Source organism: Rousettus aegyptiacus, unplaced genomic scaffold, assembly GCF_014176215.1.
Source record: "Rousettus aegyptiacus isolate mRouAeg1 unplaced genomic scaffold, mRouAeg1.p scaffold_m13_p_10, whole genome shotgun sequence".
Lineage (NCBI taxonomy): Eukaryota > Metazoa > Chordata > Mammalia > Chiroptera > Pteropodidae > Rousettus > Rousettus aegyptiacus.
The window spans coordinates 14,559,797-14,703,975 of record NW_023416285.1 but is presented as its reverse complement, the minus strand read 5'-3'; the positions used below and the strand labels follow the sequence as shown (position 1 = coordinate 14,703,975).

At 37.6% G+C, this 144,179-nt stretch overlaps 1 protein-coding gene and 3 pseudogenes across 7 annotated transcripts; 2 read left to right on the top strand and 2 right to left on the bottom strand.

Moving 5' to 3' along the window:
• Positions 1-23,737: 23,737 nt before the first annotated feature.
• On the bottom strand, positions 23,738-120,657 carry RBPJ (recombination signal binding protein for immunoglobulin kappa J region). 7 transcript variants are annotated; one of them, XM_036227572.1, is made up of 12 exons: positions 120,542-120,657; positions 87,399-87,581; positions 64,320-64,358; positions 49,363-49,458; positions 42,997-43,162; positions 38,792-38,966; positions 35,053-35,190; positions 34,786-34,898; positions 29,715-29,855; positions 28,530-28,685; positions 28,097-28,200; positions 23,738-27,939 (listed from the first exon to the last, which is right to left on the bottom strand). In XM_036227572.1, the coding sequence occupies exons 2-12, from the start codon at positions 87,413-87,415 to the stop codon at positions 27,627-27,629; spliced, it is 1,458 nt and encodes a 485-aa protein (XP_036083465.1). In that variant the 5' UTR covers positions 87,416-87,581; positions 120,542-120,657; the 3' UTR covers positions 23,738-27,626. The 7 variants fall into 7 exon arrangements, with proteins under 7 accessions (XP_036083465.1, XP_036083462.1, XP_015991104.2 ...); XM_036227569.1 differs by lacking the exon at positions 120,542-120,657 and adding an exon at positions 120,310-120,514; XM_016135618.2 differs by lacking the exon at positions 87,399-87,581 and having other exon boundaries at positions 120,542-120,633.
• On the top strand, positions 107,425-108,467 carry LOC118608429 (annotated as a pseudogene).
• Positions 120,658-125,419: 4,762 nt separating the features above from the next.
• On the top strand, positions 125,420-125,538 carry LOC118609108 (annotated as a pseudogene).
• Positions 125,539-131,166: 5,628 nt separating this feature from the next.
• On the bottom strand, positions 131,167-136,479 carry LOC107505446 (annotated as a pseudogene).
• Between the last annotated feature and the right edge of the window lie 7,700 nt (positions 136,480-144,179).

Genomic DNA, 144,179 nt, shown 5'->3' with positions numbered 1-144,179 from the left:
CATTGATGGTACTATATTTAGGGGGGAAAAGTCCAGTTTCAAGGAGTAAATCACGGTGAATCTGCGCTACACATAACAATCTCATTTCCTTTTGTTAGTTTTAGGTTTAGGGGTAAGTTTATGTCCTACTCCCAGCCGTGATGTTTAAAGATGTACACTCTAATTTTTTTTTTTTTTAAAAAAAGGCCTTAATTCATAGCAAGTTTGCTGATTTCCATGGTGTAATTACTCCCACCGTGGACAATTTCAAGTCACAAGTGGGACATCATTAAATGTGGAGTTTGGAAGATATGTGCTGAATCCCAGTAATTTTTGGTATTTCCACCATGCTGACACAATTAACGTCAAGAGCACAGATAACAGTTAAATGTAATAATAGAGATAAAAGTGAGGCATTCTGAGTATTTTTTACCAAGTTTCCTGAAAATGTTAACAATTGGCTCTTGAAAGCCCATAAAAGCCAACTCGCACACACTGCTGGTTCTAGCCCATTGCTATAGACAGAACGTTTGTGTCCCCTCGAAATTCACACATGGAACTCTAATCCCCAGGGTGATGGTGTTGGCGGTGGGGTCTTTGGAGGGTAAGCAGGTTAATAAGGCAGAGCCCTCATAAATGGGGTTCGTGCCCTTATCAAACAGATCCAGATGGCTCCCTGGCCCAGCCTGCCACGCAAGGACACAGAGAAAAGATGGCCGTTCACGAGCCGGGAAGCAGGTGCTCACCGGACACATGGGCTGGGGCTGTGACCTCGTACTTCCCAGCCTCTCGAACTGTGAGAAATAGCTGTGTGGTGCTTAATCCCCCCAGCCTGTGGTATTTTTGTTATGGCAGCCCGAAATGACTAAGCCACCAAGGAAATGTAAGGAGAAGTCTGGTGGGGTTTATTGGTCATCTTTTGTTGCATTGTGCGTCGATAACAAACAACTCCGAAAGCTAGCACAGAGGATCACAGATGAAGGCTTTCAAAACATGTTGGATGAATGAATCCCTCACCCCTAAAATATTTGGACTAGAGCAATGGTTTTCAAATTTTAACACAGAGAAACCTCTTTTGTCTCCCTAAGCAATTCTGCGTGGAAGCCCACAATGGGAAAGAGATAATAGCATAGGTGTTCTAGTCGAAGGAATGGGGGCTTTGAGACACTTCCTTGATGTCTTTGTGGAACCCCTTGGATTCCACAGAACACAGTTTAGGAACCACTTACTTAGCTCCATTCCAGGACCGACACTCCTGTGATTCTAGATCCTGCAGTATCAGCCTGTTTCCCATCACAACTAACCAGTGACTTCAATTAAGTTTGGCCTCACAAATTCAAGCCCTTCATTTCCAGACTTGCTGCGTGCTTGGTTTTGATGCGTGAGCAGACCACTCTCCATTAGGCTCTCAATTACAAGCGCCCTCATGCATCATCTAGGCACATCCTACCAGACTCTCCCTGTGTGGTTTCCTGCCAGCGATGCACTGGCCCGGTGTGTGCCAGCTGGAGCCTGGGGGGTCGCTGTCTCTCCCGCAACCAGAAGAACCCTCTACTCGTCCTAAGAGTCTGCCTTTCCCAGACTGGCCTCCCCAGCAGTCATGACAGGGGTCCTAAAATGATCTGGCATGACTGGAGTTTTCCAATCTTCCCAGCTGAAAAATAAAAGTCTCAGTTGGCTCTATCGTCACTTTTAAAGGTCTGTGATTTCCTAGTTTCCAAATGTCCCCAGGGAGGATAAAACTACCTCTACCCTAAGGTCTATTCCTACCTGCTGCCCACAGGTTGGATGCTTCAGCCCTGAGGGAAGCTTTCAAAAGGCCCCTCCCACTGGGCTTTCATGACATCAGCTCAGCCTATCAGCAACCACCAGGGTGCGATTCGTGGGCTCTGTGCAGCCAGGACCTCCGTTTATACAACTAGTTTATACAATTGTCATTTATTGTATGGAGGGGCAGGAGCCCTGTGGTCTGGGGTGGAGGGCTCTATGGGGAGGAATTCATGAACTCTACCCATGGACCACAGCATTTAGCTGTGAAGAAACCTAGTACAGTAGGTCCAACATGCCTCCTGTTATGAACTGTGTCCCCCTAAAATTCATAAGTTAAAGCCCTAACCCCCGCTACCTCAGCATGTGGCTGTCTCTGGAGCTAGGGCCTTTAAAGAGGGGATTAAGTTCAAATGAGGGCATATGAGTGGACTCTAATCCAATATGAAGGTATCCTTATAAGAAGAGGAAATTGGACACACAGAGACACCTGGAATACACCTGGGACACACAGAGATACCTAAGACACACGGAGAAATGACCATGTGAAGAGGGCAGCCTCAGAGGCTAGAGATACCTCGGAGGAAACCAACTCTGCCAGCACCTTGATCCTGGGCTTCCAGCTTACAGAACTGTGGAAAAATAAACGTGTTGTTTAAGATGCCCAATCAGTGGTATTTTGTTATGCGGCCCTAGCTGACTAATACACCTCCCCTCTCTGAAGGGTGCAGTGTTCAGAGAGCCACTCTCACTCTCCAGGCCCAGAACCAGCCCACACTGGTCAGAGAAGACGGGAGCCTAAGAAATGCCCCTTTCAGGGCACCAGCTGGATCCCCTGCGAGCAGGAGCTGAGTCCTCCCACCTGGTCCTAGATCTCTTCTCCCTCAGCTGCTTTTGCATCTAATTTTATCCCTCAAGCCCAGAAGCCGCCGCCACAATAAGAAAACAGCCAGTAGTGAGGCAAAAATCCCCTGATGGGCAAGTAAGAACTCAAACGGTGGTTAAGGGAATCTTGGCTTAGCTGAAAAATTTTCCCACAGATCCAAGACCTAATTTGGCAGGTGTTTTCCCGGACATCTTCCAGGCATAGGGTCGCCAGATAAAATACAAGATGCCACTTAAACCTGAATTTCAGATAAGCTATGACTAATGTTTTCGTATAAGCATGTCCCATGCAATGTTGCATTTTGATTTGTTAAATGTGACACCTGCGTCCAGAGGCTGTGAGTGGGGCAGGCGCTGGGGGTGGGGAAGGAGGGGAGGAAACAGGCTGAAGGATGAGAAATCAAGTATGGTCAAGCATTGCACACACAGAGGACATGGCAAGGGCTGGCACGGAACAGACGCTGGACCAGTGCAGAGAGAAGCGAAGCAGTGCTTCTGGGTGATGTCTGGAGACTGTCACTGTCCCAGCCCTACATCCCCTCGCTTGGAGTCGAGTCAAAGAATCCCAGTTGCCCTGATTTCCTGTTGCTGCTGGAACAAATTACCACAAATTTAGTAGCTTAAAACAACACAAATGTATTATTTTACAATTCCGGGGGTCGGAAGTCCAAAATGGGTCTCCTGGGGCTAAAATCAAGGTGCGAGTAGGACTGCATTCCTTCTAGAAATCCTAGGGGAGAACCCGTTTCTTACCTTTTCTGGTTTCTTGAGGCCGCATGGTCTTTTCGTCTTCGAGGCCAGCAGTGTAGCTTCTTCAAATCTCTCCTCCATCTCCCACTCTCCTTCTGCCCTCCCCACCTCCCCCTTCTTTCTCTCTGCTTGCCTCATCTCCTTCTCTGACCTTGACTCTCCTATCTCCCTCTTATAGAGACCCTTGTGATGACATTGGTCCATCTCGATTCTGGGGATTAGGACGTGGATATCTTTGTGCAGCTATTCTTCTATCTACTGTAGTGTTTTTTTTTTTTTCCCCCTGTGACATCTGCCAACTTGTCAAGGCCACTGTGAGGAAAAAAACAGAGTTTGACCAGGATCCAAGCCTCCTAGATATATATAAGGACAGTGCTGGCAAATCAAGGTCTGAGTTCTGGGGGTTGAGACGTAAGGCATGGACGTGAAAGGCTGAAGGAAAGGAGGTGGTACCCGCAGAGAAATGCAGCTCCGAAGCTGAAATAAAGACGCAGTCAGGCCTGTTTCTTCTAAATACACTCCTCAGCCTCCCTGTGATGACGTTTCTGATACTCTGAGACCGCTTGAAATGTTGCCTTCAACCAGGTCTCCTTTGGTTTGGGTGGAGAGAGCCCAGCGTCCTTTTGCTCAAGATCAGGGACTTGAGCCCAGAACCATCTCAGCAACAGCGCCACCTGCAGACCACTGGGAAGACAGACTCTGGCCGTTTAGGATAATGACTTTATTAGTGACAGATGCTGTAACAAAACACCGCAAACTTGGAGGCTTAACCAATAGATGTTTGTTTTCTTACAGTTCTGGAGGCTGGAAGTCCAAGTTAAGGTGTCAGCAAGGCTGGTCCCTGCCGAGGGCAGCGAGGGAGAATCTGCTCCATGCCTCTCTCCTGGCTCCTGAGGTTGCCGGCAACCTCCGCTGCTTCTAGATGCATCCATCAGCCCATCTCTGCCTTCACCATCATGAGGCGTTCTCCCCACGTTCGTGTCTCTGTGTCCAAATCTCCCCTTCTTATAGACACTAGTCCTCTTGGATTACGGCCCACCCTAATGACCTTGTTCTAATTGATTGCATCAGCAATGAACCCTTTCAAAATAAGGTCACATTGCAAGGTACTAAGGCATTAGGATTTCAACGCATGAATTTGAGTGTGGGGGAGGGGGACACAATTCAACCCATAACAGCAACGTAGAAATTTCAAGTCTCCTAATTTTACAGCTCTCTGTGAAATGTGCCCAAATAACCGCACCCACGAAGTATTCACCCATCTCAGCGTTTTCATAAAATGCATTATCCCTCGTGCCTCAGCTCGCGTCAGAATGCAGGTTCAGATGCTCACGGCCCTTCCCTATTCTCGCGGCTCCTCGAGGCAGGTTTTATTAATCTCATTTTCTAGTCGAGACTCAAAGAGATTGAGAGACCTGCCCAGAGTCACACGACTCATGAGGGCAGAGGAAGAGGTATCCACTGGCTCCTTCAGGAGAGGAACATGTGAGCAAGGCTCAGGAATAGGACCCGCCAAGGGATGTCCCTATAGGAAACCGAGCAGGTGCCTGAGTCTGGCAATTTCTCTTAGGTGCAAGAAGTCCTACCAGCCAGGGAACTATTCACCGTGGACTGGGACGTGGGAAGCAGGAGCACATGGGGAGGCCAGCTTCCAGTGACAGAAGGGCCTACATCTGTGCCTAGAGAAGGAAAACATGCTCTCAGGTCACAGTCACACAGACACAAGGGCTTGGCATTCGCCATTCGAAGCTCCCAGATATCACTCCATCCTGCCCTTTGAAAGTGTAGGTCCTTATGACTAAATAAATAGGGCAACTTCTCCAACCCAAAGCAAAGATTTTTCCTAGTAAAAAAAATAATAATAAAAGGAACAGAAATAGTATTCTCAAGTGTGAGTTTGCAGGAACGCAAGGGAAGGGTTTAACACAAATTCATGTTCCTGGGCCTCATCCCTAGGGTCTGGCATGGGGCTCAGCAATGTGCATGATTAACAAACTCCCCAGGTGGCATGTATGAAAGTGTTTTATGGGGTGCACTTTTGGAATCTCTGTTCTGGAACTTTCCGTTCTTTAAAAGGTTTAACTCCCTGTTTCCCAAGACAAGGATTTATGGGGTAAGAGATCTCACCACAGCCCCCTGCCTGTGAGCCACTGGTGGGGATGGGGTGACTGAGTCACAGGCTGGGAGCGAAGTGGTCCAGGACAGGGGAAAGAATGTTCCATAGATGTTACGGAACAGAGGAAGGAGTCGTGGCATTGCCGGCAAGAGCTGCACCAGCTAACTCAGCACGGCCTAGTTAACAGAGAGCATTCCTGTGGGGACAGGCGGAACGGTGGCATGGTGAAGGGCGGCAACCACAGGCAAGGCTACCGGGGTTCTGGATCCTTCCCCTTGCTAGCTGCCGGCCCCTGAGCGAGTTAACAATCTCTCTGTGTATAGAATGGGGAGAAGCGTCCACCTGAAGAAATTGCAGAGAACTACGGAAGGCATCTTTTTAAAAAACACCATATCGAAGATTCTCAAAGGCGTTAGCTAAAATTATTCACCAACGAGTCTCGAGTCTCGGTAGGAATTGTTACTTTTGCAGCTGGCAAGCCCATAAAGAAAAAAGCAGCGGCACACACTAGATGCTCAATTAACAGTTGTTGAATGCAATTACGCATGCGCACCACCACTCGACCCCCGTGGGAGAGAGTGGGGGACTGTATCGGTTGCTTTGTGTTTGTAAACCTTGCAGGAATGCTGCTTCTGTCTCCGCCCTTGGATCTGAAGCAGGGGGAGGGCAGGCCTAGTGCCCTTTGATCTTCTCCAGGGTCCTAGACTCGGGGTTTGCCCAAATAGCCATGACACTGACTAGCCCCAGGTCACTTGGATAAAAGCCCAGAGGGAAACGGATCCCATGGGATAGTTGTATCATTTCCCTAACTCTTCTTCCCCTCATATTTTAAAAGAAAACTCAACAGGGGTTTTATTGTTCATAAAACTAGAAGAAAGTCAGCCTTGCTAATTCTTCGTCCTCAGTCTCCTTCAGTACCCTAATGACGTACAAATAAACGTAAGTGACACTCTCCCTTCTTTGTCACTAACCCCCAAGTGCGACAAGAGTGGATCCAGACAGCGCGGGCACTGCTGACCTTGGAGAGGGGAGGTGGTCAGGGAGGTGCCGCACCCCTACAGGCACCGGGCAGGACAGGTTTCCCTGGCTGGTTTTTTTCCTCAGTGTGAACCTGGTCCTGCTGACTCAGTAGGGTCCGGGCAAGGCACGCTGTTCCTGCCTTGCAAGTGGAAACCAGCACCACCAGAGGAAGAAATACGCTGCTGTCCCGTGGCCCTGGACGGTCCCATTCCATTTGTTTACCTAAGTGCTTGCTGAGCTGCGAGCTGCGGCAGATAGTGAGATCAAAGCCAAAGGTGAGAGGCTCTGCGCATGTGCACTGCAGAGCAACCGGGAAAATGCGTTTAGGTCTGGCGTTGTCAGTTCTGATCTGTCAATTTCTTATTTTTAGCTCGGCAATAACAAAATGCACTTAACTATGGCAATAACCGTCGATATTGAATTTCCTTTGGGAAAGATAATCTCATTAAGGTGAGTCTGAAACTCTAGCTCCTGGCCCCCTTACTCCTTGTTTTTACAAGGAGAATTTTGAGAAATTTGAGTATACCGGACAATGGCTGTTTTTGTTTTTTATTGGGAAGGGTGGTGTTGCCCCTCCCCCCCCCCCCCCGCCCAGTATCTGAATCAAGAATATAAAGGTCCAAAGAAGGAAGTACGATATGATCAATTTTGGACCAAAGTAGACTAATGGACCTTGAGCCCTGAAATTTTGGGTGAGGGATGGAAAGTCCTCTGCAGAAATAAATTAGGATGTATGAGAGGGCAACATGGCCTAAAGCCCCTCATCCCCATACGAGATTCAATGACCAAATTCTGTGAGGACGTCATATAACTGAAAGGGATTTGTGCAATTTGAGCCACCTTGTGAGGTTGGTAAATGTGGCCTTCAATCTTCAGGCTGCCTGTGGAAGAGTAAATTATTGCTTAGCAAATATCCTTTCTCTTGACATCTCCACCTCCTCTATGGAAGGCATATACTTCCCTTTCTTATAGATATTGGGATTAAGGATGTGACTTGCTTTAGCCAAAAGAATTTAGGGGGTGAGTATAGGGGAGGAAGTGAAAGAGAATAAGTGCGAGCCTATATTAAAGCCGTGTTGAGTGCGTCCACAGTTTACAGCTGGTCCAAGAAGGATGAGAGGCACGTGGAGCAGAGTGGGACCCTACCTGCTGCTTAGAACCAAGACCAGCAGAGCCTAGCATAGACCAGCTGAACCCAAGTTGACCAATAGACACTTGAGCAGGAAATAAATGCTTAATATATGTCACTGAGTTTTGGATGACTCGTTACGCAGCATTACTGTAGCATAGCTGACTGATGCACTGCCCTTTTCCTTGTTTCCTGTTACCCCTCTCTATGTATCTCCCATCCTTTACTCTCTGCCTTCTCCCTATCAAAACCTTTCATCCTATAAGGGCCGAGGTCAACCTCTTACCTTTTAGACTGAATTTTAATTAGAGACTTTCCCCTCCCAAATACACATGCTATTTTTAAGTCATTTGTCTTTTTGCAGAAAGATAGATTTTGCTATTAGGATTTCTAGAATCAGCCAGTGAGTGAAAAAGGCATTTACATACTGGGGACAGCTTTCTTGGGTCTCCTGATTTCATATTCCTAGCAGCCTAGGGTGAGGCAGATCCCAATATACAGCTGATTTTTCAGGAAAAAGGGCTCACCAAAAGCCATGCATCTGTTTTATTCTATCATTTGCTCTAAGAACGTTGAAGAACGGGTTGGCAATCCTAGCTGGGTGTGTAAGGACCTCCCCTCCTCCCCACCCTCTCTTAAAGTTTGTCCAGATCCACAGCCCATATCACAGCATGTGTTCAGGAAGATGATTAATGTTAGCAGAAGGTTCCAGAAAATCTCTCAGGGCCCTTTTGTTTGTTAAATGTAAAAACTCATGTTTAAATATAATGTCAAACGTATGACACAGACCAACACGATCCAAGACAGACTGTTGGCTCTAACCTTCAATAACTAGATGTTCTTCAAGTTTTGACTTCTGGGCTTAAAGCCGCTACAGATTTTACGGGAAGACTCAACCTACTCAAGGATGAGGTCAGCGGAGTTCATCAGAACCCATGTATTTCTTTCCGTCATTTGTTCTTAATGGCAGAGGCTCAGGCTTTCATGTTGGGGTATAGTCTTTAGTCAGGTCAAAATCAGACTCTACAGAAGGCAGCCATTCCTGACCACCTGGCCTGGGCTAGAGAACACAACTACATTCTCCTGTAGAACCGTAGAACCCAGACTTCTGGTTTACTCATTCATTCCTTTAATAAAGGGTTATTGAGAACCTGCTGTGTGCCAGGTCCAGCTCCAGGAACTGGGCACGCATGAGCACAAACAATGTCCAGGTCTCCTGGTTAGATTCCGGAGGAGGAGAGACAGACAATGTAAAAAGCATATGAGTGGTTTGGTAACAAGAACTATAAAGAAAATAAACTGGAGTGATGCGATAATGTGAATAGATAGGAGTGCGTCACTAATAGGGTGATCAGCGAATAACAAAAGCCAAAGCTTCCAAGCTGCTTGTCCTGTGACACGCCATTCTAAGTACTTCACGCATGTTAGTTCATTAATCCTTACAGCAACACCATGGGGCTGGTATCATGGCTGCCTTTTTACACCTGAGAAATCCGAGGCACAGAGAAGGAAAGTAACTTGTCCTGTATCACACAGCTATAGGTAGAGGACTAGGTATTGGCGCCGTAGTCCACACCCTTATCCTCACGGCGCAGGTCACATTGGAGCTGACTCCTGAGTAATAGGAAGGGGCCAGGCACGTAAAGGTCTGAGTAAGAGTGTCCCAGACAAGGGGGCAGGAAGATCATTGCAGTCCTCTAGGCGAGAGATAAAGAAGGTGTGGACCAGAGTGTCAGCGATGGACGCAATGAGAAGTGGCGGCTTTGGGAATCTTTCACTCTGTGGTGTTATTTCTTTTTTAAATGTCACCCTTCCTACTAAACTCTAAGTTCCATGAGGGCCGACATCTCATCTGCTTATCTCACTGTATGTCCCAGTGCCTCATACAGTGCTTGATTCGTAGACATATTTAATAATTCTATTTGGATTAATGAATTAGTGAACTGATTAATTAATATACATTGAACCAGTCCGATGTTGGTTTGAATCCCAAATCCTTCACTTGTTAATTGTTTAACCTCGGGCAAGTTACTTAACTTCTCTGATCCTCACTCGTTTTCTGTACAATGGGAATTATAAACCAAACAGAGACTTGGGGGTTGAATGAGTTAAATTCTTTTTGTAAAGAGTAAGGGCGTGATAGGTCCTGGAGAAATGCTGGTGTCCAACTTCCTTTCTCTACTACATACAAACCAGAGTTGTTCCAGTGGCAGGAACCTCTGCAGAATCTAAAGGGATTCTGAGCACCTGTTACGGGAAGTGTGGTCCCAGGACAAGCCCATCAGTGTCCCATGGGAGCTTGTTAGAAATAAAGAAACTCAGACCCCACCGCACTGAATCGAAATTTCTGTAGGAGGGCCCTGGTCATTTCATCAGCATGCCCTCCCATCCTGGCGGATTCTTACCATCAAGGAGAAAATGAGGAAAGGTCGCTCCTGCTCTCGTCCAGGGTCCCCTCTCCTTTATACTGTTCCAGACGCATGAACCCCAGACCGCAACCTCTGGTGCTTGCTATCTTGGCCTCCAAACATCACTGCTAACCTGTTTCCTGGGGGCCATGCCTCGGACACCTGCGACTCCTAGCTGAGCCCCCAGGGAATTGACAGCCACCCCACTAGATGTCCACGCTGGACCAATGATCTGAGCTCGGGAGGGTCCAGTGGCATCACACACAATGGAAGCCTGAGCCTGGCTTGGCTGGCCGACCCGTGCCACAGCTCCCTGTGAGGTCCTAGGCAATCCTCCTGCCTCACGTCCTGACCTGAGGAAACCTAAAGGAACAGGACTCCGACTGTGGGAGGCAGCCTCATTTCTAAATCACCTACCACAGAAACCAACGAGTTAGAGGTCCAGGAGAGGACACATTCTTACCAGCCTATCAAACGTTTTCCAAGTCTGTCTACGCTCACGGCTCATTATTCAACATCGAGCCCAGGGTGTCATAACAATTTGTTTTTCATTACTAAGATATGATCGAACCTTCTGGAAACTGGATTTTCTCCTCTTGGTTGGTGCAAACTCACTTTACTAAGATGTGGAACCTGCTTTTCACTCACTGGAGGTTGTTAGGCAAGCTGAAATAGAAATGACTCGCATAGCTCCCTGGAACACCTTTGCTTTGCACCTCAATACACTTGCTTTGAAATAGGACTTAGACACCATCAGTACTGGGATGATAACTGAAGTAACCACTAAAACGTGACTTCCTAAGGGTAGAGACCATGCCACCACGACCGGCCGCCTGGCACAAAGTGGGCATTCTAGTTATATTTCTTTAAAAATGCCATAAAGCATAGAGAGATGAATGGATTTTACAAAGATGCTCATCAAGGTGAGGACTTCACACTTTTGTCCAGAGCTGTTTGCCTTTAAGCTTTTGCTGTGTTAGGGCTGACTTTCATGATCTGTCACATTGAACTATTTCCCTGACCAAGTTCAAACTTGCTGCCATCTACTGGCCAAAAATTAACATTGTTTTTACCTCCAAATATTTCAATTTTAACCAAGCCAGCGTGAAACAAAACTATTCGCAGAAAATTACAGAAACATGATCTATGATAAAGACTAGGCAGTAATATTCCACTTTCAAAAAATAAACATAAACTGTTCAAATTAAGTGTTTTAAAAGCTTAGATTATAAATGAGAACTCAATAAACTTTCCAGTTAATAAATTATGTTATACTCTCATTTGATGAATGTACTATTTCTGCTAAATTTTATGGCTGCTCCTTCATAGTCTATGGGTTTGGGAAAAAGATAATTGGGTCTGAAAGATGGAAAATGTCTCCCGAATACACTCAGGCCCGAAGCATAAAGATTCAGGAAAGTCGGGGAGGTGCAGCTGCCCACTCAGATGTGGATGTACCAGGATGTCCATCTTCCCCGCTCCCCACCCAAACAACGCGTGTGTGTGTGTGTGTGTGTGTGTGTGTGTTTGCTACACTTTTTTTTTTCTTATATATCTCAACCCTAATCGAGTGGGGCTAGCAGAGAAGACTAGACCTTTCACACTAATCCTAGTGTGACACACTCTAAGCCTGGCTGCTGACTCTTCACTAATCAGAGCTGCCGCGGCCTCACTGAAACATGGAAGCCCGCTCTGGCCAGGGACAGGCAGGCAGAACACGCTGCAGTCCAGGAAACGTGCCCCTGCCTCACAACAGAGTTAGCATCTCTGAGAATTAGTGTTTGTCCTGGAGAACAGGTGTGTGTGTGTGTGCACGTGTGTGTGTGCATACGTGTGTTCACGTGCATGTGTGCGCGTGTGTGTATGCACACGTGCACATGTCTGATTTCAGAATTGCCTCTGAAGAGGCAATTTCTCACTGGCAGGATTACCAAAGTCCCCACCTGCCCAGTGACCTGCCAGACACCCCTCACAGAGCTCATTCATTCTACTTCATCTGATAAATATTCATGGAGCCTCTACAGACACTGTCCTAGGCTCTGGGGATACAGCCCTGAACAAGACAGACACTACTTACCTTCTGGTGGGAGAAAAAGGCAATACACACGTACACAAATGCAAGAGCAGTAAGCGCTACACAGAAAATAAAACGGGGAAGGAGACAGGCGGCCCTTGGGGATTCCGGTCACCTTGAGAGATGCTAGTTGAGCAGACACCTGAATGAAGAGAGGGAGATGGCCAGGCAAATACCTGGGAAGAGCAACTGGAGCAGAAGGAACAGAAGATGCAAAGGCCCAGAGGGGGGAACCTCTTGGCATGTTCAGGAGCCAAAGAAATAAATGCACGTCACATACATAACCTTGAGAAGTAAGTACTATTATTTCCACTCATTTTACAGATGAAGAAACTGAGGCTCAGAGAGGTTAAGTAACTTGCTCAGGGTCATCCAGCTGGCAAATGGTGGAGCCAGACAAAGAATCCAAGCAGTCTGGCTGTGGAGTCCAGGCTCTTAAAGAATTCAAACGAATATGAGAAGAAACAAGTGCCCTGTATTACCTGGAAGAGTTGGGGTTGGGGAGGGTGAGTAAAGATGGAAAGCGGATCCCAGGAACAAACCAGTCTTCATGGATAAAGGGCAGCTCTTCCTTTCTTCCTAGTGTAGAGACTTGTCGAAGAGAATCTTCCAGAAGAGGGCAGGCCAGCTGACATGCTGGCCTGGACCAAGGACCCAGAGTGTGTCTACGTGGGACCCCAGTAAAGTGTGTGTATGTTCTCTTGTATGATCATGGGGACACTTAGCCTAGCATTTTAAATTCCTGTCATCTTAGACCTATGTGTCCTGTGTAGAGCCTGAGGGCGCTGTGCAGCCCCATGGGGGATTGTCACAGGGAAGTGGCGCACCCCCGCCATCCTTGTCTCCCCTGAGCAGGTGAGAATGTGGCAGCATAAAGCCAGAGGTTCTGCGGTTCCAGAGCGTGAACAGACAGAGCCCCATGGCTTTCTTTCCCGAATGCCCTGAGAGCGTAGCCCCTCCGGGGAGGGCGTGGCAGACAGACGGTGCCCGGTTTCTTACTGTCTATCTCACCCTAGAGCTCAAGTTTCCTGAGAACACGGTCTGTCTCAGACACTAACCTCCCCAGCACACAGCACCGGTCCTGGTGGGTAGCAGACACTCAATAAATAGGTGCTACATCGATATGTGATGTGTCTATGAGGATCTTCTGCTGCAAGAAGAAAATTTCTGGTTTAAACTAGAAGAAAATTTCTTGACCTGGTAACGAAAGAGCTGGGAACTAGATCTGGCTTTTCACCCAATGGCCTCGAGACGCCCACGGTGAACCCCAAACTCCTGTCTTCTTTATGTCTGAGCTTAGGCTTTCACGGTATTTGTTTCAGTCTCAGGTAAGAGGGTTGCGGCAATCCACGCCCCACCCAACCTCTCAAGTTCACACAGATTTGGGAGGAAAAAGGCAACTGGGCTGTTGCAGGTGCCTGGGAACCACGCTGGTTGGACCAGCTTACCTCGCTTTACACGTCCTGGGCCAATCGCTGTAGGCGGGAAAATGCAGTGTTTTGATTGGCTTAGATCTGGGTCATGTGCTCCACCCAGATCACTGAAATGCTCTCCCACACTAACCACTAGGAGCAGGAGAGAGGGAGGGGAAGACTGCCTATAAAAATCTGCTATGCTATGGAAAAGAAGTGGGAAAGGATGTTGGGGAGGAAATACAAATGGTCAAAAATGACAAAGATGTATGGAGGGCTAACTTCTACTAGGGACCATTCTAAGCCCTTAACGAGTATCAGTGCGAACCCGGTGACAATCCTATGGCTTGCTGGTTCGCTTAGTCCCCACTTCACGCATGAAGAAGCACAGAGAGGCTAAATAACTCGCCCGAGTTTACACAGCCAAAAAATGGCAGAACCTGGAATCAGACCCAGGCATCCAGCTGTAAAGTCCGTGCTTTTAATTACGGCATATGTAAAAACTGCCGAGAAAGCCCAGAAAGGGGACAAATTAGGGGGCAGCATCGCAGCCAAGCAGAGCCCTGATGCATAGTAGGTGTTCCCTGCCAAATGACTAAATGGTGCGCTGGTTTCACTCCCATGCATTTAATATCCTCAGACTGCAAGTGACTTAGTTCCTGGGAAAATACTTTGCACTACTTCTGTATCCTCCCAGGATGGGGGCTCAAAGTGGATGCCGACATTTTTATTTTTAGGGGGAAATGAATAAGTGATCATAATTGAAAGAAATATCCTCTCCTCCCCACCTCAGAGAGGATTCTCATTCTTTAATCCACCTTAAATTTTTACCCTGGGAAGCAATTCCAAAAAACTACTTTTCTGGGTGATCTTGATAACATTTCCCATCTCTGCTCTTCTAGGGAAGCTTTCTTCAAAGACCACATCTATGCCTCTTGCCAAACAGTGGACAGAAGCTGCCAGGTCCCACATGCTGTGGACACTGGGATCTAAGCAGCCACCTACCCAGCAGAGAACGGGTGAGGGGTGTGGGGAGAGGGAAAGCCGCTGGTCCAGAGCTAGGGTCCCCCCACCCCATCCCGCCCCTGCCGTCCAGGGTATTTCCCAAGCCGAGAATTAGCAGCTCTGCTGGGTGATGCTTCTCCTCTAAGCAAGCTCTGTGCTTGGGTCTGGGCTGGACCGCCAGGACAGAGAGTAACACACACATCATTCCTTCCTTCCTTCTTTCCTTCCTTCCTTCCTTCCTTCCTTCCTTCCTTCCTTCCTTCCTTCCTTCCTTCCTTCTTTCTTTCGTTCACTCACTCATTCCCTTAAGCATCATTTCACTAACACTTATTTGAGCACTTACCAAGCGCTAGTCACTCTTTCCAGTGCCTGGGGTTTGAAAAGAGAAGGGCAGAGATTTTCCGCCTTGCTTACCCTTCTTCCATAAGACTCCTGCTCATTCGCCGATGAAGCTGAGACTTTCTTGGGGGATCAGGCAGTAACCAAACAATCACACACACAGCTGACAGGACAGGGAGCTAAGAGAACATGTAATGAGGGAGCTGGTAAAGGGGGGGGGGCGGCAGTGGGGGTGGCAGTGACAGCAGATGGCTCCCAGAGGAAGCGATATTTGGGATGCGCTCTGTAGAGTAGCTGGGGTTTCCAGCTGAAGTAGGTTCAGGGGAGAGGCATCCAGAGAGAAGCAAGAGAAGGTGGTGAAGAGGGACCGACGGGCAGTGTGGCTGGTGCAGAGTCTGGGGGAGGAAGGAGAGAGAAGGCCAGACAGAGCAGCGGGGGCCTGACCCTGCAGGATTTTGTTTGGTTTGTTGGGAATTCTGTCTGTCACGCTAGGACATTGACAATCCGGTAATGGCCGATGGGTTTAAGAGAAAGAGAGGTGATCCAATTTCTATTTTACAAGTTCCTAGTGGGTGTGGGGTGGAAGATCAGTGGGTAAGGGGAAAAGCATTCAGAGGCTACTGGAGAAGTCTACACAAGAGATGAGGGAGGTATAGGCAAGAACATTCAGCCTTGGAAAAGGGTAGCAACAGAGTGAAGGAATGTTTCAGATGCAAAAACAAGACAGCTATGTGACCAGAGCACATTCAGAAACATATTTTCTACTCTCCACCCCTTCCTTGCCTACCCAGGACAATTGCAAGACTTCATAGGCCCCAGGCACTTGTTTTTCTTGGAGGCCACTCTCCCTATTCATATAAAATACCCAAATCCCACATCAAACATGGTTTTGTGGTTAAAAAAAAAAAAAATTAAAGATTTTTATAATTTTACCTTTCAAATTATTTAGCTACATATATATTTAATATACTTAATTTGCAAATGGTCACAGTTCTTGGCAATCATCAGGAATACCGAAAATCTTGGCCAAGTGAGAAAGTCTACCACACAAAATGTTTCCAAGCGTGGCTTGCAACTGCCTCCCCCACCCCCTCACGGCCTTTCCCTCTTCTCTTACAAGGACACTTGTCAGTGGATTCGGGGACCCATCTAGATAATCCAAGATGCTCTCCACTTGAGATCCTTAACTAAGTCACATCTACAAAGACCGTTTTTCCAAGAAAGGTTACTTTCAAAAGTTGTTTTCAGTTTAGGGAAATCATAAATACAGCTGCTCTAAACACCCCCAGGACTTCGCACAGACTAATGCTTCCATTTCTCTTGGGCGTGGGACTAGGGCCATTCCTTCACTTTGTAACATACAAGGTGCTTCAAAAAATGGGAGCGGCCTGTCCCCTTCTGTCCACCTCTGAGTGGCTGGGCCCTGGCACCTCCACCCACAGCTCTCACCAGGTCTGTTCTGCCCGGGCTTCAGGCAAGTTCAGGTCCCATCCTCCTGCCTTGTGGCTCATGCCCTCTTCCCCACACCCCTGCACTTGGAAGTCAAGGACATTTACGTAAATGGGCTTTTAGAGAGGAAGTGCCTGGGCAGGGAATGGGGACTGAATCTCATTTCCCAGGGCCCACTTCCTTGTGCGCCAGGCTCCAGGCTCAGACGGGGCAGTTCCTCTGTCACGGGCCCCAGCTCAGGAGTCCACAGTGGCCTCAGGAAGCCACAGATGGATGAGTCTGCTGCGGTACGTGCCTTTGCCAGCCCACTCTAGGATATCCCATGGGCGGGCCCAGACAGGCTGATGGCAGACCTGCTGAGATGCAATTTTATAATCAACTTGTAATTTGGTTATCTCAAAAAATAAACGAACAATCAATACTGCTACTCTCCCATGCACTCGCCCACGGCGATGGGAACTCAGGCTGAGCCTGGTTTGTGTTTGGCTATCCATATTCTTCTGTTGGTTTAAAGGAGTCCTCTGTTTAATGTCAACATTTGCTTTTGAATACTTCTTGTTTTTCTTTCTTTCATTATTTGTTTCTGCTTGTCCTTGCCTGGTGAGAACACCCGGATGCCGGGGCCCTTATATTCGAGCTGTTCCGCATCTGTGAGATCCTGCACACCTGTGTGACCCTCAAACACCAGCTTATCTCACACTAGTGAGGACACCTTCAAACTCCCAGAGATCGAAAAGCCAATGAAGTCGTTCAGAACAGTGGCCGGCTGGTGACCTCGCCTGTTCCCCAGGGAAGGCTGCCTCCCACTCTGCAGGTGAGAAGGCTCTCACTGGGTCCAGAGAACCTGGGTTCAGTCTCCACCTCCTGGTCCCACGATTGACTCCGAGGCTCTTTGAATTCTCTGCCCTTGACCTTCTGGCTGTATTGCCAGCACTAACTCAGCCTGTCACAACTGTGCAGAGTATAGTGGAGGCTCATTTCCCCTCCAGGATTCATTTCCTCCATTAAAAAGCCCCTCTCCAGCCATCTGTGGGTTGAAACGCTTCTGTATTTTGCAGAAATTCAAAATCCTAGCATGACTTTCCTTAAGCAGAGGGTCTATTTCTATGGCAGAGATGGAGAAATCTGCCTAATGCCCTCCAAGCTCAACTTTTATAATCTCTGCTATTCCGGGGGCATCCTCAATTTTTGCTGCTTAATTCACGATGACAAACATGGTTTCTGGGAGCCTGGGAACAGGGAGCATTCACCCTTCTTACTACAGAATTCAGGTGGCTGCTCATACACAGGTGAGATGTCTCTCACCTCCTCTGCCAGGTGATAGATAATTGCCAGTGGCATGAAAATCCAGCTGGCTTCAAACATAACACAGGTCTGTCCTTTCTCTTCCAAGCAGGTGCCTTCCCCCTAAAAAGTGTAGGTGAGTTTCCACGTGACCTGACTCAAACTTAGCCTTACATGAATGCCTACTGTACGTCAACCACTTTACCTAGTCAACTGCATTTTTATTTTTATCAACAACCTCATGAGGCAGATATCATTACCCTCATATTACAGGTGAGGACTATTATTTAAACATTGACTAATAATTTAAATGAAAATTATATTTGGAGGAAAAGAAGAGAGGGATGGGAATAAGGGTATGGGCAAGGAAAATCCTCGTTAACCACAGCAAGGGGTTGGCAGATAATGTATGAATTAACAAGTCAGGAAACACAGTATGTACATATTATTTAGAAACACAAAGATAAATGCCAGAAGCAGTAACTGAGTTTTACGTAGTTAGATCTGGAGAAGTGGAAAGAGATCAGGAAAGGCAGTGTAATTTTCATCCATGCTTTTTAGTACCGTGATTTTCAATATTATGTTTGCATTACTTGGCTATATATTTTTAAAAAACTTTTAAAGTTGGAGAGAGGCATGGATTTAACTAAGATATTCTTAAACCAAAGTAATGAATTCTTAATCACCAGTGCAGAGGTTCCCAAACTTTTTTCACTCATGGCATCTTTAGCGTCTTGTTAATTTTTTTCATAGCTTCCCTAGGCCGAAAGAAATACCTGACAGTTCTGTTTCTTAAGTAATTACTTGAAAACAACTTAATAGTAGTAGCTGACATGGTGTTTGACAAATGTCACCATGTGTCCCACAAATTTAAAACTTCTTGTGGTGGCAGTTGGGAAGACTTTTGACTCGTGGCTTTCCTATTTATTGTCCGGGCACTAAGCCCATGTCTCATCTGAAAAGAGGCAGTAATAGTATCTTTTTCTTTGTGTTGTGGTGAAGATTCCAGATGATGATAAACATTTAGCTGGTACAAACAGTACCATTCGGTACACAAGAAAATTCTGAATTCTGTCACACGAAATGAAGCTGTATGATCATCTCCTCTGAAAGTATTTACAAATCCCATTCCCCCATGTTAATTAGAAATTACTAATTATCCTAACAAATTATCCTCAAGTTAGTAGGAAGACCCACCCACTTCCTTTTACCTAATAACAGAAATCTTCGTTTGAAAAAAAAAAACACCAGTTTTTTCTATAATCTCATATTCTTGGCTGCCAGGAACCCCTTCAGTCCCAATGTTTATATTCTTGTCTCTGCATTGTCTCGCTAGTCTTGAGTGGTTGTCACTTCCAGATACCTCTGTCACTGCAGTGTTCCATTCTTTATCAAGCTTCTGAAATAAAGCAGGGATCTGGGTTGTCAAGGTAAATTGGACACACCACCCAACACCGTGACTAAGAAACACTTAGTCATCCCTTCAGTAATGTTTATTGAGTACCTACTATGTGCCAGTCACTGTGCTGGGGGTTTGCACTTGTGATTAATAATTTATTTCTTTGGTTTAAGAATTTCTTGGTTAAATCCAAGCCTGTTCCCGACTTTAAAAAGTTTCTTTTTATACTTAGCAAAGTAATGCAGCCATAATGTTAAAATGAACAAAATGAAGTCCCCGGTCTCAAAGAGCTTTCATTCTGGTTGGAGGTGTCCACTTGAAATAAGTGGACAAGTAAACACACAAAATGTCAGGTGGTGGTAAGTGCTATAAAGAAAAAAAAAAGGTCAAGGGGACAGAGAGTGATGAGTAGAAACACAGTTTTGCATAGCGTTGAGAGCCAGCAACCTACAGGAAGTGAGCGCAGCATGGATCTTGGGGACGCTGAGGAAGAGTGTTCCAGACATAGGGAACTGCCAACGCGAAGGCCCTGAGCATGGTGGTGAAATCAAGGAAAGACAAGGAAGCCAGTGCATCTGGAAAACCGTGAACCCGGGACAGGGGGGAGGAGGAGGACTGAGTGGTGGCAAGGCACGCGGGAGCGTGACAAGCACTCTGGGGTTTTACCCCAAGCAAGATGGGTCGGAGGAAGGCCTTGGGCAGCAGACACACCTGTTCAAAGACTTGCTCTGGCTGCCGTGGATCACGGCTCTAAGACGGTAAGGGAAGAAGCTGGAGGAGTTAGCGGCCGTCATAACCCACGTGACAGCTGATGGCTGCATGGCTCACAGGGGCTGTGGTGGATGTGGTGTGAACACATCTCAAAGAGGCATCGACTAGCTTCGCTGATGGACTAGATGTGGGTGGGATGTGAGAGCAAGAAATGAATCAAGGTTGTTTTTGAGGATTTTCCCTAAGCAACTGTAAGAATGGAGGCAGCATTTACGGGAGGGGAGGACTGGCTAGGTGAGGGAGGGGAGGGCAGGGAGGAAATCGTTAGTTGTAGATCTAAATCTAAATTTGTGATGCCTAGTGCTAGCTCTGAATCTGGAGCTCAGGTGAGAAGTCAGGGCAGGAAATGTGAACCGGGGAGTCAACCCCATAGAGACATGAGATGTGAAGAGGTCGCCGTGGGAGGAATGTGGTTGGGGAAGGGGAGGGTGGAGTGACTTTGCCTTGGGGCTGTCCAAGTTTTATAAGTTGGGGAGGTGAGAAGGAACCGGCTTTCCGATGGAGAAAGCAAGCTTGGTGTCCTGGAAACCAACTGAAAAGTTTCAAAAATGGGGGCGTAATCAGCCATGTCGAGTAAATGAGTAAAAGGGACGCAGTATTTCGAAGCAACACTATAAAAAAGCACTTGGCATCTAGCTATCAAAATACAGGTTTGCCAGTATTTTAACAGCTCAGAAAACAAAATATTTCATGACGTAACATGCTGCTTTTAATCTTTCAAAATATTTACACATTCATTACAAAGGTTAAGATGGAAAAATACAACAGCAAAGCTTCCTGTTGCCCTGGGCGCCAGCACCTAGTACAAAGCCTTTCTCTCTGCTCATCCTGATGACCCCAACTCCAGTCGAAGTGCTCAGAGCTATGGTCTCTACACACATTTGGCTGGTGTTCAAGTCACATGACAAATGTTAAACAGCACATCCCCAAAAAGGGATTCCTTGGTTTAGCTAAAATATTTTCAGAGCAGGAGTGTGGTTGCGGTGTGTCTTTGGACCTGGGTCACTCTCGGGCTCTCTCCCTTTATTTTGCTTCTCTGCTCCCCTTGCATCTACAATCCCACTAACTTGCGTATTGTTTCATTTAGATCTAAAATCCCAGTAAGAAGAAAACATGGCCTTCCTAGAGCCAGGCTAAGCCAGGCCTCTTAGAGTGAAGCCTGGCTTTTACACAGCTCCTCATCTGTGAAATCTCAATACTGCAGATGCCACTCATTTAGGTTGTGAGAATACAGTCTCTCAGAATGAGTAAGGGAACCCAATTAAAACCGCCACCCCCCCGCCCTGCCCACCCAAAACCGAAGAGTTTAAAACTTGGAAGTTATTCAATATTCCTCTAACTTCTGGGTACAGAAATTTTGTCTTGGATGCTAAAAGCCTCTGGAGTTTGACACATCATTACACAACGCAGGCCTCTGCGCATCATGACTATAATTACACATCGACGTTTGTTTTCAGACAGGCCACATTATCAGTCTGTAACAGAAATCCGACTAGTCCACTGTGAGTTAGTATTTAAGGCCTTCTCAAACACAATGTAAAATTTTAACCCTGTGCTTAAAAATCAGTAAGACTGATTCTACAATCATCCAATGTTTACTTAAAAATAATCACTTTTATGGAGTGAAGACGCATTTTGTCAATTCTGTCTGGGGATGCACGAGGCTCTCACTACTCAAAGTGGGGTCTCTAGAACCACAACATTAAAGTAAGTTTCTAAACCCGTAGCCATCAGTGTCGCCTGAGGAGCTTGTTAGAAATGCAGGACATCAAGACCTCCACCTGCAGACCTACGATTAGATTAGACGATTAGACGATTAGACGCACATTTTAACACCCTCACCTGGGAAGAGTGCTATTTTAAGCAGGAACTGCCCAGGGCTGACTTGGACCTCTTTTCTACCTTTATGCCTCCCTTGGTGATCTCATCAGGCTTATGGCTTTTAATCAGATAGCACTGTGCCTTTAAGAGACAGAGCGCTCTCTGTGCCATGAGTACACAGCCAGGTGGCCATCTGCAATCCATCAAGAGTCCTCATCAGAACCTGACCATGCTGGCACCCTGACCTTAGACTTCCAGCCTTCAGAACTGTGAGAAAATCAATTCCTGTTGTTTAAGCCGGTCTATTGTATTTTCTTATGGCAGCCCAAGCTGACCAAGACAAGCCCTTAGTTGAAATTCTCAGGAAATGGCCACACCGATGGAGCTGAGGGCCTCAAATGTTACTGGCCATTAAAAAACCCATTGTATTTTAACTAATTCTAATGGAACTCTGGCACTACACCGAAATAATAGCTGCACATTCCACTCTCCTGTTGAAGTTCTTCCCGAAGATCACACTGTTTGCACACTCGGTTTCTTACCAGCTGCTGGGAAATTCTAGCTGACAACTTAGAGCCTCTCTCTCTAGGACCGTAGGTGACTAAAATCACAATGATTGTCTTTAAAGTCACGATTGGTTCCCCTCCTACAACTTTGTACTATACATCCAAATACCTAAGTGCCATATTAAGAACTTAGTTGTGAAGGTTTAAGCAGCAGAAAACCAGAATCACTGGCTTTGCGTTGTGTTGGGGGGAAGAGTAGCTGTCATGGAGCCCTAGAGAGGCCACTTGTGGAAATGACCTAGGCAACACTCTTTACTCCTTTATTATGAAAAGAGTTGGGGGGGGGGGGGCGGTGTTTGTAGATAGTGTGGGGTTTAAATAAGTACTAGTGACCCTACTTGTCTAGCACCGGTAGGTATTATCAAACAAGTAAAGGCGCCAGCAATGACTGACCTACCTGTTCAACTGCACTGACCGAGGGGAGTGGGAGGGACATAACGAGATGAAGAGCTGGGACTTCAACCATTATGCCAGCGAGAACTTTATATACATCTCATCTTCATACTTACCTTCACATTTTTGCACAGAATACATTTAAAGTGCCACCTTCCCAAACCCAAACATTCTGTAAGTTCCAAATTGTAAAATAACCTATTTGTGTTTCATACGAATGTTTCTTGTAGTTAAAACCTGTCCCTTTTCTGTATTACAGCACATTTGCCTACCTCTTCTGTAAACCAGGATGGGTCATGATTTCTATACGTGTGCATAACACTTTTAACTAAACTATGTGTTGAATACCTATGTGCCAAGCACACGAAGGATCCATCCCTAACACAAAGAACTATGTGTGTAACTGTCCAGTCTTACAGTTCTTGATGGCCTATAGCACACAGTTCTATCTCTTGGCCTTAAACTTATTAAGTCAAGATGAATCACCTCATTTATATTTTATGCATCAACTTAACCTGTTTCCCTCAGTATTTTCTAGCACTAAACTTTTTTAGGGTTTCTACTTAGTGTTACCTTTCTAGATTTTTTTTGTAGAGGACAAGACTGCTTTCTGTGATCACTCACCACTAGACCCTTGTGTAGCCTGCCCTCTCCATCTTTATCATTGACAATGATCTAGGGGTTTGACTACACACACACACTCTCACACTCACTCAGTTAATGGATCTTTCATAAGATTGGTTGCTCTCTCTCAGATTACGACCCCCCCCCACCAAATAGCACAAACCATTATATGTTCTTTTGTACACCAGACCAAATGACCACTTTATATGGGGAAAGCAAGCTGTTACCTAATAATATTCTCCATTTTTGTCAAGATTAGCTTGAAATGTTCCTGAATTGGGAGATTACGCCCCTTAAGTGACAAAGCCCATTTTCCATTCACAAGGGAAGTAAAAAAAAAAAACAAAACCCTCCCATTAAAGCACTACTTAGTTAAAAAACACTGAAAAGAGAGAACACAGCTATCACTTTGATGTGAGGTAGACAGCAAGGTAATGCCATAAATACACGAACTGTTAACATGAAACTGAATTTCATCTTAATGAAGTACTCTGAAATCAAAGATGATACACCTGTATCGGGCACATCCAACAGAAGACTTTGCAATGGTTTGCATTTCCTTTTTATTTATTCCTTGAAACTGCCCCTACTGCAGGTTTCTCATGGTGAAATATGGAACTGAGCAGATTCATTTTTTTCTACAAAATATGGTATAAACTTGCTCAATTTTCTATCTTATTGCTAACAAACCTTACAGGCGCACAGTCTGTAAAATAAACCCCTTAAGGACTGAATGTGTAGAGCATGCTGCAAGGTACAAGAAATAAACTAAAAATGAGCGTATAAACCTACAACTGGACCAACACAGTACTGAATGCTGGCAAACATTTATCACAACACAGGGAAAAATTAACAAAAGGAGATACAGTTCAGTCCTGAAAGGGTTAAATAGAAACCCTAATATATTATCGTTTCTAACCATCCATCCCACATTACAGTGCTTGAAAACAAAGTCAAAAGTCTGGCACAGAAAATTACACACATTTGTTCAGTACTCATCAGAAACAGCTGCTTTTGAAATCAAAAGTAAGTAACTTGGTTAATAATTGAATAGCATTTTGTTTCAAAACGGAACCCCCACCCCCACCCCATGGGTTATCTGGTTAAACATGACTACTTAGTTTAGTTCTCAAAAACTGCATTGGAAAATTTCTGTGAGGGCACAGATGGTACCAGTTTCCCTAGAAAAACAGAAAAAAAAAAAAACAACAAAACTATCCACTTATGATTGTAAATAAGTCTGTGCAGTAAGAGTGACAAATATTTCACTAATCAATATATATATATATGAGGATGCCTTTAAGTTGCCACAGTTTAAGAAAAGTCAGCAGCAGGTTAAATATTATACTAGTGTTCAATTCTGAAGCCAAAGTAAAAAGGGCATTTTACATTTAAAGCCTTTAGCTTGCCTTTCCAATCTACGTGACCAATTGAATGCAACTAAAAATCATCACAGACTCAGCTTCTATGCATAATTTTAGAAATTGCATAGAATCTTTAGAGCATAAGATATACTTCTAAAACAGAACTTAAAAAAAAAAAAAAAAACCACCTCAAATGCACTATACTTGAACTGAAATAGTTATCATTCTAAGAGAGTTTAGGAGGGAAAATGACCAGCATCTCTAACAACGCCCCCACTGGGGGAGGGCTGTCCTCTACTATAACCGGAGGACAAGGCTCCTATAAATTATAAGCTGAAGATGACTTATAGATTCATGAAAAAGATTTTTTTCTAAAGCAGCTGACAAAACTGATAAAATAATAAGCGACAACAGACAAAGCATTTCAGTCTTTAGTTTGTGGTATGCAGATGGCAAAAAATAGCTGGAGAAAATGCCTATATAAGTACATTCTTGGACTTTTCAGAAAAACAAACAGGAAAAGAGTTTACAGTCTAATATTTCAATTACTAAAAGAAACAAAGAGCCAAAATAAGATATATTTAAACAGTAAAAAAGCAAAAGTTCATTTTAACAAAGCCATAACCTTGAAAAATTATTTTGTGCTGCAAAATTGGGTGAAGAATAGTTTGTTCCTCAAAAGCATCTCATCTGTTATTGATTAATTTAATATAATTTTGTAACTAAATACCAAGCCTCAGAAGTGGAGGAAACTTGTGGCCCATTAAAAATACGGCAGCACTGAAAACATTTCCACACTGAACAAAAAGCACTGTGTAAAGGCTGCTTGCATGACTCAACAGAGAAAATAAATACTACTCAGAAGTAAGCAAGTTTGTAAGAAAAAGCCAGTAAACAGTTAAAACAAAGAAAGATAAGGCCACAATGAATTCTGCCCTAGATCACTGAAACAGATTAAAAGTGTGAGGCAGGATTAGTTTACCAGAGAATCTAGTGACTGGAGCAGATTTGGAGAGAGAAGGCTCTGTATAGTATTGTGCAGCCTGCGAGTAATTAAAAAGGCTTGCAGTAAGAGAAAACCACAACAACTTCAATTTAACCACTAACGTGTTAGTTTTACAAATGACTTTCCCCTTGGAAACTGAGGAAAAAGTGATTTAAAGATGTTAGGAAGTGTATTTACAATGGCATAGTCTGAGCAAAAAAATGAGCGATGAGATAGCAAAGCTGAAAGAAAAAATGCTACTAATAACGATGTTTAAAAGTCCACCAATGGAAACTTTCGAAATAGCACGGGACACAAGACAGACAATGTTCTGTATGGAAACACTGCAGGACGTGAAACTTTTGCATTTGTAAGGTACTTGTGGCTCCTGTTTTATGGGACAGTAAAAGCTTACCACGATCTAGAGGTAGTTTTTACTCTGAGAAGGACGACTGTTACTCGACTGTGTCCTGTAACATTACACATGTGGTTCCTGTACTAAATGTAGCTCAAGGAGTCTGCTGTAATTTCTAAGGAACTGAACAAAGGCATAACCAAAGTGTAGGAATGGAGACGACGTAAAACTCGTGAGCTTAGCATGCAAGGCCCACACACAACCCTGAATGCAACCAAATCTAACTGAATGAAAACAAATGTTTTCTGAGTAGCAGACATTTGTGGAGACACTCAGTAATGGGGAAGAGAAGACAAAAAGGGGGGGAGGGGCAGGGAAATAAAAGATAAGTTAGTTACATTTGCATTTTTATAATCTCACAACTATCTGTTTCTAAAGTACTGTCTTCCAGCTATTTTAGTTGACCATCTAATAAGAGCATCTTGTTTTAAGGTTATAATGATGTCTTGGTCTAGGCTACCAAAAAAAAAAGTAAACAAAAACATGCTTTTGCTGAGATTTTCCTCATTATACAATAAGGGCACCAACTACCAATTGGTAGCAAATACTTCTATGATCATTTCTTTTTGTCGTATGCGAAAAAGGCAGAAAACACCCTACTGAATGAAATTACTGGGAACATTACAAGTTCAAAATAAAAATGTTTAACTTACACATAATACAAGTTATGTACAAGATTAGGAGGGGGAAAAAAACCTGAACAAATCCTGGAACATGTAGATACACTTAAGCATGGAGAAAGGGAGCAAACACTTCAAACAACGATATGTTCTGCACCATTAACTCATTAATGACTAAATGGCCACATTTAATCCCATGTAAATGTTAGAACTGATTGAATCACCACTATAAATACATAAAAAAAAAAAAAAGAAAAGAAAAAAACTGCCAAACGTCTGAGAACAGAGACTAAGTTAACGTACATACTGCATGTATTGCAGGCAAGGCAGAGGCATTTTTTAAAGCTTTTGCACAGACTTCATATAATCTTAAAAAAAATATGCAGGCCTTTACAAGATTTGACTTGCTGAAATCAAAAAAAAATTTCAACTTATGAAAAGTCCTAAGACTTCAGCTTAAAAAAAAATAAAATAAAAACAGTTCCAGCCTTAGACCAAAAGAACCTGGAAGAGTATGGTAATTGGATTAAACAAGCATGGTCCGGCTCGGAGCCTGCACGTACTTAAGAGCAGAAGCTCGAAGAGAGGCAGGGAGAAAACAACCTATTTGGTAACAAAGGTGTACTATATACGGTGATACAAAAAAGGTCTGGTGAAAATGTACCTTTTACTAAAGCTTATACAAGTTTCTTGGTCCATAAAAACTATGTTAGATTTGTGTCTTCTAGTTTGATTAACTTTTATTCCAGCCACATCTCTATTTCTTGCCCATTTAAACAAAACCAAACAAAAACCAACCAACCAAAAATAACAGCTGAAAAAACTTGATTTCCAATAGTTTGTACATTTTGATATTTTGTTTGTTTGTTTGTTTTGTTTTACTGTGGCTTCTGTACTTCAAATCAGCACTTGCAGGTAATGGGGTTTTTGAATAATATCACCTGGTATGAAAAGTTTTCCCAAGAAACCACAAAAGATTGTTCACTTTTTCTTTTTTTGTCAACATTTTGCTGCATTCAAGTCAGTTTGAGTCCTAGCAGTGAGACGGTAGTTAGGACACCACTGTTGCTGTAGATGTGACGTTGGTTGAATTTGTGCTGACATTTGTGTAGCTCCCCTCGCTGTTTGTGTTTGATTCACTGGGGGGCACTTGGCTTGAGTTGGCTCGAAGGATGGCTCCTGCTGCACTGCAGTGTGGCCGTGGCCCCGGCTCTGGTGTGTAGGTAAAGGTAAGGCTGGTGGAATAAATGATTCCATCATTTCGGACCAAAGTTACTGGAACCTGAACTGGCTGCCGGACCCATCTCCAACCTTCTCGGAATGCAGAAATGTCTGGGACAACACAGAGCATACTCTCTCCACATCTGAGGAGGAAATACATATCACTTAAAAGCAAGGCAAATTGTAGAAGTGAAACTTAGAAACTAGGTTGTTTAATATATTACAATCGGAATCAGGAAAAGAATCTCATCTACCCACCCTCGCCAAAAACTGTGGATAATGTAAAGTTTTGTCAAATACCTGTACATAGTTTCCGCTTCCACGTCCCCAAACCACACTCGTAAATTTGGAGTGAAATTCTGTCCTGTAAGTTCAAGCATTGCTACGTCCCCACCGCCATTCAACTGCAATTCACAGAAAATCAAAACAACTTCATTTCTCGTTACAGAGTGCAGATTAGTTTATCAATTATCATTTGCAAAAAATGAATAATTAAAATGCTTCTTTTAAGTGACATGATTATAAAGACAGTGAGCTAAAAACATCAAGAGAACATACAAGTTGCTTTTAAGTTTATTATTTCCCATTTTTTAAAAAAACAAAAGATATAACTAAATCCCCAAATCACAGGATTTAGAGAAATATCAAAATTATTCTGAAATAAAATTTCCCAAGTCATAGCTAAGAGAAATTGCAAAGAAATAAAAGGCAACTTGTGAGTAAGTGGTCTCACCTGAAGACTTTCTACGACAGGCACAGGTGTGACAGGGGCAAGGACAGGGCCCATCCCCTCGTAAAAGGTATACTCTGCCTTATCCGTACTAATGATTGTCCAGGAAGCTCCATCATTTATCATCTCTTTATTTGGTTCTTTTGGGCATGGAGTGGCCTTATGAAAAAAGAATGTTTAGAAACTGAGTTTCACATGCATTATAGCATAAGACAATTTTAAGAAGTAACACTTGTTAACATGACGAGAATTTAGTACAAATTTATAAACTTCCCAAGCATGGTCCTTTGCCAAATCCTAAATAAACATAAACAGAATATTAACAAGAAAACCTTACACAGAGTAGTTATTATAATATGAAATGTTTCAGTGACATATTAAACTGATAATACCTTTCAGAATAACCATTTAAGAATGCACCAGCACCTGTATAATAATTTGTTAAATAAAAGATCACTATCTATGATGTGAATAGCTGCTTAAAACTCTTTAGGGATCCCTAAGAAAGAGAGAGAATAGGTGCCTCTCCTGCTCAGAAAACAGCTAGAAACTTATGAACTTTCTAAAGGAGTGACCACAATATGAACCAAAAATCCCCTACTGCTACCTTAAGACACGTATACCAGTCCATCAGTGCTGGGCTGAGACAGCTGTGTGGCTGTCTCTCCGGAACAGGTCTCCAGATGTTTCCAAAGAAGTTTCACATCAAAGTGTAACTTTCCTATTAAATCATTTGCCCATGTTGTACATGTCCTGATGAAAGCCTTCTGAGTAAATGTAGTTAAAAATAGCTATTGAAATATGTCATCATTGCTACCTTGGAAGACCCCAATATAAATGTGATGAGAATTATGAATCCTCTCCCAAAATATGCATGCATCTACACACAAGGTGTGCACAGAGCTCTTGCGGACTCTCTTAACACTCAACACTGACTTTAGAATAATCTGAAGGGCTTTCCCCCAGAACTAGATGCTAATTGTTTCTCTGAGAACATTTTTGCATGGAGTTCTTCTCTGACGTAGGATGCCTGCCATGTCTGCGGCCGTGTGGGTTAAGGACCCTGGAACTTGAGATAAATATCTAAACACAGCTTCATGTATCTGGATACAATTAATACTGAACAAGAGGTTCATGTTTCTGTGTACTCTACACATTTTAGATTCCACAAGTAATTTAAAAACATACCTGAAACTGAATTATTCTTTCTTGTGAAAGGCACAAGTACATTCTTTCCGTATCCTTAAGGTAAAATGCACATTTATGGAGTTGTGACACAGGATCATCTGCATCCAGTAATGCGGTCTGCTTATCAACTTTCCTAATTATCTGTGTTTCAACAATTAAAAAAGAAAAAGTCATCATATATGGAGAGTTTTTGTTATGTATAATGTGCACAGGAAGCTATACAATACATCTGTTATTTGTCATATACCTACATGTACAAAAAACATTTAAAACAATAAGGCTAAGTTAAAAATACTTTTAGATTGCAAGCATGTTAGAATGTGGAAATGGTTACTTTGTTCCATGAACATCTGAAAAATAGGGCAAGTAGGCACTTGTTTTCTAGATCAGTGCATTTCGAACTTTAATGTGCTTATAAATCATCTAGGGTTCTTGTTAAAAATACATCTGTTCTGACCCTACAGATCTTGTGTGTGGCCTCCCAGTCTGCATTTTCAACAAATACTCAGCAGTTAATCCTGTTGGTCTATACGAGTAGCAAGTTCAGATGACCTTTCCAATAAAATACAATGACAAATAATCCAACATCAAAGGAAAAACCATCTCTAAAGGCTAACGTGGGTGTAGCAGTCAGTGCAGTCCATTATCCAACATCCAAGAGCTATCATTTTGCAGATTAGAAATGGACTCAGAAAGGCCAGTTAAGTTCCTCGAAATCACCTAGTTAGTAGCTTGAGGGACTGAGTCCAGAGCTGGCTGCCTGCCCAGCCTGAATTCTTTCCATCACATTACAAGCTTATAATCCAAATATTCCACAAAACAGACATGGATATCTGAAAGATAATCCTACCAAACCTTAGATGTCACTTGTCACATAGAAGGTAATCACTAAGTGTTTGATGATTATGAAGATCACTCCCAACAGCATACAAACATGTTATAACTATCTAAAATCAAAAGAAAACCCTTCCTTGTCTACTGTCTCTGTGCCTCCCTCTTACCACCCCATTTACCTTTTCCCCTTTATAGAATACTCCTCTTTCTCACCATCCAATCTCTGAGCTTTCCAGCCTTTTGTCTCAAAGTGTCCATATCATTGCTTGTCAAGGCCAACAAGACTTCCAGACAGATGAATCCCATGGGCACTTCTCTGTCCCCATCTTAGCAGCTTTCGCAGATGCATCTGACACAGACATTCCCTTTCAGGGAGACCTTTGCTTTAAATGGCCTTTACAGGCCCTAGAGCCAAGTCCTCAGGCCTCTTCTGCTCTCTCCATACCCCATACTTTCTAGACTACAGGCTGCCCGCTCCCAAATTCAAATCTGCAGCCCTATTTACTCTCCTGCATTCAACTTGTGTATTTAACTACTTAGTCAATAGTTCCAGTTAAGATGTCTAGTTCGCTTTCTCAATCTTAATCAAAAATAGTATTTCCTCCTAAATGTGAATATTCCCCAACTCCCAGCTCAATAAATGGCACCAGTGTTCACTCAATCCAAAAATCTTGGTGTCATCCTTGACTCCTTGCTTTCTCTTACACCCCATCATCTAATCTATCAACAAATTCTGATGGGTCTACTTTCAAATCAGTCAGTCACCTCTCACGACCTTACCACTATAATGCCAGTCTAGGATAACATCATTAACTCTTGCCTGAATTATGGCAAAAGCCCAACCACCTGTCTCTCTACTTCCACTGATACGCCCTCATGTTCCCTTCTCCACAGACCAACCAGAATTATCCTTCTAAATAAAAATCAGACATTTCCTGTTTAAAACCCTCTAGTGGACTCCTATCACACAGAGATAATATAAAGTCTTTACATTAGTGGTCTCCAACCTTTTTGGCACCAGGGACCAGTGCTCAGTGGAGCTGAGGCGGTGATGCTAGCGCTGGGGAGCGGCTGCAAATACAGATGAAGTTTCACTCACTCACCTGTCGCTAACCTCCTACTGTGCGGCTCAGTTCCTAACAGGCCATGGAACCGGTACCAGTTCACAGCCCAGGGTTTGAGGACCCCTGCTCTAGACACAGAGGAGCTTTACAAGATAACTTCTCTGATTATTCCAAAAACACTTTCCAAATTCTCTATCCTTTTCTAACCTGCCTTTTTAATCATTTGTATTAACCTTTTAATATATTATATGGGTATTTTTTTAGTTGATTTTTGTCTATCTCCCTATCAAAATGTAAGCTCCATGAGGACAGCAAGTCTGTCTTGCTCACCTGGCACACCAAATAATTTGCATAATGCATGTGTGCACATAGGACTGTAATACTTTGCTCAGAGTTCTGTGAGGATTACTATGTATGTAAAAGTACTTAGAACAGTTCTGTTAATATTATGCACTATTGCTGACTTTTATCACTTAATTCACATCTCACTTATGTCCAAAGATTTTTCTTCAGCTAAGCCACAGCTGTGAAAAAACCTCAATCTTTAAGTTAACATTCTTCATACTGACACAGTTTTAGCTCTGCAGTTTAATAGTTAGAATTTGTCATTCTACTTACACCACCACGAATTTTTGAGTTTAAAGGGAACCAGTACACTTTAGCAATTACAGCTTCCAAACTAGTCTGTAAGACTAATTAAACTTAAGCAAAATGTTTCAATTCAATGTTAAGATCTTAAAGCTGTATTTAAGTTTAACAAGGATTTTAGAGAAATCACTGATTTCTGAATGATGTAAGTCTAACGCTTCCTGTATGTGCACAAGCACTCACTCATGCTTCTCCCACCGTGTACGAGGCAAGACTTGTCTGTGGCACTGTTGTCTGCGAACTCGCTGCTTCTCCACAGCGAGTAATAACAACCACATCGAGAACAGGGGCCATGCTGGGTTCGGTTTTACTCCCCACAATAATTCTCTGCACGGAGACACTGCTGAATGTCCTAGCTCTCACCACTAAAGAAACCAAAAATGTCCACTACTATTTGGCATCAAAAACTTACTTTGATCATTTCTAACTATTAAGAGGAAAGAAATCTGAGAAACCAGGTAGTATGAATGTCATAACTTAAGCTATGTGTGTAGTGAATTCTACATTCATTACATATCAAGGGTTACTCCAACCAGCTCTCTCTCCTCTATGCTGACTCTGTAAATTGTTGGTATAGTATTTACCATATTTCTGAGGTAAACTAGATACAGCCCTTAAGGACAATAAACATATCTTATCTGTATTCTTAGCACTGTACCTGGTAAGTGCTCAATAAATGTTGACCGAGTTTATCTTACTGATTAGTTTATCTAACAGATTTTTAAATGTCCCCACACCTCTGGTGTGTCTGATGGCCTTGCAGATGTGGGGTAGATGACTGACTGGTGTTTCTGGTTAGTGGCTAGACCTACACAGAATGCACCTGTTTTGACAGTACTTCTCACTAGAATATCTATCACATTGAAACTTGGTCTTAGAGAGACACTGTTTTCCAAGAAAAACTCTCCAATAAAGCTGACATTCTAGAAAGCATTAAAAGTACCTTTTAATGGTATTAAGGCAGAATTAGGCTTCTCAAACACATATGAAAGCTACAGAACATCTCTTGTGAAAAATACACCTTCACTGAAAACTGTGTAAAAGGAGGTGCAGGGGCACGGGAAGTGGTACAGGCCATTTAAGCCTATCTATGACTTTGAGGAAACTAATTCCTCACTCACAGAGCCTCCAGAAGGACGTATTTACCAGTATGTTAGCACGGCACTGCAGCTTTTCGTAAGGCAGTCTTTTTATGGCAACATTTTTATAATCAGGGCAATGCAGTTCTGAGTGCTGAAAATATTCAATTAAAGATGACTTTCAAACAATGCAGACTACTGGTCTTTATATGAAACTATAAGGGAAAACACTATTTTTAACATCTGAGTCTAACTCCTATAAATAATCCATATATAAGCCATTACTGATCAGAGGCATAAGCCTCTGAATTGTGCTTCTATGGTATAAGCATTTAATGCCAAAGCAGATAAATATCATCCTCAGAACAGAGTGACACATAATGAGTAAGAGTAGAACTTGAATAAATGTTGATTTGGTTTGGTTTGTTTGTGTCTTTCCCTTTTTTACACTTTTTTCCCTACCTTTACCCTTTTTATTTTAATGTCTCAGTTTTAAGGTTTTATAAATTAATATTATTACACATTTTTTAGTTTATTACGTTGAAATGAAAAATCACCTTGTACAATCATGACATAGAAAAAAAGAAAAAAGAGAAAGAAATGATGCATTTACTTAGATATGAACAGATCAACCTAGTCCCTGCTGAAATGGTCCCAGAAAACATAAGCCAATGAATATGTCACCAAAGAGATAAATATAAAGCATATTAAGGGACAGTAATACCAAATGTTCTTTCATTCACCCAATCCTCTCAACCTGACCTTGAATTACACTTATTTGTAAGACTCCTCCATCTTTAACATAACTAAATTGTATTATGTTTTAGAAAAAGAGGGGAATTATGGGGGAAGGAACAGAAGGGGTTTTTGCTTTCATTTTGCTAAGAAAAGCAGTTTTTACAGTTTCATGATCTTCCTAGTGAAAAAAAGAAGCCCAGAATGCATACTGCCTCTTCCAGAGTAAGAAATACCAATTTAATTTTTAACAAATCTTCTTCTAAGAAAGTAAAGTAGTAAAAATTATTCCTAAAAAAATACAAATGTCAATGCATTTGAAAACTTGGTCCTATGTTGGGATGCAGCAAGTACTACAAAAAATGAATACAGTGGATCTGCATTAAGAAATCATAGTGTAATTTTACAGTGCCCTCTATTGAACATGTTCAGATATACAACCAAAAAAGGAAAAGAGCACCACAACTTATTAGAAATAAGACAACAGGAAGGTGTTAAGACTGTAATCATAAAGACTGGCTAATTGTCTTCAAGTATTTTTTAAAATAAGGTGGGGTACCACTGTCAATTATAAATAGCAGTGATCACTGATACCACTTTTTAAATTAAAAAGCATGAAACTGAGGTATATTTTTACATTTGAATGTTGTGGTTTTTCTGTTTTCTTAATTTTTACTACACATATTACTAAAGCAAAAGTAGGACCCATACCAATCTCGGGAGTGCCATGCCAGTAACCGAACACACAAGTTTGACCGTTTGTCCATAATGGATATAGCCATCACGAACCGTGAATTCTTCTCCTTCTGATTCATCATCATCCACTGCAGTGGAGCAGAAAAGAAGATCAAATTACTGTCTTTTAAATTCATTAATCTGCTAAGGAAAACAACAAAACAATAGATTCCTATGTCTTATTATTAAAAAGAATTTAACAATTTCACACTAAAAACATTAAATGCACATTTTTATACTCACAGAGATGAATGTAAAATGCTCCCCACTGCTGAGAACTGGCATGGAAATTACCTCCTTCGACATGCAAGTACCTGGTGCTAACTGTCTGGGATCTAAGTCGATTAAACAGAGCCACCTTTGTTCCGGAGGCAATACATACTGCAGAGGAAAAAACAGCTCTTGTTTACATGATTGGAGGGGAAGGGGAAAAAGAAGGGATCTGTACATGGTGAATTATGATTACTCTTTACTATAATTTAATAATTAAGTCTTTCAACAATTGTTTTAGTCCTCAAATATAGATAATACCTCCACTCCCCAAAAGTCAATGTCAAGCTAAAGATATAAAATAAAGATATAAAATAAAATAAATATATAAAATAAGTCCATAAAAATCATTTTTAAATGAGCTACACAGTATGCTTAATGCAGTGCTGTTCATTAAAGGGAAATTATTTTTAAAATAGCAAGTGTCCAACAGTAGAAACATTAAACAAATTACAATATCATTCACCTATTTAAATAACATGTATCTAAATGCACTGATAGGAAAATACCTATCTTCCTAGAATATGATGGAATGGAAAAGCAGACTACAGAACACTCTGTAGGAATACTATGGTTCCATTAGGTAAATAAATATTTTTATGTGATTGTGTGTGTGTCTCCATGTGCTCACATCCAATCATATGGAATGTATTCATCGAGGGGTCTAGAAAGATGTTTATCAAAGTTGATGGCAACTGTCTGTGGATGTTTTTTAGAGATTTTGATTTCTTCTAAATAAGCAGGAAAATATTCTGAAAGTGAAATATGTTCTCTGCCATCAAGAAACTTACAGTCAACAGAAATATAGAGGTTAAATAAAATCCTGTAATTTGAATCAAATATAGCCTGAATGCATGACATATGTCTCCTAATGCAAGAGCACTTAACCACTATGATGCGAGACCTGCCCTCTAGCAACAAAAAAAGACCAAAGAAAAACAAACTTAACTCTGATCAAGCTTCTAAACTGAGTATTGACAAAGACTCTCTCCTCGACCAGACTTCAGACAGCTCCTCTGAGCCCTCTGTTCCACCTGGCCCAGTTACCGCGAGAGTGCTGCTGTCATTTTCCCACTCAGTTATCTGATGGAGTTCCTCATTGACCCCATCTTTACATCTGATATCCCAGGCCTGCCTTTAACAAAAATTTTGTTAGACTGGTTTGTCAAAAATCCCCCTACCTATGTCTACCCTAAGTAATTTTCCATTCACTGACCTCCCTCACTCTGTTCCTTGTCTATAGATCCCCATTTGTCCTTGCTGTATTTGGAATTGAGCTCAGTGGTACAGTGAAGTCTTTTCCCTACTGCAATAGTACTGAATAAATCTGTCTTTACCACTTTAACTAGTGTCAGGCTGTTTCTCTTTGACATCTTCAATTTATAGAAAATAAATTACACTACACCAAGGAAATGAAATTAGCAAAATCCAGTATGTGGAAATCTCTCATGGCCAAAAGATTATCTCCTGAATAAAATTACAAGGAGAGAGATGGAGATAGAGGGAATACACACATAAAAAATACTCAAGGACATGTCATATACTACATATTGTAATATCTGGTGGACCTTGTTTAACTTTTGGTTCAAATATAGGGCTAAAAAAATGACACTTTAAAAATTTTAACACTGACTAGATACTTGATAAAATTATTTCTTTTTTATAGTTATTTTATAACATGTTTGTTTTCAAGTGATCATGCTATTGTGATTGTATTAAAAAACAAGAGACTCTATCTTTCAGAGAGACACAGAAATATTTACAGATGATATAGTGTCTTGCCTTTGCATCAAACTAAAACGAGGGTAGAGAAGAGTGCGATGGGAGAGGGGTACAGAATGAAGAATTAAGATTGGCCTGAAGTTAGATCACTGTTGAAGTTAGAAGATAAACACAGTAAGTTTCATTATGCAACTGTCTATTTTAGTATGTTTAAAACTTTCTGTAATACAAATGATAATAACGATGACTGAGTAGACTAAAAGCTATCCAATATATAAAGATCCGTAAGTTCATAATATAACAAAACAAAATGAGGGCAAGCAAACAAAACAAAAATTCTAAAATCTCACTGGTCACCTTCAAAGAATATTACCATTATTCTGCCAATTAATAAATAAGCATCTATCCTGCCTTTTCTCTACAGACTACATTTGAAGCAAATAGCTAACAAATGCGGAAATTATGAATAAAATTAGAAAAGTCACTATTTTGCAGCCATTGATGAAATATTTGATTTTAGCTGCCACCACCAAGGATAACTAAAACCATTAGTTTGCTGACAAACTTTGTAATGAATGGATTAGGCTAACAGCAGCTCAATTTACTATATCAATCTTAACATGACAAAAAGTGGAATAATCAGATATATGACTTCTGATTTCACAGAAATTAATATATACAGGACCAGCTAATTCTAAAATAAAAGTCTTTAGGCCTAACCACCAATTTACAGAAAATATGAGACAGAGGAATATGCAATCAACAGAAAAAATGACCCAGTTTCTTTAACGAATAAATGATAAGGAAAAAAGGCTGAATGGGGGGAGAAGAAACTATTACAGATTAAAATGTATAAATCTTGTTTGGATCCAGTTTTGAACAAGTCAAATGTTAAAATTACCACAAAACCACAACTATAAAATGATATTTCTGAGACAATGAGGTAAATATGCACATGGACTGGCTTTTAGATGGCATTAAAGAGCTGTCAAAGTTGTTAGGTATAATGATGTTTAAAAAGAAAGTTATCTGTTAGAGAGTTACTATTGAAAAATGGTGGTTGAAAGGACAGGATGTCTGAAATTTACATTAAAATGTCTTGGCAGGTGGAAGAGGAAGAGTTGGTGGTGAAGGCGATAATGAAACAGAATTGGTAAAAACTTGTTGAGGCCCAGTGGATGGTCACCTTACATTATTGTCTCCATTTTACAAGTTTGAAAGTTTTCATAATAGAAAGTTAAAATTAAAAAAAATAAAACGAGTGTAGGGGCTGTAATATTTAATTCAAATAAACAGCATCTGCCTTTGGTAATCTAAAAATGTCCTGATGAGATAGCAGTTTCTGTCAGAGTAACCATGTTAAGAATTTTGTTTACATTCTCAGGACCACCTTCCAAAGCCCAAGTGATACAAGTGTTTCTCAGAGGTGCTTTTAAAATTCTTGGTGGATCAATTCTTTGTGGAAAGGGAAGTATCTTCACCCAATCTAGACACTCAATGCTAATATCACTCCCTCCGGTCACTTTAACAGCAAGAAGAAAAGAACTCCCATTTCTCTGAATGCCTCTGGGGAGCAGTGAAGAACTAACTCTGATTGAAAACGACTTCATTAGATCAGAAGGTATTGTCCATTTTTTCTCTATTGCAATAGTACTGAATCTATCTTTACCACTTTTAACTAGTGTCAAGATGTTTCTCTTTAACACCTCCAATTTTCAGAAAATACATTACACCAAGGAAATGGACTTAGCAAAATCTGGCATGTGGAAATTTCTAATGTACAACCCGCCCCCACGCCTCACTCCAAAGACAGTAAAGCAGCAATAATGAATGATTTTGACATTTTCAGATAAAGTGAGGGCCACGAAAATATAAGTAAAGAATGAATTGGCAATCAAAAAGTAATTTTTAATTAAAAAAAAAGTTCAATTTATCTCATTAATTTGTGGTGGAAGTTAGGGGTAAAAAAAGAAAACTGAAGTAAACATACAGTCAGCATTTTTCAACGACTGCTTCTTTTTGGAAGGTTTGGAGATGACTTTAATCCGCTTGCTGAGGAACACACCGATGTCATCACTGTTGCCATAGAACATCTTCACAGACAACATGAAGTGCTTTCTCTTGTCGGAATCAGATATGTACAACGTTTTGGCCGTGCAATAGTTCTGTGAAAGGAAAGTTTTAATAGCACTGAAACCTTGTTGGTTATGTACCTACACCTCAGTATGGCCGTGACTTGGTTTGATCAAACTTCAGTGCAATAATTTCAATGAAGAGCTGATAAAACCTACTATAACAATTACTGAAATTAATCTCTGAAGACAAAGTACAGTCTCTCTTATCAAGTCTATAAAATACTAACAATGTGATACATTTTACCCTCTAAAAGACTTTTTAAAAATGATCTTTCCTTGTTTTATATAGTTCTACATCTATATCACAGAATTATCAATACTACAGTGTTAATTTAAACAAAAAGAATTTTACTGTAAAGAAAACATATAAATAATGCTATCAGAATTTAACTGAATTATGTAGAAAATTTTAGGAGTGGTCCTTCCCAAAACAGTTCACATACTGGGAACACTAGAGTATGTCTGAGGAAAACAATGTCAACTGGACACATATAAAACATCTTATGCAGGAAATGGTTTACAAGAGATAATTCATACTGTATTACCAAAAGAAATGAATTTAAAGGTACTAGAAAAACTAAACACAGCAAGATACGATGTCAGTTTCCTAGAAAATAAATGCTGGTACATATATGGTAATTATAAAATATTTCCTATTCCCTTGATCTCTGTAAGTTAGGGAAGGGACTAAATTATTGATCTCTTTTTCTAGATTGGATAAATGATGCTCAAATACAGTTTAAGAATTTAAAATATCTGAATTAAATTTTTTTAAAAGATCAATACTTTAAAATTGGGCTAAATCAGTCTCTTTCACTACCTCTGCTGTGTATTTCTTTTAAAAGGCAGGGCAAATACCACTCATTTAAGAAATAAGCTAATGTGTTCTAGGTTTTTAATCTTTAAGTTTTACTTACAGGCAATTTTAGTAGAACAAAAATAATGCCATAGTTTTATTTTATTTCTCAAAAGCAAAGATATATAAGAAAATTTAGGTGCCATCTTAAATAATTTATACTCAATTTTAAGTTTTTATAAATCCAAAAGCTGTGAGACGGCTCTATAGAAGACAAAATTAAGATAAAACTAATCATAGTACATAGTAATAAGAAAAATAAAAACAACAGTACTTTGCATTCACACAGATCTTTTCACCCAAAGATCTCCAAGTGCTTCAGAGATGCTGTGGTGGGAGCCATGAGTAAACACTTTAAAAAGCACTGAAGGTCAAATTAAGCCTAAACTATGAAATTGTTCTGCAATGTAAGACGAAGCTTAGGAAAATGGATTATCAATATTCTAAAGCAGACAGTCAAACAAAAATGAAATATGTATCTAAATGAAGGCAATTACATTCTAATGGGAAGATTTTAAAATGTTAAGATCACTAATTTGAGTGTTAATGTTAAGGGATATAATCGATATCAGACAAAATAATGAAACTGTGAAAATAACAAGATAGATTCGCAAAAAGAAAGGAAAAAAGAGCAGAGATGGTTGGACCTGCACACAATGGGCTTTATTTTGTTTGGAAAAAGCAAATGCACATATATGTCCTTGAAAAAAAGGGAAATATATGCCTAATTACAAAAAAGATCATACCTGAGATAATTTTATTAGAACTATAAAAAAAGAAATACAAGGCCACTGACCACAAACTAATCAAATTTCATAAGAAAAAAAGAAGTTGTTGACTCAAAAAGAAGTATTGTGGTTTTAATAAAGTAAGTAAATAAAAACTAAAGTTACATTGGGCTAAATTAGCTAACAAAATCCTAGAAAATGGCATGTAAGTCTTTTTATAAATAATGAAAAACAACTCAAACATTTGCCCTGAAATGAAAAATACCAGATCTAATACTGCAAAAGTATTGTGGAAATATTTAAATAGTACAGAAACAAAATAAAGCTAGCAAGACAGGTATAAGGGATGTAATTTTTTAAAATAAGAAAAACACAAGTGTTCTAATTAGGTAAATAATTCACATGTTGTATAGCTTACCTAGATTCAATTATGTAAGATGTAAAATTGAGAAAGTAAATATTTAACAAATTAATAACACCATTAATGAAATCTCAGATCTAAAATATGGTCAAATGTCATAACCTTTATAAAAATAAGGGCTACAGATACTGAGCTCTGTTGTAGTGAATATTAAAATAAAAATACACAGTAATATAAATATTCCTTCTTTTTCAGTAATGATGAATTGTACCATTCATTAATGGACTGTTAAAAGAAAAATACGACTGCCTTAAATGAACAGAGGTTCTTTGAGACAGGAGCAAAGTGTTCTTTCTGAAACTAAGCATCCCCATGGCTTGGGCCACCTCTGCCTACCTGGCCCCAACCATAACCATTTTCTTATGCCTTTATGCCCCAACCACATGATGATGTTGTTCTTACTGTCTGGGATGTCTTCGGCTGACTCTGAACAAGTTTTATTTTACACAGACTTCTCTAATAGCATTTTTCATTTCAACTAAATATTAACATAAGATTTTGGCTTATAAGCTTTGCACTATCCAATGAGTATGTTTAAAATATAATATTAATGCTTGAGCTCTCTCAAGTATTCCTTTCCTCTTCTGTGAATTTCTAGGGCTTGGGGAAAGGATATAATGGTAAAGTTGAAGCTATACTCAGCTGTGACTCTGGGAAAGGCAAATGGGTAGGCTGTTTGGTATTACTCCCCTTAAAACTGTTGTAAGCTGGAATTGGTTAAAGAGAGCAATGAAGTTCAGTTAACACCGTTAAATACATTGGTCGCTAGAATCCCTGACTTCTAATTAGATCTAATAATTATTCATAATAACAAATGTTGAGATGTAAGCTTGGAGACATATAACTCTGAGACTTTCTACATAAGAGGAAAATAGATGAGATATAGCTAATGCCTACTGGATCAACTCACCACTTAAATATATCCTTTGGCTCAGGGGTCGTAATTTAGAAATACTTTTTACTGCTATTTTAAGATGAAACCACCTTTATTGTAATGTTTTATCGCAAACCTAATTTGAAATACATAGTTGACAAGCCTTACTGTTAAAAATTATAAAGATACAAATGACATAAAATATTCAAATTTGGAGAAGGTTGCTATTAAGGCTTCTAAGTGCTCATTATCTGTAATAATGACTAAACTCGAATCTGAGAGTACAAATCCCCAGCTCACCACCCTCTGTGTTACCCTCCAACCCCTTTCCCTGGTGCTAACTACAACACAGATAACACTAAAATAGTCAATAAAGACTTATTGAATGAGGAAATAGTTTTTAATGTACTGTTTTAAAAAGGCATTCATTTGGTCATCAAGATCAGTACTAACCATTTTCCAAATTTTAGTAACAAGGGAAAACAAAATAGTAGTTAAATGCTAAATCAATAAAGAACTATTTTTGAATACCATAAAGGTACAGATTGAAATGACTTTCTAAATTTATAAGCTATAATTAACAACACTAATTCATAAATTTCATTCCCTAGCAAATTAATCAAAGAAAATCCCTAAAAGTTTGAGTCAAGCCAATTTTGTGGCTGTCCTTGCTATAGTGTAGCTCTACTCCACAGAGGTTAGGGAAAACATGTGTGTATGACCTTCATAACCCAAGTAAATGCTTCTAAAATTTTTCAAATCTGTATCACTTTGCTTCCAATATAAGACTAAAATTAAGAGAGTCGAGTAAAATATTACTGAACTACGTATTTTCATTATTATTTGAATATCATGTTCCTATCGGACAGATGAGTGATTAGTGATAAACTTATTACTGCCAACGGAAACCTGATTCACAGCCTGTGAAAACGGCCAGCAAGCTGAGGAAGCTTACTGTGTGCTACCATTAGGTGTCACCAGCTCAAGCTTTATGAATCATGATGAGACCACAGCTATTCAAGAAGTTTGTTTCTGATTCTGATCTATATATTTTAAAAACAGTCATCAACAGCCATGGGCGGGGGGTGGGGGAGGGTGGGGATCACAACAAAAACAAGGAAGGAAACTACACTCTGGTACCATGGTGCCCTTTACGGGGAACCAACACAACCTTATCTCACCTTTCCTTCCAAGTTCAGCTGCTGCATTTCTTGGTCACTATTTCCTATTCCAATAAATGCACATGGTTGAGACTCTTGTTCAGAACAACCATCACGCTCCATTTGTTCTTTTTTTTTCTTCCATCCACTGCCCATAAGATACACACAAGGAGGAGGGCAAAAAAACCTGAAGCAAAACAAAAACAAAAACATGCAATTAGATTCAAGAAAGCACTTCCCTGTCTTGAATATATAAGAATATAAAATCATACTGAACTGCACAAAGTTCCTAAAGGAACTGCTCCTAAGGAGACATTTTGAGTGAAGCCTTTTATAATGCAAACCAAGAAATCCAGACTTCCATAAAGACTACATTTTTTCAGGTTAATAAGGTTTATCTGTATTGGAGTTATGCTTTTGGTTAGACTAGGTACTTTTTAGGAAATTCTCTTTAAATTTCCAATAGCTTAGAGTTCAGCAAATTCAATATACTCTAACATGTTACAAAACACGATATACCACTATAGAATGTGCAATTACTGAATAAGGTCTACTCAAAATGATGTATTATTAATTGACATTATTGGCATAGATATTACTTAACTTTATTTAGTAATTAATCTAGAAAATAGGATTAGAGCAATGCCCAAAGTAGAAGCTTTCAAAATAGTAATAAAACTCAATAGAATTAAAAGCAAAATGGATAAATTACTATGCTTTATATATCTGTGGATAACTGAAATAATAATTGTATCCTTTCAACTCATAGACTATGCACAGATTTGTTTTAATTTCCAAAAAACCTGCCCTCACAAATTCTTCCCACCTAGATAGAATGACATCCTTATAATCTCTTTAGCAATTAAAAAATATCTATTTCAAAGCCTAGCAGAAGCCCTATATTTTACATATAGGTTAGATCATTAATCCAGTCCTTATGTAGGGTATAATTTGTTCTGCTTAATTACACATGCTGATTTGTACTTACTTTAAAACATTTATGCCATGTCACATAAAGGGAACTGAAAGCTCAAATACCTACTCAAATGGTAGCCAAGTAAACTCAAATAGTAGCCAGGTAAGTAATATAAATGGGTGAACCACATATACAATACATACACATAGGAATATCCTTTAATTACCCAAAGAAGTAAGTTCCCTCCCTTCCTTCAAAACACACAGCCCTCATGGTAAATACAACTTTTGTATAGTTATGAGTACAGGAAATTTTTTCTTAATTCTTTTAAGCCCACTGTAAGATAAACAAGAGCTTCAAGAGCTTCAATGCAATGATAATTAGCCACTGGTGTGTGACTCTGATGGTAAGCAAACAACAGGAGCCGGCCAGCCCAAGGGTACACACCCACTCATTCCCACTGCTGAACTATAGGCACGTGGGCTGGTGTTCATCACATCCGGCAACTGGGCAACAGATACCCGAAGTCAAATTTTATATGTAATTCCTAATTTTAAAATATGGTCACTAATTTATGCTTTTTATCACGTTGTAAACCAAGAATATGCAGACTTAAAAAATAACAACAATAACACTGCACGTGTGTATAAGCGTATGTGTGCGCACACAGACACCCCGGGCTGGAATGGGTGCTCAGGCCTTCTTTAACGTACTAATGCCTACTTTTTGTTTGCTTCCCACTCAGCGCCTACTACAATACTGATTGAATTGAATCTAACTATGATACCACCTGCTTTTTGTTCAACTTTTAAAGTCTACTTTAGAGGCAATTTACATATAATTTACAAGAGTGGACTGGGTTTAATATTCATTAATTCACTAAATAATTTATTACATTCCTAGTCTGTACTAGGCACTAGAAATATAGTTTAAAAAGACAAAAATTCCTGTCTTAATGCAAGTCACACTCTAATAGGTGAAAAAAAAAGATAAATAAGTAAAATAATGCATATATCCTGTTAGCTGGTGATAAACTCTGAAGGGAAAAAAATGAAGGAAAGAAGGGGGTACTTAAATGTTGAAGGCCCGTGGCCAGGGAAAGCTTCCTTAGGAAGGTGACCTTGAATCATAACCTAAAACCACAGGTGTCTGGGAGGAAGAGCACTGCAGCAGAGGGAAGAGCAAGTGCAAAAGCTCTAAAGCAAGTGGGACTACAATGAAGAGGGGAAAAGCAAACACACCAGGGTGGCCAGAGTTGAGAGGAGGGGAGAACAGATGAAGGCGGAGGTAACGGGAAAGTGAGCCAAGGAGGCCCTTGGGGATCAAGCTGAGTGAGGAGGGTCTGGGTCTTTTATTTATCCGAACCATAGGAGCAGCTTTCATGCCTACACACTCTCACTGTGGTCACGGACATAGAGGTCACAGCCGAGGCAGTAGGCTCTGTTCCAGGTCACTCCAAGTTTGGAGGGATGCCTGGATTAGCTGGGCTAGTTCTGGAGTTGGCTCAATTCAGGTTACACCAGGGATCTTTCTGGCCTCTAATGCTGGGAGCTACCCAATGCTTGCCATGGCACAGACTCAAATACCTAGCTGGCATATTCTCAGGAGGTTGAGATGACATCAATTTGGGGAGCTTGTTTCCTATTAGTATTTTATTGAACACTGATATTAAGACTCCTATAAAATTCAAAGAGCTATGCTTTAGCATAATGTACCAAATACAGCAGTCAAATCTCAACGCACTGTCATAAAAGGTACTTTTATTTCACATCTGAAAAATATAAGAAGAGTGAAAATTGTAAAAGACAGAGTGGTGCTGATTCTCTCAAAAGTACTATGATAAAATGACATGAAACAGAGTATAAAATTAGAAAGGCTGGCAAAAAATTCTTTATCACTAAACACTGACTACCAACTTTCTACACTGAAAGTGCTTTTCCAATCATGTAGTAAATAATAAAAATGAAGACTTTTCAACTGCTTCTGAGCTAGCCTTGTTTTAATCAATCTAACACTATTCAAAAGAGTCATAATGCGAGAAAGCAGCAAGTCCAATATAATCTAAACACCGAGATTATTTCCATAATGTAATGAAGTCATATTTTTAAAATCCCAATATTGCTATCCTCCTAAAAACAGCTAATGAATCAAATTTTCATTTCCACAGACTTCAGTAGTAATATAGTAAAAAAGTAGATAAGCATGTGTACAAAAAAAGAGGAAGAACACAGGCAAAAGAAATTAAAGGGAGTGGGGATAAGAAAAAAGCCACTTAATTAACAAAAGAAAAATTAAAATATACCTTTACAATGAGGTGTGAAATAGATTTTTTGGACAGTTGGTTGGTCAATATGTACCAAACACTTAGTGAATGAAAAGTCTGCCCATCAAGCAAGTGGACAGCTTACAGAGTTTAACAGCTGCTATAAAAGGATATCCTTCCAAACAATGTGCCTTTATTTTCTAATCTTTCCCAGTAGCTATAGCTAGGCAACTATAACAAACAATGCCTTTTTCTGCCACTTGATGGCAATATGCACACATTTATGATTTTATTCACTTCCTAGTTCAATCAGTCTTTATTTTCAGAGAATGATTCAACAACTTTTCCCTCAAATCCTGAGGTCAAATCTTGAAAATATTTTAGAGATTTAAAGAAGACTTTTTATTCAGTCCAATATATTAAATAAAGACAGGTTAGATGAAACTAAACACAACATTTATATTATCTGTTTGCAGACTCATTACCCTTTAATGATTATTCAATTCAAAAGCAAAAAAAGGAACTGCTTGTACACACACCAGTTATCTCAATTAACACACATTCTCAGTACTTCAGAATCACAGTTTAATTGTCCAAATGGCGTTACTGTTGTCTCAACAGTATCACCCTCACTTTCACCACTGCTTAATTACTTCCCTTGAAAAAGTTAATGTCAAATCACTTTTTCATTTCTTTAATGGAAATTTTCCTCTAGACAAAATCTTTTTAGATGTTAATTTTTCAACCTTGAAAGACCTTTAATGAAAAAGCAAAACTAAGCATTACTACAAATGGGACAGCAGATATGCCAAGCAAATATTTGTTATTAGGCATAAAAGTTAGTATAAAGAATTAGTTTACTGTTTCTACCTAGTAGTACATGTCTGCTCTAGAAACTTTAATATCTCAAACATGTAAAAATGTAGGCAAGTAGTTACTCTAGTTTTTAATCATTTTTTTCTTCATTCTTTGGAGGTTAGAAGCTTAGATTCTTCCAGCTTTCTTTTGACTGGTGTTTTAGACTGGCGAGGCCACACCCAAATAATATAAAGATACTGAAAATACAGGCAACCACAGTTAAAAGATAACCCTTAGAACACCTATTTTAACTTGATAAGCTACTACAGCTTCTTACTCATGTATTTTTAACAGGGACTAATAAATAGGAACCTTATCTGGACTTAGATGTAATTTTTTGAGTCGCTCTTCCTTCCGTTATCTCTACTGGGCCTGTTATCTGCCAATACTAGTCAATGACATAATGACTTCTAAAATTCCCAGTAAAGATCCTTTTGCATAATACCTGGCACCTAACTGGCCACTAGAAATAAAGAATAAATGAGTTAATGAATGAATCCAACTGTACTAAAGGCATCTTTTAAAAATCCAGAGAAGAAAAGCAACCCAAGTTGGCAGCAATACAATAAATGCACATGTAATCGTACTTCCATTAGATGTATCCCAGTTACACTCAGCTAATGGTAAAAGGGATAAACCTAGGTGAAGTTTAAAAAGTTTGTGTTCTTTTGGCATCTTAACATCCCATCCTCAAGCCCTGCTTTAAATAACCAACACTCAAACATAAAAAATGGAAGGCTATGAAAATTTAGGACAATCAAAAGAATGTGAATTTGGAATTATAGACCTAGGAGCTCTAATCCTGGATACAATGATTCCTAACTAAGGTGAATCTGGGCATGTGTAAAGTCTCTGTCTCTAGTTTCCCCACTCACAGAATGGGCATTTTAACATATCTATTTTCAAGATTATTCTGGATTAAAATTTAAAAAGTGTGTGTAAAAGCATTTCCAGAACAATGCTTGGCTCATGACTTAGAAACTGTTCCTTATTCAAATTAATTGTGAAGTACAAGGGTGGCCTAATTTGAGAGTCGTCGCAAGTAATGACTCTCAACAATAACAACAAACAGATGATTTGCTATGTACACACACTCAACTTCATTATTAACACACACACACACACACACACACTTTCCAGAAACAACTTTGGAAAAAAGGGGCCACCATCTCAATTTGGTTTCTATGTCCCAAACTGCAGATACCAACTTCTTCCAATATTTAACTCCAAATCAGATGATTAATTTCTATTAGAGAAGTTAGATAAAATAATCGGAAATTTAGTAAACTTGAATTATGATAAAAAAGAACACTTGGCAGTATGAGTTCTAACTGATGTTTTCACTTGTTCACCCTCTTTGAAGATAAAATTATCAATTAAATATCTTGACCTTCTTTTCGGCTCAGATTTAGAGAACTTTTAATTCATTACATACTTAACATTTCCCTTCTCTTACACATATGCTAAGGTTTCCTTTATCTCACAAACTCTAAGATTCCACTCATTCCTTTCAACCCAACACCCAAACATGAGTTTTCATTCCTTTTCCCACTTTTGTTTGGTACCTTTCTTCTAGCCAATCCAAAAAAAATCTTTCATTTTTCCCCACAAACAAGTCTTTGTCCATGAAATGCTCAACAGAAAAATGCTGTCTGCAAGACAAAGACTAGAAAAACAAGGAAATTCTAGGAATTAAGTGAAAAAGCATATAAGAAAAGTCCACAATCATACAACAAAAATGCTCTCACATTTATAAGATACTGCGACAAATTCTAAACATGAAGATCACTTTGTTATAATTTAATTTTTGGCTAATCTGATTTATAAATCTTTTGTGTAGTACCCATATTCATGCAGTATGAGGGTTCCAACTCAGTTTTACCTTTTTTTCCCTTAATCTGAATAGGTACAGGGTCAAGGTTGGAGAAGCTGGGAGCCCTTTTCTTTACGATCACTCCATAGTTCAATTCAGGAATTTGTTTAGTCTTTTCCTTTTTGATATGGTACTTTGGGAGGCACATTTGTTTATAAAACTACATTTTCCACCGAAAAGAAAGGTACTTTTGAATAAGCTAATGCATTATATAAATACTTACAGAACATCATGTAGCCCAAAAGAAAATTTATGGATTATTACATTTTGTGATAGGGACTCAGATAGATGATCTTTACTAAATCTGCCATAATTCACTTTCTTTCTCCTCTCCAACAGAGACAAACCCCCTTTTTCTCATTTTGGACTTGGAAATAGCCCAACAGAAACCATCCTCTTTCTTGCATATTAACACATCATTTGCAAAATCATGTGATAGCTACAATGAACAATCCACGAGAAAAGTGATAATCTTACCTTTTTTCATTTCCATATGACTTCTGAGCAACTTTTGCATGAAGAATAAGTACTGTTTGATCCCCTCGCTCTTTTAAATAATTCCGCATAGCTTCCCTAAAATAAATATAAACATTACTATTACAGAGGTGAGATTTAGACTATTACTATGCTCTGTAATGAGCAAAATGCATATAAATTATTTTTTTATACAAGCAAACCTAAAAATGAACCCAACACAAACCCATGAACTAAATTTAAGGAATATTATACAATGAGGCAATAAATAATGCTCGTATATAACTCTAAACTTTGTTCCTTAAAAAATAAAACTGTCCCTCATTCTTGGGATTTATGCTGTAACTGAATTAAACCAGTTACAACTTCTAAAATCACTATATGCTCTGCTAATCTGGCTTTAAACTGTTTATAAAATTAATGACATGCAACACTTTATATATTTAAAAATCTAATCCCACCACCACCACCAACCCCTCTTTTCCAGCTGTTAGAATGAGCGTTTTTCATTGAATACAAATCCATAACGAATCATTAGGTCACACAAATACATTATTACCTGTTCTTAAAATAACAATCCTACATAATGACTGAGAGAGAACTATTATTTATATACAAACGCATAATTACCCATAAGGGCGTTACTAAATATATAACAAAATTTAAGAAACCCTAATTGGAATTAGTGAAAAATTGAATTTTGGAAAAAATTACAATGTTAATTTTTTCAAGTAAAAGCACTCCAACTACCTATTTACTGTGTATAAATTGTATGAAAAGTTCAAAGTGTTGAATATATTTATTCACCCAATATTTTGCTAACCAATACTACAAAGAACACAAGGTCTACGCAAATCAAACTTAAATAACTCTGAATCAGCAGACTCTCAATTCTGGAGGTTTCTCTTTTTTTTACGCATAGCAAAATTAAAGTAAAGATGTTTCAAAGACTATCAAGAAACACTTTTAATAAGTTAAATGCAGTTTTATTTATATTATAAATAAATGGCACAGGTATAAGAGGACAGCTACACAGTAGAAAGTTATTAGATGTGGAGAATTCTGAACCTGTAGCACTTAGAGAGACTAAGTAGCCTGAGGCAAATCATTCAACCTCAGTTTCTTTTCTGATAATAGGTAATAATGCTGACCTAACACAGTGGTTGTAAGGATCAAATAAGATAATCTAGATGACAGTACTTATGTTTATTGACTGAAAATCTGTTAGCTGCAAGGTAAGACAGGTAACACTGGGATCCAATAGATTAAATAAATCCCTATCCAAGTCCTGTGAAGACGACAGTTAGTAAAACAAATTGTAATGCAATGACATCGTCCAAATAGAAGTATGAGCAGAAGTACCAATAAGGAGGTATCTATGTATGGGGGGCGGGGGGGGGGAGGGTGATAAAGGGCTACATGCCAGGAAAAATTTCTTAGAAGAGGTGTTCTGAAGGAAAAGGAGCAGATGCCAGGAGTGGGAGGAATGAATAAGGCATTCCGGGGTATGCACGTAGTATGTACAGACCCTGCACCTTTGGGTATGAGATGTTGGGACTGAGGAGTAAGGCAACTACAACAAAACAGTAGCGGCTAATATTTCTTGAGTATTTACTGTGTGCCAGGTCTCAAACTAAGCATTTTAAATGCATCATTTTATTTAATCCTCAGAGTCCAAATAGGTAGGTATTGTTAATATCATTTTTTTAATGTCTTGCCCAATATCTTGCAATTAATAAGTGGCAGTCAGAAAGTGAAACAAATTCTCTTGATTTTAAAGTAAGCCACTGGGTAGAGTGGAAGTGTAAAGACCTGCCAAATCCCCTAACAACCTGACATTTGTAAGCTTAAATGTGAAGTATGAAAGTTTAAGTTTATTCATGTATCACTCTGATAGATGATAAACATGACAGCAATTAATAAAAATTTTAAAAAATCTAGAGAAAAACTTAAAATGTTTTTAAAAATCTATCTTTGAAAATTGAGAAAAGATTTAATTTTATCTTTACCCCATTATAGAAAATCACCATGCTGTGGAACCTGGATTTTCAATCTACACAAAAGGCAATCAGAGATCTTGAGGTTTTTTTAAACATAAGTTAATTTTCCCTTTTAGTTAATTCTAGTGGTTGAATAGAGAAAGGATTAGAAAGCAGAGAGACAAAACAGACTTGAAAAAAGGCTGATAAACTAAGAAAGAGGCAAGAGAAGATACTAGAGGAGATGAAAATGACTTAATAACGACTCGTATCTTTTGTTTTGGGAGAAGTGGGTATACAACATTAATAGGTTCTGTTTGACAAATGTTAACACCCCAGAGTTCACTGGCATACAGTTGGCAAATGAAGCCACGTAAGTGAACGAAATCTCTGAAAGAAAATGCAATGACAGGAGAGTCAAGAAAAAAATGTATAAAAGGAATGGAGAACAACTGGTAAGGAGTAGAACTAGGAACACTTATTAGATACTATGGAAGGAGACGACCTCGAAAAAAAGAGGGGAACTCTCAAAAAAATGAGATGCTGCAGAGGTCAAAGTCACTTTAATTTTAGTAAGAAGTCTAACAAATGCCAGCAAACAGAAAATCTTACAAGTTATTTGAAAAATGAGAAAGGTCATTATAATGTCCACTTAGAAACACCCTCTACGTAATGAAGAAAGAAGCTGACTACGGACAAGTACAATGACTAAAGATCAGTATCAAAGGACCAACTAATGCTGGGATCCATAAATGATGGTGCCAGTTCCCACTGACATCCCAAGGTGGGAACAGAGAGAGCATGTTCTCAAACCTGCTGGGTACTAGACAAGAGGTACAGCCTAGGGAGGATAAAGATGATAAGGGATTTGAGTATGCATAAGAAAAGCAAGGCCATTACTTTGACAAAAATGGCACAGACGTCCAGTCCCTGGCATAAAACTTGAGAAGTTGTGATACATTTGAAAAGAAAAATTTTAAGCGGTAAGTTTATTTCCCCACACTAAACTCTATCTTCATTTATAGTCTCTGTTATATCATTTAGCAATTACTTGCTATGTTTGTCAGATTTCATGTCTTTTTGTCTTCCCAGACCATAAAGTCTTTCAAGATGCACTACTAGGCACATTTTAGAAATGGGAGAGAGATTAAATAACTTTCCCAAGGTGATACCGAAGACCCAGGATTCAAACTGAGGCAGTCTGGCTCTCAAGGATAAAATTATACTATCAGATACTTTGCCATGCTTAGGGGTACAGTTTTGGTGTGAAGCAAACAGGGGTCTGTATCTTTTAACTCCTGTCACTTACTAAACCTGAGTTTTCTCAACCTGTAAAAAAAAATAGTAATACCTTATACAGTGAGAAAAAAAATTAAAGTAAGTTAGCCTTACTGACAAATACCAAGTGTCAGTAAACTCTACCTATTATTATTATTTTCTTAGAAAGGGTGCAGAAGAAACAGGTGACTGCAATTGAAGTTTAGGAGCAGAGCTGAGAAGGACCTGCAGGTTAAGTATCAAGACTTGTTTGTAAGGCACACGTTTTGCAAGTGCATCAAGTAAGCTGGACATTTATCCACCTTCCCATTAAAGATTTACCGAAAGCCTATTATGCCCCAGGCACTGGTATCATGCTAGTTGCCTGTATTGGAAGTAATTCTCCACAATTATGATCACGACAAATGATTTCAGATCTCAAGGTGTTTGATGAATACGTGATGGCAATTTCAGTTTTTTTCTGTCTTTCCCTTCATATTTACAATACAAATTCCTGGGAAAAAAACACCTAGAACCTTAAGGTAATCACTAACAATATCTGTCTCGTATTAGTAACTTGCCACATAGCTTCTTTCATTAGAAAAAAACCTTTGCTTTCTTAATAGCAATGCTCTAGCAATTAAAGGTTGATAATTTATTTCTGCAACTGAAGGAGTCATAAAAAAATGTAAACTCTAATAAAGAAATACAATTAAATAGTAAAGCCCATGGAATGATAGCCCATGTGCTTTTCATCCACATCGACTGAAGAGGTTTCAATGTCACCACTGTTGGCATCCTGGGCAAAATGATTCTTTGCTGTGAGGGGAATGACCTGTGCACTGCAGGGTTTTTAGCAGTATCCCTGGCTTCTCCCCGTTAGAAAGCCAGAAGTGCCCTTCCTCAAACTGTGACAACTGAAAATGACTCCATATATTGCTAAATGTCAAGGGGTAGAGGAGGTCAACTGAGTTGAAAACCACGGGACTAAAGAAAACCAATAACATTCCAACAAAATGTCAAAGTCATCCATTGTTTTAAGAAAGAATGAGGGAAATTTTATCACTAGAAAACATAAGGTAGGTACTGTAAGATTACCAATAGAGTTACTACTTTGTATTACTGAATTGTTAAAAATAACAAAGAAGTTAAAACTCATAATTTTCTATAAGTTTTTAAGCATATTCTGTTAATTTCAATTAATAAATCCCTATAATAAAAATATTCATTCTGAATAAAAACCAATTAAAAATTATTTGAAGAACACTATGGAGCAACTACTTTTGAAAGAAGTAACATGGAAGCTTAACTATTTAGAAAAGCAAAAAACTTTTATGTTTAAACCATCTATCATTATTTCTTGTCAATTTTTTTGGCTGTATTTTCCTTTATAAATCTGCAAACAAAATTCACAAAAAGAATATCCTTAAGGTGCTAACCCCCATTCTGAAAACGGACCCCTTACTTCCTCACCACATTCATATATACCTCCGCGACTGGAGCAAGGGGTAAATAAGTGATTTAAACCAGACCTCTGCATGTGTGTAGGGGTCGGTGGAGTGAGATGGGAGGTAACCATAGCCAACACCAACTGAAGGTGGGATGTCCAGACAGTCATCTTTACCAAGAGGCTGAGTCCCTAATACTTCTCAAACTGGATTTTTGTCACTTGTGAAGTCCAAATTTAACATTCCAACATAAACTGTCATCTAGTAAAGAAATCTGTTAGTAGTAATTACACACACACACTCTCCCCAACCTGCAAACATTTTAGAGAGCTGCAGAGTATACTTTTAGGTAGAGTACCACAGGCCAGGGGTCAGCAAACCTAGCAGTCAATATTTTTTCAGTCTCTAGAAACTAAGAATGTCATCTACTTTTTTTTTTTTTTAAGGGTTGTAAAAAAAGAAAGGAAAGCTATGCAGTGGAAACAGTATATGGACCTAGAAGCCTAAAATATGTAGTACTGGCTCCTTACAGAAAACATTTGCTTTAGCAGGACAAACAGACTCAGGGACATGGACATTGGACTAGTTAGTGGTTACCAGAGGGTAGGGGGCGGGGGAGGAGTGAAGAGGTAGACAGGGTAAAGGGGGTCAAATAAAGGGGGGTAGGGGGAGGGTGAAGTGCCTAAAGGGGATCAAATATATGGTAGCTGAAGGAAACTGGACTCTGGGTGGTAATCACACAATAGAATATATAGATGTCAAATTATAATGTACATCGAAAATTATATAATTGTATTAGCCAACGCCACCCCAATAAACTTAAAAAAAAAATTGCTGACCTCTGCAGAGGCAATAAAAAATAAAAGGATTTTAAAAGAAAAAGTTGCAAAACAGAATGAATAATGACATGCTACATTTTTTGACCAATCAAGTTTATTACTGGTTGACATTTAACAAAGGTTTTCTTTTTTAAAACTCTTCCTCAAATTTGAACTTGGGGACAGTTGAGAGTTCAGAAGGTTCAGGGGGACTCTTCTCACTTTTATTTCGGAATGCTCCTCCCCACCCCTCCAATAAAAAACACCATGGAGCTACCCCGTTTCTGTCAGATTCCAGCAGTTACAAGTCTTTCACACCATCGCAGACAACACTCTTCAAAGTGAGTTCCACAAGAGTTACGATCTGCAATGAAGAGGACCCAACTCAAGAAGTTTAAGAGGAACTAGATCAAATACAGTGAAACCAAGTCTTTTACCACAGGACTACTCAGTCTTAACTCTGCAGGAAGGAGATATCTGTATGCAGTATTTTCCCAACTATTAGACCAGCCCAGGATCTCTGTTTTATCGCCAAGGATAAAACAGAGATTGCCAGTTGTGAAAATGATAATCTGGAGATATTGCCAACAAACTTTCTCCTAACACTAATGAAACATTAACGCAGCTACACTAGGTTTCTACAGCTAGTTGTGACTAAGGCCAAAAGATGGTACAGGTCACGTCCCTAGGAGAATGCCAGCAAATCTCATTTCATTCCCTCATTACAATAAAAGTAAAAGTAACCTCACATAAATCTGTGGAAGCAAATGTATAGACAAACTGCTTCAAATCCTGTCACACAGCCAAGAGACAAATCCTTTCAAATTCTAATAAACTACTATGGTTTTTATTCCCCTTCCCAAGTAGACAGAGGTGGTTACACTGTAAGGATTGGGTCACCAGCACTTCTGTGTTCTATTATTTTAAAAGTTTACTTGGGAAATAAACCATTTTACTGCTTACTTAAGGCTTTATTGTCTGTAGAGAAAAATCTGAGACTTGAGGATTTTGAGAACATGTAACAGTAGGGGGTACTGACATTCAAAGAGAAGTCATCATCTTGGTTAAGATTCTTATGCCTAGTTTATCCAGACTTGGCTCCTTGAATCCCAGGGACCACGCAGACCCTTTCTATTCCACCCCGTTTTCTTCTTCCCCTAAGTCGCCCTACAAACATACGACTGGCCTAAGAAAAGTTGACTATTAGTTGTAATCACTTTTATATAAATTATTTACTATATATGAACTAATTACTGAACTCATACTATATAGAGCAAAAATCGCACATTACTATTAATGGAGATCAACATTATGGTTTTATTTTACTATAAATCTAAATTCATTTCATGCCTACTTAGTGTACATGGTGTTTTGTTACTTTGTCATTGTCTCATGCTGAAGTAAAAGGAGAATCCATGACTAGGTTAAAGTGACTACTAGAAAAGGGCCAAAACAGACATTAATCTGACCTAAGTCAATAATATAAAAAGTCAATGCTTCAATTCTCTTGTCACAAACGAAGGGGATAAATTATAAACAGGTATAGTAAACAGTAATGTTAGCTTTATAATCCAGGGTAGACAAGGAGAATACATTGTTTTAAGAGTCTCATTAGGCACTGGTAAAATACTTAAAAATTGTATGCTACGGAAGAAAAAGAGATTCAAAAAGAAAAAAATAGGGCTTGCTTAAAGTCAATGGAATCCCAAAAATAATATACAGTACTTACAAAATAAATATAACCCACAGTGACAGGAATAGATTATGGAGGCTATTTCTTAACTATCACCTTAGGATGTTATTACTTACTTCAGGGTAACCTTCAAATGAAGCCAAGAAGGAACTTCCGAAACTGAGTTTTTCCATAGTCTGACCAGAGCAGTAATGGAGGTATGTACAAGTACGGTGAAAACAAAGTGGGGTTGCAGTGAAACCAACAGGGGGTGGGGCTTCAAAAACAGTGTTAGCCCAGGTGACCGATAAAAGGTTTTTCAGCAGAGAAAACAAAATAGTTCAAATGACAACAGAGAACCTTAAAGAAATTTACCTGATAAAGGAAATCCTGATACTAAATGAATTCAAGCAAAAGCATGAGATACTAATCTGCAGTGTTGTAAAGGGGAAGAAAGTAAAGACTATATGCCTTTGAAGGCTGCTTATAACACAAGTCTTCCAGATTCCAGTTCTAACCTTTTGGTTATTGACACCAGGGCAAAGTCGCTTGGTAAATACATGGGGTATGAACCTGAATAACACCTGTGAATTTCCAAAGCATGTATTACAGTCCTGCTGTAGTCATAACTTCAGAACTCAGAACTGCTCTTATACAGGGACAGGCGCCCTCATTGTGATCCCTTCAGCATTCTGGAAATTGCCTAACTGAACTGTAACTAATATTTTCATTGATGACGCAACAGGCTCAAAATTACAAAATAAGAAGTCTCCACAATAAAAAAACAATTGTTGTCATACGTTAGTGTAACATCTGGTTATTCTCTTTTGTTTTTGAATCCAGTCAGTGACACCTGTGAGCCAAATTAAAGGGACTATTTCAAGAAAGTGGAACACCCTTAAGAGTTAACTCAATTCCTACCATAAATATTTATGAAAGAATACAGTATTTTTTTTAAAAAAGTGAATCCATAGTGATGCTGAATAGTACATAATGTTAATTATTCTTAATCAAAAATTTAAACTCTGTGTAGGTACAATTGTGCTTAAAACACTATCCCAAAAAAATCAATCTCTAAATAACAAGATATTTTTTCAGTATTGGTTAATTTGGAAGATGGGGGTAAGACAGATTAGGGTAGGTTTAAAAGATTTTTTTTTTTTAACAGGGAAAGAAACCCTCTGTGAATTAAACTCTCCACCCCTGCCCACGCACATACCCCAATGCAAAGAGATATAAAATTCCTTTGAAAATATTTTTAATCGAATAAAAGACACTGAAATTTTCCTAATAGGAAAAACTCTTGAAAAGAAAAATAAAAAGACGTGGTTAAAAAAGAGTCAGATGAGACTTCAATGTGCTATACTATCACAACGGAAAACATCCTGATTTCTCACAGAATTGGTCACTGATTTTACATTAAAATAGTTTTATACAAACTGTTTTTGCTAAATTTGGTTTATTCTAGCATTGATAATAAAGAATAAAAATCTGTAAGTTTGCCCTCCTTAAGAAATTTTAAAAGAAAGTATGTTTACCCAAACTCTCCCCAGGAGATACACTAATTTTTTTACAGGTATTTTTAAAGGAAAAAAGCTACTAAAATATTTTACAACTTTCCTGAGATTTCACTGAAATAAAACACATTTATTTTCGAGTGTACAATCTGGTAGGTTTTGGCATATGTATACGTTATAACCAAAATCCACATAAAAACAGTCATTCCCAAATTTCTCTTCTGCCTCTCCCCACTCCCAGAAAAGCACTGATCTGGCTTTGTCATTATTGATTACTTTGCATTGTCCAGAATTTTATAAAAGTGGAACCATACAGCATGTACTCTTCTCTTTTTTTTATTAGAATATTAAGCATAATCATCATAAGATTCACCTATGTTGTATACCTCAATAGTTTATTCCTCTTTACTGAATAGAAATGCATGTAGGATATACTGAAAATTGCTGATCCACTCATCTGTTGGTGGGTACTTGGGTTATGCCTGTATGGCTACTACAACTAACACTACCACTAACAACTGTATTCAAAATCTTTGTATACGCGTTTTAATTTTGCTTGACTAAATATTTAAGAATAAAATAAACGGCTGGGCCATATGTCAGGGGTCTTTAACTTAAGAAAGTGCCAAATTATTTTCCAAAGTTATACCATTTTGTATACTCACTCCAGTGTAGGAGTGCATTAGTGGTTCCTAATAGGTATATAGTGGTATCCCACTGTGATCTTAATTTACATTTTTCTAATGGTTATTTGTCATATGTATATATTGTTTAAAGAAGTATCTATTCAAATCATTTTCCTATTTAATAAATAAGTAATTTCCTTTTTATTGACTTTGAGAGTTCCTTTCATAATCTGAATATGAGTGCTTTATTCCTAATTTTGATGAGGTAAATCAAAGTCTTTTTTCCACAGATATGCTTTTGGTGTTATATCTAAGAAATCTTTGACTAACCCAAGATCACAAAGATTTTTCTCCTTTAATGCTGTATAATTTAAAGTTTTAGTTTTAGGTCAATTTCAAGCTAATTTTTATGTATGGTTTTAGGTATGAATCATAGTTATTTTGTGTATATAAATACACAAGAGCATATGGATATCCAATTGCTCCAGAATTCTTTGTTAAAAACCCTTTAACTATAAATTGCCTTTCCACACCTTGATTGAAAAATACGTATCTCAAGGATAATTTCCATTCACTGTTCTGTTACAGTGATCTACTTGGCTATCTTTACACCAATAATCTTGATTACTGTAGCTTTATATCAAGTTTTGCAATCAGGTAGTACAAGTTCTTGCTGTTCTTTTTCAAGTTTGACTATTCTAGGTCATTTGGATTTCCATTTAAATTTTAAAAACAGCTTGTCAACTGCTACAAAAAAGCCTAATGGGATTTTCACTGAAATTATATTGAATCCATAGATGATTTTGGAAAGAAGTGACCTTTAAACAATGTTGAGTCTTCTGCTCAAAGAACATTTATTTAGGATTTCAAGTTCTCTTCAGGAATGTTTGGTACTGTTCAGTGTAGTTTTAGTACAATATAGTTTTAGAAAATCTGTTAGTTTTTCCCCGAAAAAGTACATATTTTTGATGCTATTGTAAACAGAATTATTTTTCCAATTTTAATTTCCCACTATTCATAACTAGTATGGAAAATAGTATATTTTATATATTGATCATGTATATCCTACAACTTTGTTAAACTCACTTATTAATTCTAGTAGTTTTGAAGACTCTGTAGAAGTTCCTATATAGATGATCTTGACGTCTGCAAATAAAAAGTTTTACTTCTTTCTTTCCAATCTGGTTGCCTTTCATTTCTTTTTCTAGTCTTACTGTACTATATAGAACCTTTACCACAATGCTAAATGAAAGTACTGAGAGCAGACACTTTTGCATTGTTCCTGATCTTGAGAGCAAACATTCAGTCTTTCACAATTAAGTGTGTGTTAAATATTTTTTTTTCATGTGTATCTTTTATCAAAATAAGGAAATTCCCTTCTATTCCTAGTTGGATTTTTTATTAGAAATGAATGTCACAAGCTTTTTCTAAATCCCTTGAGATGACCATGATTTTCCTTTTTTGTTCTGTTAATATAGTGAATAACACTGATTTCTATTTCTGACATAAATCTCATTAGGTCATAATGTATTACCCCTTCGATATGTTGTTATTCATTCTAAAAATCTGTTGACTTTTTACTCTGTGTTCACAAGGAATATTGGTCTATGGTTTTATTTTATTGTAATGTCTTTGCTTTTAATAACATGGCAATGCTGTCCTCACAGAATGAATTGGGAAGCATGTCCTGCTCTTCAATTTTCTGGAAGAGTATATATAGATTGACATGATTTATTTCTTAAATGTACGGTAGAGTTCAACAGTAAAATCATCTGAGCCTGTAGTTTTCTTTATGGGAAGACATATAATTACAAATTCAATTTCTTTAGCTATAAAGGCTGTTTCTTCTTGAGTAAGCTCGAGCAGTTTGCTAGTTTCAAGAAATTTGTACATTTCTTCAAAAGTTGTATAATTTATTAGCAGAAAGTTATTTGTAATATTTGCTTGTTATTCTTTAAATATCTGTAAAATCTGTAGTGATGTCACCTTCCTCATTTTTGACAGTAATTTGTACAGAATCAGATTTCCATTGGATATGACTATCCTGCTTTGAAGAAGTTCTTTAACATTTCTTGTAGGTCATGCTTGTTTGTGATTATTTTTTAGTTTTTTATGTCTATAAAGGTCTTAATTTTGCCTCCGTTGGGTATAAAATTTTAGGTTGCTATATTTCTCTCCTTGGGTACTTTAAAGCTCTTGCTCCACTGTCTTCTACCTCACCAGGTTTCAGATGAAAAACCTCCTGTCATCCTTATTTTTGTTCCTCTGTATATAATTTATCTTTCTCCTCTTTTGCTTCTAAAATTTTCTCTTTATCGCTGACTTTAAGCAATTTGATTATGATGTGCTTCAGTGTAAGTTTTGCACTTGAGGTTCACTGAGTTTCTTGGGACAGTTTTCTTCAAATTTAGAAAATGTTCAGCTGTTATTTCTTCACATATTCTTTTAGTTATACCCTCTCCCACCCCCTTGATGTCTCCAATTACATGTATCTTAATCCTCTTGAATAAAAAACACAGCTCACTAGCATATTTTTTTTTTCAGACTTTTCTCTGAGTGATTCACTTTGGATAGTTTCTACTGCCATGTCTTCAAGTTCACTAATCTTTCATTAGTGGTGCATTTCTGTAATTTTGAGAAGAGGTACAATTTGTAGTACTGAATGAACTTTAGAAATTCTTTCCTCTAATTCTTTGGGTTGGTTCTCCTCCACACCCCTAACCTTGGGTAGTTTCCTCACACATATGTGCTGATCAATACTCAGCTGAAGACTGAGAGAACCTCTGCAGATCTCTGGAACTCTGTGCAGCACTTTCCTCTCCATTTCTCTGCCCTGGAAACTCTAGCCACCTTGGCCTCTCTCGATTCCCAACTCCATCACTTCAACTCATGGTGCTTACTAGGCTCCACCTGGATTCCCCTCCTTCTATCATGTCCTGAAAACTCTCTCCAGGCACTAAGCTGGAGCAATTGCAGGGCTCACCTCATTTGTCTCCTGTCTCTCAAGGATCACTGTCCTTTCTTGCCTGCCGTCCAATATCTTGAAAACCGCTGTTTCATATATTTTTGTCCAGGTTTTTAGTTGTTTCAGGCCGAAGAGTAATTCCAGTCCCTGTTACTCCATCCTGGCCAGAAGCGGGCAGTCCTAAAAGCTACTAAAATTTTCCAAACAGGGATAACTGCTTAAAGGGTAAATGGAAAATCATAATAAAGTAGATGGGACCTAACTATATTATTGTATATATTTATGGAAAGGAATTTTTCCTTATATTTATTATCATTGTCTTGACTGCTATTTTTATAGAGGTGTCCATTAAAGTAACTAATTTATTCATCAAAATATATTTTATTGTTAGGAGTCACTCCAACCTATTGCTGTTGGTAATGAAATAAAAATATTTATCTATTAAATTTTAAATTTCAAAATGTCTATATATGTGAATTAAGCAATTCCACTTAGAATTCTTTCAAGACATATAAAAATAAGTAATTAAAAATATTATTTACACGGACCTGTAAGACAAGTTATATTTTCTGAGCCCACTTGATCTGGAATATTTATGTAATACCTTTTTTAAAAAGTTTTTTTTTAAAAAAATATTGAAGCTAATTTCAAACTTACAGAAAAGTTGCAAAAGTAATACAAGAATTCCTAGACCCTTTCCCTAGATTCCCCAAATTTGTTAACATGTTACCATATTGGTATACTACATTTTAAAATATTTAATAGCACACTGTGGACATAAAACCCCTTTACCCAAAATACTTCAGTGTTTATTTCCTAAAACAAAGACACTCTCATACAATCACAATGCGATTATCACTGATAGAATATTTGTATCCACAGGTTTTACTCAACATGCTGCTATTGTCTCACTAATGTTCTTTATTAGAGGGAGGGGAAGGAGCAGTATTGAGAAACTACCACCATCAAGCCAAATCAGGATAACCACCAGTTTTTCAAAATTCAGTTGAGCTGCAAAAGATATGCCGATGTTTGTTTATATGTTTTCTACGGCTGATTGGGGGATAAACGAAGAGTTGAAAAGTCACAAAAGACTCGGTATGGCTTGAAAAGCCCCACATGTTTCTTAATTGGCCCATTACAGAAAACGTTTTCCAACTCCAACTTTAGAGCAAAAGAAAATTTTCTCCTGGTCTAGGATTTAGTTGAATTTAGTTGTCATGTCTTGTTGATCTCCTTTAATCTGGAATTCCTGTCTTTGTTTTTCATGATCTTGAAAATTCTGAAGAGTAAATGCCATTAATTTTATAGAATGTCCCTCGTTTATGCCTGTTTGATGTTTAAGCATTGCAGTGACAACCCTATAAAAGTGATATTGTGTCCCTCTCGGGATGCACATAATATGTATTTGTCCATTACTGGTGGTGTTAATTTCGATCACTTAATTAAAGTGGCATCTGCTGAGTTTCCTCACTGTCATGTTATTATTTTTTGCTTTATAATTAGTACATGCTTTGTGAGGGCACACTTAGAGACTATGTAAATATTTTGTTTCTCATTAGATTTTAAACCAATAGTTTAAGCACTCATTGATGATTTTTTGCTTTAAACAATTAACACTGTAGTGGTTACCAAAGTGTGATTTTCTGGTTCCATCATTCCTTCTACATTAGGTAGATTTCTTCTGTAAGGAAAAGCTATCTCCTCTCCTCTATTTACTGAATCATTTTTTAACTTGCTGTAGACTTCTAAATTGTCATTATATGGGTTTGAATCCATTACTATTATTATTAATTTTGATGATTGAAGTGCCTATGACTTGGCTACAGGGAGCCTCTTCAAGCTGGCTCCCTTTGAGTCCTGCTGGCATGTCCCCATCATTCTCTGAGTACGACAGCTTTTTAAAAGTGGAAAAAAGTGGAAATGGCTATCAATATGAAATGTAAAATAAAGACAGTATAAAGACAATGTAGAGAACGAGGCAAAAGATATACAATTAAGAGGTATTAAAAGATATAGAACAATGGTCAAGTATGATGTCAGACTTTAAAAAAAAATGACAGGCGTGTTTTATATGTATACAATTTTCTTAAAAGATACTAACAATTCAGTGCTAGCATTAACTCTAGGACTAAAACTATTGAACTGAGCATCTTACTTTTTATTTTACAACCACTGATTGTTAGAATTTTTTTAAATCGTTTTCAATACTTTTAAATTTAATATTTGTAATTAAAATTAATTAAATTATAGACTCATTAAAAATGGGTAAAATCTTTGGTTTCCTATAGAATTCTTTTCTAAAAGCATTTATTAAGTAACTTTCAAGTGGCACTTAAAATCAACAAATTGTGATAAGCTAAATGCAGCTAGATATAGCAAGCTATCTTTACACTGCAGCCCGTGTTATATAAATTACATGATACCCAAAGATTAATTGTTCAAAGGTTTCATTTTCCCCTTTGAACTCCACCCTCTTATCCTGTTTTCTGTTTTTTGTTTTTTGTTTTTTTTTTGGTGAGGGAGGGGATGTGGGATAGGAAAGATGATAATAAGCTTATAATCTAGATACCAATATTTCATAAACTTATTTTCAAGAGGACCTAATACAGTTTCTAAAATGATAGGATCCAATACTTTTATGAAATGTTTGAGTGAAAGGCTAACATAATGCTTACCTAGTGAGCCGTTTAGGTGGAGGTCGCTCACCAAATTTTCTGGAAAAAATAAGAAAAAAAAATTAAATAGGCTGTATGTAATCCTCCTCAGCCAGTGTTTTAGGAACTATGAAATCTCCTCTATAATGTATACTTCACCCCTACCGAAGACCAGTGTGAAGAGAAATCTTCTAGTAAACATCTATACCCAGAAATAACAAAATACATACTTTAAAATGGTTCCTAAACAAATATAACACACCCCAAGTGGACCTTACACATCCACTATGAGTATGCAGCACACTGATTAGATGTGTGCTAGGTACCTTTCAGACATCCTGCAAAAAAACCACTAACCAAAGACTTTCATCTCACACAATCTGCAGCACCCAGGAAAATCCTCACAGCTCAAGAGGTAGTGCAGAGTTCACAAGAGTTTATCAGGTGCTGGCACTATGCTATACATTTTTTATACATTATACTCTAATCGTTATAACCTAATTCCACAAGGAACATACTGGCCCATTTCTAAAGATGTAGAAAGCGACATGCCCAATGTCACAAAGCAAATTAACTGGAAGGCAGAGTTAAAATTTAAACCTAGATGTCGACTACTTCACTAGTTTATGATTCAGCACCCTTCAAAAAGAAATAGGCTAAATGAACAGAACTGGCTGGGAAAGGGGCGAAGAGAAACGCACGAGCAAAGACAAGAAAACATAATTTAGGCTGGAATTAGAATGCAGCATTGATGTTAAAAGAAAGGCTCTAGGGTAAGACTGGCTGGGTTCAAATCCATGATTTGGTATTTACTTACTGTGTAACCCTAAAGTTACCCGACTTTCTAGACCTCAGCTTCCTCATCTGTAAAAAGGGAACAAGGGTTGTACTTACATCAAGAGTTGCTGAAAGGATTAAATGTGTTAATATACAGAAAACACATAGAATAGTGCTTGAAATGCAGTAAGTGCTCAATAAATGTTAGTGATTACAGCTGACCCTTGGACAACATGGGTTTGAAACGCACAGGTCCACTTATACATGGGTTTTGTTTTATTTTTTCAATAAATAACATAAATGTATTTTCTTATGATTTTCTTAATAATATTTTCTTTTCCCTAGCTTACTTTATTCTAAGAAAACAGTAAATAATACATAGAACATACAAAACATGTGTTAATCAACTGTTTGTTATTGGTAAGGCATCTGGTCAACAGCCAGCTATTAGTAAAGAGTTTAGAATATCAAAAGTTATACTCAGATTTTTGACTGTGCAGGGGGGGTTGTACCCCTAACTTCCATGTTGTTCAAGGGTGAACTGTATTACTCTTTTTTAGTTATACATAGTTAAGCTAAAATAACAAAAGAAGTCAACTGTGAGGTTAAGAAAGATAGGTTTAAGAAGAAGAAATTAATTCTTAAGTGATGACCTATTTCCTTCAAAATAGGAAGTGAAGTCTTCTGAAAAAGATGATGGAGGTACAGCACTTGAAGAAACAAAACCAAGAGAATTTTTTAAATTTTCTTTTTAAAGCAAGATTGTGGTTATTAAACAGGTTAAGTAGCTTGTTCATAATCAGATGTAGGCTGTAGAGCTTAATTTGACTTAAGATTTCTCTGTATTTGTGATGTTCCATAAAATTACTAACTTTGATGATAAAAGTCTTTGAATCCCATGCAGTTCATTTCATAGAGTAATTTAATGCTATGTGACATTGTTTAGGATCTCATAATTTTCAAGCAATGGGTGTCTGTGACTTTGAATACTTTGGTGTTTTCATTAACTCTGAAATACTGAAAAGTGACTTTAACTGAAGCAGCACGAAAAAATGAGTAAATAACCCACATTTTTGTAAAAAATTTTTATTATTTTCTTTGATTCCATCCTATAGAATATTCTAATTGTAAAATATCAAAAAACAAAATGCAATGTTTTACTAGTAACATTAGCAAGGCTGCTGAAGACCATAGGTTTAAATAACACTAAACTGTTGGCTAATCCATGAATTACAATTATGGAATCAAAGGCAAAAATCTACTCTTGAATCTTTTTTCACAGGAGTTTTTTGAACCTTTGAAACTGATTAAATGTAGCATTATAGCATATGATAAAAATAAAACTGCCTCACTATATTAGATATAAAACAAACATGTTTAAACCAGTTCACACACACACACACAAAATTTCTTTGCATAAATATTTTAAAAGCAGAATAATATTCTATAAAGAGAAACAAAGTGGGGTGTGGCCAGAATCTACCTAAGGGCTTAAAATGGTGGAAATTTTAAAGACAGTCAACAAATGAGATAAAAACTTCTGCTAATACCCCAACCATCAAGCACGCTCTGGGATCAAACACCGGATTAACACAGTGTTATTAGTCACTAGTAGGAGACCCACTGCACTCAAAATTCAAGTGTCGATTGTTTTTTAGTGCTTTCAAAATTAGATTCGCAACTTAATGTAAACTATGGTCTTCTTTGGACATGCCTAGTAGATAGTCAACAATTAAATTACAGAGCATGCTTGTACAACTTCCCTCCTGTGCCTTAGGAAACATAAGCAAGAGAACTCAACAGTTTGCCTGCTGAGTTTCAAAATGATACATCATTCCATCTAGGTGTCATCCCCAGGCTAGGAATCTTCTAAATCTTAATAAGATCAAGTTGCTTCTCCAGAACATAATGAAGCAGCTAATAATTTTTGTGTGCATCTCAATCCTCTTTAATGCATATGCCATCATATGTCTATTTATAAAACTAAATGGTTACCGCATCTACTGGAATGGGAAAATAGGTTTTCTGAGAAAACTCATGAAAGCCTTTAATAGGTTTACAATGAATAATTCTTAGGGTCACAACTGAACTAAATTCTAATTATTTAATAAAATTCATAGGTCTACGCATTAACAACCTAGTACTATATGCATCCTGCACTTTTCAAGATGTATTTTCCACTACTAATCTTATGTGTAATGAACAAAAAAACTTCAAGAATTATCTATTACAAAAAGAATGTCCATCTTTACTCACAAATGACATAAGAAAATTCATAATTTAGTATTTATATCAGACAATTAAAATAACTTTGCAGCAGAAATGAAAACAGCTATCAATCACTCAGAGACTGATTATCATTTAAAGATTTAAGTTCTGTCTCTCCTTCTTGCAACGGGCAATAGTGAAATAGGCAGGTACAAATTTTTATTTTGAATTATACTTTAAAAACAAGTGTCTATCAACATGATCTGGGCTGACAACTGAACCAGAAATAAGCCTGGACCAAGTTTAGACCACTTTTATGTAAGATTCTTTTCATATCAGGTCTATGGTATATTTAACATTGCAAAAAAATCTAAATCCTTAAGTGCCATAAAAACACTCAATATTATGAAATACTGAGTTAATTCCTCACACTAAGAGTCACTGCTATCCAAATTATCTTTTTATATAATAGACTGTCCAATCTCATTTGCATGAGGTTTCTCAAATTTTATGCATACTAATAACACATAGTTCTGACTAAATGTAATGATCAAAACAGTTATATATTTAAAGGAAAAAAGTTATGAATCTGGCCTGTTTTTTAAAGTAACGAGCAAAAGTAAATATAAAGTTGATTATATTCCAACCCATGTCCATTCCTTCTTGTTCTGCTCTATAAACTTTTCCCTCATATTGAGCCAGGCAAACGAAATACGAAAATCTGTATGTCATCATTACCTACTAGTGATCATATAATAAATACTATGGCTCAAGAAAATTTACATTATCCAAAATATCTATCGTAATTATAATTTGAAGCTAGCAAATTCATTTTACTTAATCTTCACTAGCTTTCCCTTTCTAAAATAACAATGATTTTTATTCAAAATAAAAGCTGGGGAAATATTAATTATTGTAGTTAAATCTATTTTCATATTCCTGGAAGTGTGAAAAAATTTTTAAAAGTTGTCATTAATCATTAAACATAGTAATTCCTACCTGTAAACATTATTGAAATTCCTCCTTATCCTCTAACCCATTAAAATTTTTAAATAAGTTAAAAACTTGTATACACATTACACTTATATTCACACTTCCTTTTTGCTCACCATGGAGATGTAATATTGTTTTCTTCCACAATAGATACATTTCCGTCTACACTTACCAATCTGTTAAGGAAGTATATGACCACAAACATATTGAAAAAAAAACATGATAAAACTTATCAAAACTTCACCATCTTAACACCTTTTCTAACTAATATATGCTCCATATGAGAAAATCAAGTCAAAAATCAAAAAGAGGGAAACAAGAAAAAATTTTTTAGAGTATAGAACGATTTAGTAATTGTACTCCTACAAAACAGAAATCTGATATTATCTAGAATATTGTCTAGTAACACTAGAACTTCGATTTTAAAAACAGGTCCCTGGAAAAGGTAGCTCAAGTTATGTAGGAAACTCATCTGCCCTTGCATTGTGGAACTAAAAGAAATTTCCTCTATTTTTCTGTATTTTACAAACTTTCTGCTTAATGCAGAAATGAGATTAAAATAAAAAGATTAAAATAAATTAAGGTAATAAACTCTGGTGCAGTATTTGCAGGAAAAAAAGTAGAAAAGAAAGCATAAACAATCCACACCCATAATTAAACCAAATCTGCTATAAACAGTATGTAAGTTTTATACAGTTCAAAAGCACTGGAATTTTTGAACTATGACTTAAGAAAGTGAAACAAAAAAGCACTTAATTGGGGAAAATTTAGGAAATGGTTCATAATCTCAAGGATGTATACATGATCATTCCACAAGTAAGAAGGAAACAAATAGGTGATTTACATTATTACTATATTCTGTGAAAACATTTAACATGAAAAGCAAAACAATGGTATTAGGAAGCTGTTTAGTAATTTGCTCACAAAAAATTACAAGAAGCCAATTAGAAAAGAATTGTCTCCAGATTCATTCGATCACCTAGTAGGGACCAAGTATAGGTACTTGGCATTCATCAGTGAACAAGAGACACAAAACCATGCCCTAATGGACCTTATATGCTATTAAGAAAAGTAGGACTTACATGCTATTAAGCAGAACTTAATGGAACTTATATGCTATTAAGAAAAGCGGGACATTGACATATGTTCAAGATTTTCATCTACATGATTTATAAAAGTAAACAACCTAAATAATCTACCTACTGAATATGATGAAGTTAATATTTGATCGAAAAAATATTTTTAAAGTAAATATGTAATTTATCTTTACTTTAAAAAGCTTATTTATTCTCTACTCATGGCAGAAAACAACCTATTAAACTGCACAACTTTAAGCAAGACATGTCGACTTTTTTCCTACTTCAATTACTACTTTTGAACCTGCTCTAACCTTAAGAACCAGGTGTAATGGTCCTTGGCTACTGTAACAAAGACGATTGAGCCATGATGTGTTCTCCTGGACTCTCACATTTATGTAACATGTTTCTATTAGAACAAATATCCTATGGGGTAGATTTCAAAGACAAGCCATGCTTACAACTGGCCCCATCAGGCAGAGAAACATGTTCCCCTTCTTGTTACAGATACTGTGTAGAACATTTGAAAAGCACTGCTTCTTTAATTTTTAAAGTCCCTTTATTCTTCTTTTTTATAGTTAGCACTGATATATTTATTAACATTTATGTTTATCTTTTTTCTAGTATTAGAAGGAAAACAGGTAACAAATAAGTGTGAACTCGAACCCATGTATTCCTTATCTTTATTCATGTATATTACCCTTTATAAATTATTAGCCATTTTCTTACTTATTTTTTAAATTTAAGAAATGATTTTCATTCCTCCCTCCCCCCTCCCCAGGTAATCATCAGTCCATGAGTCTGTTTGTCCTGTTCATTTGTTATAAAATCCCTTTATTCTACCTTTTCTTTTTCATTAAGAAAAAAACTTTATAACAGTCTACAAGCAGTTTGTGTAAAGAAGCAAGAAGAGTGGAAAGCTATAAACGCAGGATGTCTGAGACCACCATCTCCAGCTATTCTTAGCATCTGGGTTTTTAGGTATTATATTATTATGAGGTCAAAAGTGCCTTTCCAAAAATCCATACCTGGGAAAGGATTTTCCCATTTTAGGTCAGCAATAAGCCTAATTTCCAGATAGTACAACTCAGATGTGATAACGCTAACATCCGTTAATAAATATATATGAAGATCTTGTGTGAAAATTATGCGTCTTAAAATCTGTGGCCTCAACAAGAGGCAGACAATGGGCAAACTACTCCAATTTCACGTATCAAGAGACTGAATGGAATAAATTGACATCAAATGCCTCCTAATATGATGTGAATACAGTCAAAAATATTGTAATAACTAGGTATAGTGTCTCCAATGGGTACTAGAGTTATCGAGGCGATCACTCTGTAAGTTATATAAATGTGTAATTGCTATGCTGTACACCTTAAACTAATATAATATTGTATACCAATCTACTATAACTGAAAAACAAGGAAATTATTTTAAAAAACAAATGCCTTCTAATATGATGCATTAAGAAGAGCACAATACCACTTCTGTGATATTACACTGCCAAAAAAAAGCAGAGCCTGAATCTAAACATGAGGAAACATAAACCTAAACTGTGGAATAGTCAACAAAATAAACTATACTTTTAAAAGCAATCAAAGTTATGAAAGACAAACGAAAAACCAAGGAACTGGCCCAGATTAAAAGAGACTGAAGACACATGATAACTGACTGCAACATATTATCCAGAATTTACTTCTGCTATAAAAAACACTAGACAACTGACAAAATCTGAATAAAACCAGATGATTAGAAAATAGAATTATATCAATTTTAATTTTCTGGTTTTGATAACTATACAGGGGTTATGTAAGAGAATGTCTTTATTTTTAGAAACACTAACTTTAGTATTTAGGGCACAATGTCTACTTCTTACCCTCAAACAGTCCAGTTAAAATAAGGGGCCGGGGTGGGGGTGGTGGGGTGGGGGTGGTGGGGTGTGTGTGTGTGTGTGTGTCTGTGTACACACACTGTTAACACTTGCAGTATCTGGGTAAACTCCTTCGTAATATTCTTGCAATTGTTCTGTAAAGTGAACTTATATCAGAATAAAAAGGTCTGTCTGATCTCAGAAGCTAAGCAAGGTTGGGCCTAGTTAGTATTTGAATGGGAGACCACCTAGGAATACCAGGTGCTGTAGGCGTTTAAAAAAAAAAAAAAAGCTGCCCTCAGAAAGGCACCAATCTGATTAAGTTGCTGGCCACAGAAACTGGTGGTGGTGACAACCCTATCAAAAAACATTAATGAGAGGTGACACGCAGAGACTCTATGGCTAGCTTTTATGTTCTTAAAAATATTTAAGCATCTCTTGCTGTAAATTTAAAATCCGATAATACCCACTGTTGGTTTACAGTGGAGAAACCAGGAACTCTCAAGTACTACTGAGAATTTAAATTTGTACAATCTTGTTGGAAAGCATTTTGGCAATGTCTGTTATAATTCAGATACACATTCCTTCGAATCTCTAACCATTGCAATTCTGGAAATTTATTATATAGGTAGACAATGTGTGACTGTGCAAAAATATGCATACAAAGATATTCAATAAAGCATTATCTGTATTAACAAACAATTAAAAATTCATGTGTGCAATTAGGAATGGACTGCTGGTTACATAGCACCTCCCAGCAATGCCTATATATTCACCCAAAAAAAGCTATCCAATTAATAGCATTAATTTTAAATGAGGAAATAAGATCTAGATTTTCACCCCCTTCTCCAAAGTGCATATAAATAACACACGCATACACCCTACAAACAATTATTAGTGATAATGGTAGGCAACAAGAAAAAATTCTATTTTGTTCTAAAATGCATTATATGGCAGGTGTTTTATTATTTACTAATTAAGTTTGGCTTAGGTAAATAGCAAAATGAAACTGCATTCTCTAGACATCAACTGAAGGCCACTCACACACCAATCTAGAATATAGGTGAGCTTAAAATAAAAACGGAGACAGGCACATTAAGAATTTACCCTCAAAACTTAATGACTTGTGCTCTGCTTTTCTTTAAGTATATTACTTTAATTTAGACATATATTTATATTTATTTATATATGTTTTTGGAACGAATGGCAGGCTTTGGAAAAGTAGCTCTTTCCTGGACTTTATTCCTACTGTCTCTAAATTCTATTTTAACACCAAAATTTTAGAAGGTTGTGCTTTCCAGTTCTTGCCTGCACCATTCTATGATATATGTATTTCACATTTTAAAAAATTAAATATTAAGTCAATGAGGCTGTAAGTCCTGATAAAACTGGTTCTCTTTCCTCTCCATCCAAATTGCAGATCAGCTATTCCAACAATCTTCTCTCCTATTTAGAAGGCAAAAATTTAGGATCACTATGGTCCTCAGTGTTTGACAAATCATCTATTAAAAAAATCGCTAATTATGAAGTGTAATGGAAAAATACTGAACATGTACTAGGATTAGAATGTTCTTATTGTTAATTTTAAAGATGGCAGTCCTTTGTCTATCTCTAAACTAAAACTTCATCTATAACTAAAACTTTGTCTATCTATAACTAAAACTGAGATGAATAAGGAGAAAATGGTATAATTGTTTTCCTAGACTCTCGTTCCTTTTTCTTTCATTAATTGTCTAAACGCATTTAAGTGCCTATTGTGTGTTAGACACTGTACTAGAAGCTTGGAACACACAGCAGCAAATAAGAAACATGGTCCCTATCCCTACTGAACACACCGCAGTGGCACTACTGGAGGGCTGGCATCAGGCTACAAACTGTGCATGCACATCACACTTCATACATATATCAATCTTATAAGGTAGGTACTATTATCCTCATTATACAGATGAGAAAACCAGCTTAGAAATTATCTTGCCCAGGCTCACATTAAGCTCACATAATAGTGAATTTGGTCCAAAATACAATTGGAGTATAATGTTCATGGTTCCCCATATATTCTGCATTGAGATAGAATTTAATTGTAGCCCACTTCTGGATACTAACATGTGAAGAGGGTACCCAGGGTATGAATTTTTATGACAGAATTATAAAGTGCCCTAATTGATCCTAAAACTATGATGTTCCATAGATTTGGTTTGCTTCAGTGAGGGGTCAACAAAAAAACCTGAAAGGAAACCTTTCATTACCTTCCCAATATTTCAGCTACTGACTAAATTTTATGAGTAAAGGAAATTTTTCTTTGATTACTAGAAAGTGAGGAAAATGTTTTCTAAAGCTATAAATATATGAAGTTCAGGAAATCTAAGGACATCTGCTGCTTTGGGAGCCACACCTTGGCTACTGCATACAAATAAATATAGACATGTTTGTGGGCACATATGTGTATGTCATAAATTTGAAAATTACTCTTGTGTTTTTCCCTGCACCAGGGGAGTATGCTACAATTGCAGTGGGAACTATTAAAGTCTAATGACTTCAGTGTTTACACTATCAATCATTTTCTATAAAGTACATTTTTTTTCTGAGTTGAAAAGGACCAAGAAACTACACAGACATCTTGAGTTTAACAAAGAGGTTTTGCATTCTTATTTTCTGTTGGTAGAAATTACAGACACAGTACCAGCTAACCACCATCAAACCATGTTTGGCCAATCTCCTCGACAGCAAACCTCTAACACATAGCTTGGTACTCTAAAGTATTTGAATTTGGCAGTGCATTTGCCTTTTATTTTCCCTTTAAATAATGCAGACCAACATTTATGGATGGGACTAATGCATGAAGGAAAGGCTACATACGATTCAGGTTGGTAAAGAGTTAAGCTATTTTAAAGAAGCCTGTCCCTACAGGAAAACAATTAAAAATAATGATTATTATTTTAAAAATGTAAAATAGGACACTGAGTTAAAAGAGAAAATATTCAATAAACAAAAATAATGATCAAAATTCATATGTTTGGAATAGAGAAGAGCTTTCCAAAATGTTTCTAATAACACCATTTCTGCTTGTGTCAATACTCAAAACAATAAATTTCTTTTGAATTGTAATTTAGCTTTCTGTTATCACATCATAGTACAATAATCAAACCTGCATTTGTGGTAAAGCCAAAAACCACTCTGAAGAAGTGGTCTTGACCACAATTCAAAGCTTAAAGAATGGCTTTCTGCCAACGTGTATCTGAGCCATTAACCTGTCACACTGCCTTTATGCACTGATAGGACCCAGAGAGCAGGCCCAGCAGGCTAGTATCTGCTCACTGGAGCTTCACAGGAGGCCCCGGGGTTCTGAAAGGGGTTGATGATACAAAATCTGACAGCAAACTGCTTTGCTTTGGGTGGTACTATAGACAGCGTAATACTTCAACTACCATCTGAGGAGACTCTGCTCAGTACAGGCAAAGGAAAAGTTCTGAATTCCGAATCACCATGAAGTGATTAAAATTCAGATCATCAATAACATGGTGGTGAAACACTAGTACAGGAAAAGGCCTTGGGAGCTTGAGGGTAACAAATAGAAGATAAACTAAGGTAAAAAGCCTCTAGTAGGTATAGATTCCACTTTCAGTTTGGGTCATTCACCCAATGTATTTGACATTTTCCTGTGCTATGAATTTACACCATGCAAACTGCAAAGCTGTTGTGTTACATAGTTAATTTACTAGCTGTCTGGCAGTCAACTGCCCTACATCAAATTGTTTAACTAGAAAACAGAATACTTTTTCTTTAAAGACGAGCTTAGTTGTAGCAACTTATTTCTTAATGTTCCCTTTTCGACAACTTCTACACATACATATTCCTTTAAGACATGTGGTCTCTCTTCTCTACAGTATCATGAACTTCTTCCCCTCATTCTTGCTTTCTGTCACCAGCAATTCATTGACAAATGCCATTGTCAACTGTATTCCCAAATTATCTCCTATATTTTCATTCCCTGATTCCATAAAGTTAAATGAAGCTCTCATTGCTACTTATAACTAGTTTCCTAAACTGGCCTCATACACAGGCATACCTTGTTTTATTTTGTTACTTTACAGGACTCCACAGATGTGGCACTTTTTACAAATTGAAAGCAAGACCCTCCACCAGAAAGACTGCGACTCACTTTATTGCAGTGGTCGGGAATCAAGCCTGCTCTATCTCCCAGATGTGCCTGTAGCAAATGACAAGGAGAGAATTCTGAGATGTCCTTAATTAAATTACAACAGGCCAGAGGGTGGAAGGAGAAGAAAATGGGGTTAACTGGTTAACAACTGCGGTGCAAAACCAAGAAAAGACTGTTCACATTCCTTAGTGTATGTTGGAACTGTTAAAGGTGGCTACTTTCTGAGGTTATCTAAAAAAAGGCAACAGCCAAGAGCCATGGAACCCCAGAACCCCAGGAGCCTCCACTTCTTGTTTACATATGAGCTTTGCAGACTCCAATGCCCCCCCATCCCCTTGGCCAATTCACCTTCTCCCATCCCCTTTGTGTAGTTAATGTAAATTCTTTCAGACCCACTTACATCTTTCTCTCCCGTACTTGATGTATAGAAAGCCTTAAAAAACTTCAGATGAGGGACATGTTTTTTTCCCTAGCCATGCTGCTGGGGGTTAAGACTCCATGCTCCAAGATGGGTCTCCTTTTTTTTTTTTTTTTTGCTAGCAATGGCCTAATAAACTTTCTTTTAATAAAAAGCCTTTCATCTGTAGAAGTTAAAATTTCCGTTTAACACCAAATAGGCAGATTGCAAAAATAGACTATATCTCCTTATATATGCTCCCATTAATTCTCATTAATCTCTAAGAGGTAAGCATTATTTCCAACTTAGAAGGGAAAACTGAAGCTCAGAATATCATAAGGAAGGACTTTCCCCTAATGACCATACTAAGGTTGAAGATAACAAGACCCACAAGACCCACATATAAATATACAAAAAAGCCATTCTCTGGTCCTTTAGCCACTCTACCTTCCAAAATAACGACTTTTTTCTAATTCACTTATAAATCAATGCCAATATACTTTCCCACTAAAATAAACCACCTATCACATGAAAAAATATTTAATGTTTCAGAAAAATCACTTCTTAACCTGTAAACTATTTCTTGGCAAACCAAAACTGTTTAATCCCAAGAAGGAAATGTTGCAGTATCTAACAAGAGAATATGAAAAATGTCACGAGGTTAAATAACCAGGATAATCTGAATCTGTTAACAGTTATAGGAAATACTCAAATTCAGAGGCTTTAAAAACTATAAGAATCCCAGAAATGAAGAAAATGCCAATGTTTCCACAAAAAACTAGAGATGTACAGTGGATTTCTTAGATATAACCTGTATGCTGAGCAATCTTTTTTTAATGGCAGAAATGTATATTAGAGAAATATGGCCAAGGTTCTAAGCTTGTATTATTCACATTAAAGTTGCCTTGAGTGAGTATAATACTAACATCAATTTTTCAAATGCAAGTCTATACACTGTATGGAATCACTAAATGAGTGAATCATAATACCATCTATTTAAAAACAAAAAAGCAACAAAAAATCATAGAATTATAGTTATTAAACTATATTATTTAAATAAACTATTGTGAATTAAACAATGATTATGAGCAAGGTGATTTAAAATGCATAGTAAGTTATTTTCTATAAGAAAGAAAAAAATTATATATAGCCCCCTAGATGAGTTGATACTAACTTTACAAATTTTACAATGAGGAGAAAAAGGAACTATTTTACCAAGTCCAAAGAGCTAAAATGATGATTAATTTCTTCATCTTAATGAAAGGATCTACTTCCCCCATGGAGAACGCCCTTCAAAGATACAACGCTATAGGTTACTGCTGTTACTTGCTCAACAGTAGTAGTGTTCTTTAATAAGGCATGTTAACACTTCAAAAAGATGACTCTCCAATATCTGACAAATTCTATGAGAAATGGTATCAAAATCTAAGTGGAGTTACAAACAATATACCTGAAAAGAGGTCCTTAGAAGTTTACGTTCCTTCATGTAGTTTTGTTGAGTTTAATAAGAAAAAAATTCTGAGATGTTCTAAATTAAATTAGAGTGGCTGGAGAGTGAAAGAGACAGAATAGTAACAAAAGACTCACATTCCTGTTTTGCCTGCTGAAATTTCAGATTAACTTCCAGGTAACTATTTCTGCAGATCCTCCACTTGTTTACACATTCACTTTCTGGACTGCTACTCCCACATTTCTTAGGAGAGGTTATTTCTTTATATGGACTTTGCTGGGCCCCTACACTTTTTCCCACCCCTTGCCTACAGCTCATGCAAATTCAGACTACCTTCTTTCTTCCCCTTTACCCCTCAATAATAAAAAGGCTTATAAAACTCTGGGATTGCTAACATCCTGTCTTTTCTACCTAGCTGCTGACAGTTTAGACTGGTCTCTTGGCTACTAGCATTTTCAGCTCAATAAAACCTTACTTACAAAAAGACTTTCTGCCATGGAAGTTAAAACTTTTTAGTTTAAAACTGAGCAGCCAAGATTTGAAGAAGCAGAAAGGGACACTGCTCTCTCAGTCTGACGTGTGAAATCCACAGAACCCCAAAAGACTCATAAGACCCCAGATGCTCCTCCTTTCTTCTGCCCCTAGGAAGCCCTAGATTGGGGGAACACACCTCTTGTGGTAGGGCCCATGGTTTTATTGGGGGAGGTATTCTCTCATGACAGCATTCCACCACCCCCTCAGTGTCCATACCTGAGACGGTACCACATTTGCACAACAAATGTGAAGGAGAACTCCTAGTTCTTAATTTGACTCATGAGTTTGAGGGAATGCCCTCAATGGTCTTTGTGGTTTATCTTAGTCTGACATAATTGAGAGCTCATAGTGGTATCTTGTGGCTGTATCATGTAATTATTGCTTATCTGTTTCTTGGTTTTGTTTTGTTTTGTCTTTGTCCCAACTGACAAAGGCTATTAGCTTAACGTTGCAAAATGAGAATGGGCTTTTCTACTCCAAAGATAAGAGTAGTCACCAACCCACTGTGATGGGCAACTCACGAAGCAGCACTCCACCAACAGGAAAACGACTTCCCAGCCTGCATCCAAGGAATACAATTTAAATTATGGGATGTCAAAACTCCAAAACTTCTACTGCCACTCCTCCAACACACCTGCCATGCTTAAATAAATAGATAAATGGGATTAATTCATGGATTGAAAAAAAATCTAAATAGGTTAACCTTACTAAAAATGACAAGTTAGACTTGAGAATCTCTTTCTCCCTTCTAAATTTAGATTAGCAGAAGAAAATATTTGTGAACCTAAACTCTTGTGCTTAACGAATGAATACATTTTGAGAGAATTAAAAGTTGGTAGTTTTAAGCTGGTTATTCCTGAATGAAAGGAGACACTCTAAACTGGACAAAAGTTATAGAAAGTTTATTAAAATAAATCTTTTAAAAAAGGAAATTTTATATTTGGTTAAGCTGAATAAGATAAGAATGCACTTAAATAAGTGAATTTAAATGTCCAAACTAAACTGATACAAAATAAGAGTTTGGTTCTTTTTCACTGTTAAAAAGTCGGTATTTCCCCTATTTATTTTGTTCCAGATAAAATATTATGAAAAAGATTTCTACCTAGAAAGCAAAGATTGTTTTATTAAAATAGTTTTGTATTTTATAACTGAAGGTTTTACCAACAATAGTTAACCTGTATTTTTGTTTGATATCTTTTGTCACTCTGGGTAAATGAATAATTTAATATTTCATAATAAATGATCTTTCAGTCAAGTATGTTTGACAAACCTCCTAGGGTTCAAGTTTTAAAAGGAGACTTTAACCTGCAAATGACTCTGGGCTATTCCACTGGGCCTCCGGAATGCCATTTGTTCTCTCCTTATAAAAGAGAAAATTTAAACCAATTAGGCCTATTTGATACACTAAAATTATAGGGAAAGGTTTGTCAAATAAATAATAATTATGTTGTATTTTATGCACAGATAATATTTTCATTTGTAATTCTAAACTTTTATCTCAAAACGTCAGAAAAAGCAAATTTCTTTGTCAACAGCACTATAATCAGATCTGTAACCATGTCGTTTTAATGTTTTTTGTTTTTTGTCATTTACAGCCATTGTTTTACTCTGATGCTTTTGCAAATGTTTTCTCTTCAGAAAGATCCATGGAGAAGACTGACTTATTCTAAAATACAGGTTTCTGAGAATAAATTTTCGGACCATATCTTTAAACTAGATGAAGACGTACAGGACTCTAAAAACTGGATTCATGAAATACTGGCAAATGACCAAGATAAACAAGAATTAATTATGGGAATGAATGACTGAGGATAATTATTTTTATGCCTTTTTTTGAAATATTGCTGATTTTAAAAATCTTTTGTTACTTATGACAGAGCAATTTGGTAAATTATACCTTTGTGAGATATTTATTTATATTTTTCTCCCTACCTGATCCCTCCAGAATTTCTTAATAAGTATTACTTTCAAAGAAATATGGTTATTTATAAACATTCAGTAAGAATCTATTCTCTTTACAAAAGGAAGCAATTAGAAACTGGTTTTATTACTAACTAAGGCCATGACTGGAATGTCATGTTTGAGCAGGTTTAGAAGAGCCTATGTGATCAACTGCTATTCTTATTGTGTTTATACAAATAATCAGGCCAAATTAATTGAAACTAGACTTATGCAAGAAATAAGTCTTAATTTGGCAATATTTGATTAAATGATGGTGAAAAAAATGTGTTTCAACAGAAACTATAATCATACTTATGGATATTAGATTTTAGTTAATTGTCTTCAAAGTTTTATTTTTCAACTATAAACTGGACTGCATTCAGAATTCTAATTTTCTTAAATATTAGGCTATAAATCTCCAAATTAATGTTTCATTTTTCTACCATCCTTTGACTTGTGATCACTGAGAACTAAAACATTTTCTTCTGAGTCTTACAATTAAATTACAGCTAGACGACTTGATACAGACTTCAGAGAAATCGCCACAACAGCTCATGCTAAACAACCTCAGTGAGATGCTGCTACTTAAGCCACACAGGGAGTTTACCTGATCACCTGCTGACATCACTGCATTCCAGAAGAATCTATTAGACTGTCACTGCCTGCCTTCACTCCAGCAACAGAAGCTTTGAGCCTTATAGCTAGAAATCTCGACTGATAGCCTTACAGACTCAAAAACATTTATAATTTACTTTAATCATTAAAACTTTTTTTTTGTTTCCATAGAAAATACCTCTGATTTAGAAGCCTAACTGCTTACAGTAACCTTTTAGTTGGTTGCCATCAGGGATAGTACATTATTTAGAAAGCTATTACAAGTTGATTCAATACTATGCCTTTTTGATCATTATAATTTTTAAATGCTGTATCTGTTGCTTCTCTCAATTATGTAGATCCATAAATCATGTCCCAGCTAACATTATGCTTGCTTGATAGACTGAATTAGCCACCTATACCTTTTCCAGAAGTCACTCTTCAAAGAAATCGAAATTCTCATCACTGGTTAACTGATAACACTCTCACCCTCTTGCGGCCCATAAATGGACTCAGACATCTCATTACCTGACATAATCCTCGGATTTCCCTTCTCCGTAGGACCCGACCCACCATCCAAGAATAAACCTTCCTAACAATGTGGGACAATGCCCTGAACATAAAAGGGCCACTTAAGTATAATGAAAATCATGCAGACATTCTATAGTGATGCTTTCTTCAAAAGATCCAGATGAAGAGGGGGAAATGATAAGAAAAAAATTCTTGAGATGTTCTCAAGAATTAGATTACAGTGGCGAAAGAGACAGAACTTAACAAAAGACTCCTTGCATTCCTGTTTTGCTTGTTGGAATTTTGGATTAATTTCCAGGTGGCTACTTCCCCATTCCCCGGATCCTCTACTTGTTTACACTTGGGCTTTCCGGACTGCTAAGCTAACCCCAGCCACTCTAGAGGAGTGGCCATTTCTTTATGTGAACTGCACCCTGCTAGCCATGCCTCACCCTTTTCCCACTTTTTTGCCTATAGCTCGTGTAAATTCTTTTTCTCCCTTTCGCCCTTCTCCTGGGTAGTTTAGACTTAATAACAATAATCAAATGCTAATTTAAGACCTCTTATGTGTATGCTGATAATAATAATGCAGTTAACTTCTAAACTTTTAAAATGGTAGCAGCTCCTAGGTTTGAAGGAAAGTTTAAGATTGAAATTAAACTCTCAATGCTAAGTATAAATTTTAACTTTGGAATGAAAATCAAAATCATTTCAATTGTTGATTGTTTCTTTTTCTTTTTTCCTGGTTATCTATCAATGCCTTGGTTTGATTCTATTCCTCAAGAATTAATTCTAGAGGTCTGGCCATTATACCAGCAAGCTGTTTACTCTGGAAGAGGAATACTACTTGTCCTGGGTCAGCCTTCTTTGACTTCCTAGGTCCACACTTTATGCTATTTTCATAGCATCTTCACTTGGCCTGACTGGTTCTCAGACTCAAAAGCACTGTTCATATACTATTCTAAACAGGAAGAATGTAGAGCAAATGTTCTTGTTTGTTCAGGTTGAATGTAAATATGGAGAGGGGACTGAGGGATGGTAAGGAGGAAAAGAAGAAAGAACATTAGAGTATAAGAGCAATAAAAAAGAAGAGAAAAAAAGGTTGCTTGAGGAAGTACAGAAGAAGAGAGATTAAAGTAGAAGAAAAATAAAAGAGCACAATGGAGTGTCTAGAGACCATAAAAGGGTAATTGTCCACTTCCTAACCAACCAGATGTGGTCAATCCCAAATATGGAAATGTTTCAGTTCAAATACAGAGCTTATTCTTATGTGGGATATGAGAACAGATCATAATCATTCTTGTCCAGATCACAATCATTCTCGTCCTATAAAAAATCTTATACTTGGCTATTGGGTATCTACCATTTGTAAATAAAATCTGCTGAATTCACATATTACCAAATTTTGTTGCCCCAAAGTCCAGGGCTTTCTAACAACAACAAAAACCACTCTGACCCTTCCCTAGTTATTCTAGAGGTTCAGTCTCCACATCTGCAAAATAGGAATCTTAATTCTAACAAACTGGAGAGCTGTGTGAAGACTGAGTTAATACAGGTAAAACACTTGGAGAAGCATTTTCTAAATACAATGTTCATTAAATGTTAGCTATTATGAACTCAGATTTTCTTGGCCTTGATTTAGACTTACAAACCCCAACTCAAGAAAGGGCTCAGTAATGACCAAACTGTAAAAATTAAGATCAAGTTCATTTCAAAATAAGATTATTTCCTTAAATATAAGCTCATTCTCTCCATACATAAATTAAGAAGTAGGTAAGAAAGATATACCCTAATCTACCGAGATAGGACAGAGAGATGTCTTAAAAACCCAGTATCAAAAGTTTATTCATTTAAGAAATATTTTCTGAGTACCAGCTATTGACTAGCCTGTTCCAGGGGTGGGTGTACAGGAGTCAGTAAAATTTGCATAACTGAGGGGAAAGGACTGGGGGCGGGGGAGGGGGGGCAGGGGAGTTGAAAATTGCCTCCCTGCATAACAGGCAGAACAGTGGAGTCTATCTGCTCCAAGTCGCCCTTATTTTTATATAGACTTATGTTACTTGCCTCTGCCCCTGAGCTAGACTTGCTCATAGGTTAGTTTTCCCACAGGAATTTCAACAATAAAAGATAGTTTTAATAAAGGTAAATTTTATGCACATTTGATTAATCTGTTTTGCTGCTTGCTACCACCAGTACTTCTAGTACATTTTTAAACATCTTCATTTACCCATTGTTGTAAAACATAAAAGTAGCACGTTTTCAGTCTATATGTTGACATGATAGTTAAAAGAACACCTGAGGACTTATTTGTACTTCCCTCTTCATCAGCTAACAATGCCTCACAGAGCTCACTCATAGAAATGTGTAAGAATTTGGTTGCATCACTGATAAGGTATCAAAAGGAAAGCTGTACTCATTTAAGTGACAAGTTAGGCATTCTGAAGAAAGAATACATGCACATTTCCTGCTCATTTACATACTCTCCTCATAATCCCCTGAGGGTACAACAGTAAAAAATAAACTGACTTCACTGTATTTTTCAAAAAGAGAGACCTTGATTTTCATGACAATTACTGACACAGCATATTCTACTTTTCAGTTAGGTTCATACTTAAAACAGGGTTTTAAAGCACTCTTTTAATAAATACCCTAGATCCCATAGACTTGCAAAAATAGTATTGTTTTAAATACAAATTAGCATGAGAAAGTGCCTAATGCTAACGATTTAAATTTTTAAAATTTTGTTATCTTTAGAATTTAAAACATCTTTTTCAAATAGTGTCAAAGCAGATAATCTTCATTCTTGAACGGTGCTTTTGACTTGTTTTTAATAAACAAACGTATACTGGAAACATATCTAATTATTAACGTAAATTAATGCTAGCCTCTTTCTTCTAAACCTAGATGGGTGGTTAGGTTCTGCCTCTGGCCACTGATCTCAATTCTGGGCCAATAAACTAGAATGAGTTTAAGTTTCCTTCTAAACCACACCTTGGGAGAAAAAAAAATCTGCCAAAGAACACAAATTGCTCTCTTGCATGATGATAATCAAGAAAAGGGACAGTTTTGAAGAAAAAATAAATATAACACAGGAAACCTTGTACTCTCAACAGGATAAATAGCATGAGGTAGAAAATGATGAAGTTGGGAGGAAATATGACTGAAATAATGACAAAAAGCCAAGTGATGCTACTGATACGAGGAGAACTGGACAGTCTGAAAGTAGATGAAGTGGAGTGGGGATGGTGAGGGAGGCGGTGTAGGGTAACATATAGAAAAAAGGAATTCAATTTTCCCACTCTCTGAATCCACCACCAGCAACATATGCCTGTATACAATGGTACAAAGACAAGCAACCGTTATCAGGGTAGTTAACGGAAAACCACTGGTTAAGGAGTTATTACTTTATCTTCTGTAATTTCAAAATATGATATCTACTTAGCATAATATCCTCTAGGTCCATCTCTAAAGAACAAAATAAATGAACAAACGAATCAGAATCAGACTCATAGACAGAGAACATTTTGATGATTGCCAGACAGGGTTGGAGGGTGGGAGCTGGGTATAAAAGATGAAGGGATTAAGAAGTACAAACTGGTAGTTACAAAACAGTCACAAGGATGTAAAGTACGGCATGGGAAATATAGTCGATAATACTGTAATAACTACGTATAGTGCCAGGTGGGTACTAGACTAATCAGGGGATCACTTTGCAAATTATGTAAATGTCTAACCACCTGAAACTAATATAAAAAATACTGAATGTCAACTCTAATCGAAAAATAAAATAACATGATTTCTAAATTTAGTATATCATACACAGTTCAGAGCAGGAACTATGTATATTTGATTCAATTTCAAGAACTTGTAGAGAAAGATGAATTGTGCTTATTATCTTTGGCCTTCTACTTTGGCAAAGTTATGCCATTTTCAACTCACAAGTGTAGAAAACTAATGTACAAATTCCATTGTTGTGAAACAATTTACCGGAAATCTTCATTCTCTTACTGTTTTCTAGAGGAGAAGAAACTATATTTTAGACACAATCTTAAAACATGCATATCACTCTACTTGACAAAACAGCTTTTGTTAATGTCACTCAAAAGTCACTGCTATTATGTCTTAGTCTACTCCACTCCTTAGAAAATCTCCTGCAATAAGCTTCACTTCAAATGAAAAGGACAGTGGGGGGATCCCTGAAGGTGACAGAGCATGGCATGTCATTAGAAGCCATAGACTGTAACCTATCCTGGTCATTTCTCAGCTACGCAAAATAATATAAAACTATCACTGCTGAGGGACATCTGTGACTACAGAAGGCATATACTTAGGGGAACTAAAATGATCCACTCAACATATACATAAGTGTATAATACTGTTTTCTACATTTGGTACACTCTGATATTATTTTCTATTCTAATAACATGTCTTGCTGCTGACTATAACTCACTAAATCGACTTCTTGACCCACTTGACTTAGGATAAGAGGATCACAGATAAATTACCAGTCTATAGTGATCATCTTTCACTGATGAGAAAAAGCCCAAAGAGTTGAAAACATCAGTCAAATAGTGATTGTTTATTTAATTCTAGAAAGATCACAGGAGAAAGTGTAAGACTCAGGATAAGAAAAAAGGTAATAGTACCCTACTCTCCCAAAGAGGTTCCTATTCTGGCATTTAACAATCATCACCACTTTTAATCTAACGCTGGCTTCCTACACACTCAACCCTAAATGGTTTTTATTATTATTTGTTTCACACACACAAAATGTAATATATAAATTATAATTACACTCACGTTATATTTTTAATATATAAATTTATATATCTTTTCCAGATCTTTCTTACGACCTGTCAAAATAACAACCTAAGTATTAGATCTGAAACACAGATCTAATCTGACAGTTGGCCCAAGTCTAAGCTAACCACTAAGTTATAAACTCTTCCAAAGAAGAACAGGAGTTCCCAACTCTAGCTGTGCATTAAGAATCCTCTACGGCAGCGGTCCCCAACCCTTTTGGCACCAGAGACCAATGCTCCTATGAGAATCTAATGCCTGATGACCTGAGGTGAAGTTGAGGCAGTGATGCTAGCGCCACTCAAAAGCTGCTGTTATTATATCCTAGTTTACTCCACTCCTTAGAAAATCTCCTGTAATAAGCTTCACTTATTACAGATGAAGAAAATACAGATGAAGCTTCTCTTCGCCAGTGGCTGACCGCCTGATGTACGGTTTGCTTCCTAACAAGCCACGGACTGGTACTAGTCGGTGGCCTGGAGATTCAGAATCCCTGCTCTATGGAGTTAAAACTGAACAAGCAGATACCCAAGTGCTGCCTCAGAGATTTCTGAAGTTGAATTAGCAAATATTATAGAGAAATATATATCGTAAGCACTGTATAAAATATCATACATTATGTCAAAAAAGACCTTTGTGGACAGTAGGTACTATTATTATATGCCATCAGACATAAAACACATGGTTCAAATGAATGAATACCTTTGTTAATAAGTGGCTGACTTTACCATGTAACTTGATTACGACACTGTCATTATAGACTAGAATTTAATATAAAGTAGTTTTACCTTAGGTTTAATAACTAAATTCTATTAAGAATTTAACTGCTGACATGGCAAGAGGATCTTAACACACGATAGCCTAATGGATAAAGATTACGGACTGCACTAGTGTGTTTCTATTCATTATCTATTCATGACTTAAACCATCCCAACACATTTTAATTCATTACCTAAAAGATAAATAATTCCGAATCCTGAATCTGATGAACCATTAATGAACGCAACATTCTCCCTGAGTTGATTCACTTATACCACCCTTAAGAATCATTTAGTAGCAAGCACACAGTACAAAATTAGGCCTCCAAGGTTTTAAATAATTAAGTAGTTTTGCCTACGTCACTCAAATAAAATGTTATGAACATAAAAATCTAAAAGATTTCTGATGGTCAAGTGGGCAATACGAAGTCCAGAATTGCCACTACTAGCAACCACAACTTAACAGTAGGACTATACACCACAAACACATGAATGATTAATTGCATACATTAAATCACACTATTAATAAAGAATTATTCATTCTCCTCTCAGAAAAAAATTTTTTGTAAAAAATAAAAACAAGCACAAACTATATATAGTCCAAGTCAGAATTGTTTTGTTTGGACACATTAATACCCCAAGTGAATTATTTATCTAACTATTTCCTGTTCAGGCTACCATGAAATGACCACACTTCAGAAAAACCAGTCTATAATATAAACCAGAAAGATAATTACAGATTAACATATGAATAATCCCTAACCTATTTGGTGAAAGAAATTATAGCTCATTACCATTAAAATCTATGGAAAATATCTACACCAGTGTCTTCTCTAACCATCTCAAAAAGAAAATTCACCCACAGAGCTTGTGATGTTTTTTTTCTAACAGAAAATAATACTACCATAAATCCAACCACATCTACAATCTAAATATTAAAATATCTTAAGATATAAGATAATTAAATACAGAATCATGAATGTTCATTCTATCCATTACCTTGGGGTCACTAGGAGATTCTAAAGCATACCTTTTAATCCACGCCATGGTACTTCAAGAACATGTTAAGGTAAGTCACAGCTTGGAACACTTCGATGCACCTCAAAACACCTCAGCCAGTGTATCTGTATCATTCTCCTTTCCTTTTGAGATCATAATGGTTCCGAAGAACTACAATGCTTCCATTTGAATGATAGTCTCATAATTTCAATGACTTAAAAACAAAAACAAAAAATAAGGACTTAAATGTTGGTATATTAAGCCACTAGTGCACTGTGTTAACTGCTGCCATGATTAAGAAAATCAAAGAAGATGCCACTACCATTATGTAACACTGTCATTTTTTTTTAATGTAAACCCTCATATGCATGAGGAGTATATGCTTGGTGGTCAGAGTGACAGCCCTTGCTTTGCTGAGATATGTTAGAACCCCGCAAATCTCTGACCCAACTGATTCTTCGGTTTTCTTCTCAAGAAATGAAAACCTGGTCTAAACGTATGGTAGGTGCCAGGTCCACCTTTGATTGACCAACTATTCTATTCTCTGTTGAATGAGAGCTGGAAATCACCCACACACCTGTATAAAAGGGAATTCATTAATAGACAAAGCAGGGCTTCCTCCAAACAATGCCCTTCCTGGTGTCAATATTACCGACTCCTTTCAATTTGATAAAGTTATTAAATTGAAAAGCACTCCTGTTTATAAAGCTTACTTCTATGAAGAGCATGCATATAAATGAACAGATAGATAGCAAACTACCAAGTTTTACCTCTGCTCTGTGATTACCCTGGCAGGTTCTCTGTTCCTCTTTCTTCCTCATTCCACCCACCTTGCTTACATAAAACCATCAAAAACATGTCATTAAAATAAGAAATCTATGTATCACCTTTTAAATCTAAGAATCTCTCTACTTTTGCTTCGAGTTTGGCATCATGCTATGGTTATAAGAAATAAGACTCAAGCTACACAAAGAAAATAAAACTGATACATTATCAATACACATATACATTCATGTCATAAAGCAATTAAAATTACTTTAGGATGACTGATCAGGAAATTTTTAATGAAAGCAAATTATAAAAAAGGACTTTCAAGGAGAGAGAGAAAGTTTAGAAAGGTTCTGTTACACTCTGGGTTTGTGGAACAGCTTGTGTAAAGATTAACAGACAAGGAATACAGGATGACAAAGTCCCAGGGAGAGCTAAAAAGTATGTAAAGAGAAAGTGAAACTATTTCCTGTCTGAAAGGATAGATTCGGATGATGAAAACTTTTCAAGTTCACTGTCAGAAAATTACATATTTCTGAGATTTAGATCTATTGTAGGTTACAGAAAATGCAGGTTACAAACTGTAGGTCACTCTTCAGAGAGCTGCTTATGGTGGCAGAATTGCATACAGGAAAGAACTATATCAGATTAGGTGGAAAGAAACTAATGAAAAACGGAAACAAGGGCCCTGGTCCAATAAAATTATGACAGCCACAACCATCTTTTTCAAACTGATCATTTTACCACATTTGTGCAACCCCTTGACCGTTCCCGCTAGAGCTTTAAACTACTTAATGGCTCTGTGTATGTATACAACTTCCTGGAAGGCCATCCACATTGTTTCCTATGACTCTGTGCGTCCAGATAAATGCATCGCCACACAACTATCAGTTAATGTTCCTGAAGTACAGCTCCTCCCCTGCACACAAAGAATAATGTTAACCACTGGGAAATAAGGCAGGATGTAAATGTGTTAGATAATAAAGAATAAAGGCCTAGGTCTGACACACTTACTCATTACCTCATTTAATTTTCAGAACCCCAGTTTATAGGAGAAAACAGGTTCTGTGGTCGACTGACCCAAGGAAACATGCAATAAAAGAACTAGGAGTTAAATCTAGATCTTCTAGCTATAATTTCAGCTCTCTCCTACTACAATATTGCTGTACAGGACTGTTGGCGGGAGGGAGTGGTACTGAGACTAAACGAACATTTGTTGACAACATGCTAAGTACCATACTAAGCACTTGATATTTTATTTCATCCTGATGTATCACTCATAAGACTGACTAGCTGCCTCCTCTTTACAGGGGAGGAGACTGGGGCTCATTCGGAGAGCTATAAGTAACCTACTCAAAACATCACGCACCAGAGACTGAAAGTGGCGGGACAGATTGTCAGTCTCACATTTCCAACTCTAAAACCCCACTCAGGTTGCTATGCCTATCTTTCAGAAGCAATCAGAAAAAAAAAGTCCAACACGAGTTTATTTTTCAACTTGGCTAATTTAGCAATAATCTAACTTTATTAACGCTTCTCACACAAAACTCAGTCAGCCATGGTTTGTTTAGCAAGAGGCTATATGAACATTTGCCACTAAGAAGGATCAGAATTCTATGTATCGTGCAAATTAGAAGCTTCATCTGATTCCTAAAAATGAAATATTGTGTTTTTATAAGTAAGCACTTGAAGAGCTTTCAGTTAACTTGAAAAGCATAGTACTGTATTTATCAATATAAATTTTAGTTGAGAAAAGAAAAATGAGCATGAAAAGTATTTTCCTTAAAGGGGTATCTGCCAAATTTCCCAAACTGGCCCTGTCCCCATAGACTGCTACCAGTCTCAGCCTCATGGGAAGAGAAGTCGTTCATTAGCTGAGGAAGGTGAGGCCATTTGGTCAGGTTATCAGCAATAAAAAAGAAAAAAAAAGCAGATGGACAGCTCTCTACAATGCCTCAAATATGATTAAAATAAAAGAATAACCAAAAGCCCTGAAAAATCCCCAAATTAAGGACAAGAAACTCCTAAGCAACGTATGAAAACCATACACTTACATTGCATTCCAAAACTAACTGAAGAAGCTGATGAACAGAACTACTATGCCAATGTACAGCAACTCATGGTAGGTGAATCAAGAAAACCATTTTTAAGTTTCTGAAACAAAATATTGCAGAATTACATTTGAGGGTTCAAATCTGTCACAGTTAGAAACTTAAATGGTCATTTAAAAAAATATTTTCATGAATAACTGCATAACTCTTCTGTATAACTCATTTTACAAGCTTTACTGTACAAAATAGACAATAAAAAAGTGATATGGAAAACTTCCATCTTTTAAAATATACCTAGGCAAATTTGCTCCTGAAGAAATTAAGTTCTGACAAGGGAAAAGCGCAAAATTAAGAAGGAGGAATAAAGAATGTAAGTTGCTGGGTTTGGCTGACCTGGACAACTACATTTTCACAGGATTTTTCCTGATTCAGCTTCTGGTCTCCTCCTACCCATACAGATAACAACATATGTTTCAGCCATATAGATTTTTATACATTTCTCAGAATACACCATGGTGTTTCAGATCTCTGGACCTTTGTACATGCTGTTTCATCTCATCTTCTCACACCTCTGAACTGCAGGAGCAGTGGTGGAGAAAACAGATAATATTTAAAAATATAACAAAATATAACATAAAAAGGATAGATGAGAAAAAACAGAGGAGACTAATAGTAAAAACCAAACATCCATAATATATTTCCAGTACCTACACTGTATTACATACTACATACTAAGCCAAGTTGTTTTTACATAAATTCTCAAAGGCTTATTAAAGGTACTTAATTTTTACAAAGAAAAATACTGAAATTGATGAAGCAGTCTTTAAATTAGATACTGTAATTTAGGGGATGTGTTCTACAGACACAAATTTTAAACAAGTTTTGTCAACTAAGTACTTGGAAACAGTCCTGCTATATAATGACAGAAAATTAACTGTTGCTGTATCAAAAGTATGAAAATCATATATTTTAGGAATTTCAACACTAAACTAGTTTTTGGCAATACTAATATGGATTTCAAATCTAAAGCCGAATCTGGTTTTGAGTAATTTTCAAAAAATCTTTCTAAGAATCATAAACTACTATGATTCCCATCTTAATAATAAAACTGCAATTTCTTTGCAATTAAACACTGGGGCAAGGGAACGTCAAGCAGCTATAGCCAAGAGACTAAACTCAGAATCACTGAGGTTGAGCACATAAAAGACACTTGTGATCTAGCAATTCTGAAAGATGAAATATTTAACTAATTTTACTTTACAACTGAGAAAGCTCTTTTCTTAAAATGTATATTGTAACACTGATAAAAAGTTCTATCAAAGTGCCTGATGAGACTGCTGCTCTTAAAGTTGCAAAACCCCAGGGTTCAACTGGAATATGCCTGCATTTTTTTGCTGGAATTCTAGACAGCACAGTAGGGACAGGTATAATTTAAACATAAATACACACATGCATGCATATATACGCATACACAGCTATCCTCTTCCAAATGGATTAGTGTACCTGCTGTGAGACCAAAGATAGGAGGGTGGGGAGAGTGGAGAGGGAGATGGAAGAACAGTAGTAGTTCAAAAAGTGCTGAGCAAAGGATAAAGGATGTTAGGGAAGAAAAGGCAGAAATCAAATAAATCGGCTCATCAACACTACTATGTATTTACTGAAAACAAGCAAATCAACAGAAGCTTCTTTCCTTTCTAGTACTTAAGAGGAAGCCAAGTAAGAAACACTAAAGATATAGAGCCTGAATCAAATTTTTCTCTACTTTCGTAAAAATGTTTATAGGTGAATTGAGTTTCTCTCTATCATTTTCATTCTCCTTCAGCTTAGTTGTTAAGGTCTCTTTTTTGTTTAAAATAAAATGTAAACCTGGGTGGCTTAAAAGATTGTGGTCCCGAGTGATAAACAACGTTCTGTTCAAGTTCTGAACTTGGAGTCAGGAGTCATAGGTTAGAAATTTACTTGATATGTACTGACCAGTCACAACTTCTCTGCAGATAATACCAGCACAAAATTGCGGTAATGCTTAAATGTGAAAACACCCAAGACACTGCCCACCAGAACAGGCATAAACACTGACTTTGATGGCAAAATATGTTAATCAATGACTGCTAATGCCACAACTCTAAAATAAAACATTTTCCTAGGAATGTTTTAATTTAATGATAAAAAAATACTTATGCTTTAAGTTAGAATTTTTTTCACACATATTAATTCTAATTATATGGGTGATGTGATGATCAAATCTCTGGCTCTAATTCATGCCTTCAGTCTCTCCTTTCTCTTAAGAAATTCATAGCTCAACAAATATCTGAATATCTATAATGTGTTAGCCCTTCTTTAAAGTAGATGCCTCAGTATATAAATTAGACCAAAATCCAGCATAATCTACATTGTAACTAGAATGTCAGATGGTGGTAAATTCTATGGAAAAAGAAAGAAGGATAGGAAAGGCTGGATGAGGTACAATAAATAAGCCCTTACTGAGGTAATATTTGAGCCAAGAACTCAAGGAGAAAGGAGAGTTCCACACAAGAGAAATTAACAATAGGTCTAAGAGCCCTGAAGCAGGAGTGTTTCAACAAAGAGACCAGTGTGGCTAGAACACAGAAATCACAGGAGAAGGTATTAGGAGATGAAGAGGCTCAGTTGTGAGTAGAGGTGAGGGTGTGCACATCCATGTTCTCCGGGACACCACAGATCATGAAGGTCTTGAGCTTTATACTACAAATTCTGAGCCGAGGAGGATCAAGATCAAAGCAGAGAAAGATCAGCATGAATCTGGCTGATGAGAGGAGAAAGAATGAAGGCATGACAAGAAGCAGTAGAGGTCAGGAAGCTATTGTGACTAACTAGGTTAACTAGGTTAAAGATGACAGTGTGTCTTACACAAGGGTGGAAGCAACAGAAGTGTCACAGGTGATGAAACTATGGGCATATTGTAAAGACAAAACTAATGACATCTGCTAACTCACTGAATTGTGGAACTGGAAAAAAAAAAAAAAAGGAAGACAGCAATGGTGATTCCAAGGTAGCCTAAGCAACCGAAAGCATGGAGTCACTTATTGAGATGAGGAGACTTCAGGAAACTTAAAAAACAGGGGTTTCAGTAGTTCGGTTTGTACATAATAAAGTAGATATGCTTAAGCTAATAGAATGTATTACAGTTTATCAGAACTATGGGCAAAGGGTAGGGAGACATGACAATCAGTCTATTTCTTGCTTGTAGTTAGATTTTTTTAAAAAGCTAATGAGGAAAAAATATGTATTAATCAAATAATCTTAGTATTTTAATTATGCATCCTGTGTCATATTCACTTGTCAGTGTTAAATAAAAGATAATGCGGTAAGAATATAAAGAAAATTTCCAATTATAGAGACTAAGTTAGGGGATATAGTCCATTTTTAAACACTGTAGAGGTAAAACAATAAAGGCAATTTCAGCTAAGAAGAGTAACCTATTATCTTGTTCTCTCCAGTCACCAAAATGCCTCTCAGTCTCAAATTCATAGATGAGAAATAATAAATTTAGCAGACATTTATGATGTGTTTTCCACATGCTAAGCATCTCATTTAAATACCCACTACTTTCTATTAGCTTATCTTTTACAATGAGGTTGAAAGAAATTAATTAAGCTAAAGAGTTATCTTTTAATGTTAGCCATCCTAGAAAAAAACTAGTTGAAGTCTCCAGGGACGACTTTTGATCTGTTTAATTTTCCATTACCATTCTTCATCTATATTTTGTATTCTCTTCATGCTTTCCAATTTTCCTATGCCAACTGTTATGAAAGTCTAGTAAGCAGCAATTTGTGTGAGTGTGTATATTTTAATAGAAAAGGAACATCAAGAAAAATTGTATGTTAATGAGTTCCAAAACATAACATATTTTCTTGAGATGGAATTGTGTTGAAATGTATTAATAGAAGTCACAATTTCAGGCTGTGGACCTACAATTACAACTCTGCTAAATAAAAATGAACCGCAGAGAACTTGGAAAGTGAATATGTATTTTCTAGGTAGTAATGAATAAAAAGAAAAAACTGCCCTGATACACTTGTTCTGACCTCATTATTCTCATTTTAACTTAAATTATAAAATTACTGCCACAAAGTAATCAAGATTTTGGAGATAGTTTCACAATTAACAAGTAACACTACTTGCTGGCAACTCAATCATCCCTATTTTACGATATCCATATCACTTATTTCATCAGATACAGCAGCTGTTTTATTTCATTATCTGATATTCAAATTCTTTCAAAACAATTCTTTAATCAAACCAGAACATGTATTACAACTCCTTCTCTGTTTGGGGCACTTCAAAGTGTACACAATTTTGTACATATTACTTAACCCTCACAACAATCCAATGATTATATTAAAAACTCTAGGTCTTCTAAAAGCCAGTTAACTTTATACCATATCTTTGACCATTATGGTAATATTACAATAATACTTTGCTAATCCTACCAGTAATAAAATAAGCATTTTAGGCCATTTTTCCAAAAACAATGATATATTTCACTTGTACAAACTAAGATCTTCTGTAATCATCCTTATGGCAACAAACACTATTTTCAAACAGTGAATCTATAGAACAGTGCAGTGTTTTGTATTGAATACAAACTTTATTGTATTCAATCTCTAATAACTAAAAAAAAGGTAAAACAAGAACCTCCCCCACTACCCCCCCAAAAAAAAACCCAAACAAAAGCAACTCAAGTGTCCATCAGCAGATGGATACATCAAAAAAAATGTGATAAGTGTGTACAATGAATACCATTCTGCCTTAATAGGAAAATTCTGAAACATGCTATTAACATGAATGAAGCCTGAAGAAAGTCACAAAAGGGCAAATACCGTATGACTCCACTTATGTGCGATACCTAGAGCAGTCAAATTCAGAGACAGAAAGTCAAATATGATGGTTACCACGGGCTCAGAGTAAGGTGGAATGGAGAGTTATAGTTTACTGGGTTCAGTTTCAGTTTAGGAAGATGGAAGACAGCTGTAAAACCATATGAAAGTCCTTAATATCACTGAACTGCACAGTTAAAAATGGTTAAAATGGTAAATTTTATGTGACAGTAAATCATATTTCTCCTTATATTTTAATAAATTTTTGCTTGTTTTATCCCAAACCTATTGCTAATTCCATCTTTATCTTTGTGAAAGGTGTCACCTAACCACTCTAATAGCCACAACACTCAATTTTTTCAATGTTCATCCTAAGCCACCAAAAGTCTCACAGATTTTAATTCTGCATCACTACTTAGGTCTGATTCATTCTTTCACTTTTAATGCCTTGGTCTTTGTAATACCACGTGATCACTGTAACAGCCTCAGCCAATTTCTCATCCTCAAAAACCTAGCCTTCATAGTCATTGCTCTTGAAAATAAAGCTCACACAGAAAACCTTTCAAAAGACCTCCACTGTCTGTACAAGTTTAAAGTTCCAAGAAACACATTAAAAAATACTTTGTTATCGGATCCAACCTATCTTTTGGTTGCATCCTGCAAGCCACCGCATTCTCTACTCCCTTTCCTCACCTTATCAACTAGGCTCTCCTGTCTCCATGTTTTTCTTACTGAAATCTATTCATCAACTCTCATACTGCTATATATGGGTATAAGCTTTTGAAGAACATTTGGCAGCATCTATCAAAACTATAAATGTACATATTCTTGCAACCAGCAATTCCACTTCTAAGTATATGCCTTACAAAAATACTCATGGATATGTGGTACACAAAGATATTACTATACTGTTGTTCCTAAAAGAGGACTATTATCTAGGTGTACGCCAAATGGGAATTAGTTAAATAAGTTCTGTAATAACTATATTATGAATATATATACTACACAGATATAAAAAACAAAAGTAATCCTAAACGTATTCTAAGAACCCAAGATTATTAAATTTTAAAAGTGAACATCATACAGAATATGCAAATTCAATCTTCCCCAAAGAAAACTAAACTACATTTATGTACTTTTACATGTATTTAAATACACAGAAAATGGTCTGGAAAAATATGCCTTAAATTTTTAACAGTAGTTACCTCTGAGGAAGGGAGTAGAACTGGGGATTTCTAAACTAATGCTACAGAAATATACTCCTGTATTAATTGTGTAACATTTCAAATATGTTACAAATATGCAGGAAGTGCCTGTGGAAAGACAAGACAGTCTCACTCCTGACCTATTGGCCTGATCTACTTCCTATTCTGTTTAGCCGATGACATAGAACTTAACTGAATAGCGGTAGTTACACAGAGCAGAAGCAAACGCAGCCTATCTTGGCAGATTTACCTTGGCCCAAGCTCCCTATGGAGTTGCCAGTACCACCTTCCTGAGGTCCAGCTCTAACAGAATTGAAAAAGCATTCTTACTTAGATACCCCTCAGGATTACCTTACCACTCACTTTGTTTTCTTCCATTTAAAGGAATGTTTACAAACACTAGGTACTGTTGGTTTTTGAATAAACTCATCTGTCTCCAACAAGAACCACATCCTGACTAGGAAGGGCAGAGGACGGGGTGAGCATCCAGGTGTTCCTGACAAAATGCCCTGCCTCCAGATTTCCAGAACTCGTCTTCCTCTAGCATAATTTAAAAGTGTAAAAATAAGAAGAGGAAGAAGAAATCTTTCACAGAGACGTCACTGAAACCCCGTCTGAATTCATCGTTCCTTCTTCCTTACCTCAACATTCCTTGAGAAATGTCTCTATAATAGGACCTTTTGTGTTTTTCCTTATATTTATAGTTATGAAAACAGCTAGATTACCCACTAAGACACAAACTACTAAAGAGCAACCTGTTTTAACTTATCTTTTATAAAATTTAACGTGTTAACAGTTCTTGGCTGTAACAGGTTTTCAAGAAATGACTTCCTGAATAGCATTTACTAAAAACAGTTCAGTGCATGATACTCGACAGTTCAGACAGTATGTGTTTAACTTCCCAATAAAAATGTCAACAGGCAGCATCAAATCAAATAAGGATCAATAATAAGTTTTAAATGCAGTTCTATTTCAACTTATTTTGTTAAATGAAAGCTTTGAGTTGGAAGAGAGAATATAAATCTCAAAAACCACTACATGTCACAGCTAAAAGTAGAAAAGTATAAAACTTTTAATGGCACTTAATAGAAAGAAGTGCATCTCTATCGTAACTTAAGGAAAAAAACTTCTTTATATCTCCTTTACAACACAAGAGTCTAAATACAATTACAGCTTCTGATAATTTGCCAAAAACTGAAAATATAAATCTCATTTACCACATTTTGTATATATAATCCTTGTAACCTATATTTGATGTTAACAAAATCTTGCCTTCTTGTAATTATCTTATATTAAATAAATGTTAAACTTGCTGGAAAACGTTCCTTGTCATTGGTGTATGTTATGTCATGCTCTGAAGAATACTGTGGATTATAAATGACAACTGCAAATAAGAACTAACATTTACTAGTAAACTCAATGTGTAAAAAAGATTGGCTAGTATTATCTCATTTATTTACTACCGATTTCATGAGTAGGTATGATTAATATTCCACTTTGTAGATACAGAAGCTAACGCTTAAAGAATTCAGATAACTTGCAGAAAGTGACATTTAAGTGGCAGAGCCAGAATTCAAAGCCTAGTCTTTCTGATTCCAAAACTAAATACTCACCTGCCACTGGTCTTACTTATCAAATCAAAATAAAACAAAAATAAAGTCTATTCTGCCACAGTGTTATGTTTCTTTGCTGTGAATTACTTCTTAGGCAACTAGAAATGAAATGATGCTGGCGTAAAAATAAGTCATATTGCCTTATAAACGGTTCTTCCTAGCATTTTGTTTGGCAACAAATTTTTTCACAATTAAAGATAAATCACAACGGATGATTTTTTTAAGGGGGAAAAACCCTGAAAAATCTACAAAAGATCTTTTTTTTAAGGAGTGACTGAATTTAGTGGCTTCAGAAATTATTACTTCTTCAACTGGGTTAATCTATTTGACAAAGCTGCCTGTGCAGATGAAACTGCAAAAAGATTCCCCCTGAATTAAAAACAACTGAATTATGAAAATGACTACACACTGAATCAAATTTTTAATTTTAATGAAAATAGTCTCTTAGAAGCAATGCCCTTCCAGGATCTACAACTAGGAAGAAGATCCTGGAGCACAGGGTTTAAGACTTCATAGACTGATGATAATACAAGATACAAATGCTAGTCTTTTGTTTACTAGAATTGCTGTTGTTTTTAGTTCGTATTCAAGATCAAAGTTCCATGGATTTTTAGTAGTCTGTCCCAACACATTTTTCCCATAAGCTTTATTACTTTCACTGCACAGTTTTGCAGAACTCAAGGTTTATCAAGATAATATAGGGCACTATGGTAGAGAATCTTGTATGCATTAGACAAAACAATCCCTATGAACCTTCAGTACATATGGACTTACTAAAATGCCATGATAGTTTATTTCATTTTGTTTTTGTTTTTTAAAGATAGGAGGTAAACTCCAACTCTACATAGAAAATAATTTGTGTTAAAACTGCTACCATTAGGACAAAAATTTACAAGTAGAGATTAATGTTACTTTGAATTTAAAACAGTTTACATAATTTTTTTTGTTGATACTTAAAGATCAATGTCAACTCATTGTGACCCCAGGCAAAGTAGACAGGAAAGAACACACACACACACACACACAAAGCACATCCCTTAATATAGCAGCTAGAAAAGATGATACTATAGAGAGTGCCCCTACTGAGTAATCTATTGTATAAACCAAGGCAATGGGGCTCATCTAGCATGCACATATTTCCAAATATATAAACACTATCAAAACAGAAAGCTCCTATAGAAAGATAAACATAGTCTGTAGAGAAAATAGGCCATATAAGCAGATATTCTGATACATCTGCCCTGAATTAATTGTTCATGACATAAAAGATTATTAGAAAAATTATCTCGAGTGATGCCTGGAAACCTAAATATGTGGTCAAATGTGTTCTGGTAGCAAGTCCGATGTGGGATGGGGGTCTTGCACACCAAGAAGCAATTCTCTGTACAGTAGTAGAGTATCCTACAATTCAACTAAATTCTGACACTATGCAGAGATAATCATATCCTACAGATTAAGGGTTCAGTCCTTACAAATCACAAGCCCAGGTTATTACCTGGGCTTTTGACTGACCAGCTACAGATCAGAGGTTCCCATGGCATTCTCCTTGGGTTCAATTAATTTCATAGAGCAGCTCACAGAACTCATGGAAAAATTTGGCTTACTAGATTACTGGTTTATTATAAAAGGACATAACTCAGGAACAGCCAAATGGAAGAGATGCAAGGTATGTGGAAAGGACACAGAGCTTCCGCACTCCCCCACCACTCTCCTATCATTTCCACGTGGTCACCAACCTGGAAGTTCTCTGAACTCTGTCACTTGGGTTTTTATGAAGGCTTCGTTATTCATTATTGATTGAATGATTGGTCACCGGTGATTGATCCAAAATACAGACCTGCTCTCAGGTCCCTGGAGGTTAGGGGGTGGGACTGAAAGTTCCAACCTTCTAATCACAAGGCTAGCTCCACTGGCAACCAGCCCTTACCCTTAGGCACTTTCCGAAAATCACCTCACTAACATAACAAAAGACATCTTTATTGCCCTTGTGACTTAGGAAATTCCAAGTGTTTTAGGAGCTGTGAGCCAGGAACTGTGGACAAAGACCAAATACGTATGAGAGAAATATATTTTGGTCATCTGAATGATCAAATATATACTCCTTATAAATCACAATATCACGGTGGTCAAAAATTTTGCCTTTTTCCCATTAATCTAAATACTGGAACTTCATGTCTCTCAATTTCCATTTGTTTCTTTCTATACAGTCTCAGTACTTACGTTCTTCATGTGTCAAAGATTACATATTAATCTGCGTAGTATTGTCACATTTATTGTTTAAATCAACAGGACTGTGAGCAGTTATGCATTTTAAAATAAAGCAAAAATTTTCAAATAATTATTTAGATAATCCAAAATTAATATATAAAATACTTTTGTTTACTCCAGGAAAAGTTCCTTTCCTTTAAAATTATGTTTGGCCTAGGGAAATAGTTCACTTTCCTTAAGTATCATCAATTTAGAGTATGTCCAAAATCATGTTTCTAACCAAGAGATGGACTGTCTGACATTTTTAAATCTGTGACCATGAAAAATCCAGAAGCAATACAAGCAAATTACTCCTTCACATACCTCTTCATCTCCCAACCCCACCCCAAAACCAGTTTTTCCCATATCAAATGATAGCAACCCTGTAATTACCACGGTTCAAGCCAAAACCCATGGAGTCATCCTGACTCCTATCTTTATTTCATAAGCTATATCAGCTCTAGGCACATTCTGCCTCAGGGTCTTTACATTTCCTGTTCCTTCTTGCTGAAATGTTTTTCCCTCACATACATGTCCCACAGTCTCACCTTATCCTTAAAGTGCTTTGCTCAAATGTCACCATCTCAGTGAGACCTTCCTTGAGTACTTTATCTTGTTGCAACCTCTTCCTGACTCTCCCTATCCTAATCCCAACTTTCTTTTCTTCTAAAGCCTTTATCTCAATAGATATTTTACTTATTTGTCTCTCTCAATAAAACGTAATCTCTAATACTTGGAGAAATTTTGTGTGTTTTGTCCACTTGCAAATCCTAAAGTCTGAAACATAGCTGGTGCTCCCATATCTTAGAATACATCACTAAGGCTCAGTCCACCTAGGTCAGATGATCCCAACCTGCAGAGCAAGTGTTCCACAGGGTGAAAGGGTTGACAATGGTGCTCTCTCACTGATTGATCTGTTTCAGCATACCGCAAATTACCTAGTTTAGTGATTTGAGCCCTCAGAGAATAGCTGAAGGTCTTAAGATGATTTCTGCAACAAAACAGGTATTGGAGAACATGCTAACGATTCAAGCTCACTAAATAAATAAAATGCAGAAGGGTACCTCTTCCTCTAGTATTCTCTCTTCACCAAGTAAAAATGATGAACTAATCAGAAATAGATATAACAAGATAGTCAAAAAGACAAAACCAAGATAACTTTTTAAAATACAGATTTACATCTACTAGCAACAATAATCTCACCCTCCACATAAATTCTGTTTCTAAGTATCAGTAAACGACAGTATAAAGCAATCACATTAGTAAGATGCTTAAAAAATTAAGTACCTAAAACACATTTCACATCTCTATAGGTTTTGAGCTTCTTCTCTCTGGAGAGGTTTAAAGTCATGATTTTCGATTCAGTACTTTATAAAATTTCGCTGAATATAACTATATATGTTTACATGCCTCTTCGGCAGTTTCTTATAAAATATTTTAAGTTACAAAGCCACATACCTTGAGAAAATATTTGTTCTTCCAGTCATGGTAAAAAAAAAAACTGAAATATGACTTGGGAATAACAGAGACATAACCAAAATGCATTTTTCTATCAGTAAATTGCTGTATATAAATATGTACAGGAAATAGTGTCAAAGAAAATGGCATGGGTGGAAGAACTACTATTAGGAAAAATTAAATAGTGTGGGAAATTTGCGATAATACCAATGAGTAGTATATGCCTCAGTTGATAGTACTTGCTGGCTTGTTAACGAAATAAAAATATCTTAAGAAAATATCTACAGGAAAACATTGTCAACTGTAAATTCATTCTACAGCTTAATATTTTCTGAGTGCCTTCTATATGACAGGCACTCTGCTAGAAGCAAAATATAAGGTTAACCTAAAGAGGAAGCTCCTTTGACGTATTTAATAGAAGTATCTGACGGAAAACCAGTGAGAGTATTATCTGCTTTAACCAAAATAAAAACAAGATCTCTGTAAAAAATGTATTACTGAGATCCATCACACAAGAAACTCATTTATTTCACCTTTCATTAACAAGGAAAATGACCACAGAATGGCACAAAGTACACTACCAGATGTCATGGATATGGGTAGTTTTATAAAACAATCAATGTATCTTCAAAAGATAGGGAGTAACCCACAAAAATCTCTTGTACCATACAGACGTTTGGCTCTTAACCTCGAGGCAAGCATTTAAAAGGGTTATCAAACCTGATGAGTTACTCATTTTTCATATACAAAAACATTCCCAAATTGATTACTTTAACTATGAAGACAAGCAGCTTCCTGGAGTATGCTATGCTACCTAGCAATTTGCAAAATTAAAAACACTTATGGTAAGCATGGTGTTTAAACAATAGCTTTCCAGCTATGAAAATCACTTGATTTGTATAGAAATAAAAGGAACTTGGAACTAGCCCTTTGAATGATGCCATCATAAAGTCTTAACCAACATTTAAAAGTTAATGAAGTATATTGTTACTTTATCACAATTAAGAAAACTAGGTGAGATTTAATATACACTGTTCTCACTAAAAAACTACTTGTGAAGATAGTTTCTAGTATTCGCTTCAAAACTGTCTTCAAATTTTTATTAACCTCATTTTTATCATGGTATTTTTTAATATTTCAAATTTCTGTATATATTTCAATGTACATATTAGTAAAGTACAACACTTCACTATAATTCATCACCTAACTTTCTACTGACATGGGTGAGCAATCACAAGTCTAGGACTATAATAAAGTACAAAAACAAAGCAAAACTGCTGCATGTGCCACAGAGCCCCTGCAATGTATGAATAAAGAATAGAGACCCCAAGTACAGGCAACCTTCTTTGGCTTCACAGGAATTAACTAAATTACTGGAGACAGCAAACAAAATTTTTGAAAGAATCAACATCACCTCTCCAGAAGAAAAATACAGAATATTTTCCCTCAGTAAAATGAGATAGTCAATGGGAAAAAGACTCTGAAAAGTTAATCAAACTTATGCATGTCCTCGTAGTCACAGTATTATTGAATGTGTTCCCCTCTCCAACAAAACCTCTTTTCATGCAGACTTTCCATTTATACATGAGAATCTGCACAATGTCACAGATAAAGCAACAACAGGAGTTTCCATTTAAGTTTCATTCCCTTCCCTATTTATTTGTTTCTTTCCATTCAGCATCTAAATAAATCAAGCCTATTTCATCTTACAAAGTAGTACTGCCAACACCTATTGCTCCACTCCCACCAAGTTCAGAGCCATTACTCTTGAAAGAGTTGTCTCTACTTCCTCGATCCAAAACAAACCACATTACAGCTCCCACCAGTTCACTGAAATTGTTCTTCCCACTGTCTTTGAAGTACTAAATCTGCCGAACATTTCGATTTATCTCATTTGTCCTCTTTGCAGAATCTGACACAACTGACCAGTTTCCTTCCAAGAAAATATTCATTTTCGTGCCACTACAATGTATAGGTTTTTGTCTCACCCTTTTTGTTATTAGTTTTCTTTTACTTGTTTCTAGACCTCTACTCGTTCTTCAAATGTTGATACTCACCAGCAGTTTGTTTCTGCTTAACTCCAACTCTTACTCGGAGATTTTGCCCACTTGTAAGGTTTTAATTCCCATCTAACAGTCTTCACGTATGTAATTCTAATCTTGACTTCTCCACCCTCCTGAGTTCCAGAAATCACAGATATAATACACATACACAGCCGGCCACTGGGTATCTTCATCTAGCTCTCTCACAGGACCTCAAACTCAACATGATCGAAAACAAAAACTCCCCCTAACACCTACTTGCCGCTTCTACTATGCCATTTACCTCAGTAACATCTCGTCTCCGCAAATGGCACCACTGTCCCCTCAAACAGGTGTGAAGCACCAGAATTTTTTCCTTGATAATTTTTAATAGCTCTAAAGTCAAAATACATCCACCGAGGCTCTATTCACTCTCAGAACTTGCCTCAACCAGTTATAGTATTAAAGAAATAAAGCCCCATATGCTATCTTTCCAAAAGGCAATCTGTTTCACCTATCTCCAAAATGTCACTGAGTTCCTTTCAGATGTCATTAAGAAATGTCTTCAAAAAACATTTCTTGCTATAGAATAATATAGTCTACAAATGCAAAGTTGTGTTTTTGAAATTTCAGGGGCATAACTACACATGTGGGTCCCAATATGTATTTGTGTATGATTTTATATTTCCAACAGGAAAAGGAAAATAGACATTAAAAAGGTGAAAGATGATCCTATAAATAGAAAGTAAAATCTCCACATTAAAGCTGAAAAAAAGATGTGATTTTGTTAATTGTAAGCCCTTCCATACTGTAGTATCTGCAAATCGTCCTCATACACAATGGACACCTATCCCTAATCCTAACACCCACCCACCAGTGCCTCAAAGCACTGGACGGGCAGGCCATCTGACTAAAGGAGAAATGAAAATAGCACATTGATGTCAGAGCTAATTAAAGTCAAAAAGTGGAAGAGGTAGCTAAAGAATCTTGAGAGGATGGACAGCTGAGGCATGTGCCTACTACGAGAACAGACTACCTTCCCCAGGAGCATGGGAACTATATATTACAATTCCAACTTCTGGAAGTTCTCAAGTTCACTAAGCCATTTTAATATCTACATCATATTCTATTTCCAGGTGTGACCTTTCAAAAGTATACCAAATTGGAGTAATCAGGAAATCATCCAACATAAATATAAACTACTAGGGACCTGTGCTAGGAAAGCCTGTTTGATGGAAATAATATTTCTACTTCCCTGATGATTACAGCTATCAGTCACAAGAGCGAAATCCCAAGAGAAGAAATTTTAACTGCTTCAAACTTTAATTATTCATATAAACTAGTCAAGAAATTAAATGTTACACAAAGGGCTCTCCAACCTTTTATATATATATATTTTGGCTAATTATTCCTTTGGTAGCCTACATCTGCTCTGCTAAAATTTGTTCATGAATCAAAAGTAACTCACCAGGAATGCTTTTATGTCTAAAAGTGACTGTGGATAATAACTAAATTCAAGAAAAACTTATTTTTAATGTGCATAAAACCTTCCTGAAAACACGTCTCACACAACAAAAGGACAAATGTTACTGTCCAAGTTAATTTGAACATCATATTTAATTCATACTTTTCGAATATCTTCAATGCTCAACATTTATGATCGGAAAGTATGTTAAACACTGCCTTTACAAATAAAGTGACTCTGTTATGATTTAAATAATAAACAGTTCAGAGATTTGTAAATATATATTTTTAAGACTTTCAGAAATAACTGACCATAATCCCACATGCACAGTGATGGGTAGTTTTTGGTCAGAAATCCTCATCTTTCAACTACTGATCTTCCACCCTTTTTCTTTTCTTTTTTTTTTTGAAATAAACATTTTCTAGAATTCTTTAGAGAAATATATCTTCTAGATTTTTTGATAGAAAATACCACAGCTCCCTTATTTCTTGTAGTTCATCTCCAGGGTGGTCTTCAATATCTCAGGGTAAAACTACTTTTAATAATTTACAGTTAACTACTTGGATCTGTTCAATAACATATTAAGATCATAGACTTTTGAAATAAAAATGGATATATGCACTGTGCCTAAAACTGTTTATATGTATGGGCTAATCATACCAAACAGAAACTACTTAGTTCCAAACAAGCCAGCATTTATGGCTTTAAACGGAAGACATAGGTAAAGCGTCATCCACAAGTGCTATTACACACAGAAGTAGTTGCAGAGAGCAAAAATATCTGATGACAGAAAGCATGTCCATAAATATCTTAAAATTACAATTTACCTTCATGTATATCAGAATAACATTTAGAAAATCATCAAAAAAGTAAAGCAAAATATTCCAAATTCCTTCAAAGTCATAAGAAAGAAAGCAGTAACAGAATGACTGCTCCAAATATTACCAGAATAGAAATACTCTGTACCATCCTAACTCACCCCCTTCCAAATATATTCACCCTTAGCGATTCACAACAAACACAGAATTCACTGCAACTGTGGCTACCAATTGTAAGCAGCCTTTCATTGCTTCAAAAAGGCTCATCATTGTAGATGCTCATCAGTTTTTAAGCCACATCCACAGCTGCTATCTTACAAAAACAACAAAATTTGACAGCAGAAACTTTACTGCTGACATTTATAGTTTTACACATAACAAAATTAAATTGTACTCCAGTATAATAGAATGAATGTATCTAGAATGCCAAAAACTCTTAAACCATTCTGAATAGTATTATCTTTCATTTATATTGTGTGAAAATTGAGCTCTCTGACACGTATAGTATTACATTTAACTTAAAACCTATATCAAAGAAGTATCCTTCACATTGAAAAAAAAAGATGAAGCACAGCTGTCAGCAAATTAGTTAGTGGCAAACAGAATCTGTTTCATGATCACCAGCCTGTATTCTTTCTACAACCTTTCTTCCAAAGTTGTGTAATGAAATGCAGAGACAAATTCCAAAATGAAACTGTTCTAAAAAATAGATTTAGGAAAAAAATGCCATATAAACCAATTTCCTGTTCAACTTTACCCTCCTTCCTCAGATCAATACTCTACCTGGATTAAGGGAAGGGGCACCTTCTGGTTAGAGGTTAGTACAGCCAGTCATGCGCCAATGACTAGGGTTGACAACACAACTGGGGGGAAAGATAGGGGAGGAAAATCAGGAAAGCCTAGTAGTATTACCATCACATACTAGATCACATAATTACTAGAAGATATTCATGGCAAGGAAATTGGAATCCAGAGACATGAGTTTGAATTCTAACTCTTCCATCAGCTAGTAAGTGAACCTGGTTAAACTTCTGTGAAACAGTAACACTACCTTCCTCACCAGACTAATGGCAAAGGCTAAATCGACAACAGACCTCAAGGCTAGTGAATACCATATTCAGTTAACGGATTACATTTAAAACACATTTGATGAATCTGTATTAATACCAAGGGCTCACAAAACTTTGTAAATATAACATATACCAGTGAAAGCAGGGTTTCAAATCAGTGAGAAAAGCACAGAGCTTTCAGAAAGTGACATTAAGACATATTTCATCAGAATAATGAGTAGTTACACACAATTTACAAGAATATAAACAGCCAACAAACAGATGGAAAAAAGTGAATCCACTTGAGTACCCAGGTTTTAGATATCTTAATCTGTGCCCAGATGTGTTCAAGTCAGTAATGTAAAAAATGAGAACTACCTCAAAGCCGCCATAAAGAAACAATGGGAGTCACACCTACTGACACCCAGAACCATGCAAGAAATACCGTGCCCAACATTTACTCTTTGAGCTTTTTTAACAATATATTTATGTATTATTTTGGGGGGATGGCAAGAGAAGTAATTTCGAGCCTGAAAGGATGCTGTAAATAAACAGTGCCTATCTCGAGGGGTTCGGACTTAGATGTGTAGAGGAACTATCTTATTCGCTTTACATTGATTTCCTTTACAATTAATGTGTATATAGCTAATGATTTTTTAAAAATTCAGACAGGATTTTAGGATGGTTGTCTGCAACAGTTTTTCAATTTCTCCCACATGAAAGAGCAACTAGAAAGCAAAAGCAAAATCTTTGGACACCGGCCTTTTGGCTCTGAGTGGCACCACAGTGGCTGGCAAGAGCAAGCACCTTACAAAAGGCGGCACAAAGGGAGCCAAGAAGAAAGTGGTTGACCCATTTTCTAAGAAAGATTAGTATAATGTGAAAGTACCAGCTATGCTCAACATATGAAATACTGGGAAAACACTAGTTATGAGAACTCAAGGAATCAAAATTGCACCTGATGATCTCAAGGGGCCAGGGATCATGTTTCTGAAGGGAGCCTAGATGATCTGCAGAATGGTCAAGTTGCATTTAGAAAATTCAAGCTAAGTACTGAGGATGTTAAAACATGGCAGACCATGATTGAAACTGATTTTGATGTCAAGACTACCAAATGACTATTTGCTTCATCTGTTCTGTGTTGGTTTTACTAAAAAAGGCAACTATCAGATTCGAAGACCTCTTACGCTCAGCATCAACACGTCTGCCAAATCTGGAAGATGATGGAAATTATAACCTGAGAGATGCAGACAAATGACTTGTAAGAAGTAGTCAATATAGACTGATTCCAGAGAGCACTGGAGAAGACATAGAAAAGGCTTGCCAATCTATTTATACTCTCTATGCAGTCTTTGTTAGAAAAGCCAAAATGCTGAAGAAGCCCAACTTTGAATTGGGAAAACTCATGGAGCTTCACTGTGGAGTTAGTTCTGGAAAAGCTACTGGGGATGAGACGGGTGCTAAAGTTGACCGGGCTGATGGATATGGGCCCCCAGTCCAAGAATCTGTTTTAAATTCAGACTTTTCTTGGTGACAAAAAAAAAAAAAACTTATTTGTGATGTTCAAAAAAATTTATGGACACTGTTTACAACAAAATTAAGTTACCAAGTAGCCCCCACAAATCCGCAAATATCAACAGATGTCTACTAACAAACCACCAACAGCCACAGATTGAAGAAGGACACAGCTGGTGGGAGGAGGGGAGGAGAAGCTGACAAGGCTACGACAGCAGTCCAACCATGAGATGCAGCAGGCCTGGAGAGTAAAACAATGGCAGTGAGCAAGAAGGCTCGGAATATCTGAGACAAGAAACCTGGAAGAAGAAAGGGAAAGATTTAGCCATCAACAAAAACAAGAAAATATAAGAGTAGAAGGAAGTGAAGAAAATACTTAAGCTCATTTTTACCTGTGGCAGCTAGATGGACAACAGCACTAATAACATATCAAGCCTATTTTATAAGATGATATAAACAGGTCTAGGTGGTGGAAAGAACAAGTTGTTTTAGAAAAACTAAGTTTCATGTTCCTGAGAACCAGCAGGAGTTTTAGAAAGATGGATCTGAACATATGAGCTGAAGATACAGGTATAAAGTCAAAAATAAGGAGAGAAAGACAAAGATTGCAAACCACGATTTTACGATTGGAGGAGCAGGTAACAAAGAAAATACGGAATGTTTAAGAGATAAAGATGGTGACTGTCTTGTTAATTAAGAATAAAGACCTCATGGTCAACAAAAAACAAAGGATACAGAAAAATTAAACAGGCTGATGGCCAAAATGATGTTTATTAGAGATCCAGTTGAAAGGGTGTTTACTGATAGCCTAGGGTGACAACCATGTTCTCATTTAACATGTAACATAAATGAGAATATAAAGGTAAGTGGTAAAGAAAAAATATGGCAGTGGTTTGAATCAGAGCAAAGAATGGAAAGTGCCATTAAGCAATTCTTACAGAGCAGACCTAGTCTGGCAGTCCCTTTACATACACACATTTGATCCTCACAAGAATTCTGAGATACGCTCTCCATTTTACAAATGTGGAAACTTAAATTATAATGCATTTATGTAACCTGCCCAAGATCACAGAGTGTGTATATAAAATAATTTAAAAACCTGAAAATTAGTTTTTAGGCAGAAAAGGAATAGGATGACAGAAAAAAATTAAAATACAAATTGAATAAGTATTAACTGACAGAACATTGCAGGAATGCATTAAATAGAAAATTTTACTTAAAGATAAATGATGCTTTTTCAGAGAAAGTTTAAGTTCAAAAACTAGTCAAAATTAATTTTGAAAGCATTTCTAGAACACCGATATATTTTCAAAGTAATCTAATAGAAATGAACATAGTCTCCTTTTCCTTAAAGCCTTGTATTAGACTTATATCGAGGACTGTCTTGCCACCTGGTAGAGAGCCTGGAAGCTTTCTGGAGATTACCTCGAGTGCAGAGGTAAACAAAAGCTCTATCAGTACATACAGGGCAGTGCAAATGGCAAAGGCAGAAGCAAAGCTGAGAAAACGAGTTAAATTACTAAACTTCTGACTCTCAGACTTCTTATCTATAATATAAAATGGAGATACCATCTCTCTCACTTTGTAGTTGAGAATTCAGTAGATATTCAATGAATTGTCAGTTCTCCAATCTTCTTAAGATTATGTTTGTTAAATTATTTGCATTTTTAATATAAAATAGAATGTTAGCATTCCCATTGGGGGGGAGGGGGAACCGTCGAAAGAATATATTCCCAACTGTTAAAAGCAGTAGTTAATTTTTCTGGTGGAAGACTATACAGTGGCTCACTTAACTTGATATATTTAAATAACTTTTGAGTTCCTTATAACATTTTTCCAATCAAAAACATAATCGAGCTGAGTGATTACAAATGATATTAACTCTTAAGAAATATTTCCACATTGAGACAGTCACTTCCCTAAAATTATAGAAACAAACAAAAAATGAAGTGAATAAACAAATCAATGGCACACTTATGCTACCATATGAACTTAAATTCTAATGCAATATAAAAGATAGTTAATTTACCAACTGACAACTTCCAGGAGTTATAGCTAAGAACTAGGTTTAAGTGAATCAAATGCCACTAAATCCTGTATGTAAAATGTACACATCATGCTGAACATGGAGGAAGGCTGGGATGAAGAATGGTTTCTTTACCAATAATTATAAAATAACCTTTGAAAGCTACAATTATCCAGGTTTTTTTTTTAACATTATAACAGTGAAGCAGCAACTCCCATTAATTCAGTACTACTCATTTAATCAAATAATGACACTCATTATAAACTGTAAGTAAATTACCAAAACTATCACTACTATCCTAGAAATGCTGATATAGAATTAATTCACTTCCTTTTGGATAAGCACAAATGACATATAAAACAGATTTAGTAATTCTATAGTCACAAGAGTAATACTGTCTTGATATATAAACTAAAAAAATCACTCTATGAAAATCATCAGGTTCATCATAAACAAACCCATTTTTCAGTATAAAATTTCAATTTATGGCCTCCTTTCCCGTATGACAGTCTTTTTTTTTCCCTCAGTCTTTTCCATTCTTCCATTTTCTCTTCCAGAGGCTTTAGAAACTCAGGACAGCTGGAATTTAATGCAGGTAGCAGAACTGGAATGAGCCAAGGGTAACTGAACCTAGGCAGTTCTTGAGTAAGGGGAGGCCACTAAAGCAGAGAGGGTGAGGAGATGTGCAGTGAGAACAGTTGTGTTCTCAAAGAGGCCACCCTGGTCGGTCAGAAATACAAGATAAAGAACACAGTCAGCATCAAGCACAGGAAAACAGAAAAGGAGGAAAAAATGGACAGGCTAATGGTTTATTAAGCAATACGGGCAACAGCACTCCACCAATCAGGCTTGGGACAGAGAGATTATATTCTTGGCCTAAATCCCCACAAATAGAAAAAAAAAAAAATTTAACAAAGTACATGTAACTTAAAAGGCAGCTGAAAGAGTGTATGACCAACATGACTCTCTCCCCAAAATAAAAACAGGATCTAGCCCCATCTCAGTCACTGAATGTGTCTCAGCCATTAGCTAACTATAAATTACCTTGTGCCTAAATTTAAATGAGTGGCTACTTTAGAACATAGGATTAGCAAAGTCTTTCCCAGCTCTTAAATTTACTGAATCTAATGAATTCTGTAACATTTGTTATAGGATATAGTTACATTTTATGGTATGTTACTCCACAACAGAAAGAGTACAATATACTGGAATAAAAAAAAACAAGAGAACATAAGAATCATAGCCCAGTAGCCCTATCGTTAAAGCCAGTGAGAAATGAATTCCCAGTCTCCTCTGTTAAAGCAGTCCACAGTCTTAACAAAAACCACGGCCTAAAATCTAGCCATCAGGCTTCACTTTAAATACAGAGATGGGGAATTTGGTCACTTGTGAATTTCACTTAGCCTCCCTTCAGCTTCTTTCTACAGGACATATGCTTTTCTGTTTTTTTAATACCAAGTAAATTTTCTACTTGCTATTTTCATATTCCATCTCAAAAAGTACAGTCCAGAAATGGCAGAAAACTGAACATAATAATCCAGGGATCAGTTTCTCCAGAGGTTCTACATAGAAAAAAACCAATCTATGTTTGAATATCAGCCTTATCATTTTAACTCAGCACCACCTAGTGGCAAGTGTTATATATTATTAAATCCATACAAGTCATAGTCATCTAGCAAGTAACACTCTGGCCCACAGCATTTGCTCCATAATTATGCAAGACAAGTAAAATACTGATCCTGTCCTTATGGAATATGCTTAACAGATTAGACAGGAAGACACACAGTTAGACAAATAATCAATAGATATATTATGTAATTGCAGAAATATTTTAAATGCTACAGCAGATGTATGCAAACTTATTCAGTGTTTATTTAAAAGCTAAAAGGAACAAAAACACTTAGATAGGTTCTCTTATACTTGTTCACCTCAGACTTTCCCATTTTTAATTACTTCATCACTCAGGTTTCAATCGTTCGGTTGTTTTTCTCCTACATTCCTTATCCACACTTGCCCCGACCCATCTTATCCTTTGTATTCCACTCCAGAAAGGGGGAGAAAAATGAACCTATTTACTGAGCAGCTACTACTTCCAGAACTGACCAAGACATTTTATTTCCCCTATCTCATTTAATCCTCACATCAATACCATAAAGTACTATATTCTCACATTTTTTAAGACAAGGGCAAGACTTAGACACGGATCTATTCTAGAAATAGTGCACTGGTTCCAAAGCTCCCTGTGCCACCCTGCCTCAGAGAGAGCTCCTTTGTTTTCCTATTCCCGGGCCTACCGCTAAGGTAAGACCTTAATCACATTTTTCTTGTGGTCTCCATCAACTTCGATTTATTTTGCCCTATCTATATCCAGATTCATCACTTTAAAAACATTGAGTGACCCTGCCCACCCCCCCCCCACATCCTTGATTGATATTCGAATCCTGAGCTTAGCACTCAAGATCTTCTAAGAGGGTCCAGCCACTTTTCCAGTCTAATTTTCCACCACTCCCTATCAGCTCCCACGTTTCCTGTGAACTCTCCTCCAATTAAAACAATCATTCACACTTCTGTGTTCCACCATCATTATACAAACAAGCACTCAGAATCTCTTATAATTATCCATGTACTTTCCACTGTATCATGAGCTTCGCCAGACCATTTCTTAGCCATCTTTCTAAGACCAATACATAGCAGCAGCTTATACCTATAAAGTGCTCAATTTTTCTTTAATATAATGTTATTAAAACAATTTCAAAGGAGAACCACTAAAGCATGGTTATATTTTTCATTTCCCTAGCTCTTCTTTCATGTCTGAGGACCTCAATGTTTTTGCTTCCTCCAGTTGGTGTATCAGGAGCTTTGTATAGAACTATGTAATTTTTTGAATGAAAAATTTTCTCACACTCGAACCAAGATAAATGATTTTTTTAAAATGTGCTGAGAACTGTGGAGACAAAAAGTTCAGTGACTGACACAGGCTAGAGAGGAAGGAGGAATAAAAAGGTGGAGCAGAGGATTTTTAGGGCAGTGAAACTACTCTGTATGATACTACAATGGCAGATACACTATACATTTGTCCAAGCCTAAAGTACCCATAACAAGAGTGAACCCTAATGGTAATATAGACTTGGGGAGATAATAACATATCAGGGTATTTTATCAATTATAACAAATGTACCACTGTGCTGGGGGATACTAATAATGGAGAAGACTATTTACATGTAGGGGCAGGGAGTACATGGAAATCTCTGTACCTTCCCCTCAATTTTGCCGCTCCAAAAAAAATGAAATGTTAAAAAAAAAATAAAAAAAGGTATGCCAGCAAAATAAAGCAAGATTTTAATGGGTCTGCAGTTTTCCAAAAAAGCAACAAACACACTTGTTCCAATTATGCAAACCAGTTTAAAGCTAGTATGTTCTGTCTGGAGCAAGACTAGCTCCAAAATAAGTTGTTTATAATAATAATTTTTAAAAATCCACAACATTGATTCTATACTTTATAAGCTAATTAATATGGTAGTTATAGAACGCAATCTTTACATTAATAAATAGGATTTCCTAAAGTGATAAACATTTTTCCTAGTTATATAAACTTTTGAGAAGCTATTCTTATTCACTTATAATTCTATCATCTAACAATGCTCACACACAAAAAATCATTAGCTCTAATACCAAATTAAACGTTCTAAATATATAAAAGGTAGCATGGGAGAAGAATTAAAAGGGTCAACTTGATTTTTTAGTGTATTCTATCTCATATCCAACAGCTGCAGCATTTTCAATGCAAGGCTTTTGCAACTTAGGATACCTATGCAGTGGTTTCTATCTCATTTCTGTAAACTTAAAATAATGTAAATATTCCCAAGACTGCCATAAACATGACCAACTAACTGAAAAGCTGTCATGCTTATCATCATGAATTGTCTCAACACAACAAATATAAGCAAATATTTATATAGATTAGTACCAATTATACAAATCAAGCCAGAGTGCCTTAGATCAGGGGGTCCCAATGCCCAGGCTGCAGACCGGTACCGGCCCATGGCCTGTTTGGAACCGAGATGCACAGCAGGAGGTGAGCATTTGCAAGCAAGCAAAGCTTCATCTGTATTTCCAGCCGCTCCCCAGTGCTAACGTCATCACCTCAGCTCCATCTCAGATCATCAGGCATTAGATTCTCATAGGAGCACCAGTCCCTGGTGCCAAAAAGGTTAGGGACTGCTACCTCAATGCTTGCTTTTCCCCATAGTAAGTTATGTTTAGGAAACACATTACCCTTTTCACACCATTAGGATACCGTTTCGCATTCCCTGGGGCAGAAGCAGGCCTAATGAGGCATAAGCGACATCATGGTGTTATACCAGGCCTAAGGGTGTCTGAGAGATGGTAGCAGTTAGGCATTCAACATTCCTACATTATTATGGCTGAAGAAAGCAGTAAGAAGTAGACCCCAAAAAGTTGGGGGTGACTCAATGACAACATCCGTGGTCAAACAGTAATTTACCAAGTATGTCTGCTCAAAATGCCAAAGCACATATTTCCAGGGCTGCGGTCCTCTGCACTAAATACACTGCTGCCTTCCTAAAACATGACCCACAAACCACAGGTTGCAATATAAAAAGTCCATCTTGAACCCTGCCTGTGAAAGGTTACTAGGAGAAACCAATTGTTGTAATTAAAATAATGTATAGACTGCTTTACTATTTACGAATAATTTATAAATTGTTGCATTTGCCCTTTATAATTTCACACATTTTACCTTGATAGTCACAATGTGCCTGGCAGATAAATACATAAAATTATCATTCCCTATTTTATAGAGGTAGAACCTGAAGCTTGGAGAAATCATCTATAAGTAATCTGTCCACTAGACTTGGTCTCTCAAGATTATCAACTTATTTGGTTCAATGGCATGAATCACCCAAAAAAGCAGTCTAATGTATCTTATGATTTAATGTATATCCTTATGCATCTAAATACTTAAAACACTTTAAAATAAAATAATAGAACCATCTGAGCAACACTTGTCAACCATTAAAAAAAATGTGAAATTTAAGTTTGTCAGTTTTGTACAAACAATACAGTATTTTCTAATAATCTAAAAAGAACTTTTGCCCTAGAGTTTTGCTATAATGTTCTTAGGGGTTATGAGACTACCTGTAGCTGAAAATATGAAAGAACCCCTTTGAATACTTCAGCAATTAAATTCCCTACAGAATCAAAACATTCCCAGAATATATGAAATTCTGCCTACATGAACCATGTTGCATCAAGTTTTCAAAGCACTCAAATCCTTTGCTCAAAAAACCCTTTTACTGAGTCCCTATCATATGCTAAATACTCTTTTGAATATAAAAGTATAAAAATGATTAAGAAGGAAATGATATCCACCTCCAAGTAACTAAAAGCCTTTGGATGTGACAATTACAATTTAGTATGACACTTCCAAGAGAATTATACTAGGTCCTATAAGAACACATGGGAGAAGCACCAAACCCAGCCAGCTGGATCTGGTTAGAATATCCTGACCTAAGTCTTAAATAATAACCCACCAACACCAGCACTTTTCAAGCACAGGAGAAATTAAAACTGCTGAGCCCATGCAGGGAACTTCAAGTTCTTAAATATGGTTGGAGGACTGAATATGAAGGGAGAGAAGGGCAAACAGTTGCGCTGGAGAAAAAGTAAATAAAATAGATACAGAGGACTTACATGTCATGCTGGCTAACATTTTTTTGAGTACTTGCTATGTGTCAGCCAGGCAGGCATCCTACTAAACATTTTCTTGCATTTAATCTTCACAACGACCCACTGAGCTAAGAATAATTATCTTGCAATTGATGGAAGAGGCAAGGAGAGGTTAGATCTGTCAATGTTACAGAGGGTTTAAGTGGCAGAGACAGAAATGGAACCCATTTCAAATTAAATCCTCAATGTGAGTTCATAAACTATCCACTCTCGCTGCCTCTCTTAATGAAGGCTGCTAGGGGGAGCCATTGAAAGGTTTTGTAACTAAGGAGTGAAGTGATCAGATTTGCTCTTTAGAAAGACTATGTGGAAGATGGATAAAGAGAGTGAGCCCAGAAGCAGAAAGAAGCTGCCCACGTCTGTAGTGACCCAGGTAAGAGGTGATAAGAACAGAAAGTGTGGCAGTGAGGTTGAAGGAAACAGATTCAAGAGATTTTTCAGGAGAGAAAATTATCAGTTCTTAGGGATTAAGTATAAATGGTTAGTCTGTGAGAATCCTGGCTTGAAGAACTAGTTGGGATGTGGTATCACCTACCAGGAATAAATATGCAACAGGTGTTGTTTGTTCAATAAATACCTACAGTGTCTCCCAAATGCAAATCTGAAATTACGGTACTGGATGTTAGAAAATATTCTGAAAACAAATGATAAAGCATTCAAAATAGGAGGTATATTGAAAAATTAATCATTACTATTAACAGAACAGAGTCTAGTGAAAGCATTTTGTGGTATTTTTTAAATATTACTACACGCAGAAAACAAGTCAGTAGAAAAGCATCCCATGATTTTACAATGTTATTACATTTGAGTTTGACAGACCTTCAACTCTTATACAACACACATACGCACCACCCTGTAATTTGTTTTACTTATATCTCACTCTCTAAACTTGTGGGAGAAGATATGTTTTATTACCCAAACTATAACACATCTTTGGGTTGTTTTTTTTTTCATCCCACTATCACCACTGTGACTTGCCAAGAACTAGTTCATAACCTCCTACCTGACTTCCTATAAAATATGACCTACTTCACATTAGCTTAATTCAGTAACAATTCTAGACTTTAACCACACACCTTTCATCCAAGGATGCCCTCTGCAAATCCTAAAGCACAGCAATCCTGTGCAGATGTGGCAAGTTGTTACAATTCCCGTTTTACTACATAGTTAGGAAGTTGGCCCAGGGGAAGTAGAGTAACTTGGAAATAATCACAAAACCTGAAGCCAAAAATAACAACTTTTAGCCAATCCATGAGAAAATACTGCCCCTAGTTGAAATAACATGAAAATCAGTATTAGGAGAAAGCAAAATACAAAATAATGTTTTAAAGCCAAGTCCTAGGTTCTTAAAATTTATTTTTAAAAAACAACCAAATACTAAAATTAAGATGTGCAAGAACTTTCAAACACACCATTTTTCCTTTTAATACTTTATCCATCTAGTGCCAAAAATGACTTAATGAATTACAGCTGGCAAAAATGGCTCCCCCCCAACCATTTTTTTTCTTAGCTACTTAAATGATATTGATAGAAATCTGTTAGTGTAGGACAAGAGGTTAACTTTTAAACAAACCTATCTGCTTAAAAATCTAATACCTAGGAGAATATATTAGAATAGATATAAAAATACTGCAAGTGAGCCTCATATTTTTTTCCTGAAAATATACTCTCTGCAGACCCACCATATGCATGAACAATAAATTTATAACTTTACTCATCAATAATCATAAAAGACTCCCAACCAAAGCTCATGCTGTATGTCTCTAAATATACTATTGTTTGATATAACTTAGTAAAGGCACTCTTTCACCTGGTCACAAAATAAAGGTTTTACACAATTCAGAAACAAAAAAACATGATTTGTAAAAGTTGCTTTCATGGTGTTTGTGCCATCATTCTTATATGCACAAGTCAGAGCAAAGTACCTTCCATTACTACAGTATTTACACTTTGCTTATAGTGAGAAACAATAATGTGCTCAAGATTTTACCTTCAAAAGAATTATACACTAAGAACATGTAAGGGAGATGAAAGATTAATTGGTAAAATTAATTTTGTGCAAATTTTCACAACAGCCAGACATATCGATCATAAAACATGATTTTCTGTTAATTAAAATTCAAATCACAATGTTCTAATTACTAATACTAATCACAACCTTCAAAAAAAAAATGCTTTCTGCTGCACCAACATTCCTCACACTAAATCTTGTGTATCTTCTACCAGTAGCACTTTATATGGAACTTTAGTTTATAAGTGAAATAATACTCCAGATGATTTTAAGAGTAACATATCTTCTAAAAGTAGTGATCAACTAGTCTGGGGCAGGCAGAACCTCCTGAACTATATATTCAGTTAAGAAATCCTGGTAGCACCAGAATATTTGGGTCATTCAAATATACACCATCTTCCCCCTACTCACACCACTACCAACTCCAAGCTTTTAACACCACCATGACAAAAGCACTCTGAACACTTTAAAACTCCTTTAACATCAGAAGTCCCTTTACCTTAAGACTATTAAATGTCTTTTCATTGTATTTCATTAATGCATTCCACAAAGAATCTAGTATTAGTAGTCATCAACCAGAAAACTGCAATCTTAAGTGCTTTCCTCATTTCAACTCCAAAGATGGGGCAGAAGGGTTCTCATAAACCTACAGAGCAATAAAGTGCATAACTGTAATGATTAATAAAAAGTAAAACATTTACATCAAATTTACAAGCAGGACGCCTTCTTTTTCTTACAAAGCAGGAGTCACTGATAAAATAACTAAACTCCACACGTAGAGTCTAGAAAACGCTGAAATTATCCACCCCAACGTTCACAAGTTTGAAACATCAAAATTAACTAACTGTTGTGCAAATGAATATCCAATGTGGATATCTGAAACTATTCTCACACGCTAACATGACAAAAAAAAACAAAAACAAAAAAACAAACCAACCAACCTTGCGCCCCTTCTCACCGTCCTACGAAACCCTCAGGTAACCCAAAAGCAAAGCTACGACAGCTGCCCTTGGCCTAGGCCGTCAGAAACCAAGGGCCCGGGGGGCAATAACCAAGAGACCCGATCTTTTTCCAGGGTTACTGTTTCCAAGCATAACAACCACGGGCCCAAAGAGACGCGAAGAAAACTGAAGACCTTGTAATCCCCTGGGGGAAGGGGAGGCGGGGGGGGGGAGAGGGTGCGCGTAATCCCGAGAGAAAAGGGGTGCGGAGGGGAGGAGTGCTGGAGAAGGAAAGTAAGTATCCCCGCGCATCTTTCAGATCCACAAAAACAACTAACAGTAGGGTCTGTCTGCCCGTACAAGCACCATATGGAGTCCCCAGGGCTGAGACAGTTCAGCCGACACATACAGTGGGTAGTGGATAAATCAACCGATGATGAGAGGGGAGCAGTGGTGCCAAGAGAATAAGCCACTGGATGGGGAAGACAAAGCCTCTAAGGGTGATCAAGAACCAAACAGGAAGGTGAGAGGGTAACACATAAGAAAAATAACGGGAGAAAAATTAAAAGAAAGAAATCCGGTGCCTGGGCTGTGGCAGGTCACTGAACTACCGAATAGTGTGGGATACAACAAAGGGGCACGGGAGGAAGGACAGCTGAGCCGAGGCGATGGAGAAGGGATGCGGGGCGCGATGGGTCGGACAAAGCGCCCAAGGCGGCGAAACAAAGGGCCGGGGGTAGAGAGTCGCGGGGGGCAACCGGGGAAGACAAAGCGCCCGGGGCCGGAGGCACCGGCCGAGCGAGGAGGCGACGACGGCCCCAAGGAACAAAGCTGAGTGGGGCTGGGAGGCTGAGCCCGCGGGAGGTGCGCGGCGGGCACGGCGCCTGCGAGCCCCGCGCTCCCGGCCGCACTCTCGCCCGCACTCGCCAGCCTCGCCGCCGCCGCCCGCCCTCACGCGCCGGAGCCCAAGCCACGGCGACGCGGAGGGGGCAGCGCACGGCCACACGCCACCGCGCTCGGCGCACGCGACGCAGCCCCCGCTACCCCCGGACGCCAGGCGCGCCGCGGCTCCCGAACCCGCTGCCCGCCGCGGGCTGGGAGACGCCCGCAACTTTCCCGGTTCCCAGCGCTCCAATTCCCCGAGACTTACCCTGTCACAACAGGCGCCATCTTCCACAAACTCTCGCCAAAACTCCAACCCTCGCGAGATTCCCCCCGACGCCTTCCCTAGTCCCTCTCCCCCGCCCCTTCCCTTTTCCTCACTCCTCTATTCCCCCCAGTCCCCGCGCTCCTTTTGCCCTCACAGGCGCCGCGAAGAGCCAGACGCCTCGCGCTGCGCGCGAAGTAGGGGATCCTGCTCGCTGCCTCCCCTGGAAACCTACCCAAGCGATGGAGCATGCGCAGCCGGCTCCTCCGCGGGCGAGCCCTCCGTGTGGTCCATGGGGAGCACTCCGGTTATCCGGGTTTTCAGAGGCGCCCTGAGGGACGTACGTGGAGACTGAGGAAAACCGGAGGGGATTACAACGGGGACAGGGAATGAAGGGGTCAGGAGGAGGGGCCGAGGGGAAGGGAGGAGGGGTCCTGGGAAAATCTGCCGCGTTTCACAGGCCTAGATGAAACACCTCCTCAAATGGGTGTTTTCCAAGTGGCTTCCCGCTCACTCTGGTTCCCAGCCCTTTTCATTCATTCAAACGTTCATTGGACGTCTCCTTTATGCTAATGTCACTGTTAGGTGCTAGAGCTACTGACGCCTGGATTTCAGGCAAGTGAGCAAACCAGGAACTATCTTCGTTCATTCGACCCCACGCTAGCGGAGAGATGGACACGAGTACATTGTGGTTCGACCCTCCAGAACTATGTAAAGGGAAAACTTTTGCAGTTGAGCTCTATCTCCTTAGCTTTCTTCTTGGGCGTGAAATGAGGTCACGCCAAGGCCTCTAGCAAAGACGTTCCTAATGTCCACCTCGCGTACACACGCCAGGGTGCCGCGTAGTTTTTCTCCAGAGGTGAAAATGCGTCGGACTTAGCCACCAATCCCCAGCCAGAGGTCCCCCTTGGACAGAGCAGCCTGATGTGTGAGCCTCTCTAGAACCTCACTGCGGCCCCCAGCCGTGTGTGAACATACGTTGTACACAGGAAAAGACTCTGCCCAGGCCATCCCATGGAGCTGGCACAGTCGAAAACGCTGATCGCTGCCGAAGATTTACTTTAGGTGACCTAAGCCTTGAAGGCCCTGAGCAAACTTGGCCTAACTGGGCATTTAATAGGAAGGTGCATAGCCCGAACCCCGCCCCCCTACCTGCGGCACCCCTTTCTCCAGCCCATCTCCTACTCTCATCCTTTCAATTCCTAGAGATTCCCAGAACCAGCACTGCCTCCCACAGGGAGCCCCAAAACCCGGAAAACTGGAATTCGCTGCCCGAAACCTACTGAACGCGCTGCAGGACTGGCGCGGCACGCGCGAACGGTACTGCGCATGTGCCCAATGCGGGCAGCCCAGTCTCACGCTACACCTCCTTCCCTCCGCCTTCCAGTACTCGACTCAGACACAACACGGGCCGTGGGAAATTTTGTAAACCTCGCGAGAACGCGCCCACTGTTGTCTATGCTTTTGCCCCAAATCTCGCGGAGTCCAGGCGGGACAGGTGTTTGTCTAGTGCAGCTCCGGGCGCCGTTCGTGCCGCGCGTGCCCGGGCGGCTGGCGGCGAGCGCGGGCGGGGTGGGAAGGGAGCGGCTCCGCGTGGAGGCGGGGCGGGTGGGCGCGTGGCTGGGAGGAGAGAGACTCGGACGGGGCTCGAGGGCCTGCACACACAAAGCGTTGAGCTTTGTGAAAGAAAAATGGGTCCGGGGTGGGAGAGTCTAAAGGAAGAAGGGGAAGCAAACAGATTAGAAACTCCTCCTGGTGCGGATGGTAAGAGGTCAAACTCTAGGGTAGGAGGAGCCCCAGGCCTATCCCCTGGGGAGGTTTCCTGTCGCCGTACACGAGCCTGGTACTTTCCTAAAATGTGTTAGACGCCGCGTCTCGGCCTCCGGGCGCTGACAGCCCCCTGTGTCGGCTTTGAGTCATGCCTCTGAGTCACGTAGTCTGGCTTCGCTTTTAAACAAGTCCGGATTCTCGTAGCTACTTTCTTCTAGCAACTGGGTTTTTTCTATCTGATCTACCCGCGGGCCTCGCAAGTTGGGTATGGAAAAAAGCTGCTCCCTGCGCTCTTGCGCTGTTACCTTTATATAGAGTCCGCCTCCCATTCAAGAACACATTTTTTTTTTAATTTTTTTCCCCGCTATTCTCTTTTTAGCTTTTTAAAGTGATCCCTATGTAAGTTTCTGTTCTCGTTTTCTTTTTCTCTTGTCCTCCCACTAATATGATTTAAAATACTGGTTTTGCTTTCTTTAACCTTTCTATTTGTTGAACTATTCATTCCATTTTAAGTATTGTTTCATCAGATGCTTTAGTGACAACTGTTTTAAGTGCATCGTTTTTTGTTTTTTGTTTTATTTTTGGATTATTTGTCCAGTAAATTCCAGGTTACATTTTCCCAAATCAGGCACATTTCACATTGCTCTGGTGTAGTTTCTGTAGCTTAGCTTAGCATCGTCTAGGAACTGGTGTCCTAGTGACATCGTAGACCCACAAATGTAGAATAGAATTCAGTTTTGATTTTTGGAAGACAGTGAATCCTCTGGGGCTCCTGTTCTGGTTATACAGTGAACAAAAAAATGAAGTTCAGTTGTTTTGAAGGTTGTATGTGTGCGTGCACGTGTGCATTTACCTATCCCTTTAAGTATTTCACAGCAAAAGAGAAGATATAAGGACTTTTAATACAGTATCTCAGTATAAGTCTGGTTTGGAACAGGATTGCTCATAAGGAGGACAATATCAATGAGCAAACAGACATTTCTTTGAACTTCTATCCCAAGAAGGCATTTCAGTTATTTTCTAGTCTAGACTATTAATCTAATTTGGAACCATGGCCATCTGAGGACCCCAGCCATAAAAAGCCAAAGCAAGCACAAGTCAAATCACAACTCATCTTGGTCCTGAAACATGCTCTGCCTGCATTCTTTCCCCATCTCGGTAAATGACAACTGTCCTTCCACTAAATTAAGCCAAGAACCTTGGAGTCATTCTTGCCTTCTTTTCCTTTCACATCCACATCCAATCTAACAAAATCATGCTGGGTCCACTTTCAAAATAAGGCCCACAGTCCAAATAGTTTCACACCTCCATGGCTACCAGCCCAGTCTAACCCATCTCATTTCTCACCTGGTTTACAGGAAGTCTCCTAAACGGTTCTCCCTTCTTCCATTCTTGCCTTCCCTCACTCTTTCTGTTCTCAATAGAACATTCAGAGTAACCCTCTAGAACTTTCCAATGGTTTTCCCATTTCACTATGAGGACCTATGCAATCTGGCCTGCTACCCACCCCTGACCTTCCTAACATCACCCTAAGGGTGATCATACTCCATATTCCCTCCTTCATTTTCCCTACAGAACTTATCATAAACTAACATACCATTTGTGTTACAGGTGTTTTGTTTACTCTCTGCCTCCTGGCATTATGATCTTAATGAGTGCAAGGACTTCTATTTTATTCATTATTCTTCAAACCTTGGTCACTAGAACAATGCCTGGGCCTAGTGCATGATAGACGTTCAGTAAACATTTGTCGAATGAATGGGATGTTTTCTACTTTAGAGCAGAGTAGAGCTTATTCTCAAAACTCACTAAGCCTTCTAGGGCTCAAAACTGTATTGGGGTTAGATCATTAATGAATACCCCAGTGTCAGCCTGCCTGTAGAGGAGAAAAGAGTATATAGAGTGGCTATCTGTGTTGACTTTCTGCCAAGAAAAAACTCTTACTTCTGGATTAGACCAGTAGATGAGCCTACACTTACTTGAAAGGTTTCCATTACTCTCCATTTTAGAACCTCAGGAAAGAAAACACTATTGGCAGAATATGAAAAAACATATCCTCATGTGTTACTAGTGGGAGTGAAAATGGGTGTAATTTTTATGAAAACCATTTTGAAAAAACTTTCTACTACCTGTTAATCCTATAATTTCATTTCTAGAAATCTATCTTACAAATATACTTAGACGTGTGAAATTACTTATATTGCAGCATCATTTATGGAAGAGAATACTGACAACCTAAATGTCAATCAAGTTATGTTTTATTTAAAAAAAAAAAGTCATGATATATGCATAGTTGAATAGTATTCATCTGTTTATAAACCAAGGCCGCTTTTCATGTACTTATGTGGAAAGGTCATAAAGCTTAAAAAGGCAAGTTGCAAAATAGCGATAGATAAATACATGCTTATTTGCTTATATAGATCTGAAAAATCTCTGAAAGAGCACAGTAGAAACTGTCACAGTGACGGCTTTCCTCTAAGGGTTTCAAAGGTTTGATGACATAGGTGAGGACATGGCTTATCTCACAGCTGGCTATCTTAGATCTTTTGAATTTTGTACCAAGTGCATGTATTGCCTATTCAAAACGTAAAACATAAAAAAAGAAAAAAGAAAAGGAATAAATATGCAAGAAGAAAAAGTGACCAAATAATTTTCTTTCATCCACTTACTAGAAAGCTGTTTTCTAATAGACGTTATGAACATGATCTACTACCTCAATAGAATTGAGAACTGTGGACCTTCACCCCAGTCATTTGGTAGAGGCTCTGCCACTCCACATCAGACATGATCTTTGGTGATTTATAAAGATAGATAAGTCAGAGACCTCTGGAGACTTCCTGGCTAATTCCAGAAAAGAGGTATGAGTTTAATGGCATTGGAGTACAATGGAAGAAACACTTAACTCTTACCTGATGGGCCCAGGGAAACCTTGCAAAGGTAACCTTTGAACTGACTCTTAATGGAGTGGAAGTTTAGAAAACAGTAAGAAGAGGACACATGAGAAGCACAGAAAACAGCGTGTTCAGGCTATGAGGTGTGAAACAGCATCTTGTATTCAGGAGAACTCCAGGTGGGGGTTTGGTGCATGTAGATGCTGGGGGTGGGGGAGGCGGGGAGAAGGTAGTGGAGGATAGGCATCCTAAGCAGGGTTGCAAGAAGGACCTAGTAGAAAGGTAGTCCTCAAAAATTATGAATGTGGTCTAAGGTGGACCTCAGAATTACCTGGGGCCCACTCCCTAAGAGTAAATGAGTAAATTTGGGTTGGAGACCAGGAACAGGTATTTCCAGCAGGCTGCTCAGGGACTCTGATACAAATTGTCCATGAACCAAGATTTGAGAAGCTGTCCATACCCATGCCACCCTGAACAAGCCCGATCTTATCTGATCTCGGCTGCTAAGCAGGGTCGGGCCTGGTTAGTACTTGGATGGGAGACCACCCAGGAAGACCAGATGCTGTAGGCGTAAAAATTAAAAATAAGAATTGTAAGCTGACAAGGTCCTTGCAATCTATGAGGTCAATCAAGGGTTGCCTCGCCTAAAAAAAATTTAAAAAAAAGATTTGAGAAGCTTTGCTGTAGGAGTTAGGCATAATCTTCCTTCAGGAGTTTCACATTAATGGGAATAATGGCATATATATTACTTTTTAAAAAACAAATAAATGAAACATTTAAATATTAAATGAAATGAGTTTGTGAACCCCTGAGTATAGTCAATGGGTATGTGAAAAAGTGACACTGAGATAAACACATTCCTAAAAGGGTCAAATTTTGCTGTGACACTTTGAACACATTTGAGCAATGCTTTCATTCTAAGATTAAGTTATACCATCTCAGATTAATGAGACACACTAAAACATGGAAAATTTTACTGGGCAGCCTCATGATGGGAACTACAGGCCCTAGTGCACAATGCATGGTATACTGGCTGTAAGACCTTACACAAGTTATTTAATTTAGTGCCTCAGTTTTCCTGCTTGTAAAATGGAGATAACAGCACCTAATTCACAGTGTCGTCATGAGGATTCAATGTGTTTATTATGTCTAAAGCACATAGAATGATACCTGTAACATGGTTATAGTAGTGTTCGTTTTTTATCATTTTTATTCAATAAATCTATAAGTTGCATTCATCTAATGGAAAAATTCTTGAAAACATATCAAAATGTCTTTAAAACTTCAAAAATGAATGTCGAATTGGCCAAATACAGTGATGATTTTATCTAGATTGGTGTTAATTCATTTATTGTGTCCCACTCAGAAATGACAATATCATTATTATTGTAATTTAATGTCTAAGAGGTTCCCATGTCCAAATATTTTGTCTTAGATGGCCGCTGAGAACTTCTGAGGATGTAAAGCAGGGTTGAATGTGATCAGATCATAAAATGGCTGTGTACCTAAGAAACCTTGCTGGTAACCCACATTAGAAATTAGGAACCATTCAGTCCACAGAAGTTTCTTAATTCATGGTTTTCTTTCATTTTTATGCCTCTCCCTTTTTCCAAAAACGGTATCCCTACTATTTTCTACTAAGTGTTAATCAAGGTTAATAAAATACATGGAAGATTGGCAGTGTAAAGAAGGATTTCATCAGACTATGTAATTCTGTAAGGAGAAGAAGCTCTAACTTTAGGATTGCAAGACACGAAGAAGAGACTGATGAGCTTTGGGAGAACTCAAGGAACAAAAATAAATATTCACCCTTTTCTTTCCAATTGGGTTTGATTTTTCACAGAATTCTTTGGAAATTTGTTGTTTTTTTTTTTCAGCTGAAGTTAAGCTTTGCTTAATTTCCTAACATGTGCAGCAGTTCAAGAAGGGTAAGCAATGAAAAGCATGGGCCATTTACTCTAGTGATGTCGAATGTGAATGGAATCAAATGCATGTTTTGTGAGAAGAATGTGTACACATCTAAGAATTTGTCAGAAGTTTTCATAGCTAATGTAATTGGAAGAAAATACTTTTATGTGTGACTGATACATCTTGTTCTTTTTATGACATGAACAAGATAAAGGCAATTAACACTATCCGTACAAAAAAAAAATGACAATACCATGTGAATCCTAAAATTCCAGTGATCTATTTATAAAGGAATATATCTAAATTTTGACTTCCTAAACTTTTCCCTTTTCCATATATTATAAATTGCAGTGTTTGGAGGTTCTGGGTTGAGGCAATGTTGAACACCCATAGTTAAAAAAAAAAAAAAAACAACTGAGGTATGAAAGAAAGAGCATCATTGGACTCCTTCTACCATTGAGTCTACCTTCACTAGCTGGCGAAATTTGGGCTAGCTAATTTTTCCTCATCTGTGAATGGGAAGTACAAGATCTATTTCTTAGGGTCGTTTTGAGAATTAGTTGAGATATTATGTGAAATAACTGGGTATACAATAGGTACTTGGTAAATGTACCTCACACATGCTAGTGTTCAATTTTCTATGCAATGGACTAATGCTAACTCCCTTAGAGATTTGTTACACAGATCAAATTAGATAATTATGTAGATAATTAAATAGAATTGTCTCCAAATAAATTCATTGTATTTATTTTTAGTCAGCTCATTTATTTGTAAAAATTTGACAGTGGTTATATAGCAAATCATTAGAACACAAAAAGATCCCTACATTTTCTGTTCTGGCTTAAGTTACTATTAACTTTGGACACAGATGGCCTTTATCAGTTTTACAAAGAGCCTACCAGAAAGGTTTCACTTTGCATCTGTGCTGCTTTGTGACACAGATAGTGTAATGATAAACATCAACCTTTGTGGCTAGCACCCTGGTCCAAAATAGACTCAGGACTAAGAAGATCAACTTTGGAACCATTCTGTCCAAGCACTGACAAATAGTGAGAGATATTAAACAATACCTATCTTGTAAAATACTTAACCCTGTCAAAGGCATCTGACTAACTGAGAATCCCCTTGAACATTATAATAAACGTTGTACATTGCCAGTTTGAATAATTACCATTATGTCAGTATGTCAATATTTTTCATTTTAATAAATTTTAAATTGTCATTCAACATGGGAAAATTTAAAAATCTTGTGAAATTACTGCAGAAAAAAGATAATTTTTAATTAAGCTATTACTAAATATGGAGTACAGACTTAGTTTTATGCAGTAGATGTGTCTGAAAAGTTTTATCTGAATTTCAAAATGATGTATTTAATTCATAAAATGCATTAGAGAATTTAAAGGAATGTTTAAAGATTCCTTAGGTATTATAACTGGTATTGTCCTATATACATTTTTTCTACTTAAAGATTATTTAAATGTAATCATTATTAGCATCCAGTAGAAGGTAAACTAAATTTTTTTAAGGTGTTATAAATATCTCACTAATGGAAAAATATTTCTCAAGATCTTAACTACAAATCACCTCGCATTAAGTACTTTGGAAAATTCTAGAAATTTATACATGCATCCTTTTTTTTCTTCCAGTTTTCCAAATACTTGGCTTAAATTCTGCCCTCAGAATTATTTTTGATTTCAGTAAGAGTTATAATCTATCGTCTGGGAAAAGCATTTGGCTCCTACTTTACAAGTCCAAAGTTCTCCAGAAATGTGCTTCTGAAATATGGATCTGATTTTCATCACACAGTTTTACCTACATAGCATCATATTTTCCTTCACCAACAAACACTAAGTATTTTATTTTTAACTAGCACAGCTATAACTGTATTTGCATGGTACTTTCCAAGTTTCCGAAATAGGCAACAAATCACATAATCTAGGTAAAAACAAAGAACTTAAGAACCGAAAGAAAACTTCTGAAAATCAGATTACAATGGAAGTATTTACTTTTACGCAATAGAGGGTTTTCAAAAATTATGCTAATCTAACACGCAGCAGATCAACTTTCTATTTAAAGAGATACTGTGATACGTAATTTGTGAAGTGAAATAAATATGAGAGTCTACACTATCCTAAACCTTTCTAAAAACATTTCGGTCAGCACTCAGGACAAAGGTACAGGTAAGTAAATTTATCCCTGTTACAGATGAGGCTCAGAGAACATGACTTGCACAAGTTACACTTCTTGAAATGTAATTTATGATTGTTAGTGAGGTCTTTATTTTTTGCTATAGAAATTTAAATTATTTTATTATTGCAACCTGATAGAAAATATCTTGTGTCAAATGTGCAGAGTATCAGATTATAATTTTGATAAATTATAAAAATGTAAGTGCTAAGGAATGCAAAAAGATTTTTAACAGCTGGAAATTATATATACACACACACACACACACACATACATGTGTACATATGTATGTATGTAGGTATCATATGAACTAATAACAGTGAGTGGCTAAAGATGGGTGGCCAAGGCAGGAGAAAACCTAATGCCCTTGTGGATTTTTTGCCATGTTAATTATTTTTTTAAATAATTCACAAAAGATGTCATAAGAAAAGAAAACTACGGACCTATAAATATAGGCACAAAAATCTTCAAAAAAATACTAGCAAATATCAAACAAACTAGGAAAAAACTTCCTCAAACTGATAAAGAGCATCTATGAGAGAAATTCAGAAGCAACATCATATTTAAAGGTAAAAGACTGATCCTTTCCAATATCAGGAAAAAGACAAGGATTTCTATTCTTATCACTTCTATTCAACATTGTATTGGAGGTTCTAACTAGGCAACTTAGCAATAAAATGAAACAAAAGGCATCCAAATTGGAAAAGAAGATGTAAAACTATTTTTATTTGCAGATGACATGATCTTATATATAGATAATTCTAAGGACTCTAATAAAAATTATTAGAGCTAATATTCAAGTTCAGCAAGGTTGCAAGTTACAAGGTCAGTATACAATTGTCTTTCGATTATGCTTGCAATGGACCATTCAGAAAAAAAATTAACAAAACAATACCATTTCAATAACTTAAAAAACAATAAAATACTTAGAAATTTAACAAAAGAAGCATAGTTTTATACTCTGAAAAACTTTAAAACATTGTTGGAAGAAATTTTAAAAGAGCTAAATAAATGGAAAGACATCCCACGTCCATGGATTGAAAGATACTATTATTAAAATGGCAACACTCCCCAAATTGATCTACAGATTCAACACAATCACTTTGAAAATTCCAACTGTCCACTTTGCAGAAATTCACAAACCATTTCTCAAATTTATATGGAAATTCAAGGAACCCAGAGTAGTCAGAACAATTGTGAAAAAGAACAAAGTCTAAGGTTTTATACTTCCTCTGTTCGAAACTTACTACAAATCTACAATAATCAAGACTACGCAGTGCTGGCATAAGGTAAATCTATAAATCAACGAGAGTCCAGACACAAAACCTCGGATTTATGGTCAATTGATTTTCAACAAGAATACCAAAACAACTTAAGGTGGGGAAAACAGTCTTCAACAAATGGTGCAGGGCCAACTGGATATTCACATGCTAAAGAATAAAGTTGGGCCAGAACTTCACAACACATGAAAATGGCTTTAAACTGGGCCATAGACCTAAATGTAAAAACTAAAACTGTGAAATTCTTAGACAAAAGTATAAGGGTAATTCTTCATGATCTTAGATTAGCAAGACATTAGCAAGTTATATCTAAGTTTCTTAGATATGACACCAAAAGTACAAGCAACAAAAGAAAAAATAATAAATTCGGCTTCATCAAAACTAAACTTCTGTGCTTCGAAGGACACCCTCAAGAAAGTGAAAAATATGTCTCACGGAATGGGAGAAAATTGCAAATCATATATCTGATAAGGATCTAGTATCTAAAATACACAAATGTATAAATAATAAAGAATTTTTAAAACTACATAATAAAAAGACAGATAATCCAATTTAAAAATGGGCAAAAGATCTAAATAGACATTTTTCCAAAGAAGATTTGCAAATGGCTAATAAGTACATGGGAAAATGTTCAACAGCATTAGCCATCAGGGAAATGCAAAGCGACACCACAATGAGATACCATTTCACACCCACTAGGATGGCAATAATCAAAAAGACAGACAATGACAAGTGTTGGCATGGATGGAGAAAATAGAAACCTTCATACATTGCTAGTGGGAATGTAAAATAAAGCCACTTTGAAAAACAGTCTGGCAGTTCCTGAGAAAATTAAAATAAAAGTTACCATATGATCCAGCAACCCCACTCCTAAATATATACCCAAGAGAAGCGAAGACACATATCCACACAAAAACTCGTACGTGAACTTTTATGGCAGCATTAATCATAATACCTAAAAAGTAGAAAAAACTCAAATGTTCATCAACTGAAAAATAGATTAAATAAAATGTGGTATATCTATAAAATGGAAGATTTTTAAGCCAAAAAAAAAAAACAAAATGAAGTACTGACACATGCTTCAACATAGATGAACTTTGAAAAACACACTAAATGAAAAGCGAGTCACAAAGGTCTCATATCGTATGATTCTTTATATGGAGTGTCCAGAATAGACACATCTGTAGAGATAGAAAGCAGGTTAATGGTTGTCTGGGGCTAGGGAGTTTGGAGGTTGGTGGTGTTGTGAGTGACTGATAAAGGGTATAGGACTTCTTTAGGAGTAATGAAAATGTCTTAAAATTGTTTGTGGGATAGTTGTACCACTCTGTGAATATACTAAAAACCATGGAATGTGCATTTTAAATGGGTGAATTGTATGGTATGTGAAGTGTATTCCAATAAAGCTGTAAACAAACAAAAAAAATGCAGAAAAAAATCAAAATTTATCTTTATTCAATGAGATGCTTTAAAAATCACCGTGATCATAATCTTTATCTTAGTCATAGGCTGATGTAAATGTTCAAGTGCAGGCAAATATATAACAGACTTCATAGAAAATTAAGTAATAGTTGTAACTATGTCAGTTGATTTACCCTCTAGCTTCAACAGTAAGTTTGAGATTCTATTTCTGACAAGGATAAGATTCCTTAACATTTCAGAAGTGGACTGATCTTATTTTAAGATACAAAGGATAGATGAAATTATTGAGTACCAACTTAATCCAAGGGACTTTATGTACATGATCTTATTTGATCCTCCCACACCCTTGAACAGGACTCCTACTCACCTTTTAATAGCTCAGGAAACTATGATCCAGAGGAATTAAGTAACTCTCCTTGGCTCACACTCACAGTTACGGATGAAGCTAGAACATGAATGCTAGGGCTCCTATAACTTTCCCTATACCCTGCCCTATGCTGGCCTGCTGGGTCACTTTATCCCTCATTACCACCGGTGAATTAAGAACCTAAAGACCTGGGGACTTGTAAGGGAAATTGAATAATGGGTATGCTAATGTTACTGTGAGCACCCAAGAATCAGGAGGAAACCACCTCCAGGCCACTCTGGAGAGCTGAGGATGGGGGCGGGGATGGGGCAAAGTTGGAAAAGAACTTCCTTATTTTCAAATGAGAAGAAAGAATGAAGACATTGAAATGAAAATCCCAAAGATTCCTCACAGCTCTAAAGTTTAGTCAATTTAAGGCTCTACCTTAATGGAGCTGAGATACCCTGGAATTCAAATAACTATTTCTTCTTCTGACTTAGTCTCATCCCAGGATCCATGATTGAGGTGTCACCTTCAGGGCTCCGATGACTGCAATTCCATCAGATGTGTTTTCAGACATTCCCCACCCGTGACCTTAGGTGTACTCTTCTGGCAAAACGCATGCCATCAAAATCAACTTTGCAAATTTAGTCCTTTTATAACTCAGAAAAATTTTCCTTAGGCCTCAAATCAAACTTCCATCTATATCACGGCTACTTTTAGTCCTTCATTAAAATTGCCATTAAATATATAACAGATCACAAAAACTTCTTTATTTTCTATAAATTTTATTATTTTTAGAATGGGTAATATGTACTTATGGGTCAAAATTTAAAATTCAAAGCAAGGAATGCACCTAGGGTTGCTAGAGCTGGCAAACAAAAATATAGGACACGCAGTTACAGTTAAATTTCAGATAAATGACAAAAAAAAATTTGTATAAATTGTCCCATGTAGAATTTGAAACATATTTATACTGAAAAATATTTGTTATTTATCTGAAATTCAAATTCAAGTGGGCATCCTGTATTTTAGTTGGCAACACTAAATTCAGCGAAAAGTAAGACTCCCTCCGGCCATGGTTTCCCAGGGACTCAGCTGCCCTCTCAAAAGAAAATCCTATTACCAGTTTCTTCGCTATCTTTCCAGGAATATTCCATAATCAGCTTTCTTTTACAGCAATCATTATCAAGCCCCAGCACAAATAGAATCTGAGAAAAAAAAAATATCTAAACCGAATGTAACGATGTCTGCATTTTTAATTTGGACTCATAACAGTTACTAAAGAAACTTAATGGCAGCCATATGATGCATCACCCAGGTAACCTTGGGTACGTTCCTTAACTTCTGGGATCATTTGAAAAAGGAGGATAATATTATCTACCTCATGTGTTTGTAGTGAACCTTAAAAAACACATGTAACATGCATACAAAATATCTAGGACAAAGTAGGCATCCAGTTGGCTAAGTTCCCTCCCTGTTTGGATGTTTTAGGGCATAATTTTGTAAATTAATTAATTAATTTGTAATTAATTAATTAAACAGTTTTTGTGATCTGTTAATTAATTAATTAATTAATTTGCGAATTTCTTAAGTTCATCATGAAGGCCTCTGTCTGGAAGCACGGGCCAGATAAACTGACTGTCTCAATGTGACCTAAATGTGCCAGCAGGTGACTCAGTGGTCTCCTTATAGCTTCTACTACACCGAATACTTACATCATTCAAGGCCCTGATGGCTCAGTTTATCTCCTTCGACTTTCACCTTACCGAATCTATTCTTGTCATCCACTTATTCAAAAAGAAATATTTGCTGAACACCAACTAAGAGCCAGGCACTGTTTCAGGCACGGGGGAACAGGTTTGAGCAAATGCGACAAAAATCACTGTGCCCAGGGGACTTGTGTTCAAGGATGGAGACACGGATAATAAAAGGATAAATAAATAAGATCACTTTAAATAATGATAAAAGCTATGTGAAAAATTAAACAGGAGTGAAAAACGCTAGGGGGAGAGGAAACCTGACTGTTCAGGTTCACCGCCCTCTGAATAGTAAATTCCTTTCATTGTACTTAAACTGCTCAAAGTACTTTAATGGTTTAATTCTTGTAATAAAAGTTATTAAGCAATATAAGGAGAGAGCAACAACCTTTACAATTTCTATGTGCTCTTTTTGTCTGGTTTATTTTTCTTCTCATCATGTATAATCAGAATTCAACATTAGTTTCTCATATCTTCCGCAAGTTTCTCCAACAGAATTTTTATGTCCCAGCTTGTGTTAAATAGAAGGGAAATAGTAAGGAAAATATTTTAAGGGAAACTTGTACAGTTTTTTAAAACATTGTTCTCAATCATTTAATTTGCTGAAAGGAGATGCTGCTGTATTTCTTGATTTAGCAGCAGCCATTCTTTTTGTTAACCCAGAGTTATGGTTTTATTTGTTGTTTTGCTCAATACTGGAAACGCTTTCTATGTTATTTTCAGTATAGCTTCTTTGCATTTATAATGATATGCATATCATCTTTCTAGGATGTGTCTCCTCACAGTGGAGAAAAGAGCGCTTTTGGTTCTTTTCAGCGCGAGTGATAATGTTCGGGGTGAATATGCTGAGGAGGAGCCACATGGCGTGAAGAAGGTTGTAAATGATTTCCAAATTCACAGACTCCAGGTGCTATTTTTCTCAGGCTCATAGAAGCAGTCCTCCGCCACTGAACCCTATCCTCTCAGGGGGCTCAGTGAAGGCTCAGGTATAAGCAATAGTCCTGCAGACTGACGCTCACAAACACCCAATGCCAAAACCATGAGGTTTCTAATGAGATACACCAAACCCTGAAGAAACTTCTGGCTTGGACTTCCTAGCATCTTGAAAGTGGCTGTATCAGCCTGAATGGGTGGCCAAGCCGTCATGCATACCATCAGAGTAGAGAAGATGGAAATAGTGTTGTCTGCCACGTACACGATGAAGAAGTGCATGGGAGTCTGTTTGAGGGGACCCGTGGCAATGAATGCCCCAGCAGCAAGCGTTTGTCCACCAGGATCCAGTCTGTCTCTTACATACTGGTATCAGACACTTGCTTGTCCAAATAACTGACTGGGCACAGTGAGTGTCCCTGTCCAGTGACCTGGTCACTTCATCCCCTGCTGCCTCCTCCAAGTCCGCTCAGCCCACCTGAAAGCGCTGGCCTTGTTTGGCTACCAGGCTTCCCCAGGCCGTCATGGCAAAGGCTGCCTACACCAAAGCTAAAGCTTCTTTCTCTATAGCATAGCCGGGCCTCAGCCCCCAAAGCATCCACAACCTTTCCAATTTCAAACCCACAAACTTTCCAATTTTAATTCATTCTTTAGACTGGTTGTATAGATACCAAAGTCTTTCAAAAGCACAGACGGGTAGTTCTACATTTCTTTGGTAAAGTCTACATGAGCAAAGGAAAGCTATGAGCAATCAAATTATGAGCGCCAGTCATAAATGGGCAATGCGCAAACCAGCTGTTCATGTTTATAATCCACTGCCCCCAACAGAAATGTGGCACTGGGAGCTGGGTGTTTTTATCTCTACTTTATAGGAGATGGAGGTGAGGCTCCCAAAGTTCAAGTGATTTGCCCACGGACGCTAAGCTCAGAAGCGAGCAAACCAGACTTAAACCATTGTGCCTCCAAGTCAAGAATCTTTTTAGGTACACCACCAGTTAGCCTATAATTTGGAGTTAGGGTATATCATGGAGTTTGGGCATAAACGTTTCAGCATTGCTAAAAAATTATAACCTCCCATTTCATTCTGCCTATAAGGTCACATATTATCAGAACGAATATTCAGAGATAATTATCTATTAGTGATGGGAGTGAATACTGAATTATTTTAAAAGTAGTCTTATCTATCTTTTCTGAGAAGCTGCTGTCGTTCGTCAGGATAATGCAATTCCTGTTTGTATATTATAAAACTAGTACAATGTATATAAAGAAAATCTTTTTCCTTTGTTCCATCTAGTGAAATGATACATTTTCATGATGATTAAAAGCAAAACGGCCTAAAGTGCTAAATTAGTTCCAAAAAAATTCTCAGAATGTTACATTAAAACTGAAACTGAAACATTACGAGGGTGGTGAAATCTACTCACATTCAATTATTTATAGTCAGAAAAATATTAGATACCATCGGTGTCTGCGGATCTATACTACATGTTAATAATGATATTGAAAAATAAGCATTAAATTCAGGGTGAATCCTCTGGATAAGAATGTATTTCTAAACAGGTCATGAGTTGAGTAGACATTTAAATTTGACTGAGTTATAAAATGAGAAACACACAAGATATGATAACATCAGACTTTGCTAAGAATCATTTTGAAATTCACTAGTTTGCAGCTTCTTAGTTGACTCTCCCTCCCCTGCCCTGCCCCTAATTCTTTTATCTTTATAGGTATAAAGTATTCATTTCATTTCTCCCTTCCTTTTTTGGAGTTCTCTTTTACTTCTTCTTTCTTTCTTTCTTTCTTTCTTTCCTTTCTTTCTTTCTTTCTTTCTTTCTTTCTTTCTTTCTTTCTTTCTTTCTTTCTTTCTTCTTTCCTTTCTTTCTTTCTTTCTTTCTTTCTTTCTTTCTTTCTTTCTTTCTTTCTTTCTTTCTTTCTCTCTCTCTCTCTCTCTCTCTCTCTGTCTCTCTCTCTCTCTTTCTCTCTCTCTCTCTCTCTTTCTTTCTTTCTTTCTTTTTTTGGAGCAAGAGGGAAATGTGATGTTTCTACAGGGCAAGTTGCATATTTTGAGGCACCAATACAGGCTTCTCTGCCCTACTTTTTCCCTTGGAAGTCAAGATCTCAGAAGCCTCTGAAATGGGTAGTCTTAATTCTACTCAAATTCATTTTACGGAATTACTTCTTACAAGCGCTTTTTCAGAATATTGCTTTGTATTTCAATAACTACATTGATCTTCCTGCCTCTAAAATTTGGACTTTCCTGACTTGATGATATCATTTTTGGTGTTGTCCTTCGTTGTCCTCTCCACAACTCCCCCCGCCCCCAACCCTGAATCACTCTACACTGTTAATAATACCAAACTAATGCTTTAAAGAACAGGCGTGTTAAAAGACAAGCTTGTCAAGCATATTGCTTTGAACCTGAGTTTTATAGGAATTTCTAAGCCAGGATGTTTCCTCAAGTTATGGTTATATTGAACAAATATTAGTTATTAAGAAGATCCTTCTAATACCTCTTCTTCCTTTTGATTCACTATAAAGGGTTTGATTTCTTTTGGAGGCACACAACTAGTATGGAATTTAGCTTTGTCTATCTCATGCAAATCCCGCAGGGTTTGTAAAACTGCAACCCATAATCCCCTCTTGAAAAAACACACTGATTATTTGTGCTTATGCTAGTTCCAAATATTACAATAGTTTCTGGATTTTTGCCACATTCCTCTCTAGATGGTCATTTGGGAGACTTTGTTTATAATGTGTGTTTTGAATGAAATTTTAAAATTCCAAGACTACAGGATATAAGACTCAATTGTGGGTTAAACTTAAGTTTGCATTTTTTCAAAGGCCTTACTTAGTTTACAATAGCAAACATTGAATAGAAAATGAGAGAAGATACGTTTTTTCCCCAAGGATTAGTGTTTGAAAGAATATAAGAGAAAGCATGCAATTTCCAAGAATTAGGGAATGTTTTCAAAATGGCCTATAGCTAGTTCAGTGGGTGAGTTAGGTGGGTGAGTTAATCTGTGTTATGGATATCAGGAAAACCATTTTCTTTAGTTATTGTGCTAACTTTGATTTTAAAATCAGAAACAAAACCTTGAATTTAAAATAGTCCATTCACTACACCCCCAAAAAAGTTATGTTCCTGGGAATAAACAGTATAATAGCAACTCTTTTAAGGCAATATTAAAAATATAAAAGCTCCCTTGAGACTTTTTCCTTCTAAGAAATTCTAGTTTCCCGCCCCCCCCCCCCCTCATATTCTTTGTTTATTTTAGGATCTGATGCTAATTAAAGAACCCCTTAAGATTTTAGGAACAAATTAAAGACTTAATGATAGACTTAATAAATCAGTGTGTCTGATTTTAGATGTCCCTGCTCTGGCTCTTCCTCCTGCTGTCCCTTGGATATATTCTTTTACTCTCCACTCCTTATAAAATGGAAAGCAGTGAACACAATAGACAACACATGTAATACTCAGTCACCATAAACTGGTGGATTTTTCCTCAAGATGTTTCAGTTTACATTCTCTCTATAAATCTCTCTCTCTCTCTCTCTCTCTCTCTCTCTCTCTCTCTCTCTCTCTCTCTCTCTCACACACACACACACACACACACACACACACACCAGTGATTTCTATGACGTAACCTTTCTGGAATTCTATAAACACAGGATAGGCAACATGGGTTAACCACTCGTCTAGGAAAGAAAATAAGCAGACAGTTGCCCACAGAACACATCTTACGTTTGGTCTCCTATGTATGCCAAGAAAGCGATTGCTTTGAGTCCTTGTCTGAATAATAACAGGACCTTGAAAGCACTATTGCTATTTTAAAAGGATGTTGCTTGTTAACAGAATGCACAATGAATTATGGCCTCTGCATTAAGCTCTTTCTTTGATTGTTGACATTGATCTTCAGAAATGGTGTGGTAGGTAGCTAACTGCACATGCAAACCTTATATTAGGTACAAAGGAAAATACTGTACTTAGAAAAAAATAAAATGTAACATAATGTCACTGGTTAAAATAAAATCGTTTGTTATTCATCGAGATTAAGAATAAGATATTAATGGCTCATATATGGCAGTTTCCTTAAAACTTTTATGAACTAGGGTGAAGAATAAATGAATAAATAAATGCCCTAAGCATTGCCCTTCTTCACTAAGTGACTTGACTAGTATTGAGCCTGATTAATATTGCCCCCAAACAGTGACATCATTCACAGCTTTACGCTTAGCAGCTATATTCAACAGTGGAGTTTTAGGCCCAAAACTACTTCTAGTTTTGTAGTGCCAGAAAAAAAAAAAAAGAAAAACAAAACAAAACAAAAACAAGAGCATCATTAGAGGAGGGGTAGGGAAGGACGTGACTGACAGTCTTGTGTCTTTGTAACCATAGCTGGAGATCATTGTGATAAATACTAGCAACTTTTCTATTCTACAGAAACAATGACATCAGGAAGCTACACTCCTACTACTAGTGATTATAGAAACGGTGAATTCAAGGAGTCAAATGAGTCCCTGTAAACTCCTAAGGCAGAGCCAAAGGATGGATGTTCAGTGGAGGCAGAGGGAATACTTTCTCTCCATTGCACCCTTATGGACTCATTTGGGCTCATGAATTCAGGTGCTATCTTCGCAGATCTAGCAAACAGGAAGAATCTGTTGTCTCAATTACTGATTCCAAATGAGCATTGTAGGAGTATACTGATTTACTGTGGTTATACAATTATACAATTCTTCTCATTTCACCCCAGGGGTAACTCTACAGCATCACAATCTGAATGTGAACCCAACTCAGATTGTGGAGGGCGGGAACCCCTTCGGAGGCTCCTTCTTTCCCTTCAAACATGCTTGAATCACATGAATATTGGGCAGACAGGACCCAACTGCTGAAAACCTACAACCCTCACCTCTTCTCCGAACCCTAAGTCAGTTCTGTGACTGATTCTTCCTTGGTGCAGCATGGTCGAGGGGGGTCGACAGACCTTCAGCACACTTCCTTTTTTCACAGAACCAGTTCTTTGGGAGAGGGGACTGGGAGAAGCAGGGTAAAGGTGCACATACTTTTACTTCTTCTACCACTATCAGCCTTTTTCCCTCACTACCCTCTCATCAGTGCTCTCTGGTCCTGCTCTTCATCACATCAAAGACCAACTGTCTGCTTCCTAAGCAGATGAGTACTAACCTGACAAAGCAATTCATACTGCGAATGTGAGAGAAGCACTCCTCTTCCCCATGCATGTGTGCACACATGTGTACGTGCACACACACACACACACACACACACACACACACACCACATACACTCACACCCTTTCTTCCTGGACAGCAGCCATACTTATCATCATGAAACAAAGCCATTCTGATGAAGAAAGATAAGCCTAATGGAAGAGGCGAAAAATTATCTTGTCGATTTTCTACTTAAATATTTTCAATTATTTACAGCAATTCATTCCAAAGTCCAGAGCTAGTCGGTCCAGAGGAAATGTCTAGAAGAGATCATTTGTAGGAAGGGCAGAGACTGGTAAACAGGACAGCACTCAGGTGTGCAGTGGTTCATCCTTGATTCCTCTCTTTCCGGCGTCAGCCCCCTAATCCATTGGTAAGTCTTGCTGATTCTATTCTCAAACAATAACCCATGTTTAACAATCTTAACTGTCTCCCCACTACATCCTAATCCATTACCATCACCTCTTTTCAAGTACCTGCATTACCTTCCCATCTTCTCCCTACTTCTACTCCACCTTTATCCCTCACAATCCATTCTCTACAAGACACCCCAGAGTGATCTCTTAAAAGTGTAAATCAGATTATGTAACTCTTAAATCAAAACTTCCCATATACATTGTCTCTTGCCTATTTCTGTAATTCCTCAAGCATTTTGCCGTGATAATTAGCACTGGAAATTCTTTAACAAAAAGGCTTTGTTCTATCTTGTAGTAACAAAGAAGCTGGGAGCTTGAGGGGGCGCCATCTTTCAGATGCAAGAGAAAAAGTGGGTGGTGACAGCTATCAAAGGGAGGAAAGGTAGCAGAGTCCTGGAGGCCTACAGTCAAGGAGAAAGGAAGATGCTGTGAGCTGACTGGGGCCTGAGGAGAGGCCTGAGCAGAGCAGTGGAAGGATCCCTAACCGGCCCATAAGGCCCTACAGCATGCGGCTTCTGCTCACACGCTCCTCTCCCCGAGTTCAGCGCTCCAGCTATATTCAAATGTCTTTCATTCCTGAATACGGAAATATCAGCTTGCCTTGCCATTTGTTTTCTCTGCTCAGAAGGGCCTTCACTAGCTTTTCCTCCTAGCAGATATTTGCTCAGTTCATACAACTTCCCAGAATAGATCTCACCCACGACAAGTTAATTTCTTAATTTCTTTCCCTTGCTCTAAAGTTTGTACAATTGTTAAGCCTATTCTTTTACTCTAAATGACCACTTTGTAATAACGTGTTTCAGCAGTTTTCCAACTTTTGAACTTTTCTATACACCATGAAAAGTAATATTTAGAATTCTATTTGATGTAAAAAATATATTGTACAGAACAATGTCCTTTTGAATCAGAAAGGCAACTAGATGTCACTAGTGTGGAAGAGAATAAATCTACTAGTCATTCTGACAAATAGTTTCTCCACTCTGATGGCCTCCTTTTCTGGACTCTGGATAGTTACACACAGACTAATACTCATATCTCTTTACTTTTAACATGCAAATTAGTCATATCTTCTGCAATTGTTCTCAACCAGACATTATAGAAATATCTATAAGTAATAAATTTATAAGTGAATACCCATTTGCTCAGGGCACATAAACAATGTCCAAGGAGAACAATTTAATTTTTTTAAATGAAAGATTATTGACTTTGTTATCTATCTACTTCCTTGGAGGAAGACCTATTGGTTTTAAAAAAAATAAGTGCTATTAAGTGTTATGTATTTTATTTATAATTCTATTCTGGAAGGAGGATTCCCATTAATAAATGGAAACATTAATAAGTACTATAATATCTAAATAAAAGTACACTAAGTCATCTTCTTTGGGGGGACTATTTAGAGTGTATTTTTCAGCTAACTAGAGAGATCCAGATAGAACTGGAATACTTGGAAGAAGGCACATCATTACTAGAGCTAGACTTGAGTTCTTTTATGGCAGGATTGGACAGCTGCTTGCACCTGCCTTAACTTTTTTTCAGGCTAAAGTTATCTATTCCAGGATCCTATGTCATGCGGTGTAAAGCTTTGGTTTCAGTCAGTCACTAACACAGAAATTTGGCCATATTCGAAATTCCTTGCAGAGGAAAAAAATGGCCAAGGCTTTCAACAGTAGTACAGTACTGCTTCTCACACGCTGGCAAAAGCGGACCAGCTCTCCATTACAGCAAGAACGCATATTGCCATCTCACTCTTAAAGTCAGAGGGTCATTGCATTTTGGCCCTAAAAGTGACTTTAGAGTTCATGTGGTCCGACTTATTGATTTTACATTTTTCTATGACATTATAGTAACATCTCTTGCTCCCTTACGGCAAATATCCAAGGCCCCTAATTTAATTAACAATATAGAACATTTGTACTACAAGTGCCCATTAGAGGATGTCAAGTGACAGAAATGCAATTGAGCAACTCATTCAAGGACTCCCCCTTATGACTCCTGACATTTAAGAGAGATGTCCAGCGGACAGATTAACCATCCATTCATGTATATTCTCCAATTCCCATCCTTAATTTTGTAAAGACATGAGAGAACAACATGCCAGGGCCACATTTTCCTTAGCCTCTTGCTCAAATATATTCACCAAGTCGAGAGTAAGATGTGTCCTCTCTTTATAATCAGGGTTGGTATGAGAATGTCATTCACATAGCATGATTCAAGATATTGACCACAATGTCAAGTGGTATTATCTCTACACAGATCCATGTGATAAATTCTTTCTCGAATTTAGTTTTAGGGAATGATAACACTCATGTTTGCTCTTGTCAGAAAGCGAAACTCCTGTAGCCTATCATCTTTCTTCTTTTTACCTTCACTGCCAGAAAAACGTGAACCAAATTTATTGCCAAATGTAATCTGATCAACTCTGGTGCCTAGAAGTATTTACCTCTCATTTTCTTCTTAAATATTTTATTTCTAAATTGCCTCTAGCAATTTTAGAAGTGTGTAGATTGACAATAGAAATTTAAATTAATAAAATGGGAAAAATCATCGGTCAGACTTGCCAATGACATTTGTCCATGCAGAGGCCTCTCTGCCAACGTTTCCATTTGTAGGGTGGTGAAGAGATCTTGTGTTTCGTGTCAGAAAACCTGGGCTTAACTCTCAGCTACACAACTTACTTGCTGAATAACCTCAGAAAAGTCACCTAGCCTCCATTTTCTCATTTCCAAAATAGGGACATTAATGCTGTTGATCTCCTAGGTTGTTGTGACAACCAGATGAGAAAATGTGGGAGATGCTTTCTAAATAGTGAGTCACTCTAGAAATGTTCATCGTTGTAACTTCCACGTTCTGTCTTACAGAATGTTCTGATCCTCTCTATTTTAAACAATACATCTTTGTGGGGGTTTTAAAATAAGTTGAAAAATTCACAATGAATTCACAAATTCTTTGATACTCCTCCTTTTAAGAGAGGCAGCCTAATCTTTCTCCCCTAGAGTGTGGGGTATATTCTATAACCTTGTTTCTAGCAAACGGAATATGGCAGAAGTGACAATGTATGAGTTGGGAGACTGGGTCTCGAAAAGCATTGTGACTTCTTCCTTGCTTTTGCCCTTAGTCAGTCTTCGCAGGTGAAGCCAACTGCCATGCTGTGAGGACACCCCAGCATCCCTGCAGGGAGGTCCGCGTGATGTGCAACTGGAACCTCTTGCCCACAGCCATGGGAATGTGCCATCCTGGGAGTAGGCTCTTTGTCCCCAGGCAGATCTTAGAAGACTGCACCCTCAGCTAACTTCTTGGCATCCATATCCTGAGACACCTCGAGCCAGAACCATCAGCTAAGCAGCTCCTGAATTCCTGACCCTCAGAAACTCTACAAGGGAATGAATGTGTATTCTTGTTTAAAGCACCTAAATTTGGGGGTAATTTGTTATACATCAATAGATAACTAATAAAGTGTCCATAGTTACCTGTCCATCCTCTTGGAGAAGACAACTGAGGACAAATAGCAGAACTTACTCTTCCCAGATGTTCTAATTAAAAGAATTCAAGTGCCCAAATATGTTAGAATCACTGCGTTGGAAATCACCTTGGAGTCAGGTGGTGATAATTTTCTCCTTTTACAGATGGGAAAACTCAAAAGTACAGAGATTAAATGAGATTCTCAAAAACACTTAAATAAATGACAAAATTTGAGAGACCCTTCCCTGATCTTCTATTTGATGTCATCTTTCCTT

What these genes read in the sequence shown, in the direction of transcription:
- RBPJ (XM_016135618.2), bottom strand. Translation starts at nt 120,600, where the DNA reads ATGGACCACACGGAGGGCTCGCCCGCGGAGGAGCCGGCTGCGCATGCT. An exon ending in CCACCTAAACGGCTCACTAG is followed by an intron (nt 49,459 to 64,319) that starts GTAAGCATTATG and finishes TATTTATTTTAG; the next exon opens with GGAAGCTATGCGGAATTATT. An exon ending in AGCATTTTACATTCATCTCT is followed by an intron (nt 34,899 to 35,052) that starts GTGAGTATAAAA and finishes GCTCCACTGCAG; the next exon opens with TGGATGATGATGAATCAGAA.